A 129,131-nucleotide genomic window follows, 5' to 3' on the forward strand; every position below is an offset into this window, starting at 1 on the left:
ATAGACCAAACTCAAGTACACGCTATTGACATCGTGTAAGCAATGGATCGAGTTACCGTGAACATGGAATCACAAACAATACCATGCTGTGAATTACCAAACCGGAAACAGATCAACATAGTCTAATTTACTATATACACAATATACATTGTACAACGTATTTTATGTGTATTATTAGCGACCAGCTTAGATGAAAGATAGAACCACAGTCCCGTGATAGAGGGACTGTGATAGAACGAAATAGAATTTTCCCCAGACATCGGGCGCACACATACACAAACGTGCATAGACACTATTGTTTATGAAAAATAACACACTAACAATGTACGGCCGCCTAAACACAATATAGACTACTGTATTCCGTACGAATCGACTGTATTATAAGCATGCTTTTATGTAGAGTCATGTATAGACATACGGATAATGCAGTCCTGTGTATACTTCAGACAGTTCTTACAAAGGATCGCTGTAGACAGACTTATACTGACGAGTTTTGAAAACAATAGAAACGGTACAGAAAACCTACATTTAAGTCATTTATATACATACCTATGTACATGTTGTAGACATTTGTAGACAAACTAGTACAGTAGACATTCACAGAATAACTACATATAAGTCATTTGTAAACATACCTATATACATGTTGTAGACATTTGTAGACAAACTAGTACAGTAGACATTCACAGAATAACTACATATAAGTCATTTGTAAACATACCTATATACATGTTGTAGACATTAGTAGACGAACTAGTACAGTAGACATTCACAGAATACCTGCATTTAAGTCATTTGTAACCATACCTATATACATGTTGTAGACATTAGTAGACGAACTAGTACAGTAGACATTCACAGAATACCTGCATATAAGTCATTTGTAAACATACCTATATACATGTTGTAGACATTAGTAGACGAACTAGTACAGTAGACATTCACAGAATACCTGCATTTAAGTCATTTGTAAACATACCTATATACATGTTGTAGACATTAGTAGACAAACTAGTACAGTAGACATTCACAGAATACCTACATTTAAGTCATTTATATACATACCTATATACATGTTGTAGACATTTGTAGACAAACTAGTACAGTAGACATTCACAGAATAACTACATATAAGTCATTTGTAAACATACCTATATACATGTTGTAGACATTAGTAGACGAACTAGTACAGTAGACATTCACAGAATACCTGCATTTAAGTCATTTGTAACCATACCTATATACATGTTGTAGACATTAGTAGACGAACTAGTACAGTAGACATTCACAGAATACCTGCATATAAGTCATTTGTAAACATACCTATATACATGTTGTAGACATTAGTAGACGAACTAGTACAGTAGACATTCACGGAATACCTGCATATAAGTCATTTGTAAACATACATATATACATGTTGTAGACATTTGTAGACAAACTAGTACAGTAGACATTCACAGAATACCTGCATTTAAGTCATTTGTAAACATACCTATATACATGTTGTAGACATTTGTAGACAAACTAGTACAGTAGACATTCACAGAATGCCTGCATTTAAGTCATTTGTAAACATACCTATATACATGTTGTAGACATTTGTAGACAAACTAGTACAGTAGACATTCACAGAATACATGCATTTAAGTCATTTGTAAACATACCTATATACAAGTTGTAGACATTTATAGACAAACTAGTACAGTAGACATTCACAGAATACCTGCATATAAGTCATTTGTAAACATACCTATATACATGTTGTAGACATTTGTAGACAAACTAGTACAGTAGACATTCACAGAAGACTTGCATTTAAGTCATTTCTAAACATACCTATATACATGTTGTAGACATTTGTAGACAAACTAGTACAGTAGACATTCACAGAGGACTTACATATAAGTCATGTGTAAACATACCTATATACATGTTGTAGACATTATTAGACAAACTAGTACAGTAGACATTCACAGAAGACCTACATATAAGTCATTTGTAAACATACCTATATACATGTTGTAGACATTTGTAGACAAACTAGTACAGTAGACATTCACAGAAGACCTGCATTTAAGTCATTTGTAAACATACCTATATACATGTTGTAGACATTTGTAGACAAACTAGTACAGTAGACATTCACAGAACACCTGCATATAAGTTATTTGTAAACATACCTATATACATGTTGTAGACATTAGTAGACAAACTAGTACAGTAGACATTCACAGAAGACCTACATATAAGTCATTTGTAAACATACCTATATACATGTTGTAGACAATAGTAGACAAACTAGTACAGTAGACATTCACAGAAGACCTACATATAAGTCATTTGTAAACATACCTATATACATGTTGTAGACATTTGTAGACAAACTAGTACAGTAGACATTCACAGAAGACCTACATATAAGTCATTTGTAAACATACCTATATACATGTTGTAGACATTTGTAGACAAACTAGTACAGTAGACATTCACAGAAGACCTGCATTTAAGTCATTTGTAAACATACCTATATACATGTTGTAGACATTTGTAGACAAACTAGTACAGTAGACATTCACAGAAGACCTGCATTTAAGTCATTTGTAAACATACCTATATACATGTTGTAGACATTTGTAGACAAACTAGTACAGTAGACATTCACAGAAGACCCACATATAAGTCATTTCTAAACATACCTATATACATGTTGTAGACATTAGTAGACAAACTAGTACAGTAGACATTCACAGAAGACCTGCACATAAGTCATTTGTAAACATACCTATATATACATGTTGTAGACAATAGTAGACAGACTAATACAGAAAACATACGGTTAGAGAGACATGTAAAGACACATTACACTAATAATTTCAGTGACACCACACTGACCTAGAAAATACAGCAGTAAGATCTCTCTCTCTTTCTCTCTCTCTCTCTCTGAAGCTATACTGTATACATTTGGCTACTGGAATAGCTAAACAGTTGGTGATCATTAAAATTTTAGATTTTTTTATCATCCGAAGTTAATAATATAGTTTGGGTGTTTTCCCCAAACAGAAGACATCTTTGTTGTGCATGATATTATGAAATGTAGCTCATCTTCTATTTTAATTTTATTACATTGTTCACATATTCTGCACTCAACTGGGGTTCTTGGCTTTTGTTATTAGATCTGTAAAGACAACGTCACTAGACAGATCCGTATAGAAGCCCTGTTTTCGAACAACCCTGTCACAAAGAACTATATAGAAGAACTATACAGAGATATAAATTGTAACTATACAGAGATACATGTAAAAACATATAAGCTTACTGGACACTGGTGTTGACCTACCCATGTCGAAGATTTACAGAATGAGTAGAGCAGACACATAGCTATGCCTAGATAGATAATCCTACATAGAAACACAACTCAGGCCACTTCTGAAGTTCCATGTAGATAGACCCGCATACTAGAAGGCGCTTTGTGTACGTTTGCATAGTTCACATACGAACACGTGTCTACAAGACGGATGCTTGGAATATGTTAATACATTACGATATCCTTACAATAACTACAAAAACAAAGTGTCACGTGATTCTCGGAGCATTTATTTTTTTGATGCACATGTTTGTATGCGGCACTACATAACCAGCGTGGATTGAATACCGTTAGTACAGAATAGAATAGAATAGAATAGAATAGAATAGAATAGAATAGAATAGAATAGAATAGAATAGAATAGAATAGAATAGAATAGAATAGAATAGAATAGAATAGAATAGAATAGAATAGAAATAATTTAGGAACGATTTTCATAAATAACTCGTTTTTTAATGTATGCAATTGTATACAATTATAGCGCTGATCATGTGACGGATTTTTGTTTCAATTAGTAAAATAATAATACGAGGTAAGATTCTGAACACTATATATGTATTAGCAATGAGTATAGACTGGTATACAATAGTATTTCACTATATATATGTAGATTACTTTCAAACCGACAATTAGTGTTACTATTACTGCTATTAGGAGCTGACTACTATGTAAATTTACTAACATTTTCGGAAAACTTATTTATTAATTTTGTTTATATACCAATTATCCCCAGTTTGTCCTTCCAAATTTATGAGGCAACAATTTATACATTCGTGTGTATCTTCAAATCTTGATAAACAAAATATGGGAATAATATTGCAGATGTATTCAGATTATCGCCCTTTAAAATGAGTTCAACTGATCGCAGTACTGTAAACGCATTAATTATTCGCTGGTTTTGGTTATATTCGCCAATAAGTAAAATCCGCTAAATGAAATCCACACGAACATGTAAAATAATAATAAAACTCATTGTTTCGAATGCCAAGTTCGAAGTGTAATTGCTCAAAGCATCAAAATAGTTTCACAGTATCGCCTTCAACTTTGTATCAGTTCAGTTCACTGTGTAATTATTTTCTCTGATTGTGCATTTTGTTGTATTTACTTGAAGTACATTCAATGTTGAATAGACGCAGAATATATGCTATACTAACTTTTGTTGTGTGACCTAAAGTTGTATTCTCACTTTGTGTGATCATTCAGCAAAAAACCTCTCACAGGGCCTTAGGGTTTTGTACATTTAGGTTTTATCCTACAATCGAATTTGGGAGTAACTGAAAAAACATGTACAATTTTGGCTTGGATTTGGTGATAAGACTTTCAGTGCAGGCTACCTTCAATATACCAATAGTTCAGAATTTGTTGTCGTACGGGCCAACTATTTTTTTTTCATGGTGATCACAATAATCAGGGTGTGGTGTTCTGCATATAATATAAAATAGGAATTCAATTCAGTAGTGTGTGCTTATAAATGTAGATATACCTATCTAAAGGGTTGATACACCCTTTTGTAGACACAACGTGGGTTGACTCGTGGATTGGGTGTAATCACCGGCTAACTCGTATTATAATGTAATGACTAAGTCATACAAATAAGACAAATTATACGTTATTGTATCCAGAATAATCTTTATTTTGTTTGTTTGTATGTTTTTTTTTATTTTGTCAATGAATACAATAAAGATACGTAATAAGGAAAAAAATACTAGATATATTGTACAAAATGTACAAATGCAACTCGTCGTTGAAGTGAGAATAAGGATGGCGAGGCTGTATCGCACGAATACACAAAAATAACAGAAAATAGCGATGATTTGACATTGAAATTAACAAGGAAATTATAGAAACTGATCAAAATGCTGCACTGAAATGTTCACGGGAAGAATTGTGACACTAAAATTTTTAATGAATTATGGACGTAGTGTGATGTGGTCACTGGTTGACTCTGTCTACATAACGACCTATTTTTCATACAATGTTGTATTGACGCTTCCACCAACGTAAAGCCGACCTCAATTGCCATTGTTAATTGTCTGTGAATGTGTTAACAATCTTGTATTTGTATGTTTAGGGTATGGCTTATTCAATTGTTGGGTCGTCATAATAGACTTTTGTGTGAAACATTGGTAGTCAAGGCCGCGACACATACTCCAGATGTGGCGCAATATGTCATTGTTTGTGAAATCAGTTGGTGTTCAATAGCTTGATTCAAGTGTCCGATGAATATTCATATCGATTTTTGTCGGCGTATATTGATCACCTGAATCATGTCACTCCTACAGCGAAAATAGCGAAAATTACTTCCAAGCGAAAATAAAGTTCTTTACAGTACATACTGTTATTACTGATATCATACACATACACAGTGGATTAAATGGCTATGCTGATGGTTTGATTACTTTTTTTTAACGAAAATGACCACTTCTATATAATTACATATCCATGGCGTAATTATGCCAATTGTTAGTTTGATCAAACCATAGACTTTAGAAAGAGGTCTAAGGTCTATGGTTTGATTTGATTGTAATTTGTATCTTGACTTTGACGAATTCACAATTTTCTCTCCTATGTCACCTTTCAGAAAATTAACAAACAATTCTTTTCATATTTAAAAAAAAGACTTGTAACTACGAGAAATGGTATTCAAAATTAAAAATGATGTTATTGTTAAATACATAACAATATTAAAAAATTGCACCACAGTTTTGGCGGTCAACATACCAAACGTACATTCTATTTTTTAAAAAACTCCAGATCGAACGATTTACATATTCATCAGTTTCATCCAAGTCCAACTCAACTTCTCAAGACCACCCACAAACCGATATTTTTCAAATGATGAAAACATTTTGATAGACTGTTTAGTTTTATTAATAATAACGAAATCGTAATAACGCAATAGTAGCTGGGCGGTTTAGGTGCGTATACAATGTAAAGCTGCTCTTTTTGCTGGGCAGATGTGCATATAAAAACGATGTATCCATGTGAATGATAATTAGACAAAGTGAGACCCATTGTAAAAATAGATAAATGCGTCTCGAAATTCAGTGTTATGTTCCTAAACTTTAATGACGCAACAGAAAACGACGTGAATCTGTACTTTAAAATCCAACATTCCGATGAACAAGTTTCAGTCCTGACCTCCATGATAGGACTGTTATTGATCCCACAGACAAGTTTCCAACAAAACAGACATTCTTTGAAAGAGTTAGTATAAATACTTTATTAAATAATTTGGAAACAATATACAAATTAAAACAATATTCCATAAAATTCACAATTACCGAGTGCCCATTAAAACCCAACTTAGGCACAAACTAAATTGCATATGTTGATTTATAGTCCATTCAGTATATGACATGAAACTCTTTTTTCTGTGAAGCATTGTAAAATCATAAAAATAGATTTGGGACAATTCAATCAAATTGTGAAACAAAGAAATGTCAGCAAGTAACCACCAATTATGACACTAATGGCGAATTTGACCGAAATCGCCACTGCACGCGATACTGTACAAAACTATTTAGAATGAGTAAAACTCACCAAACAAATCCTAAAATATAGAATTCAGTCACACACAAAGCAAAACAATGCAGAGTTTCATTAAAATTGGCCTGTTCATTGATGTGAAATTTCGTTGTAAAATTATCTATCACCACCTAGTTAGTGAACCAGCAAAGGGACCCTGAAGTGGTTGAATGCCATATTCCAGAAATCATCACAGCAGAAGTGAAACGCCATATACAGCAAACTCCACCCCGTAAAAAGATTCTGGATCTCCTCCTTCTTTGGAGACGGGAAAGGTACTTTAAACATTGAAATAGAAGAACATCTGTAGAGTCTGCCATGACAAGTACTGTACAGCAACCTGTGGCCCCTGTGGCATACTATGTCTAAAGGGAATGACCAGCATTCCATCTCATAAACGAGTCCTGGAGGTGTTATCTCATTCGACGAGCAGGTGGCCAGAACGTCCATGGCCCCACAAATACAAGAAGTGACCACCTGCTCTTGGCAACACTGAACAATCAGCCACTGTTGTGCCAACCTGTGTCAACTCACTGGATATTATCAGAGGTACATTACTTGGGGTTTGCAACTCGCATAGTACTGTATGGTGACATCATGTCAAGATCCCATTCAAGTCTCTTCTCGTAGATAGCGAGACTGAGGCTACGACCTTCTGACATGATATATATCAATGTTCAAGGTTTGTAATGAAAAAATAAAACTTTTCTTGTCGCAATCATAGTGAAAAATGTAATACATCGAAAATGTACAGAAAATATAGTTCTCGTAATCCGTCATACCGTGGGCAGCTATTTTGATCCACCTGGACATCCCAGTATCCTAGTTACCTCGGGCATGCGCATTCGCATTTTTCTGAGTTGGAACGCTTATGCGAGAGCGAGATTGTGACGGGATCTTGGTATCATGTCACCGTAGTTACAAACCCCAAGTAATGTACCTCTGATATTATGTATGAAATGACACAAATTCTTTCCAGATGCAAAATAGCTCTTGCTATGGTACATATTCATGACAGTACAGTGAGACCAAAATGAATTCATTGCAAATTTGTTTAGAAGGCATAACCATTCATATGATGAGCAGAGAGGCAGACCACCAGAATCAAGGCTCTTGGCGGGACACTGCTCTGCAGATGGTCGAGTACCTAAGTACACTTGGTGATGGTGTAACCTGCAGAAATATATAAGTGACGACCCTGACCACTGTTTGTAATCTCATACATACGGGTAGGACACATCTCCATTGAGCAAGTGTCGGAGATTACAGACGTGTGGACAAGCAGAACAGTTTAGTGTTTGTCGATTCATATATGTTGTCAAGCAGTCTGCTGGAAATGGAACCTTCTAGGTACAAGATGGATACATAGGGGCCCAGGTTATCTGGGGCACATTAAGACTTGTGTCCATTCCCAGTCTGAGAAACAATCACCAGTGACTGTGCAATCACTGACACTCTTGGTAGTATACTATATAGCTTAAATATTCATGAAAACCTCTGCTCATGAAATAACTGGGGACAATGTTCGTGTACCAGGCGTCAATGTGTAGCAGACCCAGACAACTCTCCCAAGTGAAGTCATGTGCAATGGTTCCCAGAAATAAAAAGCCAGTTAGCCCTGCATCCAATATGTCATTTGTCTGCTAAAACTACCAAGTAGGAAAAGGCACACATACTTCATAATGGCTGCCCATTATACTACCCATCAAGTTATGTTTTATATAATGACACAAAATGGACTTTATTGAACGTAAGATAAATTGAATCCCCGCTATCAATCGTTGGTAGCACCAGTTGAATCCTCTTTAGTGAAACAACCTGTCTGCGATAAAAAAAACTGCCATTCTAAACACAAATTCCGAACTTTTACATTTTCGTGTTTGCCTGCCATTGCCCTGAACTCTACAGCAGAACTGTGGTAGATGCTAGGGTAGGACATTAAGTTACAAATTGATAGGAAGATGGCTGTACATGCCTTCTTGAATCTCAAACATGAATATGATTTATTTAGTTACATACACTAAATGTCAGCCATTACAATTTGAAGAACAGTTTTTGTTGGATGGTGATTTTCAACAGCAATGTCCCGTACAATTTGCCATGTGATTTATGTACCAATCAGTACAAAACTAAGTGGCCCCATGACGGTTGTCACCAGGATTGTCGCGTACAATTTACCATGTGATTTATGTACCAATCAGTACAAAACTAAGTGGCCTCATGATGGTTTTCACCAGGAATGTCCCGTACAATTTACCATGTGATTTATGTACCAATCAGTACAAAACTAAGCGGCCTCATGATGGTTTTCACCAGGAATGTCGCGTACAATTTACCATATGATTTATGTACCAATCAGTACAAAACTAAGTGGCCTCATGATGGTTTTTACCAGGAATGTCGCATACAATTTACATGTGATTTATGTACCAATCAGTACAAAACTAAGTGGGCTCATGATGGTTTTCACCATTAATGTCCCGTACAATTTACCATGTGATTTATGCACCAATCAGTATAAAACTAAGTGGCCTCATGATGATTTTCACCAGGAATGTCCCGTACAATTTACCATGTGATTTATGTACCAATCAGTACAAAACTAAGTGGCCTCATGATGGTTTTCATCAGGGATGTCTTGTACAATTTACCATGTGATTTATGTACCAATGAGTACAAAACTAAGTGGCCTCATGATGGTTTTCACCAGAAATGTCCCGTACAATTTACCATGTGATTTATGTACCAATCAGTACAAAACTAAGTGGCCTCATGATGGTTTTCACCAGGAATGTCGCGTACAATTTACCATGTGATTTATGTACCAATCAGTACAAAACTAAGTGGCCTCATGATGGTTTTCACCATTAATGTCCCGTACTATTTACCATGTGATTTATGTACCAATCAGTACAAAACTAAGTGGCCCCATGATGGTTTTCACCAGGAATGTCGCGTACAATTTACCATGTGATTTATGTACCAATCAGTACAAAACTAAGTGGCCTCATGATGGTTTTCATCAGGGATGTCTTGTACAATTTACCATGTGATTTATGTACCAATGAGTACAAAACTAAGTGGCCTCATGATGGTTTTCACCAGAAATGTCCCGTACAATTTACCATGTGATTTATGTACCAATCAGTACAAAACTAAGTGGCCTCATGATGGTTTTCACCAGGAATGTCGCGTACAATTTACCATGTGATTTATGTACCAATCAGTACAAAACTGAGTGGCCTCATGATGGTTTTCACCAGGAATGTCCCGTACAATTTACCAGCATGCTGGGAGAAATTATTAGACTGTTCAGAAAACTGATCAGATACAGTTCCTATGATGTTTGTAAATTTGATTATGTTTCATAGATTTTATGTCATCACATTCCTGGGCAGTTTCCAACTTGGAGTAGCAGTCTGGCAGTGGTGAAAACCATCATGGGGCCACTTAGTTTTGTACTGATTGGTACATAAATCGCATGGTATATTGTACGCAACATTCCTGGTGAAAACTATCATGAGGCCACTTAGTTTTGTACTGATTTGTACATAAATCACATGGTAAATTGTACGGGACATTCTTGGTGAAAACCATCATGAGGCCACTTAGTTTTGTACTGATTGGTACATAAATCACATGGTAAATTGTACGGGACATTCCTGGTGAAAACCATCATGAGGCCACTTAGTTTTGTACTGATTGGTACAATTTTCCTAAATCCAAGGTGTCTAAATCTATTGCCTATCTCCATGAAGACCTGCGAGTCTTCTTTTAAATTGTCGGGGATTACAATGAGTATGCACTTCATCTGCATGGCCTTTGTACTCGAAATTGACATCTGCAGTCTCCTGCTCAGTTACCTCCTGCTCAGATACACAAACTTAGATATGTGGTGTCCAATAGAAGCAGATGTAACTGCAATAGAGGATGTAAGCCTCATAAGCCAGATACTGATCGGTCTATCTTATGTCCAAATGAGAACAAAAAACTAAGCTGACAAGCTGTAGTTACAAGTAAATTCTAAAGGAATAACTATATATGCAACCACATATGCAGATCTGGATTACAGGATTGTGCAAACATGACTAATCACATTTCGAAACAAGGACTTAGAATTCAGTCTCTGCCAGAGCCTTGTAGACCAAATGTTTGCGTTTTTTAACAAGTACTGAGTACTTTATTTTAGACATATGCACATGTTTACTAATTTGATCCAAGATGGCTGACTGGCAGCCATTTTGTTTTTTTAAACTGTGGTATCTTATGCATGCTTTGTCAAATTTGGTACATACATTAAACATGTTAAGATAAATGTTTACGACAATTTGTTTCGCGGTCAGGTCAAAAATGACCAACTAGTCAGAAATGTATCATGTTTTACAATTGGATCAAATATGGCCGACTGAAGGCTATCCTTCTTTTTGTCCATACAACTATATATCCAAGGCTTAGGGAACATTTTCAATCATATTTGGCACATACATATTGGGATACATGTCCATGTCAGTTGGTTTCAAAATCAGATCAAAAGATGGTCGCCTGGTAGACATGATTTTTCGTTTTTTGTTAAAATTTGATACAAACATTATACATGTTGAGATACATGTTCATGATGATTCAATTCATGTTTCAATCAAAAATGACCAACTGGCAGCCATCTTTTTTTTTCAAAAGTATAATTGACATGGGATTTTGTCTTCAAATTATACATGATAAGATACATGTATAATTACACAATCTTACATTTTGACTGTACTAATACATGAACCTGAACAAAGGAAACTCAGTTTGGATACAGAAAATTCATGAATAGCAAATCCTGTTTAATTTCTGATCATATATTTTAATTTTGGAAGAGTCATTTATTACATTGAATTTCTGTTGATACTAGACCAGCCAATTATTCACTCTCAATTACTATGCTTTGGATCCATATTATTTTATTCTTGGCATGAGTAACATTTCCCTTAATTCCAACGGGGACTATGTCATTATGAATGACTGGTTGACTATGTTTTTACTGAGACAATGATCAACCACAATGAATGGTATATTTCATTGACAATAGTCATTGATGGACATGGCACATTCATTCATCGTAAATCCAAACACTCATAATATGGTCAAAAACAAATAATTTCATCTCATTTTCCAATCTTCATAACTCATTTTAAAGCACAGTGGTCGTTGTGCTGCGCATGTGCGACATTTGTGTTGATAAACATTGATTTTCCCACAATCCGATGCGGTATGAGGTTTGACCTGGGTGCGACTTGCACTCATTATCGCCTGTGACTCTTTTAATACCTTCTAAACACCTGAAAATTACCTAATTAAAGCAGTTAGCCAATTCGCTAGCGAGTTTGCAAATTGGCTGCCCCAATACTTCTGAGACTTGCTGTAAAGCTTGGAAACATCTCAGTTCATACTCATTGATCTGTGCAACAGTCAAAGTCGCCATCTTTGTTTATACAAGACCCATATATCTCGCACATGTGTGGCGTGACGACTCCCACCCTTTAAAACTCTCAGCACTATTTGACTAGTATGTATAATTTCTAAGTTCTCTTCACATGTATATATACATAACCATTACACAATTTTACTTTTATGTTGACTTGTATTGAGCACAATTTAGGTTGTGGTGAGAAGATTTATTTCTAATGATTGTACATTTACATGCTGAAACCTACATGTAAACCAGATAATAATTTTGTTTAATAATTAATTAATAATAATTGATAAAATAATTACCGGTACATGGAATATCACTTTTTAGACTTTTTTAAGCCTAAAACTATTACTGTGGAATACTTCATTTTCGCTGGAATTAATTTTCGCTGAAAAGGCTTTTCGGGCGTTTTGATTGGAACTTATTTTCACTGATTTTTGATGAGTTTAATGTGAAATATAGGAAAAAAAGTACATTCGCTGGATTTTATTTTCACGGAATCATCCCTTCAGCAAAAATAGTGAAAAAAAATTCCAAGCGAAAATAAAATATTCTACAGACAATGATAAGCAATTATAATAGATTGACCACATTTGATGGCATTCATCATTCAATCCTTATAAAATTTTCACAGCTACACTAAAATCACAAAAGACATTGTCTTATGAAAATAGCATTTAGGAGTATAATGACTTTACTAAGAAACTATGAATGGGAAAAATAACTACTGTATTTTCTCTATTAGTAGTGCACAAATATATGTCAGGTGTATTTATGGTAAAAGTAACATTTAAATGATCAAGTAATCAATACAAATGTTGGTTTATCTGCAATTTTAAGATCAAATACAGTATTAAAATTGAAGAGCTCGATTTTTATTCTGGCAATAAAGATGTTTAGTGACAGAACAATTGCCATACTGTAGTCTAGTGTATTACCCTATTACCCCACGGTTACAAAAATTTAGCGTAAAAAAAATCAGTATTTTTGAAATACATAGTATTTTTAAAATATACCAAACACATAGGTTTTCAGAAAAACAGAATTATTTTTCTTTATATAAAATAGACAAATATGCGATGACCGAACACTATGCATTGAAGGATGAAAATATCATCTTCAAATTCCAATATACTTGGTGTGAATTTTACTGCTGTGAGAAAATGTAAATTTAACCTTTTCAACCAACAGACTTTCTCGCCCAAATTTTTCTGCACTTTTTTTCTTGTATTCTTCCAAAAATTTATCCTAATTTTGGAGCCAAAAGACAAAATTTTAGTCAATTTTTAGATTTCACCCCAAAAAATCTACTGAAAGAAAGTACAGACCATACACACTGGATTATTTTGTGAATTTGCGACCAAAAAAAGGAAACTGGTGTTGAAAAGGTTAATGATCTGCATCAACTATAGCAAAGATAAATGTACTACACAAAATATGTCATCTGAGGTAATGTTTTATAAACTGTTCATGCAATTTTGAAAATAATACGAAACATAATAATAATAGAGAAAATCTCTGGAATAAATTTGTTCCTGTATTTTTGTGCAGATTGTGAAGAAAAATCATAACTTTTTTTTTTTTTTCAAACAATCACTAAATACTTACAAAATACACCACATTAAATATATAATCAGTAAGTATGAATATTAAATACTAACTACATTCTTGCTATTTTATTCTCCATGCAATACAGCACTACTTAGAAAATTAATGTCACTGGAAAAGACAATGTGAATAACAACACAAATTAAAATCAATATCATTGTTACTAGGTGCCTGGAAATAGTGATTTGTTAATGACAATTCCTACAATTTGGATGGCATTTCTGGTTATTAACTCTGCAACGACATCCTCCGCTGATATCACCCTGGCCCTAAAAATAAAAATAATACAACAATTAGTTACCAAAGTGGAGATTAACATCCGAGGCTGGCTACTTTCAAGATTGCTCCGATCATCTTTGTTTCTAATACCAGTAATACCGGTACATTCAAATAACTTCAATTCACTCCCTATACTCATTTGGTCTTTTTGTAACAATTATTTATACTTGATTCAACAAAGCCATGCATATTCAAAATTATTCAACAATTAAAATGAGAGAGACAATGTTCAAGCTTGTCACATATTTGGCAGATGAATCACAAATCATCTGCTGTTCAATGCCTAAGCACTTAATGCCAAGTTTTCGGGTGCCGACCTACCAAGTTCAATCGTTTGATTGGATATGAATACAAATATAAACATGGTCCTCTTTTGAAACTCAATTACTCACTTCATGACCATTATTTAACACAAATACTAACTTCATATCTGGTACTGTGGCATTTGAATAATTGAAATAAAGTCATATTTGGGGAATTTTAGTAACCCACAACTCACTTAAACCCCTTATCTGGGTCCTTAGGAAAACAGTTATACCCACCTCAGACCCTAAATAACCCATAACTCACTTCAAACCCCCTGATCTGGGTCCTTAGGAAACCAGTTATACCCACCTCAGACCCTAAATAACCCATGACTCACCTCAAACCCCTGATCTGAGTCCTTAGGAAACCAGTTACATTTTTTGTATACCTACCTCAGACCGCAAATAACCCATAACTCACTTCAAAACCCCTGAGCCGAGTCCTTAGGAAAACAGTTTTACCCAACTTAGACCCTAAATAACCCATAACTCACTTCAAAACCCCTGAGCCGAGTCCTTAGGAAAACAGTTTTACCCACCTCAGACCCTAAATAACCCATAACTCACTTCAAACCCCCTGAGCCAAGTCCTTAGGAAAACAGTTATACCCACCCCAGACCCTAAATAACCCATAACTCACCTCAAACCCCCTGATCTGGGTCCTTAGAAAACCAGTTATACCCACCTCAGACCCTAAATAACCCATAACTCACCTCAAACCCCCTGATCTGAGTCCTTAGGAAAACAGTTATACCTACCTCAGACGATAAATAACCCATAACTCACTTCAAAACCCCTGATCTGAGTCCTTAGGAAAACAGTTTTACCCACCTCAGACCCTAAATAACCCATAACTCACTTCAAACCCCCTGAGCCAAGTCCTTAGGAAAACAGTTATACCCACCCCAGACCCTAAATAACCCATAACTCACCTCAAACCCCCTGATCTGGGTCCTTAGAAAACCAGTTATACCTACCTCAGACCCTAAATAACCCATAACTCACCTCAAACCCCCTGATCTGGGTCCTTAGAAAACCAGTTATACCCACCCCAGACCCTAAATAACCCATAACTCACCTCAAACCCCCTGATCTGGGTCCTTAGAAAACCAGTTATACCCACCTCAGACCCTAAATAACCCATAACTCACTTCAAAACCCCTGATCTGAGTCCTTAGGAAACCAGTTATACCCACCTCAGACCCTAAATAACCCATAACTCACCTCAAACCCCCTGATCTGAGTCCTTAGGAAACCAGTTATACCTACCTCAGACGATAAATAACCCATAACTCACTTCAAAACCCCTGATCTGAGTCCTTAGGAAAACAGTTTTACCCACCTCAGACCCTAAATAACCCATAACTCACCTCAAACCCCCTGAGCCGAGTCCTTAGGAAACCAGTTATACCCGCCTCAGACCCTGAATAACCCACAACTCACCACAAACCCATTTATCCCCTAGGATATGTGAACCTAAGTAACCCGTAATATACTTCAAACCCTCTGATCTGTGTTCCAATGAAACCTCAGACCAATATGAGACCTCAAGTATCCTATAACTCATTTTAACTCAGGTACCTAACTCAGACCCTTTCCCCATTACAAGACAACTAGTAACACAATTATATGATCAAGTTTCTTCATTTGATCCCCAGTAACCCAACTCAGACATAATACAAGACCACTGGCAACTTAATTACTCACCATAGGTCCCCATCTGGGTCCCTTAGTGACCCAACATATCTCTAATTTACACATAGTACATCTCAACCAATCACAGCCTTCTTTCTTCTGTAAGACTATGTGGCAGCGAGGACAATTCAGTGCATCTCCATCAGCAATAAGTTTCTGGAACAAATATCAGAATTAATCAACACCATATGCCTTGTCAATGTAGCTCACAATTTTAGTTTATTTTATTTTTCGTATCCTTGTTTGTTCGAATCGAACATCCTCGTGAATCACATGACATACTGGTAATGCACAGTCACGCCATTAGATACAAACGCTATTGTAATGTACCCAAAAATCAGATCATTAAAGTTATGAAGTAATACACCAACACGTGCCATTGTTATCAAATAACTGCATTACACAGTACCTGTATGTTATCAATTTAAGAAATACAAGCTATGCATGGCACAATCCCCGTTAGTTATCACATTTAAGATAGATAGTTTTGTTTATAGTAATATAGCTGGAATATAACCATGTCAGGAATATGATTTTTTAACATTAAAATGATTGACATTTGTATCTCATCGTCAAAAAAGTACTTGTCCATATTGAGAGATATTGCTCTGGAGCAGCATTCAAAATCAGCCATTTTGAATACATGTATATATATAACATGATCTATAATGAATATATAAAATTTGAATATAATAAGTCAAAGCATTTAAGAGATATGGCTTTAGAAGCCCAATCATTAAAACAAAATGGCCGCCAGTCAACCACTTTGAATCCAATCTGAAAAATAAAATGACGTGCATCAGGAACCTGTAATGTCTAATGTACCTATGTACCAAGTTTGAACGAAATCCATCCATAAATGCCAGAAATGCTTGATATTTGATGATTTTTTAGCACAAAAATGACCACCATTCGGACATTTTTAATAGAATCGTCAAACCAATATATCTGTTTATATGTGACATGATGTATAATGAATGTTTAAAATTTAAATATAATCAGTCAAAACAAGTCGGAGATATGGGTCTAGAAGCCCATTCATTAAAACAAAATGGCCGCCAGACAGCCATTTTGAATCTGATCTGAAAAATAAATGATGTGCATCAGGAACCTGTAATGTCTAATATATGTACCAAGTTTGAACGAAATCCATCCATAAATGCTTGATATTTGATGATTTTTTTAACACAAAAATGGCCACCATTTGACCATTTTGAATAGGATCGTCAAACCAATATATCTGTCTATCTATGACATGATGTATAATGAATATTTGATATTTGAACATAATCAGTGAAAGCAAGTCAGAGATATGGCACGAGAACCACATTCATTAAAACAAAATGGCCAGTCGGCCATTTTTAATCTTATCTGAAAAACAAAATTATTTTCATCAAGGTCCCATAATGTCTAATGTATATACCAAGTTTGAACAAAATCCATCTGTAAACAGCCGAGAAATGCTTGATTTTTAGGATTTTTTAGCACAAAAATGGCCTCCATTCGGCCATCTTGAATCAGATCGTAAAACAAAATGATGTGCATCAAGTTCCTATAATGTCTAATGTATATACCAAGTTTGAACAAAATCTATCTGTAAACAGCCGAGAAATGCTTGATTTTGATAATTTTTAGCACAAAAATGGCCGCCATTTAGCCATCTTGAATCAGATTGTGAAACAAATTGACGTGCATATGTATAATATTATGTATGATGTATGTGTGAAGTTTGATTGTGATTAGTCCAGGCATTTCTAAGATACAGGTCCAGACGCACGCACGCACAAACTCACGCACGCACACACACGCACGGAGGTCAAAACATAAGTCCCCGTTTTCGGACTGCGTATGAACGGGGACTAAAAATATATAAAGTTGAACATAGACAGTCAGAGGATGTCAGAGATCCAGATCCATTGCAGAAATGCTTGATTATTATTACCGGTAATATAAAAATGGCCGCCATTTGGCCATATTGAATTGTTTGAATACATGTATGTGTGTGTGACACGATGTATACACAATGTTTGTGATCAACAATCAATCTGTTCATATACATGTACAACCAAGATCCTGTTTTGGAATGGCATGATTTTGATGAATTGTTATCATTCATCATATACCTCTTATTGGCTGGGCACTTGGGCACTTCTGCAGCTTGTCCTCAAACTCCAAAAGCCATATACAGTTCATAAAGAATACAACCCACTGAGTGCCAAAGTCAACTTTAGACAACAACAAAATATTTCCATTTATACTTTGCTCTTTTTCACAGAAAATATTGAGGACAATTTCAAATTTTTAATGTCACATTTTGTCAGTCTGGTCCAAAATTAAGATTGAATTCAGTGAAAATTACAGAAAATGTGAATAAATTTGCACAATTGGTATTCAAAGGATTAAAATGATTACCATTCGGCCATCTTGAATTGAATTGTCAAATGAATAAATGGCATTTGTGTGAAATAATGCCTACGTAAAGTTTGGTGTATACAAATATCTCAGAGGACACTCCCGTAAAGTGAACATGTAGTCTACTTAAGGTGCATGCATATAGTGCACACAGTTTTTTGAGATAAATGTAAAAATAAATGTCTCTCCATGCATGTATAGGATGCAGTAAAAATAGACAACAGTATACCAAGAAGTCTATAGCTAAATTCTAATAGTTGCAGACGACCATTTCCTGGTGTTTTAGTCATTCCACTTTTTGAGGGAAGTTTTAATACAGTGACGTCATTCAGCGAAGTAATTTTGTCCTAGTTCGACTTCGACTACAAGAAAATGGCTGTCATGAATGTTATGTTCCTGGGAAAAACGACTTCAAACAGATAATTTTTATCACAGTTTTCACACTGATGAGTGCTTAATAAACATACTATCGATTAATGATAGTTTGGGTTGCTTGATATACGGTATAGAATTGGTGTACTTTTATCGACTTTTATTTGCGATTTCATTTGGTGTTGCACATCTGTGGGAGGAACCATAGCTCTTCTGTGTCGATACAAATCCTAATATCTGAAAATATGATATGACTGAAATACCATCACAAAGACAGACACAAGAAAACATATAGACCAACAGCTCATTGCATACTAGTTATACACCACTTGCTTACCCTCATTTTATAAAATATACATCAGCATTACAAGCATCTACACTTACCTGTAACATTTCTTGTGTCTGTTTCGCTGCCACATCGTTGTTAGCTCTGCGTTTCAAATCATCCTGATATTCCTTGCAGTTCATTCCCTGGTGGATTGCCTTACACGTCAAACAATTGGCTTGACGACAAACTGGACAATGAAACTTATTGTTATCATCCTCGTAATAACACCAACCAGCACAATCGGGCGTTTTACAATGATAACTATCAGTCGCTTGGTTCTCGGCTGTATGAAGACCACGTTCAAGGTATTTTTGAAATTGTTGTGGAGTGACCAACTGATGATGTAAAAATACAATTAAAGTTACTAATTCACCATATGTTGTAATTAAGACAGGGGGGCAAAGAGAGAAGGAAAAGTTGAATCGATTGAAGTCACTCGTCAAGTTTAAATTTATAAAATACAGTGTGTAATCGATGTGTATCAAATTTACTTCATGGACAGGTTTCTGACATCCTATCAACAAATATTTCTGAGCATATTACTCCCTGCTGATTTTCTAATGTCACACTTTGCTTTGAAATTGTTATTAATGTTTCTAATGCAACTGATTAACATTATAAGTTTGAGTGTATGATAAAAAGTTATAGTTTTGTTTACGTTAAGCAGGCGCAGTCCGAGTCCTGGTACATATCCAACAAATACCATTGCGGGAAACATGCACAAACTGGAATACAGCCAGCTGAGGTGAGGTGGGATACAGACCAAAGATTGCATTCCTGATATTTTTTATCAAACCAAGGATTGCATTCCGGATATTTTTTATCAAACCAAACATTGCATTCCTGATATTTTTTATCAGACCAAAGATTGCATTCCTGATATTTTTTATCAGACCAAACCAAAGATTGCATTCCTGATATTTTTTATCAGACCAAAGATTGCATTCCTGATATTTTTTATCAGACCAAATATTGCATTCCTGATATTTTTTATCAGACCAAAGATTGCATTCCTGATATTTTTTATCAGACCAAAGATTGCATTCCTGATATTTTTTATCAGACCAAACATTGCATTCCTGATATTTTTTATCAGACCAAACATTGCATTCCTGATATTTTTTATCAGACCAAAGATTGCATTCCTGATATTTTTATCAGACCAAGGATTGCATTCCTGATATTTTTTATCAGAACAAGGATTGCATTCCTGATATTTTTATCAGACCATGCATAGCATCATGGATATTCCCGGAGAGTTCAAGGATTGCATTCCCAATATTCAATGCAATATTCAATGATCCAATGAGTTGACAATATGATTGTAATTTGTGTTAGTGATTGTATAATACTTACTGCTTTTATTTCTCTTTCAGTTAATGGAAATTGACATGAATGTACGTCATCTTGGTATGGACACATGACAGCAGCCTCTTCATTGAAATTGATATGTCCACCTAGACAATCCCTATAAGAGTAAAAATACAAGGAGTATTATTTAGAACAATGGTGGTATAGCCAATCACAGTCAGTAAGCTGACTGTGGTGGCAGTAGGACCAATCACAGAGTCAATAAGCTGACTGTGGTGGCAGTAGGACCAATCACAGAGTCAATAAGCTGACTGTGGTGGCAGTAGGACCAATCACAAAGTCAATAAGCTGACTGTGGTGGCAGTAGGACCAATCACAGTCAGTAAGCTGACTGTGGTGGCAGTAGGTCCAATCACAGAGTCAGTATGCTGACTGTGGTGGCAGTAGGATCAATCACAGAGTCAATAAGCTGACTGTGGTGGCAGTATGACCAATCACAGAATCAATAAGCTGACTGTGGTGGCAGTAGGTCCAATCACAAAGTCAGTAAGCTGACTGTGGTGGCAGTAGGTCCAATCACAGAGTCAGTATGCTGACTGTGGTGGCAGTAGGACCAATCACAGAGTCAGTAAGCTGACTGTGGTGGCAGTAGGACCAATCACAGAGTCAGTATGCTGACTGTGGTGGCAGTAGGACCAATCACAGAGTCAGTAAGCTGACTGTGGTGGCAGTATGACCAATCACAGAGTCAATAAGCTGACTGTGGTAGCAGTATGACCAATCACAGAATCAGTAACCTGACTGTGGTGGCAGTATAACAACTCATCAATTCAAAAAGCTGACTCACCTACAGAAGGTATGAAGACAATTTCTTAGGATAACACCTTCTCCAATTTCTATTGGTACAAAACATATTGGACAGTCAAACTCTTCAACATTTGGTATCAAATCCTGTTCTTCAATAGCTAGGATGTTCTGGAAATTTATCTCACGTAGCTGTTTGGTTCTTTCCTTATCAAATTGCTGGGCCTTCAGGAATAAAATTAAACACATAAAAGATAGATAAAGTTCGGAGATTGTTAGGAGTTTGACTTTTCAGCAGAATGCATGTAATGTTTTACTAAAACATGAATACAGAAACAGGTTTCAAGCATTCACTTCTACGGTAAACTTTTAGCTTCCATCCCAGTGTACTTTATTTAGATTTTTTATCTGATATCTATCGTTTGAATGTTTGGTGTGACTATGTGAACAAAAAATAAAAATATTTTTTTTTTTATTTAAACAAGTAATTCACTTCAAATAAGATTACACTACATAATGTGTATTAAAAAAAATACAGATACAATGTTGACAATGAAGAGTCCAGGATTCTTGTTAATATTAATTTTCGTGTTCAAAACATTTGCTTTCACCATGTTAAATGTAGGCAGATTACCCTTTAACTTGCTCTGATATAATGTTTGTTTAATAATTAGTATGATATTGTTCAGCAATTTATAAAAGGTATTGTCGCATAGAATTACCTGTTTTGCTGAAATATTTTCTGGAATATTAAGGGCAATTCCTCATTTTCTAAATATAAAATTTTTATATAATCACATTATCACATTGCACAAAAATGTGTAAAACTTTCTTTGGTATTGTTACAAAAAATAGTTCCATAGTTCATTCAGTGGATAATCCTCCTATAAACAAGCATTGATAATGCATAGCCCCCGTTAAGTATTAGCCGTAGTTGATGTAAATGTTCAGTACAAGTGAAATGTAGAAATAAAAAATCAATGTATTTTTGACATCAACACAGATTATAGATTGTGATACTGTCAGTATAGTACCTATGTGGAATCTTTGAACTGAATTGGACTATATCGTACAGAGGAAATAGCATGATAGACAAACGCAGCCAGTCAGGTATTGTTGTTTAAGTACAAAAGAAATATGGCTTGCACCGTAACCTAATATGTAAGGTCATCATGCAAAGTTTGCTTGAAATCACTCTGTTCAGCTTTCAACTAAATCAGGCCATATCTTTCAGAATAATCGGCACAAAAATGGAAAAAAACAAAATGGCCGCAAGTTGGCCATCTTGGACCGAATCTCAAAAAAAAAAGTGACATGCACCTATAACCCAATATTCATAATCACCATACCAAGTTTGATTGAAATCACCCTGTTCAGCTCCGAGAAACAGTTCCGGACACGTTTAAAAATCAGAATTTAGCAAATTTGAGGGACAAAATGGGTGCCAATCAGCCATATTTAATCAAATCACAATTAAAAGTGGCATGCATATGTAGGTCATCATACATTGTCTGTATGCCAAGTTTGAACGAGATCGGTCAAAGGATCTTCGAGAAATGGCTCCGGACGAACACACTGACCCAAAATTAATAGTCCCCGTTTTCGAACTTCGTCCGACCAGGGACTAAAAATGAGTTTGGCAACACATGTACATTGTGACAACACATTACACAATGGGGCTGCAAAAAAAAATGCATTAAAACTCACCAAATTCACATTACGACTTTGTAAAATCAGACCCTATCGGTAGTTAACAGCCTCTTTAGGGTAACTGTTCTAGTAAATTATTTTGACCCTCTGCGCCTCGAAAGTTTACTTGAACCTTGACCGAAAATAGGCCATTAAATTACATTACAATGGACTATTGAAACAATAGAGACGATCACAGTAAAAAAGAATGCATGTCTTTTTAATGTGTTAGAAATATTACTAATTTAAAACTAACATCCATATTGATACATGACTGAATTGTAATTATAATAAACAAGTTACATGTTGTACACGTGAGATTACTTTATTATAGCAGTACAAACTGATAACACCTCAAACTTACGGGTATGATTTTACAAGTAGGCACATTTGATACTACATACATAAATTTTAGAAAGTAACTTGTGCTATGTGCCCCAAATTACATAGTTGACCTTCTGGTCACTGGACGTGTATCCAGGTGATGAATGTACAGGTAAACCAATTAACGTTCGACACAGTAGACTGATGTCATCGCTGATACTTCTTAAGGTTCAACCATGTGTTTTCTCCTGCCACATACCGACTAGTTGAGAGTATCCATGCTCATGGAGAAGACTCCAAAATCTGGTTAGAGGATCCAGCCATTTTAGTTCCCCAAAACAATACAATGTACCTAACATTTTGTTGACTATTGACCAACCAATAGACAGCTATTTTAGTTCCCCGAAACAGTACCCAACATTTTGTTGACCTTTGACCAATAGACAGCTATTTTAGTTCCCCAAAACAATACATATCAACAGTTCACCCATGTGTGCCTGGTAGACGCTGTTCATTATCATTTCTCTGACTTGACAGATTGTTTAAAGGTGGTACAAAGATGAGATGCGTTTTGTCCCAACCATTTTATTGAAGCTTATCTAGTTTTACAATTTGATACAAAATAACTCATGACCATTTTGTTTTTTCTCATGTGTCCTACCTGAATAGGTATCAATTTTATTGTACTTGCAATCCTCCCTAAACTCTCAAACAAACTTGATTTAGCGGTCGAGAAGCAAAATATAATGTATTACATATATTCATGCTAGTCCTTTCAGTCTGTGACCTGACAGTGTTTTGACATAATACATCTTGTGTAAATGGTGTATTGAATCACTGGGAAATGCGTTTTGAAGAGTACCTTGTGTCTCCTGAGTATTTTTATGCATTGCATTATGTATATAAATGTATACCAATTTTCATCCAACTTGAGTAATTTTCGTAAAAAATATGACATTTTGTAGCAGTTTCAATTTCATTCGCAACCATAGGTTAGAAAATGGTAAAACAAAAAAAACGTACTTCAAAATCACACCACTGTGTTTTATTATTAACCATTAATAATACAATAGTTGATGTCTTTTAGAACATGTGGTTATGTTCAGCAGCAATACAACTATTTGTAAATTGTTGATGGCAGAAACTCCTATAAAAATTAATAACCTCGAAAATTAAAAAAATTTATAGCAGCCATAGTGGTAAACAGTACACACTGTATACAAATTAGGTAATAATTATTCATATATTTACTATATAATTTTTTTTATTACTGTAAAATACTTTTAGCTGAAAATACATTTTGTGTGTTTTGTATGACATTTATTTTCTTTTTCACTGATTCATCGTTTCAGCGAAAACAAATTCCAAGTGAAATAAACTAATTTATTACAGTATATATTTACAACTATAACAAACCCATCTTTCGTACAAGTACATATTATACAAATTAGCCAAGAAGATGTAGTTATAACGGTTTTTCAGTGAACATGCAATGTTTGCAAAAGAGAAGTCTTCAGATGTTTTGATATAGGGGAATACAACTAGTCAGTTTGTAGCATATACATCATATTGGGAACATTGGGAATCTTATCTAGCTTCACCATTGAACGAAATTCCTTATTTTGGAGGAAACAACCAACAAACAAACAGGTTAGTTTTTTTTGATTTGCATATTTTTTTTTTTTTTTTAAAATGTTTGTGCCAGGCAACAGTTCTGAACATTGAGTGTCATTGTTGTCTCTCCTGAAATTTTTTTTTGTATGTGCTAATTGCAAGTGCTAGTGCTGACACAGGGCATTTTGCCAAAGAAGTCATATTCATGTTTGGGACTACATGACAGGGCTGTGTGGCCATCTCTGTCAAATGGCTTTTTTTTTTTAATGCGCTATTCTGGCATCAACCAGGCTCGGCCGAACACAATCACCTGCGGACCTTAACCAAGGTTCCCCAAAGGCGCATTCATTAGTGAATGAATCTTTGATGTTCAGCCTAAGATAGGATTTGAACTTTGATCTACCGATCACGAGTCTGATGCGACAACCACTATGCTACCAGTGACCGGACTGCATATTTTAACCAGTGAGAGAAAATTACTTTTTTAAAAATAAAAACATACAAACAATGCCGATGCATTCATTCATTTATTTATTTAGTCAAGAACCCAATTCAAGATTTTTAATACAGACTCTGCAAAATCAAGCATTTCTGCTATTTTGGAACCTCTTAGTTAAGCATGGACAGATTTTATTTAAACTTGGTACACACACATTGGACATTATAGGACCTATCATCGAATCATTAAATAATTCATGTCATATGTATCCAAATATTTGTGTGCGAAGTTTGATGGTAATTGACCCCATATGTCTGAAATACAAGTGTGGACACAAATGTTAAACCATAAGCTACCATTTTAGACCCAAAGTCAGAGACAGAAATTTGAGACATTTCTGTAATAGTTCAAAAATTCCTCAAATCTGCCAATTTACTGATTATGTTCAACTGACTAGAACTCTATATATTGAAAGACACAAATGATTTATGAAGTAAAATAAAAGAAACCATCAATACTTGTTGATCATTAGTGCTATTGATATACCAAGAGCATGGTTAAATAAAAAAAACAAAAAACGATACAGACGTGCCTTTATTATTATTCTGAAATTATCATTAAAATTATGATTTTTGAAGACAATTTTTTTCATTACTCTGACAAAAAAACACAAATGTAGCTCACACATTTTAACTGACTACAATTGGCAGTACATAATTAAAACTTTAATATATTGTTTGTAGGCCTAACCAATTTGCAGAAAGTTCACAGAAAAAAAATTACTGTAAAACGCATTGAAATAGCTACATGCAATTTTAGCGAGCTTGACTTGATGCAAGAATAAACAGAATCTTAATATCATGTGAGAATATGCTTTGTTTTAAATTAGCAGCATCTTGAATTAGCAAAATTGCTGATTAGCTAAGATAGCATGCGAACTAAAAAGACACGTTTTTACAGTATTCACATTTGGAGTCAATGTCATTGCCAATGCACTGTTATAGTTCAATCCCAATGCCATAGTCGTGCTCACGGTCACACACTCGCGGTCATTACCACGGCCATGGCCATGGAACAGTTCAGTCAAGTCTTGAGCTAGAGTTGTCACATCACTAGTTAAACAATAATTCAATTTTTTTTTATCCTTTCAAGATTTTCAACACGCATATTTCACAGCTAAACATTATTTAAAGGGCAATGATCTTCATGCAACGCATGTTCGAGTTTCTTGTAAACATTTTTACATGCGTTGTATACATCACTACGAGTCTCGTACGTTATCGAACAGAAAGCAGCACAGTGACCATCAACTTTTAATCATTGCATTAAATTAGATTTAAACTGATCTCCCCGGATTGTTTCTGAGTACAATCCAAGAGATTACCAGTCTCCTCTTTAATTGTCATCACATATGTACTGCATATAATCTTTAAATGTTAGTTATTCTCATTATCAGATGCAACTTCTTGTCTAAATGGGCGACCATCAAACAAACCATGTTCCTGATGTCGCAGTGTAACATCGGGTTCCTGATGTCGCAGTGTAGTGAACAATTGTCCTAGAACTCTCTCTCGTTTCAGACGTTCTTCTTCATCAGCCTAAAGAAGAACGAGAGAACAAGAGAAAAAGTCAGGACAATTATTTTGTTTTTTTGGTAGATTCAATGAATATTTAATAATTTTTGAAAAGATACATACAGATTTGCATGGTATAATCTAGCATTGGCAAGTTTAGTGAGAATTTCACACACGCATGACTGTGTCACTCCATGAGAGCTTGGTAGACATTACTGCTAAAAAACACCAATGTGACATTTATTTGCGTAATATTGAATTTCTAATCATTAGGTATGTTATTGAGCACGTGTGCAATGCATCATGGGAGAACCATTTATTGAATACAAATATTTTCTCCATGGAAACTCACTAAATTGAATGACAATTTGGTGATTATTTTAAACAATTTTCAGGATTTGTATCAGAAACACCAAAAGCAGTTGATATACTATTCTGTGTCTTTGATAAATTTTATTTGTGTGAATTTAATACCAGTCTGTCTTAGTGGCCATGCTTGATTCAGCACCCAGCCTCGACAACATTTCTATTTTTGAGGTCATGTCCTTTACTTAATTTGACTGTATTCTTCAACATTGATAATTCACTTCCGTATTGCGTTACCAGAATTGCATCAGTACAACATGTTATTCTGATTGTTATTAACAGACTTGACCAATTAGGATAAAGGACGATGTTGCAGGACAAATCGTGCAAGAAAAAATGGCGGAAAATGCTTTTCATCAAAAGTTTGCATACGATCGAACACATTCAACAGATTTTTACTTTGACTGTGTTCGCACAGACCCTACCTATTCATTTTAGACAATCTGGTTGTAAGGAAATTAATATTGGAATAAAATCTGATACATGGTGAACTAACTGAAATTGTTATTTGCTTTTTCGAACCCGCTGAATATTTCTTTTTTGCAGTAGTAAATTACAATGAAAAATAAAAAAATTATTATCTTATTCTGAGATTGTGACAAGCACTGAAGATATTAAATATCAACATGAAACAAAATGAGGTGCATCAGTGAGGTCTCATGCCACCAATTAGTTCATCAGCGTTCTTACGGTTGTTAGACAATGGGTTCTCTTTCACCACGTTTAATCCGAGGGCATATTCCAATTAAGTCAGCTGTTAGATTTGAGTGTTTAGCTTTGTTTATTGAAAAGTATCTGTGACCTGTGGATTTAGGCAACTCTCAATTAGACACTTCCAAACTGGCTACACATTTCTGAGAATATTAAAGGTAGAAAAACAAATCTTTTTTTTTTTTTTTTACATCCTTTTTATAGGAGTTTGGGCTGGACAACACAAGTTTTACTGGCCAGAATTCTATTACATACATGTGGTTTAAAAAAAATTAAAACAATATTTTGATTTTTGTAACCCTTTTTTGGAGAAATGCACCCAAATGCAAAATTTGTTCAAATGTTTTTTCTTAGGATAACATTCAACCTATTATGTCATGCGTTTGTAGCACATTTGAATAAGTAGAAAAGTTTTAAAACAAAATGGCCACCAGTCTGTGCACATTTATAACTATTATAACTCATCTTTGAAGCAACTTTGAAAAAAAGAATAACTAAAATGATGTTGGACATGTGCAGTAACCAACAAAAACAAGTGGGGAAAAAACACAGCACATGTCCGAGTCATGTGCAATCTTGTTTGTATGTTTGTACCTGGTACATTGACCTGCAGCACTGACATGTTATCAGATGCATGATGCAATTTATGATAGATTACCACCAATTTTCCACAACTACTTCCTGCAGATTGAACATATTTATAACACAAGACAGAACTACAAATGTAATCTTTCTCTCCCCAAAGTTAAGAAAAGATGTGGTCAATTTTCTATACAAGCAGCCTCTCGGCTGAGATAGCTCCACTGTTAGCAATGCACATTTCAATTAAAGAACAGAAGATATCATTAGAAAATGGGACTTGCTGTTTTCAACAAAGATTCAAAAATATCATTTTTCACTATAAATGATTGTCGTTTTTAACAAGAAGTCGAAAATTTCACTTTTTACCAAAAATTATAAAAACATTCACCAAAATTAGAGAATTGAAGATATTGATCATGAAATGAACAAATCTGAGAGAGGTCTACCCAAGGTACATGTACACCAAGTATCAAAGCATTCAGGCTTGTAGTTTTCAAGAAGAAGTCGAAAAAGTAAAACATTGACACGGACGCCGCCGGACAATCACTCATATGATAAGCTCCGCTCGACAAAGTCGACAGCGGAGCTAAAAATATATTGGCCCGAAAATATGGAACAAAATTCCGACTCATATTAGATCTATACAGTCGAGAAACATATTTAAAAAAGAATACAAAAAATATCTTTTGCATACATAGTTAACTTAGTGTTTTCTTGTACATAAAAATGTATATACCGTTAAAATCCTATTATAAACCACATACCTAATAGTAACCGCACCCCCCGATTTCGGCTTCAGTGTTAAAGACTTCTCAACAAAAATTGAGAACATGAAAAGTACCTATTACTAACCGCACCCCCAATTCAACAAGACTGTGACTGACTTTGTTTCAACCAGCTGGTACATTGTTCCTAATCCTATTCATTTGTTTCGACAACGTGCCTAAAAATATTCACACCTCTTTATTGTTCAGTAGTGTTAGGATGTCAAACACGCAGTGAAACTGCTTTTGTTCTTGCGACAACTTTTGTCAATACTCCTTATGTCCATGTGTCGCAAGTTTTTGACAATGAGCTGTTATCACCGTAAAACTGTTAAATGCTTTTTCAATTGCTCAGTTTATCTTTTGAAAACATCTAATTTCTTGATTTAAAAAAAAAGTCATGTCGTTTTTCCATGGAAATCAAAGCCAAAAGATCGCACTACATTATCGGTAAATCCCTTTCGGGTTTCGTTCACCTGTCATTAACATATTTAAATGAACTAATGTAATTTGAACACGTGGGCATCATCCAGCATTTTGATTGGTTAATTAGCGACTTGACCTCCCCGGTCAAGTAACGTCTCGTATGCATTCAAACTACATGGCGGATGTCGTATTGCATCAATCGTTTACATGTGACCGTAATAATTCGCTTACGGTGAAACTAAGTTGAATTTTATTTGCATTTGATAACAATTCAACAAATTTATTTTTCATGCGTCACTACTGAGTAATAATCAACAATTTCAACACTTTGAAAACAAGCAACCCATGGTTCCGTACTTTCTTTAGTGCTGTACCATCATCATTTTCTACTAAGCAATGCATTGTTTGTTTTTATTTGAAACTCCTGTCAGAATATACTTTCCGTTATGAAGAAAATTAAAAAAATAAATGCATATTACATTAAATATACTCAGTATTTTTTTTCATGTAAACAGTTTTTTTGTGGCGTGACATTTATCACTCTTTCCTGACATTCGTGAGTTACGCTTACATTCAAAAGATTGTACGGTGTATTGTTTGTTGTCGGGAAAAAAATGACCACGCCCATTTAGTGATTGCAATATGTACGTAATAGGAACCGCACCCCTAACTTGAGCTGTTGATCCCAATTTTTTATTTGATACATTGTAATATAAACCGTGGTTTATAATAGGATTTTAACGGTACATATCTATATATTTTTCGCCATTTCTTTGACAAACCCTATTAATTAATTATTATGACTATTTATTTAAGAAGATGGGAACGGACTAGATTAGCAGTCACATGACTGCTATTTTCCGATCCCATTCTCACTTATTTTCTTGCATTGTATTTAGTTTTTGATTCTATTATTGTATTGGTTATAATAAGGAGAATAAACTTATTTAAACTTTAAGATACCACATGGTCTTGATTGACCAATGAGAATGTTGCAAGCAGTGATTGCACTTTACAAACGAAAGTCATATTCCGATGTATAAAACTTGCATACATCACATGAAATTTGAATGCTTGTTACAAGACGATTCTAATCTTAATATTGTATATAAACTACTGTGGTCACATGAAAATGTTAGTGACATCGACTGACTGTTAGTAGATATTCATCGAACTCCCTTCTTACCTGCGCAAACAATTGTTCATGCAGTGCTACTTCCTGTAATCGGTCTTTCTCGGGTCCCATCGGCACGTAGTCGTCAGGGATTTGAAAATCTTCAGGTCTATCAGCAGAACACATTTCACATCCTGGACGAGTTGGTGGATTCACAAATGTACATATTGGACAGGTCCAACCGTCCTAAAAAAACAAAATACAGGTTAATTGTGTATACATTATCATTAACTTTGAAGAGAAAATTATAGCCATTTAAATTATATTAATGATGCATACCCGTGATACACTGCCCTGTCTTTGTGCTGGTGGAGGTGGTAATAGAGGTCTTTGTGGTGAATTACCGATAACATTACTAGCTGTGGCACCTATAAAACAATGTATTTTCATACAATAAAGTTATTTTATGTTATGACATATTTTAGTTTCTTTATCATTATATTATACTCGTCAATTACAGTTTTTTTTTATATAATAGACATAATCTCATATAGACATACACTTAGTGGTAGACATAATATTGTATACCCAGTAATAGACATACACTTAGTGGTAGACAATCTTATATAGACATACACTCAGTAGTAGACATAATCTTAAATAGCCAGTTATAGACATACACTTGGTGGTAGACATAATCTTAAATATCCAGTGGTAGACATACACTCAGTGGTAGACATAATCTTAAATACCGAGTGATAGGCATACACTCAGTGGTAGACATAATCTTATATAGCCAGTGATAGACATACACTTAGTGGTAGACATAATCTTAAATAGCCAGTGGTAGACATACACTCAGTGGTAGACATAATCTTATATACCCAGTGATGGGCATACACTTAGTGGTAGACATAATCTTATATAGCCAGTGATAGACATACACTCAGTGGTAGACATAATCTTAAATACCCAGTGATAGACATACACTCAGTGGTAGACATAATCTTATATAGCCAGTGATAGACATACACTTAGTGGTAGACATAATCTTGTATACCCAGTGATGGGCATACACTTAGTGGTAGACATAATCTTAAATAGCCAGTGATAGACATACACTCAGTGGTAGACATAATCTTAAATAGCCAGTGATGGGCATACACCTAGTGGTATACATAATCTTAAATACCCAGTGATAGACATACACTCAGTGGTAGACATAATCTTATATAGCCAGTGATAGACATACACTCAGTGGTAGACATAATCTTATATAGCCAGTGATAGACATACACTTAGTGGTAGACATAATCTTGTATACCCAGTGATGGGTATACACTTAATGGTAGACATAATCTTAAATAGCCAGTGATGGGCATACACCTAGTGGTAGACATAATCTTAAATACCCAGTGATAGACATACACTCAGTGGTAGACATAATCTTATATACCCAGTGATGGTCATACACTCAGTGGTAGACATAATCTTGTATACCCAGTGATAGACATACACTCAGTGGTAGACATAATCTTAAATAGCCAGTGATGGGCATACACCTAGTGGTAGACATAATCTTAAATACCCAGTGATAGACATACACTCAGTGGTAGACATAATCTTGTATACCCAGTGATAGACATACACTCAGTGGTAGACATAATCTTAAATACCCAGTGATAGACATACACTCAGTGGTATACATAATCTTATATACCCAGTGATGGTCATACACTCAGTGGTAGACATAATCTTATATACCCAGTGATAGACATACACTCAGTGGTAGACATAATCTTAAATATCCAGTGATAGACATGCAATCAGTGGTAGGCATAATCTTATATACCCAGTGATGGACATACACTCAGTGGTAGACATAATCTTAAATAGCCAGTTATAGACATACACTTGGTGGTAGACATAATCTTAAATAGCCAGTGATAGACATACACTTAGTGGTAGACATAATCTTAAATAGCCAGTTATAGACATACACTTAGTGGTAGACATGAAGTTTTTATACCCATGCAGCAATGGGCAAAAGCTGAAACATCAAATATTCTTTCCGGACATTTACCTGTAGCAGGAGGTACTGCAATATTTGGGGATGTAAGATCAATAATATTATTTTCTATTCTCAGGTTTGACATATTGTAAGGATTAACAGCTGCCGCGCCTTGACCATCATTGAACGGAATAGGAGAAGGAAGTTGTTCAAGATTCTGACGTTGTCCCTCAAATTGTTCTCTGGTGAGTCCTACACTGGCTGCAGATACCAAATACATGTAGACATTGGCACCTGTGTTCTTAATTCCAAAGGAAGCCAATGTTTCTTCGTCTTTTCCAAGCCTCTTTCCAATTATCCAATTTTGAACTTGTAGAGGAAAGTTATATTTTTCAAGCATCTAGTTAGAAAAGACGATAGATTCATACCAAATTAATTAAAAAGTCATCTGCTGGATGTAGACTCTTGTTTTAAAAGTATTTTTAATATCCTTATTCTATTGTTATAATACCTGTTTTTTCAAGGCAGCAATTGTCGTACTTGGCTTGACTAGAAGTACTACAACACCACCCGAAGAAACTTTGTCTTCTATGTGCACTTTTATACTGTATATTAAAACAATAAGTATAACATGATATACATTGAATATGAATTAATTATTATTGTACAGAAAGATCAACATATGACACAAGTTTTCATTTTATTTATTTATTTTTATTATTATATTATATTATATTATTATATTTCATACTGTGTATTATTTGGCTTCTAGCCCATATATTGACTCTCAGAAATGAAGGAAAGCATGTATGCTGGAGTCTTGCAAGTGGACAGAATGTACTTTTACTGAATGTACTGTTTTTTTTTCACTGCTGAGTGCAGAGTCAAACCCACAATCTCCCTGCAACTGCAGAACAGACATGCTAGCCATCATTCAAGAAGCATCAGGTCAAGAACCTCTGCAATGATCACAATGTAATGTTCTTGATGGACAATTTCTCTAAATATAAACAACGTATATTTGATGGCTTGGGCAAAACACACATATATACACACATATATGCCCGAGTGAGCTGTTTAGTTATATACTCACTTTATCATTTGGTCCTTGTAAGATGCCGGTCTAGGTAATGTTGTAGCATCTACTGATCCATTGTATCGTTTCTCTGCCAATACTTTGGCAAAATCTGTTGCTGCTCGAACATCCCCAGATGCTACAGCTTTTTTGAAGTTATCGAAAGTTATGTCTAAAAAAAAAAAAAGTATGAATGTAGAATCATTAATTGCAAAATTCCGGCACTGAATCAGTGAATATAGGCATATCGTGCTAATGGGACACAAAATAAAAAAGCCTGATGTGAAATAGTCAGAAAAATAAAACATAGCATAATGAAGGAAGTGGTTGAATCAAGAAAAAAAAAAATTCCATTGAAAACAATGCTATTAAATGTTCTATGATGATTCTGGTTGTCAAAGCAAAGACAAACTCTTGTAAACAAAATGACCTAATTAGCATACTATCGCTCAACTCACGCACTCAGATAACGCGGAATACGAGACATTTTCACGATGTTTACCAAGATAGGGATTAACTCAGGATTACAGTTCCTCTATATTAAGCGGATTAACCAAGTACCTAGATACGTTACATGAAAAGAAATACCGCAGTTGTGTGTCCCTCTCTCTCTAATGTCTTTGGTCAAAGACACCCTCTTTCACAAATGTTTTTATTCGACTGGAGTATAACAATTTCTGTAAGAATTTGCTTAGAATCATGTTAATGCACATTAATGACAGTTAGCAAAAGCACACAGGGATATGTATAAGCCCTGCATGTAGGGTATCTTGATTTCAACTTGGGAAAAAAATGAACAAAAAAGAGAAATATCACCTCACCTAGTTGTGGGTCACTTTGTCTTCCATTTGTTGAATTAGAAGGTCTTGGAGGTGGAGGTGGTCTTCGGTATGCACCCTGACCTGGTCATTATCAAATAGTAATTTGACATATTAGCATTCCATATTAACACAGACAGGAAATCAATTTTTGATGCAAGATTGATTTGTCTCAAAATGTATTATTACTAATTGTGCATCTATGTTGGTGCGTGGGGAAGGCCGTGTTTAGCACTGAACTATTGAAGTGATAGGCGATTATGCCCTAGATCAGTAACCAGACCAAGCATAATTCTTGTACATAATGGTTTCACATATTTCAAGTGAGTGCAAGATTGACTTGTGAATTCCTCTCTATCTGTATATGCATATAATTTTATCCTTGGGTCAGAGCTAAGTCACAGAAAGTTATCTGTTACTATGGCGTGCACCACTCGTACCATGTATTTCTATGGGCTCTGTGAAAAAGACTAAAGTTGAGGAAACAGCACAAACTTAACTTTGAATACTTAATACTGAGTAAACCGAATTTATATACTCGTATGTTGCATATATAGGGGTAATCAGTAAATTAGAGTAGTTCAGTAAAGTCAACAACTATCCCAAAGTACAGTTTTCTGGAAGTTTTCAGCCTCTGTTTTAACTGATAGTTGCCAGGTGGTGAAAATACCTGTATGTCCGCCCCAACGATGCTATATTTGTGGTAATCAGTTGAATGTTATTATGTTTAGCGAATCAAGTAATTTTAAACTTGTTCAGTTCCCATACACAAGATGGTAAAAATATTGGTTGTTTGGGTTATACTCAATGTGACCCTGTGACAGAATGCTTTCACACACCATATTTATTGTATTATAAGCGCATCTCTAAAACAAGTACCCATAAATGAACAAACTGCATATATTGTACATTAAATCATTAAAATATGAATTGTAATATTTAGCTAACAGTAGTAGGTAATCATATAAATATTCAGTATTATAAATAAGACTTGTTTGACCATGGACACGCATGTCATTTACATGTAAGCATAATGCTGTACTAATATAGCTAATATACATGTAGTCATTCCCCGCTCAACCTGATAATATAATATAATACTGCAATAAATGCAGAATCAGTACATGTACATCATTTAAGCAGTTTACTTGATTTTTTTTTTGAATCTCTACATCATAGAAGATAAAATTATAGGAAAGAGAGGAAGGAAAGGGGAGTTAGATGACATTCTACCCACCCCCACTTGCTGGAAGCCATGCTTCCTTGGGTGACTGCACATTAGGTAAACCCACCATACCAGGAAGGGGTATGCTTCTGCCTCGGCCTCGAGAAATATCTGTCAGTGAAATAAAGTGACATGCAAATATTTTGGTGCTAGAAGGAAGTTATAGGCATGTACATTGATTACAGAGAAAAAAATGACATAGCAGTTAGAACATGCTGGTAGTGAATAATACTTAGGAGGCATTCAAATCACATGCAAATTGTACATCTGAAGTCATTTTAATTCTTATGCAAATTGTACACCTGGGGTCTATTTCAGTTTATTTGAAAATTGTACACCTGGTGTTGTCTTCAATTCATATGCAAATTTTACAGCAGGGTTACTTCAATTCATATGCAAATTGTACACAAGGGGTCTATTTCAGTTTATTTGAAAATGTACTCCTGGGGTCTATTTCAATTCATATGCAAATTTCACAGCAAGGTATATTTCAATTCATATGCTATTTTACAGCAGGGTATATTTCAATTTATATGCAAATTTTACAGCAGGGTATATTCCAATTCATATGCAAATTTTATTACTGGGGTCTATTTCAATTCATATGCAAATTTTACACCTGGGGTCTATTTCAATTTATATGCAAATTTTATTACTGGGGTCTATTTCAATTCATATGCAAATTTTACACCTGAGGTCTATTACAATTCATATGCAAATTGTTGACATGGAATCTATGTCACCATCACTTTAGTTTACATACTACCAGGGTAGTGACTATATGACTATAAATAATTCAGTCATTTATGTTGACAGGCTGTGTTAGACCTATCAAAATGAACATGCATGCTCCTACTCCAATTTCTTATAGGTTCATTTTATTCTTATTTAATTTAGCCAGCTGAATTTAGATATAATTTGTACGAGGCCCTTTTAACTTGGCTACAAATCATAAATATTGTTGCTGAATTTACATATAATTTGGATAAAGCCCTCTGAGTTCCTGGCTACAAACCATAAATATGGTTGCTGAATTTACCAGGTATGTACGACCTAGAAATAGTGCCGTATGCGAGTACCAAGTTGCGAGTCGCAAGTAGCGAAATACGCCATATGCTCGTGGTAAAATGTATCGTTTGCTAGTAGCAAAAAACCCTATGAGAGGGGTAATACAAAGGCTTGTAATGTTTGCTTATAATATAACAACGTACGTTCAATTGTGTTTTATCACAGTAAAATCAAATATTTACCATGGTTATGAAATGATGTGTACATGGTTGGTTAAGATTGGCATGATGCTGTTAAGGTTTTTACTTTAGGGGTGATTCATATATAAAAATAATGATAGCAAATAGGTGTCAACGCGATCTAGCCTAGGTGTCAATCGGCGCACGTCGCCCTGTACTCAACGTTACAGTCGACTAGTGTACGCGGATTACATTGCGAAGGTTGCAAATAAAAGCAGCTTTAACTACTATTTCCAGTGCTTTTTGTTTATTATTCATTTAAGTGTTTATATCAAAAAGTTCGTTCATTCGTTTACATAGAATCGATGTTTGCTCTTCACGAAATTGCACAGGAAACGTGAAAGCACAATAATTTAATAAACGGCCATGACCAGCCAGCACACTCCGCATAACATGTGAAAATTGTTTTTTCTTTCGGTAATATTAGTATGAACCCGTGGTCAGCGATTAAAGAATCATAGAATTATAATTGTAGTTAGTAAAAACGGGTGCATGTTCACCGAAGGGTCACAGAATTCTTGTGTCACGTGCCGCCGTTTAAATGAAGACAATGGCAGGTTTCAAAAGTAGTCACACCTCGGAGAGGTGTTAAATTCGTGTTAACTAGCACACAATTCCATATTACATAGTATATAATAAAGAAATAAAGTGTATTTTGAGTGATAAGTCTGCATGTTTACGAGACGTCCCTCATACATGAATGTATTTACACGCAACCCGGATCAAATTTGAATTGAAACAAATTGAAGCGTCTGCCGTTGCTTGGTCAGGATAGAGAGACAATTTTCATGGGTAAATGCTAGTAGAAGACCCTCAATGCCCCAAATACTTCGACCTAACCACTTTATTTGTACAAGTAGAAAACGTGTTATGTTTCGTTAACACATAGACCTTAGAGAAGATAATAAAAATAAAAATATACAGTTCACATATATACTCTCAAGCAAAATCCTGGCATAATTATAGAACTGGCCAATTATATTTACACAACACAAAGATTTATTTAACATTTAAATACTAGTTAAGTCCTTTTGTATTGTTTTTTGTACAATTCTTACATATATCTTGTTATTATTTTAAAACTCTTTTTTTGCTGTACTTGTCCTATGTAAATCTTTTTACACGAAGGCAATAAAGTTATTATTATTATTACTACATGCCCGGGGACTTCACGTTCAAGTATCCAACTTTCCAATACAAAACATGATTAGTATCAGCAATAATTTCTAGTACTGCCTGGATAATTGCGTATTATTAGTTGTCATTTTTCTTGTGCTGTTTTTCGTCAATGTATTAAATACAAGTTCTATTTATTTTCAACGCGCGTGGTTGGCGCCTCTGATTGCGTTTATTTTGTATTTTTATTTTTGAAAAATATCACTGGCTGCGTTTTTTGTTGTTACGTCTCGCAAATGTCCAAGGTCCAAGTAGTCTGGTTGAAACGTGCGTTCCCATTGGTCGACAGAATCAACAGTTTATAGGAGGATTTAGCGGAGGGCCTGTACTTCATTACAAAGCTGTTGAAATACCACAAAATTAACATCACGTTATTCCTAATCAGCAAAGCAGCGAGTTTGTTGTCCATGTCTTGTCCGAGACAAAATTGCTTTGAAACCAGCCATTGTTTCCATTGGCTCGCGTGTGAGTTCCTGTTCAGCGAGTCTATCTGTACTGATGATAACTGTACTTCTATGATTATTTCAACGCTAACATGTCCATGCTTATTTTAACGAAACATAACAATTTTTCTACTTGTACAAATAAAGTGGTTAGATCGAAGTATTTGGGGCATTGAGGCTAAATCTTCTACTAGCATTTACCCATGAAAATTGTCTCTCTATCCTGACCAAGCAACGGCATTTGCTTCTTTGTTTCAATTTGTTTCAATTCAAATTTGATCCGGGTTGCGGGTTACGTGTAAATACATTCCATGTGTGAGGGACGTCTCGTAAACATGCGGACTTATCACTCAACATGCACTTTATTTCTTTATTATATACTATGTATTATGGAATTGTGTGCTAGTTAACACTTGGGTTGTGGCAAATTTAACACCTCTCCGAGGTGTGACTACTTTTGAAACCTGCCATTGTCTTCATTTAAACGGCGGCGCGTGACACAAGAATTCTGTGACCCTTCGGTGAACATGCACCCGTTACTAACTACAATTATAATTCTATGATTCTATAATCGCTGACCACGGGTTCATACTAATTTTCCCGAAAAAAAAAAACAATTTTCACATGTTATGCGGAGTGTGCTGGCTGGTCATGACCGTTTATTAAATTATTGTGCTTTCACGTTTCCTGTGCAATTTCATGAAGAGCAAACATCGATTCTATGTAAACGACTGAACAAATTTTTGATATAAACACTTAAATGAATAATAAACAAAAAGTACTGGAAATAGTAGTTAAAACTGCTTTTATTTGCGACCTTCGCAATGTAATCCGTGTACACTAATCGACTGTAATGTTGAGTACAGGGCGACGTGCGCCGATTGACACCTAGGCTAGATCGCATTGACACCTATTTGCTACCATTATTTTTATATATGAATCACCCCTAAAGTAAAAACCTTAACAGCATCATGCCAATCTTAACCAACCATGTACACATCATTTCATAACCATGGTAAATATTTGATTTTACTGTGATAAAACAAAATTGAACGTACGTTGTTATATTATAAGCAAACGTTACAAGCCTTTGTATTACCCGTCGCATAGGGCTTTTTTGCTACAAGCAAATGATACATTTTACCACTCGCATATGCCGTTTTTACGACGAGCATATGGCATATTTTGCTACATGCGACTCGCAACTTGGTACTCGCATACGGCACTATTTCTAGGTCGTACATACCTCAATTTACATATGATTTGAATAAAGCCCTTCTAAGTTCCTAGCTACAAACCATAAATATGGTTGCTGAATTTACATATAATTTTAATAAAGCCCTCTAAGTTCCTGGCTACAAACCATGAATATGGTTGCTGAATTTATATATAATTTGAATAAATTGGACACAAAAAACAGGACAAACAAAACATTTTGTATTCAACAAACTCGAAAATATTTTGAGCTATTTCATGAAGTAAGGGTAATCTCAAAGCAATATTCCCTTCTTCAAATTATTTTATTAATGGGCTTTGAGGACACTACCCATTCTCGTTCCCAGAGATCCTTGCGACCAGAACACCGAAAGTGTCTCTGCCACCACACACCGCCATTTTGTGGTGAAACACCACAAGACTTTTACTACATGTATCATTTGCGTATTTTTTTTATTAGAGGGCTTTTGTGATATAATTTACAAAAGAAAATAATTTCATTGCGGAATAACTGTTACTAAGATTCATCAAACTGACCGTCCTGTTGATTGCCAAGTGAAGAAATATAAACAAACGAAAGCACTTCGTAGTATTGACGACTAAATCGTTTTACTGAAACACCGTTTGTGCTATGGAAAGATGAAAAGGAGCTTCTAACTTTGAAAACACCCAGAATCTGCAAACAACGTGTACACATTCATTGGGTTCGAAAATCGAACACTTGCATGGCAATGTTTTGGTGAGCGTCTTTGAAAGTAGTATCATTGTGATGCATCGACCAATCAACTACGAGGATAAGATCGTGTGATGGCAGAGATATATTCGTAGAAATAGAACTCTGCCTGGGAGATTGGACACTACCTATAAACTATACAGTGTATACATTGTGTGTGTCATTCATACCTGCACCAGCTCGTTTGATTTCGTGGATGGTATTATTTACTATTGTGGTAAACATGTTTCCTTCTTTAGCATCAAGAAACTTGACCGAGTATATAGAGCCATCGTCAATAGTAATATCATGCTTTGTTTCGGACTGTATATTGTATTTCACATTATTCAGATTCAATCGCAGCAGCTCCTATAAAAAAGTATAGCATTAAGTTACAATGAAATAAAGAATAATTTGCATAAATGAACTACCTATAAGTTTTTTTTTGTTACTGTATTCACTCTCTTGGAAGCATGTTTCCAATAGAAACGCATATAAACAAAAAATCATATTGGCTTTATACGATATATATACCTAAAATGGAATTTATTTAAAAGTGTAGTCCTGAATGAGGGCAAATGTGTGTGTTCAAACTTCATTCCAACTATTTTTTAACCAAATATTGATCAATAAAACTCAGAAATATTGCATAGAAATAAAAAGCCGAAAATTATATACATGGCAAAGTAATTCAATTGGCAATTGTTTTTTGTCTCTAATGACTGGAGTGTGTCCTACATATGACTTATTACATTAAATGCAAGTTCCATTTCAAACTAGGCACAGGATGATTTTTCAAAATATAATTAGTTGGTAGCATCCAACTTATATTAAAGTGAAATATCAAAGTGTTTTCACATTCTTCAGAATGTTTTTAAATTCCACGACCACACTTTTAATTACTGTCAACAGTTTTGTTTGATTACAGTCTCTCATTCTGATCATACGAGAGAGACTGTAGCTAAACATATTTTAAACATAGCATAACTATTACGAATCTAGATATTAATAATAAATAACAATTTAATTCAAGAATGCTGTGCCTGGTACGATCTTTTGGCTGCAAGGTAAAAGTTAGAATAAAAATTTTGAAATAAATACAACATTTTGCACAGAAAATATAGGCTAAAATTGAGGTTGGAACAATTCTGACCAAAAACTGAAAAGAAAAAATAGGTCATCCCAATAATGTAAAAAAACATGATCCTCAATTAACGGTGGTCTCTATTGTTATTTTACATGTTCATACAGATTTAATTTATAGGATTTTATTTCTCAACAAAAATAGCAGAAGTAAAAGCCAGAGAATAATAAGTGTGTTTACAGTATTACCAGATTTTGAGGCACATATTACTAAACATCTGATTCTAATGATCAGCAATATAGACATCTCTATTCTATGCACTTTGAATTGAAGTGAATTGAAGAAGACTCCACCTAGGTGTACAATTTGCATATAAACTGAAATATCTAAGTCTGAAAATTTTTTTATTTTATCAAAATTGTAATATCTTCAAAATTGAACTTTGTGAACATTATATTATACAATTTCCAAGTTCAAAGATGATGAGATAAAATTTTTTTGAAAAAGAAAATTCCACCAATATTTTGAAACAAGCAGCCTCTCGGCTGAGATAGTTCTGCTGTTAGCAATGCACATTCCAATTAAAGAACTGAAAATATCATTAGAAAATGAACAATATGTACAAGTATCAAATCAATTGGACTTGCTGTTTTCAACAAGAAAATGTCACTTATTACATGTATGTATGGGGGGTCTAAAAACTAACTCTGCGACGCGATTGTGCTACTCGCCGAATGTCAATTATTGCACTCTGCGACAGGATTGCAGTGACACTCTGCGAAGAGCACGATTTCTATTGGTTGGTGGGTCGAACAGCGCGAATTCCAATGGTCGATGTTCACTGCATGACTTATAAAAAATTAAGTTTTAAATGGTAAAAATGGTACGGTAAAAAAAAATGTGTAAACACTATGTACCGGCGACATGCCGCACTGTTCGGTGATCGGCAAGCACATAGAAGACAAATTGTGGGACCAAACAAATGACACATGCTTTACGGTGATTAGACACATCACACCGCTGGCTAGAAAAATTAAATAGTGTAACATGCACGTTGGTTTTCACTGCCTATTTACGGTGTAACGTTATCGCCATCTTGGAGTTGTAAGGCTTCGTCCTGACATGGAAGGTATCCGTTAGTACCTTCCATGGTCCTGACGACTATGCTCATTAGCATAGGCGGCAGCTTCAAAGCCAGTAGAACGCGAAGTACTTTTCACGCGTTCTGCAACGAAAGTTGTACGTCAGCTTTGACTTTGTTGAGTGCATCAGGGAAAATAATTTGCATGCAGTAACAAAAAAATCATTCACGATGTGCAACGTTTTGCCATGACAGCAGTTGTTTGCAATCGTCTGCCTTCATTTAGATCATAAACGGACTCCAAACTTGTGGTCTACGATCGATTAGCTGGTATTTTAACCAGAAATGAAATACTTTGTAATAGTTGTGAAAACTAAACAAAAACGGTGTTGGTTTGTGGTATGAATGGTATTATTTTTGTATCATAATTTTCGAAGTCAGTATTACTGAAAATTATGGTTTATTTTTTTTTAAATGAACGCCAAATTTCAGTGGTCCATATTGATCTTAAGGTAGCGGAAAGGGAATTTTTTTTTATCTTGATTTTTCAATAATTGATAAAACGGTTACTTTGTACCTTGATTCATCATCTCAGCTTTTCGAAATTTTGGAAAAACCAGTGCTCAAACACTACTACCGTTTCGTTAATATTTGCATAATGTTTCTAACATGTACATATATGTATACTACCGGTTATACTCTGTTGTTGACGATTCTGATAGAACGGGTGACAAGCTTCCTGTCACAAACAATGCATATTAATCTAACGTCCATTGTCAGCATTATTATCAGTCAAGACTTCGTCTGAGAATTCGTTTTATTTTAATAACACCATCCATGGAAGGTACTAACGGAAGGAGCCACGACGCCAATCAAGTGGCCACTTAAGCCTCTTAACTGGCTTATTTCCTTTTGTTTCAACCCAAATTAATCCTGATAAGGCCATTGTCTAGCTCATCTTTGATGTCCATGATAGTTTGTGATTGTTTGTTTACACAGGTAATGAGTTAGCGGAGTATGATACAACCCCGCCATTTTTTTAATGTGACTATAAAATATATGCGCATTATGAAACTACGGTCATCACACATGCGCACTGGGTTTGTTTAGGTGTAAAAGGTCAAAATACGTATTTCACAACTGGAAATTCAACTGATGAACGTTTGACTTCACAAATTTCACATGTTTTAAATATTAGCAACTGTAACTAGAACAAGATTTCGAGTGCATACAACAACAATTCCTAAGGACTCCTAAAAAATATTATCACAGAGAATGTGTCGAGGCATGCTCTTCTTTCGATACTATCTTTTCTGTTGGTGTTCGCCGATGTCCGGTGGTCAAAAATTTCGACAGTTTCAGGCGCCAAACCCACGCACTGACAATGGTACCATTGAGTAATGCAATCGTCACAAGCAATCATTGATTAACTCTCATTACCATTACAAATACAAAATTCACGATATTTCATCAGAGTTTCTTCAATCAATGTTATATCTGACAATTTTCCATTAAAGTTCGCCATTTTCAATATTGTGCATGCGAGGTACGACTATCGCTTCCGAACATGCTCCGAATATTACCGAATGCTCAAGATTAGCATAACCCATTGTACGAAGGTGTTAAAAGCTAAGAAGAACAATGTTTGTGAACAAACATTGACAAACGATCATGGGGTAAAGCTAAAACAATAGTGTCGTGGCTCCTTCCGTTAGTACCTTCCATGCACCATCTTACTAACGCAATGACGATGAAAAGAAAGAAAGCAAAGACGCCAAAGACAGACGAGGCAAAGAAAAATCTGCAACTCTGCAATATTTACTAATTTAGACTTGCCTGCAGCCTATTGTGATTCGATCCGATATAAAATTACAGGACTTTCGCGTTCACCCCTCGTTTACGCAATTTATATTTATTTTTCAAGAATTTTTCACCTAGGTCATATTATGACCAACCTCGCGAGTGGTTCGAAAGGGACGATTAGGCTGAAATATTTGCATCAACGCGAAAGAGTTTCAACTACTTAACCGACGACGACACCGATACGTGAGACCGTTGTGGGTCGGTGATCAGACGAGGAAGTGAGTACAGGATATCTGTTGCTCGTCGACATCGGCCAAATAAACAAAGCTGTCGTTCCGTTTATGCAGAGAGCGTGCACCCATCTAATTTTTCGTTGACACTGCCGTTTTAGTTTTCTATCTTCAGCAGTAGTTTCAATCTATTCACATAGCTTTACGTTTTTGTTCTCTTAATATTCTTAATAAAACGATATTGATTGCCCAGAAACAGTTTGACCCGCTACACGCTTTATTTGGGAATTCAAAGTGATGAATATAGTCATAACAAATTATACTTGCTAATGAAAACAAAATAACGTAACATCGTGTGAAACGTACTTCACGCTCTACTCGCTTTAAAGCTGCCGCCTATGCTAATGAGCATTGTTGCGGACGAAGCCTTACAACTTCAAGATGGCGTTAATGTTACCAGCTCCCTGATGTTACACCATAATAAGGCAGCCAACACCAACGTGCATGTGTTTTGTAACCCCTTTCATTCCCTCCAGGGGATGTTATATATGTTAATTAATCAATGTTAAATACTTGCTGATTACCGAACCGTGCGGCGCGGCATGTCGTCGGTAAATACTTGTTTACCGTAGTTCGCGAGCAGTCGGCGAAATAACCATTTAAAACTAAACATTTCTATAAGCCATGCTGTGTACCCTTACATCGATCGACCATTGAGATTCGCGCTTTTCGACCAACCAACCAATGGGAATCGTGCTCTTCGCAGAGTGACACTGCGATCCTGTCGCAGAGTGCAATAATCGGCATTCGGCGAGTCGCACAATCGCTTCGCAGAGTTAGTTTTTAGACCCCCATACATACCTCCTTATTACCAACAATTACAGAAATATTCACCAAAATGATAGAATTAAAGATATCATCACACAATGAACAAATCTGAGAGAGGTCTACATGCAGTACTTATACATATAATATCAAAGCAATCAGACTTGCGGTTTTCAACAAGAAGTCAAAAATATCACTTTTTACCAAAAATATTCACTAAAATTAGAGAAATAAAGACATCATTACAACATAGTTGAACTCTGGTGACCTTGCCCTTTGTTATACTGTGGAATACTTTATTTTCGCTGTAATTAATTTTCGCTGAAAAGGCTTTTGGGCGTTTTGCTTGGAATTTATTTTCACTGATTTTTGATGAGTTTAATGTGAAATATAGGAAAAAAAAGTATATTCGCTGGATTTTATTTTCACGGAATCATCCCTTCAGTGAAAATAGCGAAAATAAATTCTAAGCGAAAATAAAGTATTCTACAGTATAATATAATTCCCTTTATCATAGTTTGTTTCAATATAAATATGCATTGTCATAATTAATTTTGAATACAAACAAGTTTTGGGGTTGAACCAACAGTGGGGAATCAGTCTACCGAATGTCCTTAAAAGATGTAAATATCTTACAAAAACATTGGTGCCTTATTTGTTTAATTATTTTAAGGGACATAATTTCCAGTTTTATTCAAAGTAATTCAGAATATTTTAGTATAAAAATAAATGCCTCATCGCAAAAAAAAAGTTCTGCATTTAGACGTGAATAGATTCATAAAACATGCAAGATAACAGAAAATCTTAGCTGGCTTTTGTCCAAATATTTTGTACAGGTGTCTGTCAAAAATTAATGATTCACTGAGACAAATACGAACTGCCTCATTGTGTGACTACTGTATTATATGAAAAGTAAAAAAACACCCTTTATGAATAGCTATCATGTTGCAAGCTGTGCTTTGTATGCAAATCAACTTAAATAGTTAGTTGGTGTCCAGTGGAGGGAGAAGTCAACAGTACTGTTGCCTCCTGAGAATCTGAGTGCGTTTGTAAACTAGTATTATGAATACTATCATTCTGTTCTAATAGCTGAAACATATTCCTGCGAGTTTTCATTTGTCGAATGAACTGTTTGTCAAATACAGAATACATATATTTTAGAACAATTTTCTTTTTAAAAAATGGATGAAATGTTTTGCTTTTGATGTATTGTTTTTGATTTGATAACTTTGAACTAAACATATTTTCTATTAGCTTCAGATCTTGATCAAAGTTTGGCACCCAGTTCATAGGAGTGCTTATATTGATTTTCTGACATCTTGTTTTCTGTAAAGATTTTATTGGTAGGTTTGCAAATGTGTATCAGACTGTGCAATCTCTCGATGAGTTGGTTTTGAAACCCAGTATGGGATTCTGGAATACATTACCAAGGATATTATTACAAGATAAATCATTTGCTTCATTGAACACATACAACAATGCATATTTCCACTGAGATCAGTGACCTTTGATGTGTATCACCAGTGATCAGTCAAGTAGAAACAGTCAAAATATTTTATCAGATTTTCTCAATTTTTGCATGATATTTTCATACAGGACATCTGTTGTTCAAACTCAGGGAAGACATTATACTGATGAATAAGGTGACCAAGTTTGATGAAGTTTGGAATAGAATTAGTAAAGTTATTATGCACACAATAACAATTATTAATGACGACGACAACAACAACAACGCCGGACAAAATCTTTCCCTTAATATACCTTTCCCTTCCATTTTTGATGGTACGGGCAAGGTAAAAATGAACAAATCTGAGAGAGGTCCACATGTAGTACCTATATATGTAATATCAAAGCAATAGGACTTGCTGTATTTTGCAAGAAGTCAAAAATATCACTTTTTACCAAAAATGACAAAAGTATTCATCAAAATTAGAGAATTAAAGATATCATCACGAAATGAACAAACATTCTTACTTGCGGTTTCAAAGAAAAAATTGAAATTGTAAAGTTGACGACGACGGACAATCAGTCGACAGCGGAGCTAAAATGACAAAATTTTCCTCCTATATTCCTTTCATGAATATGATTGAGAAAGGTAAAAATCACAATTTTCAATATTTTTTTCTGTTACTAACTGTAGAACCATCTCTTTGGGGCTATATTGCAGATATTGGATGTTTTAATATGTATTATCGTGTAGTGTCATTAAAAACACTTATTTTCCATTTTAGTGAATTATTAATATATGCAAATAGGACACATTTTTCAGCCAATCGCGTCATGCTATTACCACTATCACAGTATTTGTTTAAAACACTCCTCTCTCTCCGATTTGAATGAAAAATAATATTGAAGTAACCCACAGTGTTTTCTCACCGTATTCGTATGTAAATATTTCGCCACAAACGAAAATTGTGCTCCTTGAAGTTCATATAATTGCAGAAGGGCAGGTGTACCATCAGTTGGACTGCCTTCAGTCAGTGGTCGCCATGGTGGTTTACCATTTGGATCGTATCGAAGCAAGGTGGCTCTCCCGGACGCCAGCATCGTCCCGAGCATGCTTTAATCTGTTTTTGAACTTCTGAGAGATACCATCACAGAGGGTTTGTAGCCTTACGATTTAGAAAGACATTTTATGTTACGTGCTTCCGGGTTCCGTGTACTGACGCAGGGAAATCTGTGAGGGTGGAAAGTCCCTTCGCTACAAAGTAATGCGAGGGGGGGGGGTAACCGGAAAGGGAATACTGGTGCGCGCCACAAAGCGTCGAAAACTATATTTATTCTGTGGGGATATGTAAGCAATATCTATATCGCTGTTTTGTATACAATTTAAGATGGTCGATATAATGAAAAATTCATTGATTCTATCGCCACTAATTTTTTTTTTCCCGACCTGTCGTCTTTCCTCCTATTTTGAAAAATGGCATCGCTCATGACGTCATGCAGATCTATTTTAGTCACTACCCTAAATCGCTAATATAGTCATATTACCCACAATTCTTAGAACCAGTTCTCTTTTAGGTAGATTGTATGGTAAACAAGGCGGTGTCGCGGAACTATGGGTATCCAAAACAATCACCGAATGGGGTACAAATAAACATTGTATTATTTTTCAGCTGTTGACACTTTGTGTTGCCTTTATGTGAATTATTTTGGTCAATATTCCTGTTTGACCCGAAGTATAACTATATTGATACGACCTGTTATTGACCGGAGTGTGCGCTGAATACTATTCCATATCAAGATTACATATTTCTGTTCTAATTATTGGAAACTACTAAATTTGTTGCCTGGGCGAGTCGCGTAGATTTTTGATGGCGGGGAATGATTCAACGGACACTGCTTCCTCAGTCGTATTCGATCGAACAATTTCTATGCAAACTCGACGTTCACGACCGTATAGTCACCCAAGTGCCATATTCACGAACTGAAACTACACTGTTATATATTTAGTGTAAATATTAATCTATAATTTGACAGGGAAGTGCATTGAATAAGCAGAGTCAGTCGTTGTCCGAGTGTCAGTGATCGCCTTTTGTCATTTTGACTTTTTATTTTATTTTTAACGACCGGCTACGATAAATTTGTTTAGCTGAATACTCAACATGAAGTTACTTGAGAATTCCCAGCTTGAAGCTATCAGTGATGCATTGTCTATCGAGACTGGTGATTGTAAAATTTACGGAAAGTAAGTATTTGTTTATACTTCATTTATGATTCAATTATTCAATGACCCGGTAACTTGCAATGGTCTTAAATGTATTGTTTGTCACGTAGACGTTTGGTCTGGTTACACTGTGTTTCTTTTTTGGACGACTTTTATCCCCGGTAAAATTTTACCACCAAATGGGCTGGTTAATTTCTTCAGTACATGGAGGTACCTCCATGTTCAGCGATTCTACGTGATCCCTGATCGACAGAATGATATTCTTGCAATCTATCGAGTATCTGTCCAAAATAATAAGTCAATATATTTTTTAGTTTAAGCACCAACGCAGGGTGCAAGTTATTGTTATATACTGGTCTGACGCTGTCAAGTGTTCTTTCACTACGAGTTTTACCAGTTAACCCACAGTCGGTCGAGTGGTCTTTCCATCTATCTAGTAATACAACTATTATTATTCACTTACTAGTATGCTATGAGAAAACAAAAGAACATTTGTTACGAAAGCTTTTCTGTTAGTGGAGGACATATCACTGGTATAAAGTAAATACTCTGAAAGAACTATTAGAATAAAAAAAACAATGAGAGGTGTTGCTGATGATAATGTTGTTTACATGGCTCTTCAGAGGCAAATATGGCAATTGCAATTTTTTGAATTGTTGCCCGAGGATTTCAAGACATGCAGCTAGATATGATAGGTGATATATCTTGCTCAACACGCAGCTGCATCTCACATGTATGCAAGATTATTTTTAAGCTTTCATAAATAATATTTTAGTAACAATACCATAGTTATTAATCTTCCAAAACTAATTTTTAAATATTAATGGATTTGGTATTTATACAAATGTAATGTTCATCTGGTCAAGTCAATGTAAAATCAGGATTGTGCAAGCGTGAAATATAATCTTTGTTTTATATTAATTTAATGTTTACTAACTGAAATGTTACTAGAAATATCCTCATCACATATCTCTAAGTTGGTAAACTAAATTTTAAATGACATCTTAGTTTGTAGACAAACTTTTTTTTTTAAATATTTTTGTGCCAGGCGACAGTTCTGGACATTGAATGTAACTGTTGTCTCTCCTGACTTTTTTTTTTTGTATGTGCAAATTGCAAGTGCTAGTGCTGACACATAGTGCATTTGCCACAGAAGTCATATTCATGTTTGGGACTACATGACAGGGCTGTGTGGCCATCTCTCTGTCAAATGACAATTTTAATGCGCTATCCTGGCGTCAACCAGGCTCGGTCGAACACAAGCACCTGCGGACCTTAACAAAGGTTCCCCCAAAGTCGCATTCATTAGTGAATGAATCTCGGCCAGTGGAATTGGCCTTCCCATTGAGTCTGTGGCACACTCACCCAGGGTAGGGGTTGACCCTTTGATGTTCAACCTAAGGTAGGATTTGAACTTGCGTCTACCGATCATGAGTCTGGAGCGACAACCACTATGCTACCAGTGACCGGTTATATGTAGACAAACTTAAGTACATTTTTAATTTTTATGTGAAAATATTAGTTATTATGGTATTAACATATAAATCTTTAGTAATATAAACATGTAAATTTGCATTAGATTAGATTCTCAATTTTTAATTCAAATAAATCAGTACAAGCTGTTGCAAAATCATAAATCATGTGCCTTCCGATAAACATAAACACTGTTATAGAATTTAAGCTGAAATATATCAGTACATTAGCCCATTTTCAAATAACATTTTTGCTGTGCTATGTGTTTTTCGGTCAGGTCTATGTTTGCAAACTTCATGGGAATCCAAACCTTTAGATTTTCTTTTTTTACTTGAGGCAACAGCTGCCAACTATTTTATAAGCAGTCATTTAAATGATACTCTGAACGAATTATTGTATTTCTAATATTTTATCAATCTTTGATTTCTGACATGTACTTTATTTTCATCTCCAGCATAATGCAACTAGTCAGCTAACTTTAATGTTGCTGCTTTTTTCAGGGTTGAGAGTTACTCATGTAAAATGGCAGGCAATGATAAACGCCTTTTCAAGACAATGAGCCATGACGGACAGTCTCCACATGAGCTTCAAGCGCTGTCTCCTCCCCAAACTCAGATGTCATTGAGTCCTAACCGCCAGTACAGTCGAAGTACAAGCTCTGAAGGAGAAGGTCCACTATGTGATACATGTAGTAGAAAGATGCTTTTCTACCTTACATCTACATTGAATGCTTCTTTTCATCCTGACTATGACTTCAGGTAATAAAGTGCTTTAGTTATTAAATTATTTCAGTGATTTTGTACAAAGTAGAGTAACCGTGTGAACATTTACAAGTATGTTGGCCAAGTACCAGGCTTTTAGCCAGCTACCTGTCTGCCTTAGACAGGCACTCCACAGGTGCAAAATTTCATTCGACAGACAAACCTGTCCAATTTTCATGGCTAATTACCCCTGGATTATAAAATAACCACAAATAAACAACAAAAAATAGACAGTACATGTGAGTCTATGGATACAGACTAGAAACTGCTATTTTTTTTATTTCAATAATGTTTTCAGACATGTACTTTCAATTTTCTGGCTATCACCCTAGCAAGAACATGTTTCAAATATTTAGGTTGAGTTGGCAGTCTTCAACAACTCTTTGCACCCTCTGTAAATTTATTTTTTGAAATTTTAATAACAGACATATACGTGTCTTATGACCTGTATGTACTGGTAAAACGGAATGTCCGAATAGAACCACACTGTGCAGGCGGATGATGGTAAACTACCAACTTAGTGAACCCTTATGTAACATGCCATATGAGAGATTTAAAGCCTGTGCATGTGGCAAACAACTATAACCTGTTGTTGTCTACAAACAAGTGTCCACTAATGAGCCATTGTGTTTTGTTTTGCATTTTTATCGTCGCTTACGGCTCAATTTCTGCATAGTAACACAGTAACACCTCTCAGTTTCAAGTGTTAATAATTGTAATTGTATTCTCTGTAGTGACACCAAAAGTCATGAATTCAGTCGTGAACCAAGTTTACAATGGGTTGTCAATGCTATAGACAGCAACATGTTTGCTACTGGAGGAGCGATGTACTCAGCTATCAAATCTAAACTGTGGTCTGCTATTGATAATGAAGTATCTTTACCAGAATGTGAATTCTACAGGTATAGCAATTATATTTATAACAAAACATGTTCCTGGTATTAAAATCGAGGTGTTATAAATAAATTCATATATAATAATGTTGGATCCAACAATTATTTTATTTAAAAAATTGTTTTCGCCCTGTTATTCAGTTATCAAAATGGGTTTGTTAATCTAAATATAGTTATTATTCTCATTTAATAACTGCCTATAGAAGAATAGTAATAATATAATATTTGCATCTTGTTTCAGTTACAATCCTGATTTGGAATGTGACCCCTTTGGAGAAGGTGGTGTTCTTTGGTCATTCAACTACTTCTTTTACAATAAGAAGATGAAACGTATATTATTCTATTCTTGCAGAGCTGTCAGGTTAGTACAATAATTTATCCTGCATGTCTTTATGGTTGGGTCATTTGCATATAATAGAATAAAAATAACTTATTATTGTGCAACATAGTTCAGCTTTTATTTAAATTAATTAAAACTATGGTAGAAAGCTACTTTTTATATTTTACATATTTGACATGCAGAAAATGAAATAAAAATATTGGGTTAACAGTTCTGAGAAAATCGATAAAGTAAAAATAGCAACGCTTTGTATTAGGACATTTTATTATTGTTTCATATGGAAAAATTTTGTTCGGTGACATAGGGTGAAAAGAATTTATACTTACTGGGTATATACTTATAGTGCCTTTATAGTTTATGTCTAATATTACAAAATTGACAAAAAATGTTGAAAATGCAATTCATGTCATATTTTATCAGCTGAAATACATAATATAGACGTACCTTTGTTTTTACCCGCTGGCCTTATCATGCTTAGATGACAATACAAATGATTTTGATTGCAGTTCTTCAGCTGGTCAGGTATCTGCTGATTCTGGCATTGGACAAGATCTTGGAATGGAAATGGATGGTGATGACATGCAGGAAGACTATATAGATGAGGATGATCTCACATATTCATCTCATGAAAGGTAAACTATTTTAGCCTTCTAGGTATCATAAATGTATAAACAACAAGTGTTTCCTCTGAGCTTTATTTTTACAAATTTTTCCCAGTGAAATTTGATAATCTGAAAAACATCCCGATTAAATAATATTATGTGTTTTGTTTTCAAATCCAACTGATCTAAAAACCATTTTGAAATGAGATTTTAGCATTTAATCAGAAGAAACACTGACCATAACTAGGGATAGTTTTATGCTTTAACGTTTATAACATAATTCCCAGTTACTTTCTGCATTATGGAGTTGTGTTGGTTCTTGATTATATATATATTTTTTTTCAGAGTCACGCCATTGCTGTATTGAAGTAGCATTTACTGATAATAAAAGTACGGAAAGCAGGGAAGGTTTTTAATGAAAGCAACTTGAAATTGCATGCGATAGTTATTTTATCTTGTACCATTTAAAATGTGTGTGCAAGGTTTACCCTAATGACCGTCATTTGGTGGATTTTATTTGCATGTATAAATGCTTTATGGTCATAGTGGGGTGTGGAATGCATCATATGATTTTTGCTGAAGAAGCTTTTTGTCCTCTAGTTCCATATACTGTTGATGCATTAGAGTTTCAATTTTGCTATTTTTGCTGATGAGTGAAATCGGCTAAATTATGTTTATTATGAGAGTAAGAGTACAACAGAACACATTGTTTCCCTGGTAACGCAGTGAATAAAAATGGCATCACACCTGAATATACATATATCTGTATTTCACTTTTGAAATAAATAAACGGTGAATTTTCACACAAGTTCCCAGAAGAGAAAAAAGCTAGTGCTTTCCAGAAAGTTGTTTTTCGGTGTTGTTCTTGAGTTATTTCAGTCTGTTATCTTAGTTTGCTCAAGTTTATGTTACTCAAATTTTAGGTCTAACACAAACAGCCAAAAGGCTAAACACAAAACATAACATGCTGAGATAACGTCAGCAAGGTATCAATCGACCTTAAATACAAGTGAAATTAATGTGGTGACAAAAAAAATTCATTAGCTCATACAAAACAAACATATTTTTCCACTCATATGATTTTTCTATAAAGCAGTCATTCTACAGGAGCCGTGGAAAAGAAAGATGTTTTTACCATTTAGTAACCAGAAATGTTTTATTTTGACATTCATACATTTAATGTGTTTTGTCTTTTCCCTTTGACTGCGTGTTAATGTTAACGTACGATTGCTCTTGAGCAAAAAGATCTTTGTGATGTCAAAATGTTTAAAATAAAACTTTAAGTTTAAGTTTTAAAAGATAACCATTCAGTTGAAAACGTAGAATCTGAACTTTGACCCGAGCATCACAGTCAGAACACTCCATTCAGTGATTGCAAATAAAGTATTGAACTTGCCATAAGAAATTTACAAGAATGATCCAGAATGTATTAAGGGAAGCTATACATGTCAACAAATTTAAACATTGGTAACTTGCTGTCATGAAGACAAAAAATTCAATGCCTGAAGGATTCAAGAAATGAAAGGTTAGACAGTGAGGTGATAGATGGCTTAGCAATCTTTTAAGTGGCAGAGTATTTTGCTCTAGGTTTTGAAAGCATCATATACTGTGATTATATCTTTATCTGATATGCAAGTGAGCTAGACCAAAAGTAGTCTGTCCTGAATAGGACTTCTGTTGTGTCCTCTAAGAAAAATAGTGATGCGTTTTTAGCTCCATTGTCGAGCGGAGCTCATCATACGAGTGATTGTCCATCGTCGTCGTCCGTGTCAATGTTTTACTTTTTCGACTTCTTCTTGAAAACTACAAGCCTGAATGCTTTGATACTTGGTGTATATGTACCTTGGGTAGACCTCTCTCAGATTTGTTCATTTCATGATGATATCTTCAATTCTCTAATTTTGGTGAATATTTTTGGTAAAAAGTGATATTTTCAACTTCTTGTTAAAAACCGCAAGTCCAATTGCTTTGATATTACATATATAGGTACTACATGTGGACCTCTCTCAGATTTGTTCATTTTGTAATATCTTTAATTCTCTAATTTTGGTGAATATTTTTGTAATTTTTGGTAAAAAGTGATATTTTCGACTTCTTGTTGAAAACCGCAAGTCTAATTGCTTTGATATTACATATATAGGTACTACATGTGGACCTCTCTCAGATTTGTTAATTTTCTAATGATATCTTCTGTTCTTTAATTGCCATGTGCATTGCTAACAGCGGAGCTATCTCAGCCGACAGGCTGCTTGTTTATTTTAGTAAGGATTATCTCGAACATGGTCGTTTTTTGACCCTGCTCATAGCAGTGGTTGTTTCAAACAACATGATCTGTATGTGTGTACCTAAATCTCCACAGTAGGCAGACAGTGCATTATTTGTGCCTAACTACTCATCCATCCATCCATGCATGCTAAAACTTTCTTTTTGCTTATGTGATGGAATGTTGACATGATTATTACTACCGGTATTAGATGTCTGTTTTTTGCGAGGTTTACTTTTATTGCATTTAGCAAGCATTATAAAACTTATTTGTGCTGATGTTTATAACTTCAATATGTGAGATCCCAAGGTTTGATCTCTTGGTGGCTTTAACCTGAATATGTGGCTGATGCCTGCCAGTTTGACTATCACTTGATACGAACAAGTGTTGACATTTAATTGGGTAGGTTTATTTTAGATACAAGTAGTCGGTGGCATGCTGTTAAAATCTTTGCTTAGATGTAATGTTATTTTTTTTGTCAATTTTAAGTTTGTGACAGATCTGAAGCTTTATAGTTTTGCTGCTTTTATCAACCTTTTTTTTCTTTTTAAATTATAAAAAAAAATGTATACATAATTAGTGATGTACTTTTTAATATTTGAAAGATGAATATAGTCTTTCCTGTTATTTCAATTCACTATGATCTAAGCTACAATATTGTCAACCTATTTAATGCACTTATTTTCTCTTCTATCTTTCACAAAACTTTTTTCCAAAACTTTTCTCTTATTCTATGGATGTGTACATCGTCATGCATATGTTGTGGATTTTTTTTAGTGTACATATATAAATATAACTGGATTGTTGTACAGGAAATTTTTTTCTACCCTTCAAAATAAAGACTTGGTTTTTAAATTTTATTACATTATTGTCTTGTCTTTTGTCATACACTATTTGGGTTTTTCCAATACTAGTAGAGAACTGAAGTCAGTTTACATTACACTGCATATACTTTGAAGACCTTGGATATTAAAGCACTCAAATTTGTATTTGTGCTTTTTGTGACCTTATTAACCAGTCTTTTGACCTTACTCTCAAATCACCTCATTTGGAAGAATAGGGTAGCTCATTTGGCATACTAGCGCAAGAGGGCGCTATTGCATTTATGCCATGGAAAGTCTGGGCATCACATACAGCCACTATCAATCACCATTTGAAAAAAAATTCTAGGAAAATATCAATAGAAATCAGTCAGTGCAACACCCACAATTAATTGTTTGGATTGACAGAGTGAGAAGTTGTTTCAGGAGTAATACTGTGAAATGACTAATTTTCACTGGGTTTAAAAATTTCACTGATTTACCATTTCAGGCATATTCAGTGGGTTTTAAATTCATGGTTTTAACATTTAGATAACATGTTCTATGCTAAATTTTATATATTCACTGTGTTTTAATTTTGCGCATTTTCCAATCAGCGAAATAAGCAAAATTAAAACCCAGTGAATAATTAACCCATTTACAGTACCGTACTTCATATTGTTATACCACTCTTAGTCATGTGATCATTTGTTCTAGCCATGTGTTTATTTCTGTAACTCTAAGTTTTAGTTTTGTCTCTTTGTAGATATGTAATCACAATTATTTTCATATACAGCTTAGTCAGTGTTTTTAACATTTAATAATTTACATACTTATTAGTGTCAGGTCTTTTTGAGCTTGATCAGGTGTCAAGGTTTGGAATTTTAGATGTGAATGTCTCAATTATTGAAAAACTTGGCCAAGCTGGGTTTGAACCACGACTTTAGTATTGGTAATCAGTATCTCCAACTTCCATAAATACAAGACATTTGGTCAGGATAGCTATAATAAAGTAGACGTTTGAACACCTCATCATCATGTAATTGTCGTGATGCAAGTCATTAACCTCACCTTGCAGCTGTGCTGTTTTTGGCCCTGTGCCGTTTACAAGATGCCAAGTATAAGTGTGACTGTTACACTGGAAACATAGCCACAGTAAATGCATTAATTATTCACCGGGTTTTAACTTTGCTGATAAGTAAAACTCACTTAATTAGATCTCTGTGAACATTTAAAAAACAATAAAATTTCCGTGACAAATTGGGGAAATTAAAACACATTGAATATGTTCAAAACATCAAAATAGTGATGGTTTTACAGTACTTTAGGAATGATTGATTACGTAAGTTTATTTTATGAAGATTCAAAGGATTATGATTACGAAGTTCTTGAAATTAGAAAATGTATTGCATCATGTACTATTCATGTTTCAGGGCCATCACTGAACAATGTAAATACAATCCAACTAATCCAAGATGAAATGTGGTTCACCAATATTGCACTATTACAAAGTATTACTGTCATTTATGAGATGCCCAATTTTAATACATTTTTTATAATTTTTATTACACATCTGTCACTGTACAGCCATAAGTTACAGCGTGCCGTAATTTTGCGGTATTTTCATCCTACAATATTATGAATTCCAAATATGAAATGATGGCGTGCGTGAGCATCCTCTAATAATAATAAAAACAAACATGGCAGCCCCAAGGTTTTGATTGGACTCCACACAAAGAAGTTTGCCAAACCTTTTGTTTCTCGGTATTCCTATGTATCCTTGAGGAAAATCCTCTCCAAATATTACCTTAATTTTCTACATTATTATACTGTGTGCATTCCTATGGTAAAACTGTTGCAAATATATTTCACACAATGCCTCACTATTGTTATTGATTGAATAATTATTATAGTATGAGACTGTCAATGTTGTTGGTCAAAATCAGTCACATGATCATTTGATAAATATTTATATTGGCCTCTCCTAGTTTATTTCTTACCTCTGTCATCTTGTGTGTTACTGGCCTCTAATGTCATAACATTCTGGGCACTTAGATTGTCGCAGATGTTAAAAAGATGGATGACACTTTCCATATGTTTTACCACTGGCAGATAATTTTTGATATTAAAGCCAATGTCCAGTAAAATAATACCATTAATAAACAAGTCATTTACTGTCAAGTCAACGTGCTACATACATGGAGCTCTGTGCTACATATAACTCCTACCAAAATAGCTAAATGAACCAGCCACTCTGTACACATGCAGTAGTGGGGGAGTATGTTCACATATACTCCATGAAGTATTTGCATTATAGCATTTATAATACAGAAAATATCAACATATACACGCCATGCATGACACAGTCCCTAGTTAATTTAAGATATATAGTTTTGTTTATGGTGACATGTCAGAGATATGGATCCAGAAGCTGATGATCATTAAAATGATTGACATTCAGTCATCTTGTATCTGATCGTCAAATGAGTACTTGTCCATATAGGGAGATATGGCTCTAGAACAGCAATAATTAAAACAAAATGGCCACCAGTCGACCATTTTGAATCAGAACTTGAAACAAATGCATAGTAATTAACAAGTGTCGCATGAAGTGCAATGTCGCTGTAAAACGTGATTGCAATCAGCCAAAAAATGTCAGAGATATGGTGAAAAAACAGCATTCGTGATGAAATGGAATGAAGAAATGCTTGGTTTTGATGATTTTTAAAAATTTAAAACAGCAGTCATTTGGCTATCTTGAATTTGATCGTCAATCTAATATCTGTGCATATGTTTAACAAGTTTGAACATGATCAGTCAAAGCATGTCAGATATTGCTCTGGAACAGCATTTATAAAAACAGAAAGTCTCCTTTTTCTGATCCGGTCTAAAAAACAAATTGACAAGGTCCCATTATGTCGAATGTATGTACCAAGTTTGAACAAAATCCATCCATAAACGACAGAGATCCGGTAAGCCTGAAATGCTGAATTTTGATGATTTTTTAAGCACAAAAATGGCCACCATTTGGCCATTTCGAATTGGATAGTCAAACCAATATATCCATGACATGATACATAATGAATATATAAATTTGAACATAATCAGTCAAAGTTTGTCCAGAGATAAGTCTCCAGATCTGCATTCATTAAAACTCTTAATGTGAACTGAAAAACAAATTGACATGCATCAAGGTTCCATAATGTCCAATGTATGTACCAAGTTTGAACAAAATCCATCTGTAAACAGCCGAGATCCGGTTCCGTAATGCTTGATTTTGATGATTTTTCATAACAAAAATGGCCAATCTTGAATCAAATTGATGTGCATATGTATAATATTATGTATAATGTATGCGTGAATTTTGAATGTAATCAGTCTAGGCATGTCTAATATATAGGTCCGGATGCACACACAGAGGTCAATCTAAAAATCCCCGTTTTTAGTCGGTGTCTGAATGGGCAATAAAAATGAAACAGAGCACCATTGGTATTCTCTCTGCACAAACTCCAAAATGACATGTGGCTAAACAACCTTCCTTCCATCGATCATTCAGCATATACTTCTACAATTTATAACACACATAATGCAAAGTATACACACCTTCATTCACAGATCTGATAAGGTATTTCAATGCAAAAAGTTATAGTTTGGGTGTATTTGAAGACTGAATTTTAGTTTTTTGTCACTATTAAAATGAGAACTTTGTTTAAACTGAAGGGGTCGTCACCCCAGTGTGCACGCGCAGCAATTGAGTCCCAAGTCCGATAACTATGCACGCTAAAAACGCAAAGGCTCATGGGTAGATGTGTGTTTATAAACAACGACACGCTAATATGGCAGACTCCCCCACTTTATATTTGAGCTTAATGACATGACCGAGGACAGGCAGAAAGACAAAGAATATCACATTTTGCACTGTTAACTCACTGTTTTATACGTGATATTTTCTGCGGTTACATATCCATGAATATATCACCTTGCCTGTACTGGTATACAATCATTGAAAAGTTGTAAGTGACTATCACTAGACTTACTTGCACCCACTTTTACAGTGAAGGGCATAAATCTGTGGTCACTATAAATGTTTTCATAAATATACATTTTTATAAATCAAATTATAATTTTAGAATTCAAATTGACAAATCCACAAATTGTATTGTGACATCTTTGTTAATATTAATGAGTTACATGTAGCTCAATATTATCCAATCAGCAAGCGCCTCATGTGGACATCCGCACACATTTTGGATGTAGATAGATTTAAATGAAAGCTGATGATCAGCATTTGCAAATTAACAAGCCCTCGCTTTGTGCTTTTCATTGTATTATTGACTTTAGTGCTTTTATACACAAAACTACTGTCTTATACCACAAATACATATAGCCAACATTTATTTTCAAAAAATGATAATGTTCTGACCAAACGCACACACACTCCCTGCTGCCAAATCCAACAAATTTGCTCTATTAAAATAAAGAATGAGTTCCTTTTGCACCCCCACACTTTATCCCAACTCCTCTACCCCCCAAATCAGTTGTACATGTCCCCTCTGGAATAACTATGGGTGTCCTTAGGAGGAACATATACAGTGAAACTGGGGAGCACTAGAGGATAGGATTAGGGGGTCGGTGTACAAAAGGAACTCTTTCCTAAAATAACAGATGATAAATACAGGATTTATAGTACACCAAATCCAAGACAATGGTCTGGAGATGTTTTGTATTTTCTCATGTCAACAAACCCATTCTCTACATTTTTATGAATATTCATAAATTTCAATGGCAGTTGAATACGAACAGCTAATTAATGAGCACAGTATGCAATGTCATTTGAAAATGTTCCAATGACCCATTCTTGGGACGGAGGTACGTCACAGAACATGTTGTTAAGACGCGCACCACTGTAAATATTTCTATGGGCTCTGTGCGAGCTGCTGTGGAACGCCGGTCAATGAGCTGAAATTGCTAAAGTCGGGAAAACAGCACAAACTCAACTTTGAAGTAATCCTGAGCAACCAAATTTATACAAGTTGCACAGGCAGAGGTAATTTTTTTACACTATTCAGGCGAGTCTTAACAACTATCCCAAAATACTGTTATTTGTGAGTTTTCGGTCTTTGTTTTTCACCACGATGGTTGCCAGGCAGTGAAAATATCAGCCCCCCCGAGAATCAAAACCTTGCCTAGAATCTAGATTATATAACAAATGAATAGGCAGATACAAACTAACAATGGACAATCTTTTTTTTCCAAGTATAAAACTCCTGAAACAATGCAATATCGAGACATTTTGCAAGAAAAATACTGGCTAAAATTGTGTGAAAAATTCTGATAAAAAATGGATAAGAAAAATAAAGTCATCATAACTACATAACAAAATTAGTAAATATTCATGTTTCTCAAAAATAATACATGTACTGTATTAATCTCAATGTCCCTCATAGAATAATATAATATGAATTGTATAAAGCTTCCGAAAAAAATAATAGTACAGCAACAAATTTGACAAGTAAAATACTAGCCAACATGTTTCTTTTATAGAATAATTTTAACATAACAGTTTTTACTCAAGCAAAATGAATGAAAACAATATATCTGTTTACTAAACTACATCTACTTGACAGATCTTGGAGAGTATATTAATAACATCTGATTCTCATTATCAGCAGTATAAATGGCTTCATTCTGTCCACTTATTTCTACGTCTAACAAATGTTTTATTCCAGTCAAATTTTACCTTACATCTTGAAAATTGCACTTGCTAGTTACACCCAAATTGTACATGGTTGACAATTCACGGTGATTGATAAGATTTACAAATTTGAAGATGAATATGATCAGATAAAAAATGTTTGAGTTATCGTAACCACAAGAAGACAATTTAAGTAAAATTTAACCAATATCTTAAAAAAAATATATAGAATACATACCAAAATCGAACGTAATGAAAAACTCAAAACTGGTTTATATCCAAGTTTGAAAGAAATGGGATAAAAACAGCATTATTAACCACAAAAAAAAGTTTTTGCTGGAGAAAACAACAAGGACAGCCATTTTTCCCCCTTATATGAATTGACCTTCATATACGATGATATGAACAAGGTAAAATTGAAAAGAATGGGTTTGTGGAGTTGAGAGTAATGGACAAGTCTGGGATTATCTGTTGCCTAGCTACCATGTGCACATAGGGGGATGGAGGTGTCAACTGATGCTGATTCACTTTCAGTCAGCAGAAATATGCAGCAAAAATATTCTCTACGATCAAAAAAATTAGAAGTATTGTTGGATCATCAACTATCCAAGGTACCTGGAAAGAATAACAACAAATCTAACTTTCCGTTTTGAAAATGTTGCAGAGAAATGCTCTACATAATAAGACTATAGTTAAAAACATCAATAAATAATGATGCTAGATTAATTTCACGGAATAACTTTCACTTGATCAAGTCATTTTAAATGTAAAAATTTTCCCCATAGAGAATTATTTGAATTCATATACCATCCACTACCGGGGGTATAAAGATAGTAACTGTCAGCACCACAGGGCCTGACGATCTATTTGTGGTTTGGTTGCTGATATCATTAAATGGACGTCTATAGGATGGAACGACTATGTACCAGTACAGGGTCTCATCCTTGCCAAAGTAATACCGGAGGTTCACATGATTTTGTAATACCTCAGTGCATACTTTATTGTATTCTTGGGAAAACATTACTATTACCAGTATATCATCATGTAGTAATAATTTAATAAGATGTAATGTAAATGAAAACTTTTTGATTGCGAGGTCAATAACCTCGAAACCATTCAACGTTGGAAATGTAGTTTTTCCCATATGAGGAGAAAATTGTTTTGAGAACAAATGCAGATACAACTTTCCAGAAAATACTAAATTCCATTTTTTTTTCGGTGGCAGAATTATAATAATATACGATACCATCCATGATGTCACAATGCTTTTAATCATTCCATTAAAGTGAGGAACACCATCAAGCACTTATGAAAATCAAAGCGTCAGATTGTTCAAACATAATGTCCCAGTAACACATGCACTTCAAGGAGGAGTCAATACACATTATCATACACAACAAATATTATGCAACCAACAATTTCAGAGAACTCATCGACAGCCACTTGTGACTATTGTGCACAATGCTTAGTTATTAAAGTAAACACAAAATTATAAGCAGATGAATCTACATTTTTCAAGTCACAATATCATTTCCATTAATAGTTTTTATCATTTTACTTCACCAAGACATTAGATGTGGCCATAATGATTGTGAGGCATGGTTGAAAGGTCATACTGGAGCCGTGTGATGATGCAGATTATTCATCTGTGACGCAAGTGTCAATGCACGTCAATTAAACTAAGACGGAAATGTCTTGTCCTTCAATAGGTGATTTTCCATTCAGCTTGAGATCTTGCATAATACGTGAAAGGCACGGACCAAATGTCTGTCACAAGATCAAACGATTTGATTCAATGTTTCCTTCTTTATAGCTCAATGTTGTAATGGCGATCCTTGAGAGAGGAATATTGCAAGAAATACCGATACTTCAATGAAATGAATCATCATAAAATGTTTATAGCATATTATTAAGCATAGAAATACCCAAAAATATTTTTGCATTTGATGAACCTCTGCGATGTTCGGAAACCACTACAATGCTATGACCTTTGTTTGTCCTGTTTTTTCGTTTGATTTCACGCATAATGTGTAATCTCGCAGACAACAGAAAATGGTCTATTGACCTGTGACCCTACTCTAATTGACCTATGATCCTAGTTGTATTGTACATCAATTGACCTATGACCCTAGTTGTATTGTACATCAATTGACCTATGACCTAGTTTTATTGTACATTAATTGACCTACGACCCTAGTTTTATTGTACATCAAATGACCTGTCACCTTAGTGTTACTGTTCAATTGACCCGAAACCAAATTGTCAATGCTCTTTAGTATATTCTATCCTTATCAAGGCGTAATCTGAACTAGATCATAAAACAGCCATTTACTGTCACTGCCATATTGTTCCAAACAAAAAGCAGCAACAAAGCCATACATTTTGTTTGGATAACTTTGCAATTTATTTTATAGAAATTTATATGATTCATTGAAATAAATTGGAAGGCAATCGTATCATAATCTTCAATTTATATTCAGTGTCCGACTCTTCCTATTATTAGTTTGACGTCTACTGCTGAATTTGGTTTGACCCAACTTCTTATATCGTGATGATCTCCAGGCGCACACAGCAAACCAGTCAGCAACTTAGCTGGCAATGATGTAGTTTTGGTGTTCAGAAAAATATGGTAACAAGAATGAAATAATTTGAAAGATTTGCAATGCCATTTGGCGTTGCATGTTTGTGTTACACAAGTCTATGAGAGGAACCATAGCATTTCTGTGTCAATAAAAATCTTAATGTCTGAAAATACCATAACAAAGACTAAAGACAGACACAAGAAGAGCTATGGACCCACAGATAATTTCACTCAAGTCCATAAGGAAGTCGTGGTGAATTTAGTGAAATTTCGCCTAGCGAACATCCTTCTATTACCGGGTAATATGATACTGTAACAATTTTGCATTCTACATAACTATTTATACATTAGGGTTTCTGGACTTTGTAAGTATCACGCAGAAGTCTTTTGATGTGCTTGGCCATGTCCTTGTCGTCCTTCTTTGTGATACGATCTTTATTATCCAACCAATTCCTTTATATCTGTTACAGCAGGAATATTAAACCCGCTTTTGTCACCTACATAATGACAGAATTCTAATTATTTATACATTAGTGTTTCTGGACTCTGGTAAAACAGCATGTAAGCATCACACAGAAGTCTTCTGATGTGTTCAGGCATGTCCTTCTCATCTGTCTTCGTAATACGATCTTTATTACCCAACCAATTCACCAATTCTTTTATATGTGTTACTGCAGGAATATTAAACCCGCTTTCTTCACCTAAATAACGACAGAATTAGGGATATTATCAAAATAAATAACTGATGATAAATCAACAAACAAACAAGAACAGAATAGTGTGTACACTGAGTTTGTCTGACAAGTGTAATGCACAATTCATCTACACTCATCTTAGAGGAGGGCAGCACTTCCTAATTTTGCATGTTTCATAAGATTCACCTTGCAAGGCATCAACCTCAGGTAACACATACAGATTACGCAACAAGTAATTGCATTATATAACCCTTGTGAGTTATCAAGTTTAAGAAAAATATGTAGTTAAACCATAAACGGTAAGGGCATGTCAGAGATATGGCTTTGGAACAATATTTTGATAAAACAAAATGGTCACCAGTCAGCCATTTTGAATTTGATTTGAAAAAACAAAATGACATGCATTCCATTATGTTCAATGTATGTATCAAGTTTGAATAAAATATGTCAATGCACGACAGAAATGCGGTTCTAGATTATAGAAATGTTTGATTTTGATGCATTAGAAATGTAAAACAAATGTATGTGCATATGCGCGACGTGAAATATGTGTGAAAATATGTGAATATGATTGGTCAATGAATGTCAGAAATATGGTATAGAATGCACAGATGAAGCACATTTAATATTTTTATAAGTTACACACCTTGCCTATCTGACATACTATCAAAGAAGCACCATGGAGCCTCGTCACCAGTACCACATTTAACAAAGGCTACATAATGGCTTGTTTCAATGCATACAACTGCAAACAGCTCCATGCACTCCCTTGTTATCATCACGTCAGGATTCTCTTTATAAAACTCAACAAAACTTTCCATAATTTTCAATTCTTTGTAATTATGCTTTTCTCGCTTTGGATGTTGGTGGGTCTGAAAAAAAATTGACATATTTCAGATGATTATGTAACAACATTTAATACCCACTCAAACTGACTAGGGGGTCACATTTACCATACCCACTCAAACTGACTGGTCACACTTCTGTCTAGTCGAATTGACTAGGGGGTCACATTTACTATACCCACTCTAACTGACCAGGGTGTCGAGGTATTTGAAACCGAAATTGTCATCTAAGCATTAGGCCATCGCCGATTGGCTGCTGTGCTGGAATGCCAATTTTTAGTTTCAAATACCCCGGCTTAGTGTTCTATGTTCTTCGCGTAATTAGGTGTTCGTATGCAAGGGATTTTTCCACACAAAAACGACGAATTCGGCCGAATTTTGTTATCGGTTGGCTTAATATAACCCCAACAAACCGTATTTTTGTGAAAAATTGGTATTTTTGTCCTGATTTGTAGGAATCTGAAAAACGCGTTTCACAACTTGGGTCTTATTTAGTTTTATGCTTCATTCAAGATGGCGGCCCCCATATAGTAAATATCGTATTTATTTTATTATCACGTGTGCGCCAGCTGACTGTGCTTTGATCATGATACTCTCTTGAAAATGCAACTTGAGTTTTTTATGCGGCGGATGAAAAAAAATGAAGATAAAAATATTTTTTTTTAGCAATTTTTTGCACTTACAAGTCGACAGGCGCGAGAAATTACGCTGAAATAAAATTTTATTTTTATATCATTTTCGGCTCCTGTTTATTTGGCGGGTTTGTGAAACAAAGGATCATAAAAGTTAGGCCATCCAAACTGACTAGGAGGTAACATTTACTGTCTTCCCAAACTCACTAGGGGGTCACATTTACTGTCTTCCCAAACTCACTAGGGGGTCACATTTACTGTCTTCCCAAATTAATTAGGGGGTCACATTTACTGTCTTCCCAAACTGACTACGGGGTCACATTTACTGTCTTCCTAAACTGACTACGGGGTCACATTTACTGTCTTCCTAAACTGACTAGGGGGTCACATTTACTGTCTTCCCAAACTGACTAGGGGGTCACATTTACTGTCTTCCCAAACTGACTAGGGGGTCACATTTACTGTCTTCCCAAACTGACTAGGAGGTCACATTTACTGCTCACCTGAATTGACTAGAGAATCAGATTTACTACCCACACAAACTAACTAGAGCAAACAATAAAAGTGACCTTATCATTCCATAAAAGACAATGACATTGCACTTAACACATGGTAAAAGTCGGTTGATTTTAACCTGGACACAAAACTGTTAATAAAAGTGTGATGGAATAATCCCTTAAATATCCTGTCAGTCCTGACTTGACTACATAAAGGTTAAATTAAAATATGATGCTCACTCTTTCAACACATCCTCCACAGTAAGATGTTATTTGATCTGTTACAAAACTTTTTTCAACATTGCAATCTCTACATTCATATTTTGCAAGATGGCTGCATATTGTACACTGTCTTGGTTCTGAGGAAACAAATAAGAAACACACACATTTCTGATTACCGAAATCAAGAATAAAACAAAACAAAACAAAACATGGAGACCTCAATGAAGAGTGATTGAACTGCAAGCAAAATATTAACAAAAGAATAACAATAAACTTTGTAAACTGCTGTTTTAAATAGTACACCTGGGAGTTAAGCGCTATCGAGATTTTGTGAAAGTGAAATAGCAATTTGACTTTTCTCCTTAAATAGTGTTCCATTCTTTCCCTTCATCGCATCCACTGTTCCTATTACCATGGTTACATAGGTCAGGGTTCAAGGGTCAAAAACAAGCCATTTTGCTCTCAGATCACTTAATTTAAAATTGAAAAACACAAATCATTAATCATGGTTTAGTTGTGGCCCTACATGTCAAAACTTATGCTTGCATTTTGAAATTTATTAAAAAAGGTCATATTATTTTTGACTTTTCCAAGATCTAAGTTGAAGGACATCTTAGACAGACCCAGTCAACAATGATGATGGCAAATATTTTCTCAGCTCATTAAATTTCGCTTGATGGTCGTAGAAAAAAGTTGACTTACGTGTTTCTAAAACGTCAGTTATGTCCAATGTTAAACTTGGTATAATTCTATTGTACATTTTATATTGTTTTCCGAACCTTGGCATTTGAACAATCAAACATGACGGAACCTAGGAATGCATAAAGATAAGTATAAACAAGCAGTCTCTTGGCTGAGATAACTCTGCTGTTAGTAGTGCACATTTGAATTAAAGAACTGAAGTTATCATTAGAAAATGAACAAATCTGAGAGAAGTCTACCTAAGGTATGTATAGTATCAAGGCAATCTGACTTGCGGTTTTCAACAAGAAGTTGAAAATATCACTTTTTACCAAAAATGACAAAAATATTTACCAGGGTATCAAAATTAGAGAATTGAAGATATCATAACGAAATGAACAAATCTGAAAGAGGTCTACCTGTAGTACTTATATGTATAATATCAAAGTAATCAGACTTGCAGTTTTCAAGAAGAAGTCGAAAACATCACTTCTTACCAAAAATATTCATCAAAATTAGAGAATTAAAGACATCATCACAATATTAACAAATCTAAGAGAGGTCTACCCAAGGTACATATACACCAAGTATCAAAGCATTCAGGCTTGTAGTTTTCAAGAAGAAGTCGAAAAAATTAAAAGTTGACACGGTTAACGATGGACGCTGACGATCAACAGCGGAGCTAAAAATTATCATGGTAAACTGATATGGTTATTTCAATAAATAATTCTGAAAAAGTAACAAAAAAATTAGAAACATACGTCCACTAGTTTGATATCTGACAAAATAAAAGACTGTTCAAACAATTCCTGTACAGTTGGAACTTGTTTGTTTTCATCTTTATCCATGAACATTTGATAGCAAAAACTTGTATGTTCTTCATCATTTGGAGATCTGCAACAAGAGAACAATGCTTGTACCATCAATAGAAAAGAAAACTGGTAATTCATTCATATCCAACTGAAGGTAATTCATTGTGGTACTGTAGTGTTAAATCCCCATGCATAGTCACACATCCACGGATAAATAGATGTACTTTCATAGTTTTGAATAACTTGTGCTTGTTACCCTGGTCTTTTCAAGCATGATTCATATTTAAGATCAATATTACTTCATTTTATCGCTACTAAATGCTTTGTCAGACATTATCCTTAGCTCAGAATAGAATACTATTGCTAGAATCATCCTCTAAGTATTTTCATTTTTATTTCATACTTACTTTAGTTTTAGAAATGGTTCTGCTTTACAGACTTGCTGTAGAAGGGTGTTAAGAAACTCCTCTGGGTCTTTCTCTTCGGAGGTCAATCCTGATACAGATCCTAACCGATCAAGCAGCTTGCGTAAATCGTTAACACGATCAGCTCTCACAAAACCATTCCTGTAACAATGTAGTACACATGATCAACAAATAGTTGAAACGCAGACAACAAGAATGAAATAACATGCAATTGCAGTAGGTGAATTAAATACCAAGAAATTAAGCATTTTGTAATTAGTTATACATACTCCTGGTCAAATTAAGAATATTGACAAAAATACCCAGGGTCACCAGCTTATCTTTTGAGAAAATGATGGTTACATTTTAGTGAGTGGCGGCCATTTTGCCAGTATTATAGTGCTTTTACCATTGGTGTAACTATTTGGTTTTTTACATACAAAATCTCTATATCAGTCTGAAATGGAACTGGAATTCCCTCAAACAGTGCATGTCTCAGACAAGTTGATGGAAAATATAAGAATAAAGTATATTTGATGGATTTTATTTTCACATAATCATCCCACCCCTTCAGCGAAAATAGTGAAAAAAAGTATTTTACAAAAAGCTTGCCACATTCATGCAGATTATTGTTTCTCTGTTTACTGATTGGTTGTTACCGATATGGTGTGCACAGTTGATATACGCAAGGTAAAATAAAGTAGTGACTTCACTACTCTGCAATGTTCATAAACAATAGAATGAAATTACCATAACAATAAACACAAATAGAGGTAATTAACATATTTCATTGTTATACACATTTTATGACTCTGGGCAATTTGTCCGGAAAGAATGCACACTGTAAACATTTTATTCAAATGAAATAAACATTGCTCACAGTTGTACTATCGTCATATTAGATGTACTACCTTGCCTGTAAATGTACAACTGGTTGTTAGCAATTCTCTGAAAACTACCCACTATTGATGTGTAAACATTCATTGTTGTGTGAGCCTCCACTACTATGTACACTACTGTAAAAAATGTTGAAAAAGCGGCATGCAATTTTAGCGAATTGTGGTAAAATTACGTAATAGCAAAATGTTGATTTAGCGAATCTCTCTCGTCATTGTTGATTTCTTTGTTTGGGGGCTATTTTGAATTTATAATAAAGTCGTTGACATCTTGAATTAGCGAATCAGTTCTGGAAAAAGACATGCTCGCGAAAAAGATACGTTTTACAGTATGTACAGTTCTGATGTTAGTTCTGCTTTAAGAATGATAGTTTTTCTTGTGAATACTCAATATTACAGTACAGTACAGTGCAGTGCAGTGCAGTTTTATAATCCATGTAGTCATCAGAATTGAACCAAACTTGTGAAGTTCTTTAACAATTTACTGTTAAGCAGAATGATTATCGTGTAACTAGATTCACTTCCATTTCCCAAATAATATTTTTATTCTCATTGCAAAGTAAAATGTCATCTGTCTTTCCATCATTCCTGGAAACCTCAATCATTTCAAAATCCATCCAACAATAAAGTGAAAACAAGTCAATGACATAGTCCTTGATTGTATTATCAGCGTTAGATATCACATGACTAACAAGGGGATATTCATAATATCGACTAACATGTATGCAATATGTTTCTGTACATATTTAAAAAAGATAACTGCCAGTCACTTGTTGACTAAAAATGCATCTGTGTTTGTTCGATATGTGTAAAATTCGAACTTGATCGGTCCAGGCATGTTGGTGATGTAGATCCCAAACTGCATTCTTTAAAATAAATTGGTCGTCAATCGGCAATTTGGAACTCAATCCAAAAAATAAATTGAAGTGCATCAAGGTTATATTGTGTTCAATGTATGTATCAAGTGTGAACAAATGTCTTCCATGCAATACTGAGATCTGGTTCTGGACTGGTGAATGTGCATGATGATGATAATTGGCCATCTTGAATCAGCTCATCAACAAATGCATGTCTGGTGCGTTGTATATGTGTGTACAAGTTTATACTTTATTGGGTTAGACATGTCAGTTACATGGATCTGGAAAAAAAAAGGCCGCCAGTCGTCCATTTGGACCTGATCCAAAAAATAAAAACCGCACACCAAGGTTAATGTATGTACCAAGTTTAAACCAAATCTGTTCACACGCGACTGAAATTCAGTCTCGGAATGGTGAAAATGTGTGATTTTTATGCATTTTTGGCCTTAAAATGGATGAATCAGATCATGAAACAAATGTGCATATGTCCAATATAATGTCTGATGTATCTTGCAACGCATGCATGAGATACCGCTGCATACAGACGAACGAATAGACAGGCTACACACAGAGGTGTTCTAACTGTGTACAACTGATGACTAGTAATTTGAATCATGGGAAAACCCTGTAAACAGATTACAACTAGTTCTAGCCAATCAGTCAATGTAAAAGCATGTAAAACTTATAAACAAGTTCATCTTCCTATAACCCCCCCAAATAAAGGTCTGCTTGTTTTTAGCCAGAGTAAAAGCAAGTGAACCCTGACCTATATTATCATCAATAATTTACTCGCCTCCTCAGTGGATTGACAATCCCTTCTCGTAGAACTTTCTGAACTTCGTCAAACTCGTCAAGATCGTCAGCCCTTTTATCTCTCAGTATAATCTTATCAAATGTGATACTGAATGCAAACATACTATAGAGTGTAGAATCTAGATAACAGGAATTATGATGACCCTGGATGCCCTTAGCAATACCACATAGATCGGCTGATAGTGTGTTTGGAGGACCAACGTAACCATCTATCATTGGGGACTCATAATCACCAAAAGCTGAAAAAAACAAAAATTGGTTAATATGTCTATATTTATGGCTTTTAATTCAGTTGAGTTTATCTCAGTAATTGGTTTCACGTCTGACTAGTTCATTTGAGTTTATCTCAGTAACTGGTTCCCAGCTGGTTGGTTTAGTTGAGTTTCGATAATTAGTTTCATTGCTGACGAGTATAGTTGAGTTTAGGTAATTTGTTTCAGGGCTAGTTAGTTTAGTAAAGTTTAGGAAATTGGTTTCACAGCAGGTTGGTTTAGTTGAGTTTAGGTAAATGGTTTCATAGCTGACGAGTTTAGTTAAGTTTAGTAATTGGTTTCATGACTGGCTTGTTTAGTCAAGTTTAAGTAATTGGTTTTATGACTGGCTAGTTTAGGTAATTGGTTTGAAAGCTCCTTGGTTTAGTTGAGTTTAGATAAATGGTTTCATGACTGGCTGGTTTAGTTAAATTTAGTAATTGGTTTCATGACTGGCTTGTTTAGTCAAGTTTAAGTAATTGGTTTTATGACTGGCTAGTTTAGTAATTGGTTTCAAAGCTCCTTGGTTTAGTTGAGTTTAGATAATTGGTTTCATGACTGGCTAGTTTAGTTAAATTTAGTAATTGGTTTCATGACTGGCTTGTTTAGTCAAGTTTAAGTAATTGGTTTTATGACTGGCTAGTTTAGTAATTGGTTTCAAAGCTCCTTGGTTTAGTTGAGTTTAGATAATTGGTTTCATGACTGGCTAGTTTAGTTAAGTTTAGTAATTGGTTTCATGACTGGCTGGTTTAGTCGAGTTTAGGTAATTGGTTTTATGACTGGCTAGTTTAGTAATTGGTTTGAAAGCTCCTTGGTTTAGTTGAGTTTAGGTAATTGGTTTCATGACTGGCTAGTTTAGTTAAGTTTAGTAATTGGTTTCATGACTGGCTTGTTTAGTCAAGTTTAAGTAATTGGTTTTATGACTGGCTGGTTTAGGTAATTGGTTTGAAAGCTCCTTGGTTTAGTTGAGTTTAGATAATTGGTTTCATGACTGGCTGGTTTAGTTAAGTTTAAGTAATTGGTTTTATGACTGGCTTGTTTAGTCAAGTTTAAGTAATTGGTTTGAAAGCTCCTTGGTTTAGTTGAGTTTAGGTAATTGGTTTCATGACTGGCTAGTTTAGTTAAATTTAGATAATTGGTTTCATGACTGGCTTGTTTAGTCAAGTTTAAGTAATTGGTTTTATGACTGGCTAGTTTAGGTAATTGGTTTGAAAGCTCCTTGGTTTAGTTGAGTTTAGGTAATTGGTTTCATGACTGGCTAGTTTAGTTAAATTTAGATAATTGGTTTCAAGACTGGCTTGTTTAGTCAAGTTTAAGTAATTGGTTTTATGACTGGCTAGTTTAGGTAATTGGTTTGAAAGCTCCTTGGTTTAGTTGAGTTTAGATAATTGGTTTCATGACTGGCTAGTTTAGTTAAATTTAGTAATTGGTTTCATGACTGGCTGGTTTAGTTAAGTTTAGGTAATTGGTTTCAAAGCTGCTTGGTTTAGTTGAGTTTAGATAATTGGTTTCATGACTGGCTAGTTTAGTTAATTTTAGGTAATTGGTTTCATGACTGGCTGGTTTAGTTAAGTTTAGGTAATTGGTTTCAAAGCTGCTTGGTTTAGTTGAGTTTAGGTAAATGGTTTCATGGCTAACTAGTTTAGTTAAGGTCAGGTAATTGGTTTCATGACTGTCTAGTTTAGTTAGGTTCAGTAATTTGTTTCACAGCTGCTTGGTTTAGTAGTTGAGTTTAGGTAATTAGTTACATGGCTAGTTAGTTTAGTAAAGTTCAGTAATTGGTTTCACAGCTGGCTGGTTTAGTTAATTTTAGGTAATTGGCTTCATGACTGGCTAGTTTAGTTAAGTTTAGGTAATTGGTTTCACAGCTGATGAGCATAGTTGAGTTTGTTTCATGGCTAGTTAGTTTAGTAAAGTCCAGTTTCATGCCAGGCTATTTTGTTCTGCTTCATTAATGTTCACAAATACAATATATAGTTTAAGGCCACCTACATGTATACATGTTTTGAGATGTCTTATGGTTGGTTAATTCAGGACTAGATTACATCACCATCCTTGTTTATAAACGTTTTAGAGATGAATTGTGAGATATGAAAACTGTGCAATCGCTTTCTTTTTTTATTACAATGGCAGTAACAATATGAAATGAATGAAAGGAATACTAACTTTGCTTAGGAGTTCTATTTAGGGTTCGGTGTTTAGATTTGGATACAAATCTTGAATCAGGGAGACAGTTACTTGCATAGACAAAGATACCTCTCTTCGGTGGACATTCAAAGAACCTGGTTCCTTGAAATGTTCCATCAGTACACGCATCCAATTCGTCTTCCTGCAATAATGTGAACAAGTCATTACTCTTGGCGCATATTTGTGCATGTACAGGATGAAGTTTCAGTTGTTTTCACCGGCTCATTGTTCTATAGCAGCTCGCAAAGAGCCCGTAGAAATACATGGTACATTGGTGCGTGTCTTAGCGACACAGAGCATTCTGTGACATAGCTCCAAGAATAATTGAACAGACCCACACTTACCAGTTCGACTCCAACCACTGGTTTATCTAAACCAGGTAATGTACCACGCCACCTTATCACGCCATATTTTGGTTGATTCCCCATGATTTCTACCACACTACCTATGTCCAAACTAGCATGGGCAATAGCCTGGCCAGTACTCAAGCCAGGCGACGTTGGTGACCTTGGCTGTTTCTTGTTATAGACAGGTACATTATGGGTATAAGCAAAATAAGAGTCTTTATCTTGATTCTTAGGTGAACAATCACTGATATCTTTTCGCCAATTTGATCTCAGCTTGTCTTTGTAATTACTGTCTACACAGAAATCAGAAACGTCTCTGATTTGCTTTTTTGGTTTTCCAGTTATCGTTAATTGATCTTTTTGTTGACCTGAACTCCCTCGAGTACGTTGTTGATTTCCTTGCATATCCATATAGATATGTTCTTTCTCACTCGTGGGAAGTTCAATAGGAAGGTTTTTTCTTGCTTGGCCAGCACCTATGGAAAGAAAAAACATACTTTATCACATTTCAGCTGAGGTTCATCAAAATAAACCAGCATACATTTTTCCACATTTGAAAAAAAATAGATTAGCTGGCAATTATCGTAAAAATCATATTTGAGGCCGCAGCTTTAATATAAGCCGCACCCCTAACTTGAGACATTGTTTCATGTTGAAATTGACAAGTTTTGATCCCCGGAAAAAGTCTGCAATATAAGCCGCACCCCAAACTTTCACAAACCAAACAGCCACCACATATTTCAGAAAAAGATATACCATTTAATTTCAAGTTAAGGCATAATTTTTCGAACATCTCAATCTTTCCTGACGCCTAGATTAGCGTCTAATTTAGGTTTTCCGTAGTCATGGATGCTTATTCGAGAGTACATTATTTAATGTGGGTAGCATGAGTGGGTAAAGTGCGTTTCAACAATGTGCTGTTATTATCGTCAAAAGTGTTAAATTGTTTTTCAATCCTCAGCTTATCTTTCGAAAACAACTAATTTCTTGATTTAAAAAAAAAATCATGCCGTTTTCCCATCAAAATTAAAGCCAAACAATCGCACTACAACAACGGTAAATCTCTTCCGTGTTGCGTTCACCATGAAGAGCTATGGGAATTTAAACACGTTGGCACCATCTAGCGTTTCGATTGGTTAATTAGCGACTTGACCTATTGGGTCAAAAAACAGTTTCAAGTTACTAAAGTGTTTGAACAAACATGGCGGATATCGTATCGAATCGAGCGTTTATATGTGACCGAAATTAGGCAGAGGTTCTCCGAACCCACCTATTCACATAGTTCATATCCACCATAGACTCCGGTCAGTCAAAATGACTATTTTGAACTGTAGGCATTAGTCAGCGATTCTGCCGATGACGGAGAGATAGAATCTAGGTCAGAGGAAGCCCCATGACCCCAAGACTTGGGACTTGTCAATTTACTAATGAGCCCAACTGGTGAAGTAAATCCTGTGTTAGCCTGACGTGTTTGGCTATTGACCCCTTGTCCGGGTTGTGTAGTAACCAGTAGTCTGGGTATAGATTGAGGTGTACCGACATTTGGGGAACTCTGGTGAACACGTAGGGCGTTGTGAATAACCCGAACGGGGGGCACCCGAAATTCCAATACTTGGCCCAGCTTGGCGATTCGAAGGAGATGGCAACTTGCTGGGTGCATCGGTATGTGCAGGTAGGCCCCGCTTAAGTCTAGTGGGGCTAGCCAGTCGAAACGGTAGATGTAGAGAAGAACCCTGAATGGTGTCTCCATGTGGAACCGATCAAGGAGCATGTACTGATTCAGTCTGCCTAGGTCCAGAACTGGACGCCCGCCACTTGTAGGTTTGGTACTACGAACACATTTGGGTAGAAGCCTGGATTTAGTTCCAGCTGATGTACCCTGTATATGGCGCCTTTTCCCAGCAAACTACTACTTCCTAACCGGATGTCACCACCTGGGTCCAAGGATCGGCCACCCGCTGTCTCCAAACCAGACTACACTGGCGCAATCTGTGGCCATGGGTTCGGCAGTTGCGAGGGGGGTGCTCTCTTCTCCCATGAGGTGAGTTCCCCAAGGCCTGGAGTAGTTACTAAGTTGTGACCTGGCCACTCGTTGAACACATGCCTGTCCCCCCGGTTGCAGAGGTGAGCGTCAAACACGCTTCCCCGCTGCCGGGGTAGACGTCCGCCCAGGGAGGGTGAGGAGCCACCACCTGGCTCTTTCCTCCCTGGGGGCACGCCACTCCTCTTTCCTCTCATGGAAGGGTATGAGCGCTTGCCTCCTGGCTGACTCTGGCTAGCGGACGACACCCTAGGGCGTTGTGTTTTCTGTGCTTGGGGTGCCCTCCACTTGCCCTTGGCAGGGCAAACTGGCTAGCGGATTTGATCTGAACCCTCCGGTTCATTGCACTTCGAAGCTCCGAGACTGTACCCACCATTCCCTGAACAAAGAGGGTAGAAGATGTCCGGTCTGCGTCACTGAGGTGGGGACGTACCCCCTGGCTCAACTTGTCGGCGAAAACATGTGCGTCTAAGGCCGCATCTCGTAGCACAGTAGTGGCCCCGGCCAAGAGAGCCAGGTGACACGAGGGGATGTCGCATGTAGATGTGCGTTGGCCCGCCAGTAAATGTGTCGCCTGGTCTAGGAGGCTGGTGCGTTCTGTCTCCGAGGTCTCCAGAGTCCTGGGCGCACACAATAATGCGCTCAAGCAACTGCCCTCAGGGCTGGATGGGTCGTCTCTGATTGAGCTGGCGAGAACGCCCATGGAACGCGGCTGTCCCCCTTTGCCCGGTTTGCCAAACGGAAATTCGTGGTACTGGGGTCTGGGGAAGGAGCCTTGGGATCCGGTTGGGGGTGTTTTGGTCTTATCCCACGCTATGGGGTCTGATCCCGAAACCACACCGACCGGGTACCGTTTGGTCCAGCGGGAAGTGTTGTCTGAGCTTTTCCCCACCTGGGGGCTTTAAGCGTTACATCCTCCGCAGCTGACCAATGTCCGCCCATCAACACTGTTTGCGTGTCCTGCGTCCCACTTCGCACTCAGACGGACAGGGAGAGACGTGCCGACGGGGTTGCTTTGGATCCCGACGCCCGTGATCCTATAAACGTTGAAGCAACTTTAGGTGGTCGCCTTAGGATCAAGGGTGGGGGTATTTACATCGTATCACTGGGATCGATGATACTCCGCATCACCCAAATACAAAAGTATTTGGATGCAGGTTCTATGCTGGTGAATTCTGAATATAACCACTGCACAGTCGACTCGAAACACGAGGAGACCCAAAAAAACCGGCAGCGAGCCCTGGTGCTGTCTTTACATCTATTCATTTCTAAATACATAGATCAAGCATAAAATGAAGACAACATGCATGAGGGAAGCGAATTACAGTAGTAAAAGGTGCCGCCGTTAGTGGTTACGTAGTGGCGGCGGGTTTTAAATTCTTTGTTGTGGAAAAAAAAAAAATATTACACACAAAGGGGAAAACGACACAAGGGTAAAGAAGACAAGAAAAACTTATCCTACCAGTAGAATGTCGAATAGCGCCCAGCGGCAACAACCCAAGCTAGAAACTGGACAGGATAAAGCAAAAGAGCCAGGCAGAGCCGCTCAGAATCATTCCCGACGAGGCGGAGATGAAAGAAAGAGTGATTGTACAGCCGTCTATGGTGCTGCCATATGGCCTCGATCACGTGGTTCGTGACGTAAGGGAAAGAGAATCTTAGGGTCATGGGGCTTCCCCTGACCTAGATTCTATCTCTCTGTCATCGGCAGAATTGCTGATTAACGCCTACAGTTCAAAATAGTCATTTTGACTGACCGGAGTCTATGGTGGGTAATTGAACGTAGCGAATTCATTTGTTTGCGTTGAAGCTAAGTTAAATTTTCACAACAATTCAACGAATTTATTTTTTGTACGTTATTGTAATCACTACTGAGTAAAAATCATCAATTGTAACACTTCGAAAACAATTAAGTTATTCACTTGTGTGAAACGCAGCATGACCGGAACCGTGATCATTTGCAACTAAAAATGCATTCGTTTTGTTTTTACTTCTTTTAGAATATACTTTTCGTTATCAAAAAAAATATACTGAATATTTTTTTATCATGTGAACATTTTTTTTTTGATTGACTGTAAATTTCCCCGATGTCTAAATTAGAACATGGAAGGTACAGTCACTCTGCCGAAAGTCGAACATGCCAGTAATCAAACACAAATGACTGTGTCAGACGACTGTCTCTCAGTTGTGACCTATACCGGTGCTAACGAATTAGAGGGATGTCTATTGTAATCTGCAAATGCATACAAATCTATTTGTAGATATTATTTATTGTGCAGTATGTTATACAGTGTGAAATTTCGTGTACAAGTTTGTCTGTGTGTAAAAATCCGAAAGTGCGCTTAGAATTGCAACAAAGTTGCAATCAAGTGTCGTGCATCTAATTGGCATATCATTATCCACTCTGGCCTTTGTTTTCTGAGAAAAATTTCCCACTGTTACTGAAGTGAATGCTCGATGCTTCATGCATCTGAATTCACCCATTGAAAAAATGAATTTTAATTAAAGCCGCGGCCTCAAATAGAAATTTTACGGTATGTCCGTTTCGTCCAAAATTATACAGAAACCATTTCAAAAAAATGTTGCACACATTTTTTTTACTGATGCACACATTTTTTACTGATGTGCTTATTTCTTAACTGATGCACACTTGTCTTAACTGATGCACAATTTTTTTTTACTGATGTGCTTATTTTTTAACATATGCACACATGTGCTCATTTTTAACTAATGTGCTTATTTTTTATAATTGATGGACACATTTTCACTTAATGCACACATTTTTAGCTGATGCTAATTGATTGTTATCTGTGCATTACCTACTCATGAGCATCGTATCATTAATAAAAACACAATTGGAACAAACAAAACCCAGCATATTTCTTGTAATATTAAATGATTTTTCCATTAAATAATTACTACAAATTTAACAAATTCATCTAGGTGATAATTTTACCTAGTGAAGCCATACATATATTATATCAATATAAAAGTATTTAAGAACAAGAATGAACTAATCCTAAAACTGCAAATTAATATCTATCGATTAAGAGTAAGGTAAGTATGAGCTAAACAAAGTAAAATGAACTTTGCTATTTTTACGCATTGAAGATAGACACTCAGACATTTTTTTTCTTTGATGCATCAACAAATATGCAGCTCAAGAAACTCAGAGGCATAGTTTTGTCAGATTAAGGCATTTCATGGATATTTGTCTGCTATTTAAAATGTACATTTACAACATGAAAACAAAGTGATCCACATTATTAAAATTTAACATACTTACAGAAAATACATTTTGTGGATTTCAGACTAATTTATTCCAGAGCACTTCTATCACAAGTTCAATTTAAATCTGATTTTTTTTTGAGATATCAGAACTTGGCTAATGATAATTTAGATAATCAATATGCAGGTTTTTCATTATCAATCACATCTGTGGATGTATATTAAACCCCAAACCTATTAAATTGTTGCATAGTTTATGTACCAAGATTCATTGAAATAGTATGATAAGTATATAAGTAATTAATATGCACAGATTTTAATGTAAAACTAATAAGGTCTGTGCAATGTAACATACCATAGTGTAAATACATCAATGTACCAAGTTTCATTGAAATGTTATATCGATGGAAAAGCATAATATTATGCAATATTATGCAAATTAGGTAATTAATATGCAAAGATTTAAATCACAACTAAACTGGTCTATACAATGCCCTAGAGCATCCATGTACCAAGTTTCTTTGAAATGTAATGATTAGTACTTGAGATATCATTGGAAAAACAAAAAATTGACTAATATGCAAAGTAGGTGATTAATATACATAGATTTGTATTCAAAACTGATTAGGTCTGTGCATAGTCCTAGAGCATCTACATGTATGTTCCAAGTTTCATTGAAATGTAATAATTAGTACTTAAAATATCAAGAGAAAAGCAAAAAATGTACTAATTTGGCAAATTAGGTAATTAACCAAAACTTGTAAGATCTGTGCATTGATTGTCCTATGACATCTATGTACCAAGTTTCATTGTAATGTGATTATTACTACTTGAGATATCAGTGGGAAAAATTCGAAAATTGACTAATCATTAGGCAAATTAGGTAATTAATGGATTTTTACCAAAAACTAATCAGGTCGGCACATTGTCCCAGAGCATATATGTATAAGTTTCATCAAAATCCAATGAGTGGTTCTTTATATATCAGTAAAACAGTTATGGCACAGCCAAAATTTAGCTATCATGAAAATTAGGTAATTAATATGCATGGATTTCAACCAAAACTTCATCAAGTTTCATCAAAGGCCAACATATGATTCTTAAGATATCAGAGGAAAAGACACACAGACACACACACAAATACAGATGCTCTAACAGCAAAAGACTCCCATTGTGTGCTTCACACATGGGAGTAAAAAATATGACATGTCAGAAAACAGAATGATATTATACATACCTTTTGTCGGGCTTAAAAGCGGTGAATTCTGATAAATGGGTGATTTCATACTGACATAGATAGAACTGTCACTTTCATTAACATACCACTGAGTGGTACTTGGTTTTTCACTTTTGTCAGAATCATGTTCATACTTATCCTCCAGTGCTTTGGGGACGTCAGCTGGTTTGCTAACATGTGTATGCGTCATACCATCTGAAGGATAACTATGATGTTGTTGAGACGAATGATCCTGACGTTTTTTCTCTTCAAACTCTTTGAACAGCTGTTGTTGCTCTTTCAATAAACCTCCTTTAGACATCGCGGAATCTTTTAAAACAACATCGATAGCTTCTGCAGATGAATCCCGTTTCTTTGCCTCTAAACATTAGGAAGTGAGATTTATGAAAGCTGTAAAGTATGCTGTTAATATTATTCGTCACAGTCATCAGGATTTTGTATAGAAAAGAAATGCACGAAAGAACATAACAGATGGGATTTAAGTACAGAGGATAAGGCTAGGAGTAGGGGTTGCAAATCAATGAGGAACACACCCTGGATACTGTACAAATGAATGAGGCATACACCCTGGATACTGTGCAAATCAATGAGGCACACACCCTGGATACTGTGCAAATCAATGAGGCACACACCCTAGATACTGTACAAATAAATGAGGCATACACCCTGGATACTGTACAAAAGAATGAGGCATACACCCCAGATACTGTGCAAATCAATGAGGCACAGACGCTGGATACTGTGCAAATGAATGAGGCATACACCCTGGATACTGTGCAAATCAATGAGGCACAGACGCTGGATACTGTGCAAATCAATGAGGAACACACCCTGGATACTGTGCAAATCAATGAGGCACATACCCTGCATACTGTGCAAATCAATGAGACACAGATCCTGGATACTGTGCAAATCAATGAGAAACACACCCTGGATACTGTACAAATGAATGAGGCATACACCCTGGATACTGTGCAAATTAATGAGGCACACACCCTGGATACTGTGCTAATCAATAAGGCACAGACCCTGGATACTGTACAAATCAATGAGGTACACACCCTGGATACTGTGCAAATCAATGAGGCACACACCCTAGATACTGTACAAATAAATGAGGCATACACCCTGGATACTGTACAAAAGAATGAGGCATACACCCCAGATACTGTGCAAATCAATGAGGCACAGACGCTGGATACTGTGCAAATCAATGAGGCACAGACCCTGGATACTGTGCAAATCAATGAGGCATACACCCTGGATACTATGCAAATCAATGAGGCACACACCCTGGATACTGTACAAATGAATGAGGCACACACCCTAGATACTATACAAATCAATGAGGCACACACCCTGGATACTGTACAAATCAATGAGGCACACACCCTGGAAACTGTACAAATCAATAAGGTAAAAACCCTGGATAATGTGCAAATCAATGAGGTAAAAACCCTGGATAATGTGCAAATCAATGAGGCACACACTCTGAACACTGTACAAATCAATAAGGTAAAAACCCTGGATAATGTGCAAATCAATGAGGTAAAAACCCTGGATAATGTGCAAATCAATGAGGCACACACCCTGGATACTGTGCAAATCAATAAGGTAAAAACCCTGGATACTGTGCAAATCAATAAGGTAAAAACCCTGGATAATGTGCAAATCAATGAGGCACACACCCTGGATACTGTGCAAATCAATAAGGTAAAAACCCTGGATAATGTGCAAATCAATGAGGTAAAAACCCTGGATACTGTGCAAATCAATGAGGTACAGACCCTGGATACTGTACAAATCAATGAGGCACACACCCTGGATACTGTACAAATCAATGAGGTAAAAACCCTGGATAATGTGCAAATCAATGAGGTAAAAACCCTGGATAATGTGCAAATCAATGAGGTACACACCCTGGATACTGTGCAAATCAATAAGGTAAAAACCCTGGATAATGTGCAAATCAATGAGGTACACACCCTGAATACTGTACAAATCAATAAGGTAAAAACCCTGGATACTGTGCAAATCAATGAGGCACACACCCTGAATACTGTACAAATCAATAAGGTAAAAACCCTGGATAATGTGCAAATCAATGAGGTACAGACCCTGAATACTGTGCAAATCAATGAGGCACACACCCTGGATACTGTACAAATCAATGAGGCACACACCCTGGATACTGTGCAAATCAATGAGGTAAAAACCCTGGATAATGTGCAAATCAATGAGACATAGACCCTGAATACTGTACAAATCAATAAGGTAAAAACCCTGGACAATGTGCAAATCAATGAGGTAAAAACCCTGGATACTGTGCAAATCAATGAGGCACACACCCTGGATACTGTGCAAATCAATAAGGTAAAAACCTTGGATAATGTGCAAATCAATGAGGTAAAAAACCTGGATACTGTGCAAATCAATGAGGTACAGACCCTGGATACTGTGCAAATCAATGAGGTAAAAACCCTGGATACTGTACAAATCAATGAGGCACACACCCTGGATACTGTACAAATCAATGAGGTAAAAACCCTGGATAATGTGCAAATCAATGAGGTAAAAACCCTGGATACTGTGCAAATCAATGAGGTACACACCCTGGATACTGTACAAATCAATAAGGTAAAAACCCTGGATAATGTGCAAATCAATGAGGCACACACCCTGGATACTGTACAAATCAATAAGGTAAAAACCCTGGATACTGTGCAAATCAATGAGGCACACACCCTGAATACTGTACAAATCAATAAGGTAAAAACCCTGGATACTGTGCAAATCAATGAGGTACAGACCCTGAATACTGTGCAAATCAATGAGGCACACACCCTGGATAATGTGCAAATCAATGAGGTAAAAACCCTGGATAATGTGCAAATCAATGAGGCACAGACCCTGAATACTGTACAAATCAATAAGGTAAAAACCCTGGATAATGTGCAAATCAATGAGGTAAAAACCCTGGATAATGTGCAAATCAATGAGGCACACACTCTGAATACTGTGCAAATCAATAAGGTAAAAACCCTGGATAATGTGCAAATCAATGAGGCACACACCCTGGATACTGTGCAAATCAATAAGGTAAAAACCCTGGATAATGTGCAAATCAATGAGGTAAAAACCCTGGATACTGTGCAAATCAATGAGGTACAGACCCTGGATACTGTACAAATCAATGAGGCACACACCCTGGATACTGTACAAATCAATGAGGTAAAAACCCTGGATAATGTGCAAATCAATGAGGTAAAAACCCTGGATAATGTGCAAATCAATGAGGTACACACCCTGGATACTGTGCAAATCAATAAGGTAAAAACCCTGGATAATGTGCAAATCAATGAGGTGCACACCCTGAATACTGTACAAATCAATAAGGTAAAAACCCTGGATACTGTGCAAATCAATAAGGCACACACCCTGAATACTGTACAAATCAATAAGGTAAAAACCCTGGATAATGTGCAAATCAATGAGGTACAGACCCTGAATACTGTGCAAATCAATGAGGCACACACCCTGGATACTGTACAAATCAATGAGGCACACACCCTGGATACTGTGCAAATCAATGAGGTAAAAACCCTGGATAATGTGCAAATCAATGAGACATAGACCCTGAATACTGTACAAATCAATAAGGTAAAAACCCTGGACAATGTGCAAATCAATGAGGTAAAAACCCTGGATACTGTGCAAATCAATGAGGCACACACCCTGGATACTGTGCAAATCAATAAGGTAAAAACCTTGGATAATGTGCAAATCAATGAGGTAAAAAACCTGGATACTGTGCAAATCAATGAGGTACAGACCTTGGATACTGTGCAAATCAATGGGGTACAGACCCTGGATATTGTGCAAATCAATGAGGTTTATAAATATAACAGCAACCTGTGTTTTTGTACTTTAATATATATGACAAATGAAATGACAGCATTTATATGCTACTTTTTAATCAAGTGCATTGATTAAGTTTGAACTAAATTAGTCAAAGCATGTCTTAGAATGCAAAACCATAAAACAATATGGCCACCAGTCAGCCATTTTGAATCAAAACGCAAAAAAGAACTACATCAGGCACCCAACATACCAAGTTTAAAACAAAACAGCCTAAGCATGACCATCTATGATTGAACTATGACACAGATGAATTTTCATTGATATGCTAGAATACAAATGGCTGCACTAAGTTCAAACGTAACCAGGCAACTACGTGAGAATTTAAGATATAAGCAGAATTGTGAAAAAAGAAAAATATAGAAGACTTTGAATGAATTTGAGATATAACTCAAAGCGAAAATTGTGAATTTTTGTCAAACAAAATGGCTGCTGGTCAGCCATATTGCATAGAATTTCAACAAAAATCAACATGCATTTTCATGAAATAATACCGTATACTGCCTCTGCACCTAATCTGAACAACTGTAGTAATTATAATCTCAAGCTATAAGCAAAAATAATATATATCAAAGAAAGCTTAGAAAGAACTCCCGTGTGCTGAGAGTATTGAAGACACATTAAAAATTAATTCAAAATTACTTGTACATGAGATATTGATGGAAAAGCTGAAAACTAATTATGTAAATCAGGTAACTAATATGAACAGAACAGAACAAAAAAATTATGAATTATTATGCTAATTAGAGAATTAATATGAACAGATTTTAACCCAAAATTAATCAGGCCTGTATATTGTCCTAGAGCATTTATGTACCAAATTTTATTCAAATGTGATGATCAGTAATTGAGATATCAGTGTTAATTAATTATGTTAATTAGGTGTTTATTAAGCATAAATATTTACCAAAAACTAATTGGGTTTCTGCCTAGTTCTCTTTAAAAGTTTCATTAAAATCCAATTCATGGTTCTTTATATATCAGTGGAACATTATGCAAATTAAGTAATTATTATCCAATTAAAACTAATCAGGTCTCGGCATAATCCTAGAAGATCTATGTAGCAAGTCTCATTGAAATATGATGATTACTACTTGATAAAGCTGAAAATTAATTAATTATGCAAATTAGGTAATTAATATGTACTGATATTACCCTAAAAACTATCAGGTCTGTGCAGTGTCCTATGACATCTATGTACCAAGTGTCATTGCAATGTGATGATTACTACTTGAAATATCAAAAGCTGAAAATTAATTAATTATGCAAATTAGGTAATTAATATGTACTCATATTACCCTAAAAACTATCAGGTCTGTGCAGTGTCCTATGACATATATGTACCAAGTTTCATTGAAATGTGACAATTACTACTTGAAATATCAAAAGCTGAAAATTAAATAATTATGCAAATTAGGTAATTAATATCTACTGATATTACCCTAAAAACTATCAGGTCTGTGCAGTGTCCTATGATATCTATGTACCAAGTTTTATTGAAATGTGATGATTACTACTTGAAATATCAAAAGCTGAAAATTAATTAATTATGCAAATAAGGTAATTAATATGTACTGATATTACCCTAAAAACTATCAGGTTTGTGCAGTGTCCTAGGACATCTATGTACCAAGTTTTATTGAAATGTGATGATTAGTACTTGAGACATCAGTGGAAAAGCCGAAAATTGATTAATCATTATGCAAATTAGGTAATTAATATTGCACAGATTTTTACCCAAAACTAATCAAATCTGCGCATTGGCCCAGAGCATCTATGCACCAAGTTTCATCAAAAATCAATGTATGGTTCTTGAGATATCAGTGGAACACACACACACACACACACACACACACACACACACACACACACAGACACACTAAGCCTAACTGCAAAAAATCCCTTTTTGTGCTTCACACACGCGAGTCAAAAATGATTTATAAACAAAATGGCCACCAGTAGGCGAATTTCGAAAAAAAATAGTGGATGTGCCTCAGTATGGCAACAGGTGTTACCCATATTCTAAGTTTGAACAAAATTGGCCATGTCAAATTGGAGGTATTGCTCCACACATATAAAATGTAGATTTTAAGGTCATTTTGGGGTCAAATATGGTTGCCAATCTGGGACATATGTATACCACAATGTATCAACCATGTATCAAGGTTGGGAAAGATCTGTCAATAAACTTTTGCGATACTGTGATGAACCCTAATCAATAAGCCCCGTGACTGTGTCAAGTTGGGGCTAAAGAACCACACCAACTACAATACTATCTAATATTTAGTTGCTCAAACTGAAAACTTACCAGACTTTGGCTTTTCTTCAAAATGATGAGCAGGCAATACAGCTAAATAAGGAACAAGTATTGCATGATTTTTCTCTGTTTGAAAAAGCTTTTCTCCATCAAACCTACCAGTACCGGATCCCACAGGATTATCCTAATATAAATCCAAATAGAACATCTTATTAAGTTATGTAAAAACACTTAATTTAAACTAATCCTTCCTAGATATATATTCTAAATATTTCAAGTAACATTATAACTATAATTTGACACCAAAAATTTAAAACATGTTCCAGTGGCAGGAAAATTGTCATAATGGGTCAAAGGTCGGCTGACCATTCTAAGCATATGGCTTTTATTTGCATTCTGATTCGTTCAAGTTGTTTTTATCCTCATTGATATTGTAATATAAATGTTTTGTATAAAAAAAAAGACTTTCTGAAATTTAGAGTATGCATAAACAAAAACAACAAGTTTCCAAACATCAACAGGACTGTGTTATTTTGTAAACTACTAACCAGTTCAATTCCAATATGGCGTTCAGCAAGTTTCTTTGGAATCCCGATATATCTGACTGTTCCGTACTCAGCCTGATCTCCCTCATCTCCCGCACAAAATATAACTACTCTGCTTCCAATTTCAATTTGATCATCCTTCGTGGCCTTCATTTCATCACCTTTTTTTGATGATTTCCGATTTTTTTTATGATCCAGACTTACTAGACTAATTTTACTAATTGATACAAATACACCGCAATCTTCATCACATTTGAACAGGCGCTGTTTACGAAAAATTCCATCAGTAGTTCCTTGACCTTTCTGTTCCTGTGTATTAAATACAATTATTATATACAAATAATATCAACACAAATATACCAACATATCACTGCGTCACACCAGAAAACAAGTGTAGATGCATTTTGTAGCGATGTAGATTTAAAACTGTTTCTAGCTTGGGCTAGAATGATGTAACACTTGTATTGATACAATAAATAGCATGTATTATTGTGTGAAGTATTCATATTGCCATGATCGATTCATGCTTACCATATTTGTTAAAATCTGACTTTGACCATGGATATATCTGTGAGCTTTACAAGTTCACAAATATTTGTTGTCTGCTCAAGTTTTATTGACTTTCCATTTACATGTCATGCGACCCACAGCCTGTGAATGTATCTAAACATTCTTATGACGTATTAAGGTAGTAGCCTACTCATCAATTTTGACGAAATTGGTCATAAATCGCATGACAATGTTCATTAGTTTATTATTAACAATCATGAAGCTAATGTCATATGATACAATGAAATAGCATTATTTTGTGTGTTACAGTTAAGCTTTTTGGTAAATGTGTCCTAATTTTTCTTGAAAATTGCTATTTTTTGAACAATTCCATAGAACATAATGTTAATAATTTTTTAAATAATTCAGAACAGCAAAAAGTACCCCATCATTTAATATTTGATTTTTTCAGCCAGGTTAGATTTTGAGATATTGCATAATATCTCTGCCATAGGAATCTATGCTAAAGCATTATAATAGTGCCAAAATGGCGACTTTCCACTAAAATACAACCATCAATTTCTCAAAAATAAGGCTGGTGACCCCAAATTTTTTTGAGGTCAATATCCTTTTATTGCCTTGGAGTACAGTTTATTGCAAAATGATTAAATTCTGGGTATTTTAATTTATGTGTTGGCTTCTACATTAAAACAAATTGGATGCAAAAAAGCTACTGAATCTGAAATTTTAGAAGCAAAATTGCGTGAAATAAATAATGCAACATTAAACCAAAATAAAGAAAACCAGCCATGCATGGCACAGTCCCCGTTAGTTATCAAACTATAATTTTGTTTATAGTAATATAGTTCAAACATAAACATGTCAGAGATATGGATCCAGAAGCTGATGCTTAATTATGGTGATTTGTTAACATTAAAATGATTGATATTCAGTCATTTGTATCTGATCATCAAACGAGTACTTGTCATTATTGAGAGATATTTTTACCCATTTTTTTATATATCTGTATATCTATAACATGATGTAGAATAAATGTATAAAATTTTAACATAATCAGTCAAAGCATGGCAGAGATATGGCACTAGTAGTGCATTCATTAAAACAAAATGGTCGCCAGTCGACCACTATAAATCTGATCTGAAAAACAAAATCAAGTTTGAACAAAATCCATCCATAAATGCTTGATTTTAATGATTTTTCAGCACAAAAATGGTCGCCAATCGGCCATCTTGAATCAGACCGTGTAACAAATTGATGTGCATATGTATAATATTATGTATGATGTATATGTGAAGTTTGAATGTAATCAGTCCACACATGTCTAAGATATAGGTCCAGACACAAAAGTCAAACCATAAGACCCTGTTTTCGGACTGTGTCCGAACAGGGACTAATAAGTGTGTTACCGGTAACCCGACAGTGTCTACATTTTTCACTCAGACTCTGTACCTTTTATGGACACTTTTAGGTATAGTACATTTCTGTCTCTATGTGCAAAATTGAAACAATTCTTTGAACAAACAAGAACCTATAGATATGGTGCATTATTGTTAAATAAATACAGTAAAATAAATTTAAAATAGTTACTGTCACTGCTATGTTGTTTAGAACACAAAAACAGCAACATTGCCAACTAATTAATAATTTTATGTTAATTATTAATAATTAATTTTTATGTTAAAATAAAGTTATTCCTACCTACATACCGGTACCCTATATTTGTTTACATAGTAAACTATTTAATTTAACCTTACAAAAACTTTACCTTGCTCTTTACTGGTACCAAAATACCCGGTACACCTAAATAATTCTGAATTCTGTGATTTGGTATTAGTTTTCTCATACGAATACCCTCTCATTGCACGCTTGTGAAACAGTTTTGATTTTTTTATCGTTATAGAACCAGCTAAAACACGTTTCTTAAGTTCCACCTTTTTCTATGTACCTTCCCCTTATTCGCTGATCAAATATCTAGCAGATGAAAGTATTAGATAAAAAACATCATCACATTGCAGCCAATGACAACTACTTTAATGTGTTTAAAAATCTCAACATTGACACATTTTCCATAGAACAATACAGACTGCAAATCAAACATTTACAACATTGTGTAATTTCTCTATTTAGACTTGCAACCTCTCAAACATTTCTTTATTTATAGAGCTGACTCATAATGCTTTGGATATCGGCCAATCATTTGTACGTTGTAGTTTAGGAACCCTTATCACATACAATCAATGACACCTACTGCCCTTTAAAAAGAATTGTGTCAATTTTTTCTTTTCTTTTTCTTTTTAATTTTATGTCTTTTGAATTTGTTGTATTTGTATTTTTTTGTATTTATGTTCTTTACCATACAAAAACCCTCTGAAGGTTTTTAGTAGTGTAATAAAGTTATTATTATTAATCGTTCCGTTTGTCTAACTGGTGAATTGAAAACAAATGTCTCATTTCATTGACCTTTTCACCACCAGTTCCCTCTTTTCATAAAAAATTCACAAAATGATCCCATTTATAGTCTGCACTTTCCTTCAGAAGATTAGGACAAAAATAAGCGCAGCTGAAACAGAACAGTGACTCAAATTTAGTCTGTGGGCTCCAAAATTAGGGTTCATTTCCAGAAATATAAAAAAAAAGTGCAGACAAATTTGGGCGAGAAAGTCTGGTGGTGAAAAGGTTAATAGACCAAATTATGGTGATTAGGAGGCAAACCTTAATATATGTGTCATTGTCACATTGCATTGTGGGATATGTATATGAGTAATGAAGGTTTAAGTGGTGAGTGTACACTAGGTGTGCCTCTTCAAAATCCACTCCTGTGTCACGGTTACTAAAATCATCCGTGCCCACAGAGGTCTTTTATCTACAGTGTTTTTTTCATCAATATAGCAACTATCGTGAGAATTAAGCTCAAGCTTCCCGTAAGTATCACATATGGAATGTCTCATGCTAGAGTCCTAATGATGCACTGTGGAAGATGTCTATAAGAAATGAGTCGCAAACATGCATGTTTTGCCATTCACACTACCTTAAATAGGAATGTGTGCATTTTTGAAACATTTTTTTTTACTGTGTTTGCCGTATTAATACATCACTGGAATGACACGATATTTGATTAAAACAATCAGAGTATATTTTTGATACACCAAATGCAAATGTTCATTTTAGATGTTTACTCAGTTTTATAAAAAAGTTTGATGAAAAGTTGCATAAATTTGAGTTAATTAATGGCTAAAGTTTAAAGAAAAATAATTAGGCATGATTCAATATTGGTCCCATATCTGAAGTAACATTACTAGTATATCACATGATGGTAAAAACAATGTCCTGAAAATGTTACTTACTTAGAATTCTCATTTGAGTGTGGGCTAAACAATGAATTACCATGGAGCTACATGTACATGTACAATAGATTATACATGTACCTCCATAGTATTTACTAACATTACTTGTATTTTTAGATTTATATTCCAATTCCAATATTTCTTAACATTTAATGGCACAGCAATCAATAAAGATATTACAAACATTTATTTGGGGGGATTTTAAACAATGATGATTAAAAACAAGACTGGAATTTGAATAGCCCAGAGTGACAGACCAGTTGACCTTTAACGAAAGAATTAATTATTAAGTGCAGCAACAGATCGTGTGTGATTTCACATTTTGTTTAGTACCACAATTTCAACATAGGTACAATGCTCATATGTTCATAAATATGACTATATACTACATATGTATGATTCACCATGCATAAGTACCCACAAGAAATGAGAATAAAGGAAATCATAGAAAAAACATGATTACCTGGAATGCTCATTATAAAGTATAAGTTGATGTGTTCTAGCATGGAGCTAAAAAATAGAGCTCCATGGTTCTAGCAATAATTGACAATAAATTCTAAATCGCGCTAACAAATTAAAAATTGATTTGTGTCACATTCCTTTGCTAAAAATACACAACCAAAACAATAGCAGACATGACCTTATTTCTATGATGGTTTGATCGATGATCTCCTGAATTTTGTTTACCCTATTGAACAATATGTGCATGGTACATGTATATGATTTGTTTAGACCTTGGAAGTTTGAAAGTCACATGGTCACTGATGAGACAAACAAATATGCTTTACTGAGAATTTTTGAGATGATTTTCTAAAATATGAATGCACTAGTATTGTAGGGAGTACGTCAATGCTTTAATGTACAATCTGATGCAAGAACTACACCATGATATTATTCAAATATCGCTTCCAGTATCAGCTGAAAGGATGCACTTTGACCTCTTTAAACCAGGAAGAGATTGGGTTTTCCCCCAGTTCAGAAATAGCTCATGTTACAGTCAGATACGGTGTGTATGTATACAAACATTACCAGTAATTTTAGAGTCATATTTCAGTTCCGTAGTTGGGTATTTCCACTATTGTGTCCATTGTTTAAGTTGGGAGTATAAACAAGATAAATAAATGGGGACGACAAAAAGAGGGGGGGGGGCACACTCAGGTCCATGTCGTCGCTTTGTCTCCGATCCAGATCAACAAAGTGTTATTACATGACTAATCATAGCCCTTAGAAAACAAGGGGTATGGACTAATATAAATACAATATACCTATGTTTCTTACCAAAAGCTCGATGCCAAAATGTGTACCACTTTGTCCAGGCAATGGGCCTTTATACCGTACAATTCCTGACACTCGTTGCACCAAGCCCTGTACGTCGACGTGTACCTCGGAGCCTACTTTTATGTGCAGTCCTTCTGCGAGGCGGCGTTTGTCACCAATATAAATATCATACCGTTCACGTAACTGTACCAATCCAACTAATAGATCCTTTTCCTCTTTAGATATCCTCGCTAAATTGTCAGTGGAACATTCTAAAACGAGATTTTCGTGTTCTAGGGATTTGTAAACGAACTTGTCTCCCCTGGACCCTGTAATGGGGCTGGTGTGCCTTGTCTGCGATTTTACCTCCTCAAATAGTGACCCAGGCAAGACTTGACGATCCTTGGATTCAGCTCGATTAATCAACGCCGTTTTCGACTGTGCGCGTACAACTTGTTCCTTTAAAAGTATAAAATATGGACTCAGCGCACATCGCTCCTTAGCCCCCGACATTGTGTACCATGTTTGAGAATTTACTTACATCTCAGATGCAATTCATTCCGGTCGAGTCATCCAACGATGTCCAGGACGATGTTTTACCGCGAAACGGAAGTGCGTAATCATGGAAATGTACATGCACATTTATCGACTGTACTCAAAAATAGCGATGAGGTTTATCTTGGCTATATACAGCACTGACTTGTACAATAATTTCGCAGATTGGTATCATTACCAAAATGGGAAATTTGGTACGGTAAAAAAGTAGAAGGCAGTCTGTTTTCCAATAAGGATGGCTTTTGATATTGCTTAGTAGAAGGGGAATACCCCAGCCTCGTTATCGGAAGCTCTCGAGCACTCTCCATGCATGGTGGCGCCGTTGTGTCGTCACAGGAAGCAATGTGGTGGCGCTTCTTCAAATCACCTTCGTGCGCTAAGAACTCTGGAATGGAGAGTGGCTCCAGAGGTCATTCGCTGGTTCTTGGCGTCCCTTGCGAATAGCAAGTAGAACTCAGTAGGGACGCAGGTAATATTGTTCCACTGGGTCGGGATTCCGGCCCAAAGTCACGTGACTGAGTGGCATAATTTTTGAAAACATTCCCCGCCGCGTTCTGCGTAATCGTGTCTGCATCATAATTTTAAAACTATAAAACGACGAAAAAAACTTTAGCCGTCTTTGGATTTCTGTTGTTATTGTGTAAATTACGGTGGGCGCAAACAAGATTCCTACGGGCAGTTAGTAAACTGCCTAGGAACTGTTGGCGCTATCAAATGATATACTAGTAATGTTATGAAAACTACATGTATTTGCTATATTTTGTGACAGCCCCTCCCCCAGCGCTACTTATTTTTTGGACCAATTAAATTTGACCCATTCTTATGACTATACAAATTAAATTGTAAATTATCCTTACAGATCTTATTTGCGCTCGCTTCAATGCTTCAAACGTCTGGGGAAGTTGAAGTTATTGGAACATTGAGAAAGTTACAAGTTACCCGTACGAATCTCGCTGACGCCCGCTATAAACGTTTAGTTACTCGTAATTGTTATTTCAAATGTAAACTAGTAGCTTCACGATGAGTGGCTTTCGCGGTGAGTTAGTTTCGCAGTTTGTACCAGTAATTTGTCCTTTCATCAGAGTGGAGAATTAATGTTTAGTGTGCCATTAACGACTGGTGTTAATCCGGGAATATCTTCGTTAGGAGTTCACATACGTTGAACTGCGTACTATAAGGTGTTTGAAACACAAGACTTAAATGAATAATTTTAAACACAACAAACATGATACCAAGATTATTGTGGTAGCTTTTATGAAAACCTCTCAATAATTGGTATGAACTAAAATATGCATGAACTATCCCAAACTGGTACATATGCAAAATACGACAATTTATATAAGCGCACTCATTTTCAAAATCAAGCCTAGAGTAGATCTCTCGGCAAAATTATATTTCCTGATCAGAAAATTTGACATTGTCTCCCATATATAAATTAAAAATAGGCAACAAAATATGTAACAAAATATTTCATGCTTTTATCTAATACATATTGCATGGGCATTGAGTAGCTTTCTCGGAAGGAACATTCGGTCATATTGTAAGTTTTGTTGAACATCACGTCCCAGAACAACCTCAACATATAACAAAATGTGTAAACATTATTTTATAAAATTGTTTGTTGAAAACATGATATATTGAAAGTAAATATCTTGCCCTGTCATTTTTTCCACATATTTCATTTTAGAATCACTGGAATTTCTTGTCCATTCAACAAACATACCTACAATTTGAAAGCGGAGGAGTCTTCACCTGCGCATGTGGCAAACGGACATAGCGTGTCGTTGTTTACAAACAAACGTCTGTCAATAAACCTTTGCGTTTTTAGCATGCATTGTTATCGTCGCTTTGGACTCAATTCCCGCGCATGCGCATGTGACGACCCCTTTCGCTTCAATTCATAATGTGCGGCTAGTTTCTCCGTACTCATACACAATCTCGGTACTTTACGGTGTGTGGTTAGGGAATATCTCACAGATTTGCAAAGCATGAATGTAGGGTGGAAGTCAGAGACTAATGACCCCAAATATACTAGAGAAGGAGCAAGGGGTAAAGGTTACAGGAAATAAAGACGGCATTTTAAGTTTTTACAGGAAATAAAATGAAAATTCCATTTACAGTAAAAAAAAAAAAAGGTTTTTACACTTTACAGATAAAGCAAATGCCTAATTACATTTTTATAATATTTTTGATAATTTGAGTTTAAGAATCAAAATTGGAAATTGCGTACGAATTACGACATTTAATTTAATTTAAAAAGTGCTTTATGCACTTACAAAAAAATAACATTTTTGTACAAATTACGGACGAATAAAATAGCCTATTACATTTTACACCTTGTCCATGTCTACGGATTTACGTTTTCTATTTATTTAAATTACATTATTACCCTTGTCGACCCTCATACTAGTATTAATTACATGAAACTGGGGACAACATTATATAAAATAATACATGTATGTGATGTTGGAACATTACAAAGTACTCACGCATTGACAGGTTTATAAACACCTCAATGTGGTTCATTTTTGATCCAAAATATAATCTAAACTATATTTCATCCATTCGCAGAGATTTATAAACCACGTGACTGCTACCTTATCGTTATAACCATATATTTGGTTTATGGTATGGAATATCTGTACAAAGTTGGCATACGGCACTACACTGACACCCTTCTTATCTGCATTACTCATGGCACTAATAAGATATAATCGCCCACCATTACGATACTGAATTATTCACTTACGTTGTCATACACCCGCAATCGTTTGTAGTTCGCAACATTCAGCAACAAATGTTTGGGACCAGATCTAAAATCGCAATGGATTTCAGAACACACACATGTTGGCCTGAAATATCTTTACACACTTTAAATCGGGAGGGTCGTTACCTGCGCACGCGCGGGAATTGAGTCCCGAGCGATGATAATAACACACGTAAAAAAACGCAAAGGCTCGTGGGTAGACGTTTGTTTCTAAACAATGATTCTATGTTGCCCGTAACTCGAGTTAATTGAAGTTCGAGTTACTAAATGTGGACGTTCAACAAAAACAAAAAAATTAGGTTGCCCGTAACATTGAGTTACAATTTGGGCGTGGTTCCACAAAAGAGGGCGTGGTTTCTAGATTATGAGCATGGTAATTTTTGTAACTTGATGTTTTCGTAACTCGATGTTCGTTCGTATTGAACTCGAACAATTCAGCATGGACTGTAGAATGTGCGACCTCGACGCGTAGATCAGCCATTACACGAGACGTCCGTCACACCATGGAGGTGAAAGACTGACTTTTACCTCACTGGTCACACGTAGGCGGGCATAGTGATGTTATACATGCGCCAATTGTGACGTTATCTAAATAAACCCAAATTATAACTCGCCAATAATACGCCAACAAACGGTAAACAGTGATCACAGTGTCATGGAAAATCCAATGTTATATTAGATTGTGCATTCTGTACGGGATTTGTGATTTGAATATCGAGGTGCCTGGTTAGGTTAGGTAGGGGCACATACTAGATTGCCATTTAACGAGGTAACGAACAACAATTCTAATCACTTCCGCTTCTGAAATAAAATGACAGTTTCAGATGTCGGAAGTTGTAGATAATACTTGACTATTCACGTCCATTGGTTAAAGGGCGATAGTCGTCGCGCTGCGCATGTGCGACATTTGTGTTGATAAACATTGATTTTTCCACAGTATGAGATTTGACCGGGCGCGACTTGCGCTAATTACCGCTGGTAACTCCTTCGACACCTTCAAATCACTTAAAAAAATACCTAATTAAAACTTGGTAACGTCTCAGTTTGTACTCGTTGATCTGTCCAACAGTCAAAGTCACCGGCTTTGTTTATATGAGACCCATATATCTCGCGCGTGCGTGGCGCGACGACTACCGCCCTTTAATAGTCTAGAATGTGTGTGTACACAGAGTCGGACCTATGGATGACCAATCATAGCCATGTGTTATAAGTTTGTAAAATACAGCGGAGTCATTGCGCCCTCATCGATGAAATCGATGAGGCAAACTGATAGAATAATCTGTGCATGATCAGATTAAAAATTGATCCGTCTGTAATTTATGTGAAATCCACCCCCGTCTTAGCAGTTTTTTAGAAACACAATCGAAAACATCCCTGAATATTCTATGACTATATAAATTGGTCATTATGACCATTGTCATATACCAGCCACTATTCGAAATCGTCCGTGAATAACCGCAAATGCCTATACTTCAAATTACCCATGTCAAAATGAATAAATACAAAAATGAACTTTGGGAAAAGCATAAGCGACTAGTGGTGTTGTTTTGGGGTGGTAACATTCGACTTCAAAAGAACTCTTGATTTTGTTGTACAATTTTTGAAAAACATACGAAAAAAAAAATCAAAAATCCCCAGAAAATCCGTGGCAGAGTTTGACTAACTAGCATACAACTCCCTATCCACTTCCAAACTATGTCAGCGTCTATTATTCGTGGCATAGCTTTTTAATTTTTAAAATGCAAACGCACCTGTTACCGACTCCTTTGAGCGTTTTGAACATCAGTGAAACAAACATAAATACTCCTTCAGTAGATGTCTCCCATAATATTTTAAACTGTTCGTTTTTATCTGTTTTATAAACCTGAAGTTCATCGTCTATAAACGATGTGCACTAAGGTGGGTGACCAATAACGGCCATGAATTAGTTGTCAGAATAACCAGTAAAACATACCGGTAACTAACACACCCTTACAATCTTTCCCGGCATGTTTCTACGAACTCGACGACGAACCAAGGAGCAACCCGAAGACGCTACAATATAAATTTTAATTGTTCTTTCAATAATAATAACTTTATTATCTATATCGACCTGAATATCGAGGACATCCTCCCTTTCTGTCTCCATCCTAAGCTATATGTATGTTGAGTGACCGTGTCGAAGCATAGCATATCCCTCCCCCATTAAGTGGGTTAGGGTGTGCAGCCCACCTCTCGTAAACCATTCTCACTTCTAAACCATTTTTTTTTCTATTTATATACCCACTTCTAAACACAAGTGTTTTCAGCAAAAAAAATAAACACCCAGCTCACAACTTTCGCAACCAGTGAGCACGTCCGGGTAATGCATTTTATTCAGCCTTTTCCGGTATCTGGCTTTGAATACTGAGGACCTATGAAAAAGTAAATAAATGCTAAACATTTCTAAACTAAAACATTGATAAATGACTACCCACTTCTAAACAAAATAACGTGAAATGACATCTCAGTCGGGCAGCACATACCCATATCGCACTTCTATGCTGGTAGCCCCCCGGGCATATTTCATGGCCCAGAGATAATTTTAATTCAGTCATGGAAGGTACTAACGTTTATTTTAACACCATTCGTTATATGTCAAAAATGGAATTTACATTACTATTGATGAAACCCAGAACACTCAAAGGGCTGAAGGGTGTGATATGTGTTATGTAATATCGATTATTCTCGATCATTAAGCGATGGCCGCGATTGGTCACGGATATTGTAGACCAATCTGATTAAAATAAGATCCTGGTTGGCTTATTTTTTTTTATATAATTACTATAATTATAATTATAATTATAATTATAATTAAAATAAATAATAATTATAGTAAATAATTAAAATTAATAATAATTATAGTAATGATATAAACAAATTTAAAAAAAAATTAAGCCAACCAGGATCTTACTTTAATCAGATTGATTGTAGACGTAATTTTTGATTGCAATTGTTATTTGAGATTAATATAATCGTATTAACCCGAGTGTGGAATTCCATTATCTGGGAATTTTTAGTTCTAATCTAATAAAAATTAGACCCTAGTCTGGCCTTTAATTTTTAAAATATATTTTCAATCAATTATTGTTATCATACAGTTGCTTTTACTTTATTTGATTTATATATTTGAATTTGTTATTTATTTGCTGTCGTATTTTAAAGGTTTTGTAATCGTGAGAGGATCTGACCCAAAGCCTAAAGAAATTATGTTAAAATCTTGTATGTGGCCATAGTTAAAGTAATTCAAAATAAGATATACGTAATAATAATAATAATAATAATAATAATAATAATAATAATAATAATAATAATAATATATAGTAAAAATAAATAAAAATGAATAAAAATAATAGAAATAAATAAAATGAAATACATGTATATAAAATAAAAACAAATCATTCCGTGCGTACATCAAATTGGTTTAGTTTCCCCTTTTAAGATGTTACTACTGAAGACTTAGAATAAGTGCCTGAGAAATATGAGCAACGCGTTTAAATGTACGAGTATTTAGGAAATGAATGGGGCAGTTCCAAAGAAATATTAAAAGCGCCCTCACCGACAGATTTATACGTAAACTACCGTTCGGCTGACGAGGGCGCCACTCACGCCTACATGTCAGGCTAGGAATATGGATGTCTATCTCTGATAACTTCAAGTGTATATTCTATGGGTGGATTCACCAAATATCCTTTTGTAATATCGTAGAGAACCAAATTACTTTCCTGGAGGGGGGGGGTCACTTAATGCAAATCACATTATGGAGTTGTGCCGCCCTTTGAGGTCGTAATTTTTAGCTGCTTGGTCTAGAAAGGGGTATAGATTTTCTTGCCTTTAGGTCCAATATCAGGTTTGCCTGACTTGGATGGGGCCGGGGGTTGGTTTCTGTTTTTTTTTTTTTATTTCCATGTATTAACCCTAGTTTTAGTACTTTTATTGATGAGTCCTGGTCACGAGTAGATTCAACCCATAACTAAACAAATTTGGTGACAATTTGGTCTCTGATGGGATATACAAAATCACTATTTGGTTTATAATGGGGTATGGTTTTTGGGGTGGAAATGGTCTATGATGGGGTCTTAGGTTTTATTTCACGGCCGCACACCCCTACCAAACTGAAAGGCCAGTGGCCCACGGGATTACTTTATACCGACACTAAATCTCATAAAGAAAAGAGACATGTTTAACGACATTTTAAATGCATAACCAAGTGAGTATAAGTTTCCCACATTCCTCTGTACACCCTTCTGTAACAAAGATAAGTAAATAAATGAATGTTATTAGAAAACATCAGTCATGTCTCTTTTACTATCGGTAAATTCATACATGCACATTCAATATATTTATAGAGTGTTTCTGTCTGTTTTAGGTTTAAAGCGCAGTGGTCGTCGTGCAGGGCGTGTTCGAATTTCATGTAAATAAACAATGTATTTTACACGCGTTGTGTACGTCGCTTTGGGTCCCATATCGAACAGGACGCGGCACGACGACTGCCGCCCTTTAAACTGAAGTTTGTTTGGAGTCAGTCAAAGGACGATGGTCGTCGCGTCGCGCCCTGATCGCCATGGGACTCATAGCGACGTGTACAACGCGTGTAAAATGCATTGTTTATTTACATTAAATTCAAACACGCGCTGCGTGACGACCACCGCCCTTTAAGCATAAACATTTAAAGCGGGAGGGTCGTCACCTGCGCACGCGCGGGAATTGAGTCCCAAGCGACGATAACAACACACGCTAAAAACGCAAAGGCTCAGGGTAGACGCTTGTTTGTAAACAATGACACGCTGTGACCATCGGACGCATGCGCAGGTGACGACTCTCTGCTTTAATTGTAGAAGCAATCTATTTAGTGTTACTTTGTCTAGCATTATTATCATCCGGCATATACGACAACGTGGTTATGAGCATCCGTCGTCCGTCTGTTTGTCCGCACAAAGTCATATCTGGAGCACTATTGCAGACAGATACATTCACACAGTTTTATATTGAAAACATTGCACACTTGATCTGATTATTAACATATTTAAAGATCATACATGGTCAGGTGACCTCGTTGAAAATACCTTAATGTCATATAGAGCATTATTGTTGACAGAGAGTCGCCCAACCAGTGTATAACTGTATGTATTATCTCTGCCGTGATATAGTAGATATAGTCATAACCAAACAAACTCAAAACTCTGAAAAGGTCTTACTCACCCTCCTCCCCTAGCAACAGATACTCTAGTCTAAGACTGAAATGGTCAATAATTTGGCTCAACATTATTGACACATCACAAGTTTGTTGACTATTTATCTATTGCAAATAACACAAACCAAACGTAATAAAGATAATGGGGTTTCTGCAATCTCCTGATGACATCTTTGACTGCGAAACTTGGGTTACATACGTAATGGTCAAACAAACCTTTACTCTTTTCCATCCATCTTTTATGACTTTCTAGATAACTTTGACGTCTTTCTAACCACCGTACACAACTTTTCTTCTAATTTTCCAATTACTGTTCCCGACATTCCAACTATCCTTTCCGACTTTTCAACCAACTTTTTTGATTTTACATGCAACTTCCACGACTTTCAACCCAGCCTTATTGACTTTCCATTCAGCTTCTACGACATTTAACCAACACTTTTGCATTTCCAACTAACTTTTTTGAATTCCTAATCATATTCACGACTTTCCATCCAACGTTTTTAACTTTCCAAAACTTCTTCGACTTTCCAAATTTGCATACAATATTCTCGACATACCAAGTTGAACCTACTACTAGTATCCCGAGTTTCCAAGCAAATTTGTCGACGTCCGAACCAACATGTTTGACTCTCCAACCAACTTCTTCGACTCTCAATTTTTTTTTTGTGTTTTCAACCAATTTTTTCTTATTCAAAACAACCTCTCGGACTTTCGACCCAACATTTCCTCCCGTCCTTTACGACATATAATTTGCAGAAAATAAAATATTACCTTATTGTTGAAATTGTGTTGATTAGGAACAAAAATTGAAGTATAGATGTATGCCAGTATTCATGGCTTGTCTTTGTACCATCTTTGAACACAATTGCTGTAGGATTGTCCGAGAACAAAATCAACACGTCTGCTAGTCGGCCATTTTGAATCAAGCCGTAAAACAAAATTGGGTGCATCAGTAACACACAATGAGGGATGTCAATACGAAGTTTGATTGAATTCAGTGAAAACATGCATGCATGAAAAAAACGACTGCTTTTCGGAATAACAAGACATGAATGTCACAGTCCCCGTTATATAATTATAAAATACTCATATTAAAATAATACATGGAACATCTGCAAACAATTGAATTAATATGTACTCTATGTTAGTACAACTCATCATAAAGTGATTTCCCTTAATCTGATAACTGAAAACTTTCATTGACCCGGGTCCAAAATCTCAGAGTACAAGTGCAACCAAATTATGTCTCATACATGCTCAAGAAACTGCATTCATAAATCTGAGTAAACCTTGATGTATCTTTAATAACAACTTGACTTCTTTGTTAATTCAGGTATATTACCAGGACCTGGGTCTGTTTCATTATCACCACTATAATTCCCATCAAAATGTAACCCTGACACCCCTCTAGTTTCCACTGAGATTGTTAATGATATGACTCATCTGTCACTGATTCAGATCAAGGACATGACCAGGTCATGACATCACTAAAAACCTTAGCATTACAATCTAAGCTAATTATTTATTCTGAGCATGCTCAGTTGCTCTGTCAGTGCAGTCGGGAGAGATAATTTTGGATGAAATTCTTGAAAAAAGACCCAAAGGATTTTCAGATCTGGACAAAAAATTATGTGCATATTCGGCAGAGACTTGTTCATCAACCTGCCAAGTTTCATCGATATCTGCTGCAGAATTTTTGAGAAAATGTTAAAGATGTCACAGACGGACAATTTAAATAAGAATTAATAGTCTGCCTTTCAGGCTGTGCCTGAAACGGGGACTAAAAACCAAATTGACATGTATACGTCTGTTCTTTGTACAAACTCACAACAAAAGGATAATGCCAAAAATAAATAGACCAAAGTTTATTTTATTTTAATACGTATATTGAACACACCAGAATACGCCCACTAAACAGAAAAATCCACTACTGTAAATACTTTGTCCTGAATGGATGATTTGGTGAAAATTATTACATGTACTAAAATATGTTTGGATATTTAGAGTACTAACAAATTCTCACTTCCGGTCCGGTTAGACTTAAAATACACCATGAATATTCACTTTAAGATTTAATTTTTGGTATATGTTGGTTCTTGGATATTTCATTACAATTTCATGTTTCCGAATAATCAGATATTTATCCCGGAGAACACAGTATACAAGGACTGGAAACTACACAGTGTAGTCAAAGATACTATGGTACATGTATACGTGAAATGTTAAAAACCTGTAGCTCCCAAACCCTAATATTGCTAAACTGTCAGTTTTATAACATTCTCAACTCCGATGAAAAAAACAAGTTTCATCCACTCACCGTGAAAGCCAATCACTGCAAAGCTACTAGTTTCTAGCTAAAATAAAGTATTTCACTGTAATAACAAATGTCTTATTCAGAGAAGTAAAAATTGATCGTTTGGATTTCGGGGAGGGGGGTATGATGTATATGTGGGGAGTGATCTAGAGATCACAGAACACCAACTTACGTAAAATACTTGAGTATTTCTATCCCAAATTGGTTTACATGATGGGTATTTTGGTAATCTCCTTTAAATGCCCAAATATTAGCTACTGACAAGCTTTACCGGTACCTTGTTTCCTCCATGATTTTTCCAATTATTGTAGTTACTTGTGGATACTGACGCAAGGTAAACAAGTGAATTTACAGACATATGAGCAGCATAACAATGTTAAAACTTCTACTAAAAAGTCAACTTAGCTGTCTAATATTTTTGCATAGCTGATGGACCCAATTACAGTCACGCACTGGAGGAAACAGTGGTTGGCATTGGCTAAGGAAAGCCCAAACTCTTCAGCCATTTTAACTATGATTACTCAATACAGTAACTAGAAAGATGTACATGTTAGGTGTACGGTTATAAGGCACGAGAACAATATCTCTAGATGTGCTCACGTTCAACGGTTGTCATGTTGGAAACGGCATACCTAAAATGAATAGTTATGAATATAATAGTGAATCTTCCAAATGAACATTGAATACAATGGCATTTTTGGTACTTAAGCCTGAGCTAAGCGTTCAAGCACACTTCGTTAGGCCATGCTGAGGTTCTGGACCAAGTCCTAAAATGGGCAAGAGTGATCCGTGCTTAACATTTCTTAGCCTGTGCTAAGCGTACATTTTTCATAGCACAGACTAAGATATTTGATCTCTTAGCCCATGCTAATGGACTGTGTGCATGAACCCTACTCTAGAGCAATTATTGTTCATAATCTCACAAATAAACAATGGTAATGACATGATATATGATGATTTTAACTTAAAAAGTCAGTCATCATTTTTTAAATCTTCTTTGTCAACTTTGGAGGAAGACACAAGACATTGACGTGTGAATAGAACAAGATAGTAGATATTTTATTTGTCAACTCTACAGGATAAAACAAACGTGTTGATGATTATGATGCGAATATGATAAGATGTAATAATATTAACAAACATTTTAATTCAAGTAAAATAAGAAATATGGAGTGTGTTTTCAAGATGAGCTTATCAAATTACTAAAATCAGACAAAAATTTAAAATAAATACAAATCAATTACTTCATGGACATTGAGTAATCTCTATTAATTATTTCAATGTACTTCTTGGATAATATACACAGTATTTCAAAGTACATTAGCAGGGTTGAAAAAGAGAAAAATTTTACTATAAGCAAATAACACTTACATACACACCTTGAGATACAATAGATATTTGAATACGTACATAGCTACACACATAATTTACAAAAATAGTCACTTTCAAGATAAAATGTTTTAACTTACTTCTGTTAAACTTAATAAAACATTAGTCGTACTCTCTCCTCCATGGCAGGGATTGTGACAGAAAATAGTGGATTCGGGTGTGTCTTATCAATCATAATCTATGCAGAATAAATGTTAATATCTGTGGGCACAATACCTGCTAGGAGTTCAATGACAAAACACACTGTGTGTGTGTGTGTGTGTGTGTGTGTGTGTGTGTGTGTGATTAAAACACAAGAATTTTATGAATGAATCATGAATAAAATTTGACTGTCTATGTAGTACATTAACAATTGTGATATGATATAGTATAATGGATAAGCAACAATCTAACATTAGGAAAATAAATAAATGAAATTAGAAAACATCAGTCATTGTTGCTATCTTAGTTTAATCTTTGATTACATGCACAGTAATTACTGTGAATTATTTGTTGATTTATATTGAAAGTTTTTTTTCTGTTTAAGTTTTAAACTTTTTTTTTATCACATCAGCTTTGTATTTTTTGTTTTGGTTTACAGCTTTCAGTTAATCCTCCGGGTGACATTTCCTTATATTTGTCACTAAATTTCATCATTTTTTTAAGACCAGACAGTTTCAGATGTTGATTTTTAGTTTTTGATGAAAAGGTTTGTCAATTTTTATAAACGTTTTTATGTGGGGGAGAAACAGACTAAACAACATCATTTGTAGCATAGTGCCAAAACGAGACAATACTCATAAGGTTAAAAAGTTTCAAACACGTTTTCTAGTTATTAAAAAGACATTTGGGCTAAGACACTGAAGCTGACTGGTGCTCACTAAGTGTAATATTCATTACATAACGACTTTTATCTCCCAAATGTAACCGTGATAAACGTTGGATTAATAGTCTCAAAGCAAAATATACAAGCACATGAAGAGAAATCCACCAAGATCTTTTCACAAAGTTTAAAAGATGTATATAATATAAAACCCCAACAAATTAATACTAAACTTGGCAAAAACCGAAAATACAAAATAAAAATCTATATATATCGTAAGTTTCTCTCTTTTTTTTTTGTGCTAAAATCTTTAAAAACCATACATTGGCTAATGATAAAACTTGACCATAAATGAAACTTCATAAAAAAAAAAAAAAATTCTGAAAATTGCTAATCCTAGGGTATGCCTAGTTGAAAGATTAAGACAAGGTTGATTATCGGAGACAGTAATGCATGAGTGGCTCAATTAGACTTATTGCAAATATAAAAAATTTTTCAAACATATCTTGTGACACACTTTTGTATCAAAATTACGCGATGGGCAGTTATTTTTATTTACAAATCCACTGGAGTACAAGCTTACTCCATGTTCTAACTTTGTTTCATCAGAATGAACTATTCCATACATAAGGGGTGGGTAGGGTTGCTAGAGGGGAACCTAGAGGCATATTTTTCCCTATATAGAATTTATATCAAAGTGTTGCAATAGATGAAGACAAGACAAACCAAAGAAAATTTACCCCCCAATAATTGGTCAGACACCCCTGATCCAAATGGTTTGACCCTCGCCAACAGAACACCTTCTTCTGCAATGTATGTACAAATTTAAAGCTAGGCAAGTGACAACACTAGAGGACGCTATGGCATGAGTATTGAGCTACGGCTCAGCACATAAAGTTGGCATGATACATGAAAATGGGGATAGAGTTTATCTGCTGACAGCGGACACATCACTACTACTGCTACTACTCTTAGTGTGGTTTCCTGTACTGTTATTATGACCGCCACTTTCCCTGTGACCGCTATTTTGACCAACTTCATTACCTACAGGAATGAAGGCGTCAAGGAGTGCTTTTACTCTGTCCGGCGTTGGCCCCCATTTCTCAAAGCCGGCATCATTCTGTAGGAAGAATGCCAATGTTCCATGCACTGCTCTGTAGTAAAGCTCGTGACTACGACAAATAAAAGATAAGAGATTCAGTTAACATAAACACAAATGAAAGCTGGTTCTAACACTGGTATCCTGGTATTGTGTTGGTCTAGATTGTCCCGAGATTGTGCGTTTCTTTACTATAGTGACATGTTATGCCACAAGCAATGCAAAAATAATAAAATCGGTATTATTGGTGCAAAAACTACAATTTTAGCTTTCTAACCATAGCATAACACTGTCAGAAACATACTCAACAACAATTTTTTTCAGCACATTTGTGAATTTTGTTTTATTTCCAAAATGGCAATTTTGAATTTGTTATCCCCCCTCCCCCAAATTAGCGACTTGGGTCATTTTTGCCTACAAGTTTATGTTGGTATCACTCACCTTGAACATGTATGTTGAGTTCCACTGCGATATTCATGTTCTAATGCTGGTATCAAACACTGCTTCCTCTTAAACCTAGCAAAACCCATCAAGTAATGTTATTAGAGTAAATATTCACTGAGAGGATTACATTGTTCACAATAATGAAAGATACAGATATTTTGTTAAGAATCAGCTAAGAATTCTTTAAACCGTTTTAAATTCACAAAAGACAAATTTTCTTGAATGAAAATTACAACATTTTGTAGCAGTAAAATTTCTTTGGGGTCCGATGACACATCAAAGGCATTTTAAGCTTTGTTATGTAATATTCGAACTCTAACGAGAGTTTAACAGTTGCTATATTAGCCATGTTTGAAACATCATATGTATTAACAAACAAGTATCAAAGTTATAAGAATTGTAATTTTCAAGAAGTCGAAAATGTAAAAAGTTGACATGAACGACGACGAAGGGCAATCACTCATATGATAAGCTCCGCTCAACAAATTCAACAAAGCAGCTAAAAAATGTCACTGGATGTGGCAAATCAGTTCAAAATTTTGTAAAAAAAAAAATTTGTTTCAAAAGTCAGTATGAATCTAATTAAAAAACAAATAGCGTAATCTAGCTTCTAAACAATATTTAACTTTTCCTGTGATTTTCTATGATTTCTTTCTCCATTTCTGACAAACTGAAAGTTTTGAATTGTGTACAGGTCCTTAATCACAATGCTCCAATTAATATTGAACAAATTATGGATGTTTCATTTCAAGGTTTTTATTTCTCAATGGTGTAAGAGCATTGTATAAATGTTACCTGCTGGCTTCCATTCTAACTAATGCCGGAGTCGGTGGATCTCTCCATTCAGGAATAAATACTATAAATGACAAAGGATCTGTAGATTTATCCAGCAATGACTGCAGAAATAAAAAAAATATCAATTAGATCTTAAACTTGAACATAATATATTCACTAATGCCAGACTCACTATATTGTAGGAAATGATGGTTATGTGGCTGAAATTTTATGTGGTCAAGGGCAACGGTCATATCAAATGTGAGCAATATACGAAAATCGTGTGGCTTTAGTAGGAGTCAGGATCATAGTGGCTGGAATTTGACGTGGGAAATATACAAAGGGTCATATGGATAAAATTAAGAAGATAAAACAATCTCTATTGTGGGATAGTAAACAAAACAAGTCAGCCATTTGAAAAAGTATTTAAAACAAGTGAACATGGATATGTGTGACATGTATAATGCTTTATATTATTGTCAAGACATGTCAGAGATACGATTCTTTAAAACATTTTTATTTGAATTGGCAACCAGTCATTTTGAATTAGACTGTTAAACAAACGCATGTAGAACACAATGTAAAGGACAAGGTATGTTAGAGTCACCAGTCAACCATTTTGAATGAAATCTGAAAAAAAAAAATAATGGCTCAAATCTGGCAGAAATGCTGAATTTTAAATGCATTTCTTACTTTAAAATAGCCATCTTGAATGAGACAGTGAAACAAATGCATGTGCATAATACGTCTGAATTAAGATATGATTTAGATGTGAAGATTAAAATGATAGGTCCAGGTTTGTCTCGTTTTTTATCCAAGTGGAAACTTAGTAAAGACCATAATAGAATTAAAAGTTGAAAATCGTGATAATCTGGTGAGGTAATATTTTAGATGACTAGATGTAGATTTGCAAAATATAGATTAATTATTACCTCAAAGTGGTCAACCATAGCTTCCATCAACTCTTCACCAAAGGGTGGATTGGCTTCAAATGATCCACTCACAGGGTAAAAATCTAAAACAGGTCTAAGAATTATAAAACAAGTTTATTATCTCAATATAGCATACCATTGTCCCCATCAAATTTTCACTGAAAGGAGGAACAACTTCCAATGAGCCACTAGTAGGGTGATAATCTAAGAAAGGTCTGTGAAATGGACAACACACGCTCACATTGCTGTTTTGCATATTAATTTTTCTTTAATCCTGTCACTTGACATATGTGTCCTGTGCAGGTTTGTTATCTGGTGGATTAGGAAGGGTTATTAGTTTTGGTGGATTAAGAAGGGTTATTAGTTTGGGTGGATTAGGAAGGGTTATCAGTTTGGGTGGATTAGAAAGGGTTATTAGTTTGGGTGGATTAGGAAGGGTTATCAGTTTGGGTGGATTAGAAAGGGTTATTAGTTTGGGTGGATTAGGAAGTGTTACTGGTTTAGGTGGATTTGGAAGGGTTATTAACCTGGGTAGACTAGGGAAGATTATTAGTTTGAGTGGACTAGGGAAGGTTATTAGTTTGGGTGGATTAGGAAGGGTTATCAGTTTGGGTGGATTAGAAAGGGTTATTAGTTTTGGTGGATTAGGAAGTGTTATTAGTTTGGGTGGATTAAGAAGGGTTATTAGTTTGGGTGGATTAGGAAGGGTTATTAACCTGGGTAGACTAGGGAAGATTATTAGTTTGAGTGGACTAGGGAAGGTTATTAGTTTGGGTGGATTAGGAAGGGTTATCAGTTTGGGTGGATTAGGAAGGGTTATTAGTTTTGGTGGATTAGGAAGTGTTACTGGTTTAGGTGGATTTGGAAGGGTTATTAACCTGGGTAGACTAGGGAAGATTATTAGTTTGAGTGGACTAGGGAAGGTTATTAGTTTGGGTGGATTAAGAAGGGTTATTAGTTTGGGTGGATTAAGAAGGGTTATTAGTTTGGGTGGATTAGGAAGGGTTATTAGTTTGGGTGGATTAGGAAGGGTTATTAGTTTTGGTGGATTAGGAAGTGTTACTGGTTTAGGTGGATTAGGAAGTGTTACTGGTTTAGGTGGATTTGGAAGGGTTATTAACCTGGGTAGACTAGGGAAGATTATTAGTTTGAGTGGACTAGGGAAGGTTATTAGTTTGGGTGGATTAAGAAGGGTTATTAGTTTGGGTGGATTAAGAAGGGTTATTAGTTTTGGTGGATTAGGAAGTGTTACTGGTTTAGGTGGATTAGGAAGTGTTACTGGTTTAGGTGGATTTGGAAGGGTTATTAACCTGGGTAGACTAGGGAAGATTATTAGTTTGAGTGGACTAGGGAAGGTTATTAGTTTGGGTGGATTAGGAAGGGTTATCAGTTTGGGTGGATTAGGAAGGGTTATTAGTTTTGGTGGATTAGGAAGTGTTACTGGTTTAGGTGGATTTGGAAGGGTTATTAACCTGGGTAGACTAGGGAAGATTATTAGTTTGAGTGGACTAGGGAAGGTTATTAGTTTGGGTGGATTAAGAAGGGTTATTAGTTTGGGTGGATTAAGAAGGGTTATTAGTTTGGGTGGATTAGGAAGGGTTATTAGTTTGGGTGGATTAGGAAGGGTTATTAGTTTTGGTGGATTAGGAAGTGTTACTGGTTTAGGTGGATTAGGAAGGGTTATCAGTTTGGGTGGATTAGAAAGGGTTATTAGTTTTGGTGGATTAGGAAGTGTTACTGGTTTAGGTGGATTTGGAAGGGTTATTAACCTGGGTAGACTAGGGAAGATTATTAGTTTGAGTGGATTAGGGAAGGTTATTAGTTTGGGTGGATTAGGAAGGTTATTAACCTGGGTAGACTAGGGAAGGTTATTACTTTGGGTGGATGAGGGAGAGTTATTTTGGGTGGAGTACGGAGGGGGGTTATTCAGGGTTGACTAGGAAGGGTTATTATTCTAGGTGGCCAAGGAGGGTTATTATTCTGGGTGGCCTAATGAGGGTTATTATTCTAGGTGGCCTAAAGTGGGTTATTATTCTGGGTGATCTAGGAATGTTTATTATTCTGGGTGCTAAAATCATGCTGGGACAAGCACTTGCTTATTAACTGATAACAAATCTAATCACAGAATTCTTCCTAAAGATCTGTGGAATAAATAAATAAAAAAAATTGCATGCGTCTTCATATACATGTTTAGAAACCAAATTTGATGAAAATAATTTTTCGACTCGTGCTTTTGTAATTCTGGATTTAAAAACCCTGGTAGGAGTAGAAATATACTGATCATAATTCCATACGAGTTTCTTTTGCAACACTACAATATTTCTAAGCATAGTGCAATGATGTATGTTGGAAAATCAACAAAATTAGCATACGAGGGACACCCAACGATATATTCCAGGGATTTTTTTAAACAAGGGAACAGGGGCGCAGGGCCCTCACACCATGGCCATGCGTCCTCTTGGAGAGCAGATCCTCTGGCAACCATAAAATTTTAATTGACCAATGATCACATGTGACCACAGTCTTCAACTGTGACCTGTCTGATAGTAATTTTGGCCCCAAGGAAGCCATAGAATGCTCCATTTTAACTTATCAAAATTATCAAAAACTCCACACCCTGAGGAGAACCCTATCTCCCCCACTTGGTGGTGCAGCTGAATTGCAGTGCTCCCTCTTGCAGTTTTTTTCTAGAAAAAAACACTGATATTCATAGTTGTCATTATTTCAGCAATAGTTCCACTCGTGTCTGCTGGCATCAAACTAAGAGAAGATATCGTGGGATTACCGGTATGTATAAATATAACTGACACGACTTACCCCCTTGATCCAAAGTAACTATCCACATCATTAAACGCAGAACAGTACTGTTTGAAATAACAATTTAAAGGTGATGCAAAACACTCAAACGTCACTCCAAAGTGTCTATTCAATACTTGAAACACAGGGATTGGTAGCGCCCCCTGTAGACCACTGCCTTCGTTGGTGCGCAGACCAAACATTGTCTGAATAAAACGCAAATAACGGAAAAATTGCGTATATAAATATCAACTTTAATATAAACAAGTCATTGAAAATGACACAGTCCCCGTTAAGTTCTCTTTGTGCTCGTCATATTAAAGTGGAGGGGTTGTCACAAGCGTGTCCTTGAAACTTGAGTTCCAAGTGGTGTATACAACAGATTGTTTATTTACATCAAAACACTTGTTTCGTGTTATAGTAATATAGCCAAAATAAAAACAGCCATTATTCAGCCATCTTTGATCTGATTATGAAACACACTGATATGTATGGTGCATAAATTGTGGAAATATAGTAGTAAGGCCAAAAAGTCAGATGGCTGTTAATCGGCCATCCTTGACCAGATTTTGAAACAAATTGTCATGGACATGCATCCTAACATGTATAAAGTACATGTATGTGCCAAATTTGAATGAAAACTGACAGAGCACGTCCAAGATACCGCATAAAAAAACAAAAACAAGATGCCTGCCAGTCGACCATCTTTGATCCAATTGCGAAATAAATCGTCATGGACATGTATCCTAACATGTATAATCTATGTACCAAGTTTGAATGACAACTGACAAAGCATGTCCAAAATACAACATTTTCAAAAAACAAGATGGCTGCCAGTCGGCCATTTTGAATCGAATCGCTAAACCACTACATGTGCATATGTCCCACATAAGGTACTAGGCACATGAAAGAATGAACGGAATCGGTCCACAGGATTCTGAAATATGACGTTGGATAGACTGACGCACGGACAGACGGACACATGGAAGGACAAACGGACAGACTCAGGAACTCACGGACGGTCGGGGACATGTATCCTAACATGTATGATCTATGTACTAAATTTGAATGAAAACTGACAAAGCATGTCCAAAATACAACATTTTCAAAAAACAAGATGGCTGCCAGTCGGCCATCTTTGATCCAATTGTGAAATAAATCGTCATGGACATGTATCCTAACATTTATAATCTATGTACCAAGTTTGAATGAAAACTGCCAAAGCATGTCCAAAATACAACATTTTCAAAAAACAAGATGGCTGCCAGTCGGCCATTTTGAATGGAATCACTAAACCACTGCATGTGCATATGTCCCACATAAGGTACTAGGCACATGCAAAGAATGAACGGAATCGGTCCACAGGATTCTGAAATATGACGTTGGATAGACTGACACACGGACAGACGGACACACGGAAGGACAAACGGACAGACTCAGGAACTCACGAACGGTCGGGGACATGTATCCTAACATGTATGATCTATGTACTAAATTTGAATGAAAACTGACAAAGCATGTCCAAAATACGACATTTTCAAAAAACAAGATGGCTGCCAGTCGGCCATCTTTGATCCATTTCTGAAATAAATCATCATGGACATGTATCCTAACATGTATAATCTATGTACCAAGTTTGAATGAAAACTGACAAAGCATGTCCAAAATACAACATTTTCAAAAAACAAGATGGCTGCCAGTCGGCCATTTTGAATCGAATCGCTAAACCACTGCATGTGCATATGTCCCACATAAAGTACTAGGCACATGCAAAGAATGAACGGAATCGGTCCAAGGGACTCTGAGATATGACTCCGGACGGACGGACGGACGCATGGACGGACGGACACCGAATTACAAGTCCCCGTTTTCGGACTTTGTCCGAACGAGGACTAATAATTAGTACCGGTATATGTTTTCATTACAGGGTGGAAAAATAAGTGAACACAATATTGACTATTTTTTTGAGGGGTCAAAAATAAGGTCAGTCAGTACAAAAATATTCATCAAAATTAGAGAATTAAAGATATCATCACGAAATGAACAAATCTGAGAGAGGTCCACGTGTAGTACCTAGATATGTAATATCAAAGCAATCAGACTTTCAGTTTTTAACAAGAAGTCGAAAATATCACTTTTTACCAAAAATGACAAAAATATTCATCAAAATTAGAGAATTGAAGATATCATCATGAAATGAACAAATCTAAGAGAGGCCTACCCAAAGTACATATACACCAAGTATCAAAGCATTCAGGCTTGTAGTTTTCAAGAAGAAGTCGAAAAAGTAAAACATTGACACAGACGATGGACGCCGACGACGGACAATCACTCATATGATAAGCTCCGCTCGACAAAGTCGACAGCGAAGATAAAAAATGAAAAGTTTACACGGACGACAGACAATCACTCATATGATTAGCCTTGCTTGACAAAGTCAACAGCGGAGCTAAAAAAAATGTCTGCACTATTATGCATAGCTATGACAATAGCCCATTTCATGGAAGCAAATAAACAATCAGTAAACGTAATAATTATTTCACATTTGACAAACGTATACAGACACACATTAGGAGACTATTAACAAACTTACCTGATACCTTTTCAGCAAGCACCATGCTCTTCCAAGAAAATTATCAAATCTTGGATCATCAAGGCAATGTAATTTATATAACTGTTCCTAAAAGTAACAAAGACACAAGTTCTTTATAATTACTGAGAAAGATTGCAACTGAATATCGTACTGTTTTATTGTATAAAAGTATTGAAATGTGTTCGAACAATAATTTTAAATCATCAACTGCCCTAAAAATATAACCACTACTGTAAAATACAATACTTTTAGCAGAAATAAATTTTCGCTGAAACGATTTTTTGGGTGTTTTGTATGTACAAGTCCATTTTCACTAATTCTTGATGAGATATATGTAAAGCTTATACTGAATTCAAGTCTAAATGACGACAAGTAACAAGCATACTTTTTTGACTTACTAATTTCTGGAAATGAGCTGAATTTACTTTACACACTTGGTCTTTGTATTTCAAACACGTCAACTCTCCTTCTACAGTATAGTCAACTCTTGGTAACCGTGGTGATGGAACAGCCAATTGCACTGCATAGCATGGTACTTTTCTGTGTTGTGGATCTCTATAATATGGCACATCTGAAGACAGAATACAAATTGTTTTTTTACACGACAATGTTTCAACAACTGACCAAGTACTATTCCACTCATGGTGAATGAAAAATGTAATTTGCAGTTCTTTTTGAGGCAAGTGTTTGGGTAAGCGCCAACATGTGATTTTTTGAGCTGAGTACCCAGCTTGTTGTAATTTTGCAGTATTTTATGTGGTATTTTCATCCTACCATAGTAGGAAACGTGAATTCTAAATATGGATTGACTACATGGATAAGCATCCTATAATAATAAAAAAACATGGCTGCCCCCAGGGTTTGTCCGGACACTACAAAGTGAAGTTCACTAAATCTGTTCTAAACGTTTTGGATTTCGGCATTTCCATGATGTATTCCTGGGAGGAAAAGATGTATAATAATAAGGTTACTACAAGGATACTGCGAAGTATGCACTCAGACAGTATGCGGTCCCACCGATCTCCGCTGCTCGTTAGTCGATACTCCTGATGTCTCGTCTTCGTGCATACTTTGCAGTATACTCGTAATAACCTCATATTATTATACACGGAACATGTAGTCTTTTTAATCATACAGTAAAATATGACCTCATAATCTACAAGAAATATTTTTACTCTGTGATCCGAACCTACTGTGAAATAATTTATTTTAGGTGGAATTAATTTTTGCTGAAAAGTGTTTTTGGGTGTTTTTGTATAAATTTTTTTTCGCTGATTTCTGACGAGTTGAATGTGAAATATAGGAAAAAGGTATATTCGCTGGATTTTATTTTCACTGAATCACTCCTTCAGCAAAAATAGCTAAAATTAATTCAAGGCGAAAATAAAGTATTTCACAGTGTTTATTTCTTAATATAACTATGCACATTAAAAACTTGACCATGCTGTGTTTCAATGTTCTTGAAACTGTTTATGATCACTGATCGGGAACTTGTATATTAGTGTTCCATAAGGCATAAGCTCGCCATACTGACGCTCGTCAAAATGCCAAGATGCCGTGGTATTGCAGAGATTGTCATGTCATAACATCTAATTATTGTATTCCGAGGTACAATTATTCAAACTAAGGTGAGTGGTCAAGTAGGAGAATAGACATACCGGCACTTCTCAAAGTGTGTAGACCATATTCTTACTACCCAGAATGCATGGAGTAGTAACTGACGAGCTGGGATAATTGGTGATACAGACACAGATAAATAAATTAAATTTTATCACCAAGTCCAGCATGCATAGTGAAATATAACTTACCAGTAATACCATGTTCTCTCAAAATCTCCCAATGTTTTTCACTAATTTTTTTAGCAGCATCACGTGACATCTGGTTCATTTTTTTGCAAATGCTCTCTACAGAGTGCTTAGCTGCATCTGTTAGATGTGGTCCACATTGTTCTTTCAGGTGTCCCAAACGCTCCTATCAGAGGTAAAAAAGAAATGTAAGACATGCATTGTATTTCCTGTATAAAAATTGCAACTCCAATAGAGGCATATTGTGTATATACATGTATCATTTTCATAAATCAGTATTATATAAGTGGTAAAGTAGATTTTATTTCCCCAAAGGTATAATACAAATGCAGTACAGAATAATAATGCCCCAAAACAATCCTGTAACTGAGTATGTAAGCTTCTGATAAATAATAATACAGATATACTTGCTCTATTGGTGGTACAAGCACTTGCGTAAATGACATGGGTGTTATATTTAAAAAAAAAATAGATCTACAATACAATACACATAAATGGTTTATGTATGCTTCTAATCAAGTAAATTATCTTTTTCAACACCAGACTTTTTTGCCCAAGTTTGACTGCACTTTTTTTTTATATTTTTCAATATTTCTGGAAAAGAACCCTATTTGTGGAGCTTAGAGACAAAATTTGTGTCAAATTTCCGTTTTTACTCAAACTTTTTTACTATTTTTGTTCCAATCTTCTGAAGACAGGACATGAATGTCACAGTCCCTGTTATTTAATTATAAAATACAACTTGACTTCTTTGTTAATTAAGGTCTTTGTATATTACCAGGACCTGGGTTTGTTTCAGTGTCATCACTGTAATTCCCATCAAAATGTAGCCTTGACAACCCCTCTACATTTACTACTGAGATTGGTAATGGTATGACCCATCTGTCACTGATCCAGATCAAGGTCATGACATCACTAAAAACCCTAGCATTACAATCTAAGCTAATTATTTATTCTGAGCATGCTCAGTTGTATTCTCAGTGCAGTAGGGAGAGGTAATTTTGGATGAAAATCTTAAAAAAGACCCACATAGGATTTTCTGGAAAAAAAAATTACATGCATATACAACAGAAACTTATTCATCAACCTGCCCAGTTTCATTGAAACCAGAAATAAGAAATAATAGTCGACTACAAACTGAACTAATTTGTGATGAAGAGAGAACTGGTGGTGAAAAGGTTAATATACATAGTTTTACCAGTACGTTTCAGAAGAATATGTCACATGTACAAATAACTACCTTTACAGTCTACAATGTGATTGGCTAAAATGCTAATGAATATGCATAATATTTCAACAGATACTTGAGTGAATTTACTGGACTCACTGACCTGGTATTCTTCTACTGAAGCCTGTTGTTGACTTCGTAGCCAACTAAACGTATCTTCCACATTCCATTTGACAAGTTTTCTGCTTTCTGATGACACATTCCTGTTAAAAATACAATTTTGTTATTATGTTTCATACCATGCCGACCAATCTGACCACTCGAGACAGAGGCCTGCCTAACAACAAGCAGAAGTGGTTGTTGCCACAGGAGAACAATTTTAAGCAGTATTTCTTTCGAGCATATCAGAAACAAATTTATTGTGTGTAAAGTCAGACTTTTATATATGTCACTCACATCAAAATACATTTTTTTAATTGTATAGAATAACCCCTCCTCCAATTTCATGATTTAAAAAAAAAAACAATAATTAAAGTGATTAATATATTTTATTGTTATGTAAATTAGTCAATTTGCTATTGTATTTACTAGCAAAGAATGCTCAATTAGAAAATACATGGAAGGAGCCAGTAGGATATGATGTTGTATGCATGTTTTACAATATGCAATGAGGATAGGAAGAGGACATGGAGAGCTAATGTTTACTATCCCAAACCAATGGAAACATTCAGGAAACTGGTCAAAATAAAAAAAAAGATTATTTCTGAAGTGCTTGCCATAAAGGCAGAAGTTTCCATTAAAACATTGTTGAATAGAAATGCTATTTACATGAAGAACGCAGTGGAATTCACATTCATGTTTGAGAATAATTTTTCTGAAAAGTGATATATAATATACTGTGGAATACTTTATTTTAGCTGGAATTAATTTTCGCTGAAAATGCTTTTTTGGGCGTTTTGTATGGATTTTATTTTCACTGATTTTTGATGAATTTAATGTGAAATATAGGAAAAAAAGTATATTCGCTGGATTTTATTTTCACGGAATCATCCCTTCAGCAAAAATAGCGAAAATAAAGTATTCTACAGTACCTTGAATCAATCCTTTTTTTAGCAGCTTCGGAATATCTGAAAAGTTGTTTTCTGGCCTCGGATGCGTATTTAGGTCGGTATAACTTGACTGGAATGTCACTTATAATTTCACGATACATGGAAGGCGAGACAACAGGAGAACAGTCACTAGGCAACAACGGGTCATTGCCCTTATCAATGACTTTCCTTTCCAGTAGCCACCTGTTGAATGACTCTTTTGGCGCATCAAGACCTGCAAGAAAAGAGTACGTAGATTACGGTACATACATTGGGTGTGAATTGGGTACCTCTATTGGATGTTTTTTCAAACAAAATATTAAACAAAATTTTCTAAAAAATATGATATGGGATTGGATGGAATGGGAGTGGTAAGCACAGGAAAAGTGTGGCTTTCTGCATCCTCTTCCAAGCCAAGTCAATTCTATCTCTGGCTGACCAACAGTTCACCAATGTTTTACGTAAAACTTACTACATGCTAGCTTGAAATATGAGTAAGAGGGTTGGGTATATTACTAAATTTTAGTATACAAATATACTAATATATTTCACTCCATCAAATCAGAGGAATCTTGTATCATATTTTTAGGATAGAGGCACATGTAAGCATTGGTTTGAGTGGAATATTTATAATATTATTTTAGTCATGTCATTCACACAGAATTGGTCGTTTTGCAGCAAATTTATGTCCTTAATGCTGCACACAATAACAATTATTTGAACCTTACCTTCTCTTGATTTACATAACTCTGCATAACTAATCCGCAGTCTATTACAGATATTTGACCGTTCATATTCTATCTCTGGTTGCGGAGGTAACACATTGATGGGTTTCCGTTCCATAAACAGAGCATTAGTGTTGATAGCAAAATCCCAATATTGACTATAAATAACAAATATAATACAAAAACAATTTAGTAAAATATATACACGCAATATACACATTACACGGCACACATAGTACTGTAAAATCTGTAATAGAAACCATGGCTTCTATTAAAATGGTACAATACAACAGAGGGAATGCGGCTTCTATTAGAGCATCTACACATATGAGAAATGATGACTTTTTTTTCTCATATATTTTCTCTTATATTAGAGATGCGGCTTCTAATACAGATTTTATGGTAGCACATTGTGTTGCGACAAATGTGGCAACGCTTTTAGAAGACATCATATAGACACTAGGTGGGCATTCTTGCACGCCAATATGAGGGATGTTTAAAGTGCGGATATTTGTCAGAAATCGCAATAAGGCAAAAATATGCATCAAGAGTGCAATAATTGTTGAAAACAAGCAGCCAGTCGGCTGAGATAGCTCCGCTGTTAGCAATGCACATTTCAATTAAAGAACTGAAGATATCATTAGAAAATGAACAATATGTATAGTATCAAAGCAACGGACCTTGCTGTTTTCAACAAGAATTCAAAAATATCACTTTTCACCAAAAATTACAAAAATAATCGAAATTAAGTAATTGAAGATATTACCACGAAATTAACAAGGTCCACATGTAATACCTATATATGTAATATAAAAGCAATCAGACTTGCGGTTTTTAACAAGAAGTCAAAAATATCACTTTTTACCAAAAATGACAAAAATATTCACCAAAATTAAAGATATCATTACAAAATGAACAAATCTGAGAGAGGTTCATATGTAGTACCTATGTATGTAATATCAAAGCAAATGGACTTGCGGTTTTCAACAAGAAGTTGAAAATATCACTTTTTACCAAAATTGACAAAAATATTCACCAAAATTAGAGAATTAAAAATATCATTACAAAATGAACAAATCTGAGAGAGGTCCACATGTAGTACCTATATATGTAATATCAAAGCAATTGGACTTGGGGTTTTTAACGAGAAGTCGAAAATATCACTTTTTACCAAAAATTACAAAAATATTCACCAAAATTAGAGAATTGAAGATATCATCATGAAATGAACAAATCTGAGAGAGGTCTACCCAAGGTACATATACACCAAGTATCAAAGCATTCAGGCTTGTAGTTTTCAAGAAGAAGTCGAAAAAGTAAAACATTGACATGGACGACGCCGGACAATCACTCATATGATAAGCTCTGCTCGACAAAGTCGACAGCAGAGCTTAAAACAAACAAAAGAGGTAAGAGTTCCTCAGGGACTCCTTAATCATAACTTTAATCCTAACCTCCATTTTCCCTCCCAAGTTATTTGTATATACATTTTTGTACCCTTCTTATTTGGAGGGGGCATACCATGTTAGGGTTGAGGTTAGGAGGCCTTAAGGAACAAATTATACAACTAATAAATTTCTAGTTTTAGGAACAAAGGGTAAAAAAAAATGAGAGATGCTTCATGGCAATCACTTTTACTTTATGTTTCGAGACGTGGGTACAACAATTGAATTTCCTTTTTTCATGGTCGTAAAATGTCATATAAAACCAATGACCGTACGGTGGAAAAATAAATGCATTGTTTAAGTGTATGGTTAAGTGCATGGTATTAAACAGCAATGACATACATTAAAAAGCTTCTACATGAAAATTGCCCTGGCCTGCCAATTGAGGTGAGAAATAGGAAGGAGGTCTTACCTAGGAACTATTGGAATCTGTACACCACTTGATGGTTTTTTGGCAGGTGGACCCATAGCGTGGTCTTCAGATAGCCTACGCTTCTGTCCAATATCAAGGCTATTACGGGATAGTCTTATATCCTGCTGTTCACGATTAACTGTGTTTATACCCAGGGGATCATTCTAGAATAAAAATAAATAGAAACATACATATATGCTGTAACACAATGAGTGATAGCAAAGAACATTTCCCAAAATTAAAAGAATTCACCAGATCCGGGGACAAATTGAGAGACAATCACTAAATACGGAACCATTGACATTGTGACATTACATACATGACAGTAAAAACTGTTTAACGAACATGAAATAACAGAATTACAAATAAACGTATAGACAAAACACAGTCAATTAATTTGCACAAATCAATACAGCACCGGCAAACACAACAGGTTTGCAACTAGAGGAACTGTCATACAAAGCGTGGAAAAACTAGTCTTGCATTCAGAATTCTAAAATTCTGTAATTTTTTTTTTCTTCAGTCATCTGATATTAAAGTACTAGCTGAACAATGTAAGGAAAAACAATAACTACCGATGCGATCAGGAAAATTTATCCTTTCCACAATCTTTCAACAAGAATACTCAGGCTAATAATTCCACCTTTGGTTAATTTACATATGACATGTTAACAAGGTCAAAGGTCATATATAATAAGCACATGTCAGCTGATGTTACAAATGTTGTCTTTTTTTCCCATGATGCTCCCACTTTAGTTTAATAAAAGAATATCTAATGTTATATTTTTATATCTATATAGGATATGCAAGTATACTGATGTTCTAGGCCAGGGGTGGTGCTGTTGTGAGATAATGAAATACAAAATTTAAATTTAGACAACAAAACAGAGCAAGTTTTATCTGTCTATCACATTCAAAATAATTTACAAGCAGTGAAAATTAGTAATTTGCCATGCATTTTTGTAAAAAAAAATCTTTGCTTTTTAGTTTACAAACTTTATTTTGAAAAATAATGATTTTTTTTTTCTTTTGGAGGGAAGAAGGGAGGGTTTGTGGGTCTCGCCTTAACTACAACAGTTTCTATATTGTTACATGCAGCCATGGCTTCACCCTGGAGTTTTTTTTCCTGAGTTCACATGAAAGGCCTGTCCCACAGAAAACTGGGAGGGCTCTAGACTCATGAATAGGGTATATTTTCCCAAGCCCTATAGGAGTAACTTCTGGATTAGCCACATACGAAGTAGACACTTGAGTTTATGTTATTATTTGAATCTAAAACATATAGAGCAATTATATTGGCTTAGGGTTGTTTGCAGGTATTAGATTTTTATACAATTGTTTCATTTTATGTTGTTCACAAAACTCACATAAAAACTTGTACTACTACTTTAAGGGTGAAAAACAATTGCTTAAAAAAAAAAAAAAAAAAAAAAAAAAAAACGGCAATGTTTGAGTCATTTAACAGTGATTTTGTCTTATTTGAAAATATCATTTGGTGACATACATGATATTAATTATTGCCTGTTTTTTTAATTTTTACCGATAATTAAGACCCAGTAATTTAATTACATGATCAAAAGAACTCATTGTTTTCCTGCCCAGTAAAATTGCTTGAAAAATTAAAATAGCAAAATCAAATGCCAATGAAAATAGTAGGTTGTTATAAGATGGATAATTCTGATTGTCACAAATTATTAGGAGATTCTGGGAATTTTCCATGAAATTATGCCTTTACCTGGATTCCTATAGAAATTTAACCAGCAATGATTATTTTTGACATTTTGTCACAGGATTTTCTAAAAATCATGATTTCTATCGGGTAAACTCAAAAAGCTATGGCATATATGCAAATCTATAATAACATAACACTTTTGAAATAAAATATTGTGATACAATATTCATACTTTTTATTAGATCGAAATACCCACGAATGATGAATTTTGTGCATGCACAGCGTACACATCAGGTTTCAGGTGTACATATACAGGCTGAAAAAACAACATGCAAGTACCCAAGTATTTTGAACCCGATGTGAACAATTCTTTTTATTTAATAGTTCTCATTGTTTATCCTGAATAAAAACAAGAATGTACAAAGCTGTACAAGACTTCAGGAAGCACAACCTAAACATCTTTCATTTCAGTGCTGTGTCTTCACAATTTTCAATTAATTCAAGGCCTTCTCAGAAAGCTTATCGCTTTAAGATTTTTTCTTCTTCATTTACCATTTTTTTCTTTTTTAATTATCAAGTTTACTAACACTTTGAAAGGAATGCAAAGTTAACCCAGCCTGAGAATACTGATCTCTGAGGTTCAAGTCCTGGATTTCATGATTAATAGCTTATCAGAAAACAAAACAGCTTAAGTAAGATTTATTTTCATGATATTATTATGCTATTTTATGCAGCATCAAATGACATGTTAAATTTACAATTTGTGATTACATCACAGGGAAGTATTGCAGTGACACATCACACTAAAACAAGTGAAATTCACTCTGGTTATTTGATACTGTTCGTACCTGTACAAAGCCAGGGCTACTCAGCGGTGGAATATCCCACATAGATTCATTTGTCCTTTTATTATAGTAATATGGCCGCCTCTCACGCTTGCTCCAAAATTTCCTCCATCCCATTTGCAGCAGCTCTTCCGGCAGGTCATGCACTGGATCAGGACCGGTAGGGGTTGATGGCTGTGGAGAGAGTGGTGAGGGAACATTCTGCCCCTGGGGAGAAAAGGGTTGTCCCTGTGGAGATGGTGATGATTGATACATTGCTGTTCTTGACTGTGTTGGGGGTGAGATGGCTGCTGGAGAGCGATGATGCATAAAATTATAAGGCTGATCCGTAGCGGTGTCTGATGGACCAGGCTTTTGTTTTGCTTCGTCCATTGTTTTCAGCAATTAGTTTAATGACGCAGTCTTTTTGAGGCTCATTTTTTTCCGATCCTGCATCAACCTAAACAAAAATGTTATAGATATTTAATCGGTGAATGTTCAGATGACAGTACGATGTAACAATATATTACAACGCACGAGAATACATTTGTATAACCTCAATCACTCTCTGCACGGAAAGACACTTCCGCCACAAACGTAAACAAAGTGTAAACTACGGTCAGTAATACACACCAATCCAGTGATCTGCAGAGATGCAATAGTGTTTACAGCGTTGGATGAATTATATGCAATGTAAATAACGGCGACAACTCTGCCCAACAGAATCGAATGTGAATTTTCTGTACCGATCCATTTGATTCTAGAAGTGAAATTTCATGTATTGTGTTATAATGTAACTACTGTATCTTTCATATTGTGATTATGTCGCATGCATACAATTTACAGCTGTGAAACAACTCATATACCTAACATGGACATCTTAAGAATATTATATAATATATTCTTACCTCCGATTGTGGATCAGATTACATCCAGGTACAGAAATGATAAAAAGAGCGCGTCGATCTAGTTTTCACAGCTCGACCAGTCCGCCATTTTGCCTCGCACAGCATCATGGGAAATATTAAATGCGTTGGTAATATGGTGGCGCTGTGCACGAGCTTTAGGCTGGTTGATTACTGTAACTTATAAAATGGCGGGAGAGTTAGATATATGTATGCATTGGCGTAAGTAAGTACTGGTATTCAGTCATTTGTTGTATTTTGTTTTGTGCAAACTATTCACCCATAACACAGTAGCGAACTTGAAACATCTTATAGGATAATCAAAAACACAGTCTCAACCAACTTGTTAGCTGCAGTTGTAGCTCTTGGTTTCGCTACAATAGTTCGATTGTTGGTAACTTTATTTCGTTCACTAGTTTCGCGATCACCCCGCCGACGGACAAAATAACTGTACCGCCAATAACGAAACCCACAGCGAAACCAAGAGCTTATGAGCCAAGCGCGAATTCTTATTGATTATAACATTTTATGACGTCATTGCAGCTGATTATTCGCGATAATGTATCCCATTATTGAGCATCAAGGCTCTGTGCCATGGACATAATGTTTATTTTTCGAAAACGAATAAATATAACTTTATTACACAACTAAATCATAAGTGGATTTAGTAAGGTAAAGAGAATAACAATATATAAATAAACAAATAAAATAAAAAACAAACAGTAAAACTGAAAAAAAAAAACTAAAGAAACATCAAAATATAGATAGTATCTTTCAAGTATAGTGAAAGGGCTTTTGCATTTTTCATTACCCCAAGAAAAATATCATCTGGTAAATTAGGCTTGAGATCACAACCTTCAAAAAGTCTTTTCCTTTCACTTTTAAAGGAAGAACATTTAAGGATAAAATTCTTCTCATCATCAAGAGAATTTATATTACATCTTTTACATGTTCTGTCATCTGACAATTTTTGGTTAGTTCCTTCTCCCTAGTTCAATCTCTAGATTGTGATCACTGAGTCTAAATTTACTTAACATTTTTCGAAGGTTGAGAATTTTCAAACTAAAAATTGATTTCTAAATCAATTAACATAAGCAAATAGTAAGGATGGTGAAAGGAATAAATTGAGGACCTACTGTTTATTTAAAGAAAATTTTGAGTTTGAAAATTATCTGAAAAATAAATTGATTTCTAAATCAATTAAGGAATAAAGGGGTAACTATTTAAAAATTGTTAGATCATATGTAATTAATACTAAAATCGACATCAAATAAAATGGTCTATTGCCAGTAACAGCTCAATATCAGGACAATTTTGTGAAGGCATCGTCATCTGCTCTATACGCTAAAGTGCACTTGGTCAAAGCGTTCAATCAACTAAGCACGCTTCTAGATTCCGCGACTGATGCCGGTGGCCTCCTGACTAGGTTGCCCTATCGTGAGTAGTATTACACTATTTGCGAAATGAGGTTGAAGAAAGATCGACGTGACTTGTATTTTCTCAGTGTTGATTTCCTGGTTAATGTCACAGTCCGGGACACCGCAGTTTGCATAAACAAATGAAAGTATTCCTGTTCTGTGTTTTTTTTATTTATACAGCCAGATTAAAACCACGGTTTGTTCTCCTTCTAGGATGGCTAACACCCACTAGCTTCCTAGCCATGTTTGTTTGATCGCTAGTCGCCTCTAAGTTTCATTTGGCTTCAAAGTATTGTCAAATCGGCCTCCTGTAGAATTTGAAAATAACTATTACACAGACAGGACAGTTGCCAATAACATCTACCTTGATGGTTTGAAAACACTCATGGGATGGGGTAACGATACGACTACGTACATGTACTCCAGGTACGTACCTCTATGCACAGTCGATCCAGCCGGTCCACAATGGCGACACCAAGGCCGCATACCAGTCACGATGTGTCGTTCGCTCGAGAGTTCACTACAATGCTACTCCACACCACACATCAGTCACAGTTATATTTAATGGATTAAAACTAGTTTCTTAGTTTGCCATATGAGATTATAGAAACAATTTCCAGAAAGACATTTTAAATTATTCAGATTCACAGACCAGTGACAGTGAAACTGTTCCATTCACTGGGGATTTTTCTCCAAATTTCCCACTTTTTAGCGGTAGCAAATCCACTAATATTGACAACGCTACAAAATAATAACAGTAATGAACCCATATGGACTCAAGCACACATAAGTGCTCCATATGTGTACTTCGCTCACTTCCGCACATATATGTCGCACAAAGTGAGCTTTCATTTAATATTCGTTGGCGAGTCGTTCATTATTGTTTAATTAAATTGTCCATTGACCATTATAAAATCTAAGTTATAAACACATTGTTCAGCAGTGTGTTTGCATTCGACTGTGGGGAGATGATAGAATTTGACAAAAAATAAGTTTTACCTCTTGTTCTAGGGAAAATAGAAAAAACTATGCGGTGATGCAAACAAGCCATTCACTGCCAAGTCAGCTAGCTACACACATGGAGCTCCATGCTACACATAACTTCCAATAACAACTTAATGAACTCTGTACTGATTACTTTCGTACTGATAATGATTAATACCGGTATGTTATATTGTTATAGTTTGGGTGTATTCGAAGACTGAATTTTAGTTTTCTGTCACTATTAAAATGAGACCTTTGTTTAAGTTTGAGCTAAACAACATGATCGATGACAAACAGAATTTTGAATTTTGCTTTGTTTTTGGAGTAACTCCAACTTTTATGTGATATTTTCACCTGCTACATATCCATGAATATATCACCTTGCTCACACGTGTATAAAATTTTGTGATCTTTATTGGAAAGTTAGTTGGTTTTTTTTCACTGACCAAAGGTTCAATAGTGAATGACGTGTTTGTTTGTTTGTTTATGATATAATGATGCTGGACATTGCCTTTGAAGAATGTTCCCAATAGATGTGTCTCAAAAAACACTTTTATATCAGTTTTTCTTTTCTTTTTTCAGCTCATTACGATAGAATCAGTTAATTTAGCACTACCATAGAGAATGCAGAGGCACGTTTATATTTCACTCTAGTACTATTGCTCAAAATTGCATGCTCAAAATGTTTTCAGTGACTTTTGTCAGTGACAAGTTACCTAATTAGTATGCATTTCGAGAAACCACAGTGTGTGTGTATGCGCAGTTTGAAATGGAACAATTTTGAATGCAATAAAATCATGCGTAGAACTCGGGCTCCAGCAAGAAATTGTGGCGTCAAACTGGCTGTCGTTTGAATTGTATTGCAATAGACATAATTTTAGAGCCTGTATTTTTCTATGAAATGTTTCTAAGTTTTGTTGAAAATAATTCTGTAAAGAAATCGCTGAAATTATTTCATATGTCTGTAAAAGGGACGTTGTTACTTTGACGATGGGCTACGGACGACTGATTTTGAAATGTTCCATTCAGATCGGATGGCGCCCTCTCGTGCCAACCCCTCCAAAACATTTCAAGTTTTTCATTGCTCATGAGTATTAATTTATGCAAATGTGAAGATTATTTCAAACTATTCGTGTCATGCATCTCCACCCTGCATTAAAGGTTGATTTTGAACAACAAAACATCCAGTGAAATATTAAACAAAACATTTCAACAGTATGTGGCACACTTTACGAAATTGAAAAAAAATGAGTGAAGCATAGGTTTTAGGCCAACGTGCGTAATGACGAAAAGCTAAGCCTTTCTTTTCACCGTGATGGTTACCAGGTGGTGAAAATATCTGGATGTCGGCCCCCGAGAATACTAGCAACTCATAATGATCGTTTTGGTCTCTTACTGCCCTCTATAGTTTGTGGTAAATGAACTTCTGTTTTTTATACTTT

At 35.4% G+C, this 129,131-nt stretch overlaps 4 protein-coding genes across 5 annotated transcripts; 1 reads left to right on the forward strand and 3 right to left on the reverse strand.

Annotated features, from left to right (window-relative positions):
• Positions 1–11,700: 11,700 nt before the first annotated feature.
• On the reverse strand, positions 11,701–48,707 carry LOC102803206 (ranBP-type and C3HC4-type zinc finger-containing protein 1-like). Of its 2 annotated transcripts, XM_085500097.1 has the most exons (14): positions 48,389–48,707; positions 41,181–41,358; positions 36,209–36,307; positions 34,975–35,055; positions 34,172–34,325; positions 33,590–33,683; positions 33,151–33,478; positions 31,407–31,495; positions 31,140–31,313; positions 21,508–21,689; positions 20,706–20,817; positions 19,406–19,684; positions 16,250–16,393; positions 11,701–14,227 (listed from the first exon to the last, which is right to left on the reverse strand). In XM_085500097.1, the coding sequence occupies exons 1-14, from the start codon at positions 48,569–48,571 to the stop codon at positions 14,147–14,149; spliced, it is 2,178 nt and encodes a 725-aa protein (XP_085356223.1). In that variant the 5' UTR covers positions 48,572–48,707; the 3' UTR covers positions 11,701–14,146. The 2 variants fall into 2 exon arrangements, with proteins under 2 accessions (XP_085356223.1, XP_085356225.1); XM_085500099.1 differs by lacking the exon at positions 36,209–36,307.
• A 414-nt stretch (positions 48,708–49,121) lies between these two features.
• On the forward strand, positions 49,122–54,500 carry LOC100378797 (repressor of RNA polymerase III transcription MAF1 homolog). Its single transcript, XM_002730932.3, has 6 exons — positions 49,122–49,700; positions 51,653–51,910; positions 52,648–52,815; positions 53,048–53,167; positions 53,653–53,778; positions 54,094–54,500. The coding sequence occupies exons 1-6, from the start codon at positions 49,618–49,620 to the stop codon at positions 54,113–54,115; spliced, it is 777 nt and encodes a 258-aa protein (XP_002730978.1). The 5' UTR covers positions 49,122–49,617; the 3' UTR covers positions 54,116–54,500.
• A 6,677-nt stretch (positions 54,501–61,177) lies between these two features.
• Positions 61,178–94,409, reverse strand: LOC102803626 (ubiquitin carboxyl-terminal hydrolase CYLD-like). The gene is made up of 13 exons (XM_085500100.1): positions 93,585–94,409; positions 88,456–88,761; positions 87,959–88,091; positions 81,733–82,092; positions 75,224–75,702; positions 74,859–75,021; positions 72,422–72,680; positions 69,879–70,037; positions 69,421–69,553; positions 68,681–68,789; positions 67,997–68,115; positions 66,429–66,654; positions 61,178–65,788 (listed from the first exon to the last, which is right to left on the reverse strand). Exons 1-13 carry the CDS (start codon positions 94,074–94,076, stop codon positions 65,607–65,609), a joined length of 3,120 nt encoding a protein of 1,039 aa, XP_085356226.1. The 5' UTR covers positions 94,077–94,409; the 3' UTR covers positions 61,178–65,606.
• An 11,039-nt stretch (positions 94,410–105,448) lies between these two features.
• On the reverse strand, positions 105,449–125,384 carry LOC100378944 (mRNA (2'-O-methyladenosine-N(6)-)-methyltransferase). Its single transcript, XM_002730933.4, has 14 exons — positions 125,291–125,384; positions 124,407–124,842; positions 121,887–122,050; positions 120,033–120,187; positions 119,308–119,539; positions 118,380–118,479; positions 117,052–117,214; positions 115,642–115,814; positions 115,244–115,330; positions 112,672–112,856; positions 109,855–109,948; positions 108,944–109,044; positions 108,146–108,220; positions 105,449–107,777 (listed from the first exon to the last, which is right to left on the reverse strand). The coding sequence occupies exons 2-14, from the start codon at positions 124,773–124,775 to the stop codon at positions 107,534–107,536; spliced, it is 2,142 nt and encodes a 713-aa protein (XP_002730979.1). The 5' UTR covers positions 124,776–124,842; positions 125,291–125,384; the 3' UTR covers positions 105,449–107,533.
• Positions 125,385–129,131: the final 3,747 nt, after the last annotated feature.

Source organism: Saccoglossus kowalevskii, chromosome 6, assembly GCF_978046115.1.
Source record: "Saccoglossus kowalevskii chromosome 6, keSacKowa6.1, whole genome shotgun sequence".
Classification (NCBI taxonomy): domain Eukaryota; kingdom Metazoa; phylum Hemichordata; class Enteropneusta; family Harrimaniidae; genus Saccoglossus; species Saccoglossus kowalevskii.

Excerpts from the sequence above, each read along its gene's own strand:
- LOC102803206 (XM_085500097.1), bottom strand. The coding sequence starts at position 48,571 with ATGCTCGGGACGATGCTGGCGTCCGGGAGAGCCACCTTGCTTCGATAC. Across the intron at positions 33,684-34,171 it reads TACAAGGACCAAATGATAAA|TATAAAAGTGCACATAGAAG; the intron begins GTGAGTATATAA and ends TTTAATATACAG. Across the intron at positions 21,690-31,139 it reads ATGAACAATTGTTTGCGCAG|GCCCAGCAATTTGATAAGGA; the intron begins GTAAGAAGGGAG and ends TTATTCCTGAAG.
- LOC100378797 (XM_002730932.3), top strand. The coding sequence starts at position 49,618 with ATGAAGTTACTTGAGAATTCCCAGCTTGAAGCTATCAGTGATGCATTG. Across the intron at positions 51,911-52,647 it reads CATCCTGACTATGACTTCAG|TGACACCAAAAGTCATGAAT; the intron begins GTAATAAAGTGC and ends TATTCTCTGTAG. Across the intron at positions 53,168-53,652 it reads TATTCTTGCAGAGCTGTCAG|TTCTTCAGCTGGTCAGGTAT; the intron begins GTTAGTACAATA and ends TTTTGATTGCAG.
- LOC102803626 (XM_085500100.1), bottom strand. The coding sequence starts at position 94,076 with ATGTCGGGGGCTAAGGAGCGATGTGCGCTGAGTCCATATTTTATACTT. Across the intron at positions 75,022-75,223 it reads CAGTGGTTGGAGTCGAACTG|GAAGACGAATTGGATGCGTG; the intron begins GTAAGTGTGGGT and ends ACATTATTGCAG. Across the intron at positions 69,554-69,878 it reads GAACCATTTCTAAAACTAAA|ATCTCCAAATGATGAAGAAC; the intron begins GTAAGTATGAAA and ends CTCTTGTTGCAG.
- LOC100378944 (XM_002730933.4), bottom strand. The coding sequence starts at position 124,775 with ATGGACGAAGCAAAACAAAAGCCTGGTCCATCAGACACCGCTACGGAT. Across the intron at positions 120,188-121,886 it reads CAGATTCCAATAGTTCCTAG|TCAATATTGGGATTTTGCTA; the intron begins GTAAGACCTCCT and ends TGTTATTTATAG. Across the intron at positions 119,540-120,032 it reads GTTATGTAAATCAAGAGAAG|GTCTTGATGCGCCAAAAGAG; the intron begins GTAAGGTTCAAA and ends CTTTTCTTGCAG.